This window comes from Moschus berezovskii, chromosome 6, assembly GCF_049115385.1.
Source record: "Moschus berezovskii isolate FMDL1 chromosome 6, NW_MosBer_1.0, whole genome shotgun sequence".
Lineage (NCBI taxonomy): Eukaryota > Metazoa > Chordata > Mammalia > Artiodactyla > Moschidae > Moschus > Moschus berezovskii.
This window is the reverse complement of record NC_142465.1, coordinates 42,846,644-42,965,939: the sequence shown is the minus strand read 5'-3', so window position 1 is coordinate 42,965,939 and position 119,296 is coordinate 42,846,644. Positions and strand designations below refer to the sequence as shown.

Below are 119,296 nucleotides of genomic sequence, written 5' to 3'. Positions count from 1 at the left end.
ACTGTGAGACACAAAAACCCCTAGTTGGGGTAGGGGGGTGGGACGGTGGATATTTGTAAGTGCAATACAACCATACAGACGTTAGGATAGAAGCCTGTAAAGGTGTGGGTTACACACACAGAAAGGAGAAACCTGTTCTACCTGCGGGCATGGTCAGGAGATACTTCATAATGTCAAAATGAAACAGAGACCAGACTTGAAAATTCCTTCACCAGACAAACCAGTCATACAAGCAAAGCTTAATTTAGCATATTTTGCAGGATAAGTGTTTAACTTGATCTGGGTCACTTCTTGCCTATACATCTGAAAATCATAAGAGGAACTTAAATATTTAAGTCCCCAAAACTGGTATGTGGTAACCACCAACCAGTTCCCTTTTCATTTAAGTAAATTCTGGCAGGGGGTAGGCAAATAGATGAAGGGGGTCAGTTGTATGGTGATGGTTGATATATGGTAGTGATGACTTTGCAGAATATGTGTACTAAATTGCTTCAGTCGTGAGGGACTCTGCGACCCCATGAACTATATAGCCCACCTGGCTTCTCTGTCCATGGGATTCTCCAGGCAATATTGGAGTGGATTGCCAAGTCCTCCTCCAGGGGATCTTCCCCACCCAGGGATTGAACCTAGGTCTCTTATGTCTCCAGCATTGGCAGGCAGGTTCTTTACTACAACGTAAAATGCTATAGACCTGAAACTTGTATAATAAAAAGAATTTAGAAATAAGAAAGAAAAGCAATTGAATATTCAATGTTTGAAGTTTAAACTGCAAAAAAGAAAAAATTGTAATGTTTTAACCAATCACTGAAAAGACAACACACTCACTGCCTTCACACTACATACACTGTTAACAATATACCCCTAAGTCCCTAATGAGGCTTAGGGGTTTGAGTGTTACCAATTTGCTTTTGGTTGTGTGCACGATACACTTCTACCGGTAACTACTTCAGTGATTCATAGGTTTTACTTCTGTTTTTTGTGAACCTTTGAGTATAGCAAAACTGGCCGTGAGTCTTGGATGGGGTAATGGAAGTGATTCCAGGCTGAGGAATCAGTGAAACAGGCTCTTGTGTTCAGGGAGCTGTGGTAAGTTTGATACCATCAGTTAAGCTAACGCAAGAGAGGATATGATGAGCGCTAAGACTGGAGGTTGAAGGGGCCAGATATCTGAATTCCTTGTTTAGCACACCAAGGAGTATGAAGGTAATTTGGCAGACAACGGTGAAGCACTGAAGAGGTTTTAAGTAGGAAGTAACATGATAACTGGCAACCCACTCCAGTGTTCTTGCCTGGAGAATCCCAGGGATGGGGGAGCCTGGTGGGCTTCCGTCTATGGGGTCACACAGAGTTGGACACGACTGAAGTGACTTAGCAGCAGCAGCAGCAACATGATAACATCTGCCTTTTGAAGGGCAGATTCTGGCTGCAGTGTGAAGGCTGGGACAGAGAGAGATTGGAGCCAGAAATCTGCTACAGTGCCAAAAAGTGAGGGAAAGGAAGGAGGTTTTACACACACACACACACACACACACACACACACACCCTCTCTCTGAAGCTTTGAAGTTTGGCCATGCCAAACAAGATGGGGAAATGCTGTGTATTTAGCAGTAGTTCTTCATTTGGAATCCCTACACCAAATAAGTGCTGGTTCTGTGACCATGGGAACTACTTACTAACACATTTAAGCCTCAGTTTCTCCCCCTGTAAGGATTAAATTTCTTGCCTTACTTGATAAAAAAGTAAAACTAGCATGCTGTTAAGATGTATGAATAGAATGAAAACATACACTTATTCATTCAATAAACATTTATTGAATATGTTCTACATGCCAGACAAGGGGCTATTCTGTACTGCCCCCAAAAGGGGAGACAGGCAAGTAAAAACAGCGACAATAATCCTTTCACTACACCTTACAATTCTTAGAGAAATAAATAGAAATTTAATGAGATACAAAGATGGATAATAAAAGCATCTGTAAGAACAGAAAATAGATTTTGAGAGAGAAAACTAAAGGATATTGTAACAAGAAACTAGAGTAAGAGCTAGTACTCAAAGTATGTTTAATTTAAAGAGATGCTAACTACGATTGTTTCTATTGCAACAAACTAAATGTAATAAAGAATAATTTAATGACCCAGAGAATGTTAAAATACTGGAATGGCAGTATTCATTTCTGCACAATATATGGGAAGAGCATATCGAGAACCACCACCATCCTTTTACTTGACATCAGGGTTCTGGACCTTTAGATCCCTTTTAATTCTGTAATTAAAAAGGAAATTGTTGAAAAAGTATATATGGCATTCCAAAACTAGATATCACTTTTGTATTACCCACCCACTGTCCTAACTGGCTATCCTGGAGTATAAGGAGCTGTGTGAATACTTCTGATCATTTCCAGGATTCACAGATACTGATATTTCTAAAATTAACTGTAAATTACTGAAAGTGATTTAAAATATTTTTATGTCATATGGTTAGGCATTTATTTCATTTACTTTCTGTATGTACATGTTCTTAAGTCTATTTTTGCATCTCTAGACTACCCTCTTGATTCTCTAATGACAGGCTGGCTATATGCACATTTTTAATCAATTTTTATTTTCCCTTCATTCTGTCAAAAAGGTTAAGTTTAGGTGGACGAAAAGAAATTTAAAAACAGCAACATTGGTTGTTGGTTAAATTATGGAGATAGAGACCTTCTCCAGACCTGGAAAACTCTCAGATACAGGATAATCCAAATCTCAACAATCTTATATTCAAAAGATTAATCTTGATTTTTTCATGCAGCTCCTGGTACATGTTGGCTATATAATAGACACTCAAGTTAATGACATTTAAAAAAATCTTTCCCAAGTCTTTCTAGAGCAAATTTAGGTTCTGCTCAACATTTCTTTTCCAATTCTACATTTTAGTACTTCTTAAAAAACAGATATCCTATGAGGGACAAGGTAAATTCTATACCTTTTCAGAGTAAAGTTCAAAGACTTTTTTAATATGCTGCTGCTGCTAAGTCACTTCAGTCGTGTCCGACTCTGTGTGACCCCATAGACAGAAGCCCACCAGGCTCCCCCGTCCCTGGGATTCTCCAGGCAAGAACACTGGAGTGGGTTGCCATTTCCTTCTCCAATGTGTGAAAGTGAAAAGTGAGAGTGAAGTCGCTCAGTCGTGTCCGACCCTTAGCGACCCCATGGACTGCAGCCTACCAGGCTCCTCCATCCATGGGATTTTCTAGGCAAGAGTACTGATATAACTTTCACTTTATAAAGGTCTGCATAATCTAACTTAATCCTGATAACAGCTATATGAAATAGATGTTATTCTTTAAAAAAAACAAGGAACCTGAAATTTAGAGTTCATTAACCACGTGACTAACAATGAAGATCCATAATTCAAATGGAAACCTTTGAGGATCCAAAGTGTGTATTTGGTTTTTTCCCTTATACCATGCTATCTCACTATGAACAAATGAATGCTAAACTAAGTGATGCAGATTAAAAGCAAAAAAAAAGATATTCCATGGAAATCTCTTAGGATTGGTCTTAAGGAATAAGACAAATTAAATTTACAATCAAAGAAATAGAAATCAGACTAGTTGCAGAGCACAAAGAATCAGAAATTTACACTGAAAGTGAAAATCATTCTGTCCTCTTGTTGGCCTCTAGTGAAATTTCTTCATTTTTCACAAGCCATTTCCTAGAAACCTTGTTGGACTGGAGGAAAAAGTTGGAAGACTATGTTGTCAGTTGGAGCAAAAAATTTCATTTTGTGTTCATTCAGACCAGCAAACATGGAAAGAGGGTAGGGTAAGAGGGAAGATGAAAGAGTAAAGTGATTCTTTTCATGCTCAAAAAACTCAGCTGTAGGCACAAAGGTTAGGAAAAAAGTGGCAGTGGAAAACTAATAAATGATGACACTTTAATGCAGGAGATCCCAGTTCGATTCCTGGGTTGGGAAGATCCCCTGGAGAAGGGAACGGGTACCCACTCCAGTATTGTAGCCTGGAGAATTCCATGTACTGTACAGTCCATGGGGTTGCAAAGTCGGACACAACTGAATGACTTTCACTTTCACTTTTCACTCCCAAATAATCCAAGAATTCAGCTAGCTTATTTCTGCCCACAAAGGAGGAAGAGTATGAAGAGGCAGAGTGGGGAGGGGAGAAAGGACTATCCTATGGGCCATCCTTAAAATTCTCCCTGGTTAAATCTACAGGAATTCTCCATTCCCATTAATAGATTACAATCTATTATTATTTCTTGAAAAAGTACTGTCAGTGAAATTAAAAGTCTAGATTTGCAGGGAAATTTAGTCACGGGGAAAATAAGAATTAAAACATTCATGCCATCTGGACCCAGATTCCTCAAAATTGAAAGACGAAAATAAAGAATTCTGATACCATTACGCTTCAGAAGTACAGTGCTTAGTTGAAAAATAAAGTCACAATTCTTATCTATATTCCTTTCTATATAGAAATGACATCCTAAACAGTCCTGTTTTTCAAGTATTAATAGGTTTCATATGCTGAAATGATTTTTTTCTCATTTCTGTATTTTAAATAAAGCTAAAAAATTTTTTGTTCTAATTAAGTGTCCATTATTTACCTTATTGTATATTGAAAACATTATAGTCCTTCATATATTTCTTATTAAAGACCAAAAGCTCTCTCTCAGACCTAAGGCCAGATCACTCAGTTCTTTAATTTTGAAACCAGCCAACTTGAATGCTCTCACTACATTTTTGTCCTTTAGAAGTCTTCTCCCCAACTGGTTTTATAACAGGATCCCAACTCTAAACACAGGCTAACCTCATTGTTGCTATTAGTCTGAATTAAAACAGTGAAAATAATACACGTGAAAAAGTTTAATAAATCTTGGTACCCAGTTTTGAATTCTCTTGGTAAGAGCTGATGAAAATATGAAGATGAAATAGTAACTTTCAGTCACATTCCCTACTTCTAGGTAAAGCAGCAGATCCAGGTTTCCCTGGATGTTAACCGAAGACCTAGCAAACTTGTGTATTATTTCCACTCCACAGGAATTTCAGCTGGATGCATTTTACTGGATACTTGCCCTGAAAATTTCACATTGGGGCTTATCCTCACAACTAAAATTAAGCAGCTTTTTTGAGATTTTTAAAAGTATTACTATTTAGCCTTATTTACAGAAGAGATTTGAGTAACTTTAGAACACAAGGAAAAAGGTTAAGTAGATAAAAATTGGAACCTAGAAAAATATAGTTGGATCAAAAATAACAAGTCAGATACAAATACACAGATGACTGAGTTCTACCTAATTATTAAAAGTAGGCCTGATTCTAATCTGAGATTTCTCACAACTAAAGCAAACACTGAAAACAGTCAATGATTTGCATTGTTCATAAGAAACATGCAAATTGACTTCTCAGGTTGAAGTAAAGCTCTTCCTAAAACAGGTCTGAATAAAATTTCTCATTTAGATTCTGAGAGATGTAATGTTTCCTCAATATCCTCAGAGAAAGGCAACAGGAGATCTCATTCAATGGTTTACTGACTTTTAAACATTAGAACAGAAAAATAATCATCTCACATTACATGGCTTAAGGTCTAACTTTTGAAAATTCAAGCTAGGGTGATGAAATGGTAGCTGGCTAAAGTTATTGGTTAACACCCAACATTATCAGCTGCAAGTATCAAGGTGAGATCCTAATATCTTCAATGTGGACTCAGAGTGGGCACTCAGGCCAAGCCTGAATTTTCTAGGAAGGAAAAGAAAGTGGCAAGCACTCCCTCTTCTCTGTTACTTCTGTATATGTATTTTTTTTGTACACGTATTTTTATTGTTGAAGTAATGGCATTATATTTACAGATCTCTCCTCTAGTATGAGAGTTCCACATCTTAGTCCTCTTTGAAACCAACCCCCAGACCAGTGCCAAGCACACAAACATACTCAATAAATGTTCACTGAATTGAATACCAACATAAAGAAACTTAAGATCAGGAAAACACTGAAAGTAGCAATAAAACAGCTACCATAGTCTACAACTTTCACTGAAGGAGGGGAGAGAAATCACCACCGAAAAGCAATTCAGAACATGAAACATGTCCCAGAGAACTGAAAGCTTTCAGAGCTCTACTTGATTTTTCTAGACGCATGGACCTGGTCTTATCATGACATTTCATATGCTCCAGAATTGGCCCATTCTGCAAAGGCAGGAATACCTGCACTGGCTAAATACAAGGCCATATTAAAAAGTGTAACATTTAGATTATCCAGGCTAGCAGGGCTGTGCATTCAAGACAGTAAGGTGTTCATATAATTCAAGGTAAATCTTCTCTATGATGCTTCTAAAAGTGAACTGGTTTTGAAGAAAATCATTTTGTAGTTGTTACACATATTGCTGCTCTAGTAAACACAATTGGAACGATGACTGCATCATTATGAAGATGATTTATCATGTTTTGAAATTTTTTCCAAGAGACTTCCCAAGACAAATTCTTCTATTTGTTCTCTTTCTCCCTTCCTAGTGATTCTTCTCTGCTGTCATCAACTGCATTCCAATATCCCATTTTCTAATTTCTCCTACTATTTTTGCTTTTTCTCTTTCTGCCTCCTTCATTTTTTCCCATTTCTACACTTTCTTGCCTTTGTTATTAGGGAACCTTCTTTTTCATCACCCTAAATAGCCAGGAAATGTTTTTTCCCTTCTGCTTTCACAAAATGATCAGTCACATCGTGTATTCTGTAACCTTCGCTGTCTCCTGATTCCACTCAGCTATTTTGTCACTGGTGACTTTTCCACACTTCAGTTTTTCTACATTTCAGCTGTTGTTCCAGACACCTGAAGGTGCTTGTGGTTGAAGAGGGAAGCCAGTGCTAAGTCAAAGTATTACTCTGTGATTATTCTTAACACATACGTTCACTGTTTTCACTTAATTTTCAAAGTACAGTACAGAAGTTTCTATTAATGGCCCAGTTCCTACTTCAAGTGTTTAAAAGATTTAAGGAAACAGGTAAGTGGCAGACCAAGAAAACAGGTAAAATAAGAGTGTCAGTGGAAACTAAAAATTCTGGACCACTCAACATAAATGCATATACTATGAATAAACTACAATATTGTCAGGCAATGAGGACTTTTGTCTTAAAAAAAAGGTAATAAATATGTCAACTTAGAAAAGCTGAGGTCTTTTCTTTTTTAATGTTTTCACTTTGTCTATAATCACTATAATTTTAGGAAAGCATTTAATAAAAATAAAACCTTTAAGTTATTAAGTCAACTATTTCTGTGTAATATAAAAGGTTTTAAGAATATGTATTCTTGTATGCCTCAAATTATATCTCCACTCTTACTTATATCAAAATAAGCTAATAAACTCTGAAAAACATCCAAATGCTCTTTTTGTGCAGAATTTGGCTAAAAGAATCCACTATTAAAACCACAAGTTAAGTTGATGAAACAGAGCTAAATATATACCTTAAGCCCAGGCTCTAAATCTTTTTGCATACTTGAACATTAGAGATAAGTATTTATAGAATTGGGGTCTGTCTCCTGGTTTGGAAGTGTATTTGAGGTAGGGTGAAATAAAGGCAGATAAAGGTAACTATAATTAACGAAAAGAAAACAAAATGTCAAAGTAGCCAACTCAACTCATTTCTCTTGTCTCATAATGCATATCATCAAGTTCTTTAATTATAGAAAGATAGCTCATCTGGGATCAGAGCAAACATCTGGTGTAAAAATTCAGTTTAACCTGTAGAACACAATTCCTTTCAGTCATCAAGAAGGCATGGAAATAATTTTTGTTACAAAAAAACACAAAAAGCATTATGTTTCTGTAAATGGGATTTTACCTATAAAGATAGTAAAGGCTCACCTTTACTGAGCATTTGGCATGTATCAGGTGATTATTAAGAACTATATAAGGATTGACATTTAATCCAACAACACTACGAGCTAGACATGATTATCATTATCCCTGTGTACCAGAGGGGAAATGACCTGGAGTGACTCACTTAAGCTAACTTAGGTTCTACAAGAGATTAAAATGCCAGACACCAGTTAGCACTCTTCATTTCCATGCTGCAGTGTCTCCTTACTATTTACAAAGATGACTATGCTCCGTTCAGGTAAAATCCCATCTTCTGTCCGATTATTCTCTCTTGCAGTCCATTTAAAATACATCCAGAAAGTATCTGATCATTATCAGAAGACCCAGTACCTCCAAAGAGTAGTTCTAACTTAAATATTATAATATTTTCCCTATTACAGTTAATACTTGCAATTTTTACTATGTCTAAAAAATGAATATATATGCATATATAGAAAACATTTGAAACATGTGAAAAAGAATAAAATTTTAAAATTTCATGTTTTAAAAGAACATACCAGTTATTTGGGGTTCCACTGGAAGTATCTTAAAAACAAAATTCTTTCAGTTAACAACACTAAAGAATGAGGTATATAAATGTTTTAATCACAGACTTCTACTGTATGCAATTAACTGTATTTCACAACTTGCATCTTACAAAAAGACACTACCATAGTGCCTGTAAAAAGTACTGCAATTAAACAAAAAATTACATTACCACATGAAACCACCAAATATCACAACTGTCAGAGTCTACAGTTTCCTTTCATCAAATGTTATCATGATGTTTTTACGTGATATCTTGTATCCAAATTATGATTTAAAGTTCATTTATAGTTCAAAAGTCTCCTACAGGTAAATATGTATTAAACAAATGGCTAAGAGAAAGCAGGAGACCCTAGAATTTAAGAAGTACTGTGTGGTTTCTAAGTTGGATTTTTAAAGACAACATAAAACACTTTTATTAGTTGTAAACAAAAATGCAAAATCTGTAGTCATAAAAATATTTTATTGGTAAATTTACATAAGAGTGGGGCTGTAAATATTTTTTAAATTTTAGAATATTGATAAATGCATAAACTGGCAAGTGTCTCTGAAAATAGGGTACTATAATTTTTATAAGAATTGTTATATTTAATAAAGAGGCCAATTAAGTGATTAAATATTAGTTATTTCCTAGTTCTGTGCAACAGTTCCCATTTGTGTATTAATTAGATTCATACTCCTATGACCCTGGATAAGTCTGGGGCAAGGAAACAGTGATGAAACTATTATTAAGTTAAAGCTTTTCCAAAATTGCAGCTCTTAAAATTACAGCTTTCTTTTCTCTTGTTTTTGTCAAATGCTTATAATTACTTGAATTTTAATGTTCTATACAATACAGAAAATACCAGTGTTCAATGACAACAGCACTAAACCTGAATTATAAAGCTACGTAATCAATGTTTTATTGTTTACTAGTCTGCTAGTAAACATTACAATAAATGAATGTTTTGAAAGATAAGCAAACCCCCCCAAAACAGATAAAACCTAAAACATAATTCAGAAACAATAATTTAGTAAAATGTGTCAAAAACATTGGCAATGGTTCATACAAATTCTTTATTTAATAACAATCTTCCTATTTAACCACACCAAGTACCAGCAGGTGTATTTAAGAGGATAACCATTAAGAAAATTCTGTTGCAGCAATAGTTGATTAAGTTGATCTTTGACTTGTATACATATAACTATTTGTTTCACAACTCTCAAATAATACATATTTAGGCAGCTTGCACTATGTTATAAAAATTTAAATTCGTTACATGCCAATAGTAGAGAATTCAAGAATTATGTGTTAGAATTCACTAAACTAAAAGTGAAAATAGACTTACCAATAACACTGCATAATGAATAACTCAACCACATTTTCATGGCAGCTTTAACTGTGGAGACCAAAACATTAAGTCTGGAAATGTTTGGTAGGCACAGATTGCAATTAAAATCTAACGAATTCTAACAAATTTCTATTTTAATTAAACGCAAATCATGGATTGTGCATGAATATGTTTGTCATGAAAATGTGGTACTTCTTGGCATAATCTGTGTATCTGCATGGTATGACAGAAGTGACGGAAACTGGAGAAAATAAACTTTAATGAGATTCTCCGTTCAGTGATGAGGCTTCTCCTCTGGGTGAAGACGACCTGGACATTCCCCTCTCTGTGTTATCAGAGCTGGAGCCACTCTGACTGTGTTGATCTGCAGAGGCAGCACTAGATGCAGGCGGTGACTTCGTTTTCTCCTTAAAGTCTGTAATAATGACTGTCAGATCTCCAACGGTAACTTCCAAATGTTGAGCACTACTCCGATCCACATTTTTCAATCTTGGCCTAAACACAAAAGATGATAAAATTTTTAACTAGCTTTTTTCTTTACCAAGTCTCTGAGCATGTAATGAATATTAAATTAAGTAAAAATGACAAAATAAGTACATCTATCTTTAAAGCTCTAAATTCATGTGTAACTAAACGCAAAAATATAATTAAATGCTTGAAATCATTAACGTTAATCAAGCCAATCATTCATGAGTCTTCCTCAACATGACAAAAAACACTGGGAGTAATGGTATCCTAATTGTGCTTTTGTAACTTTATCGTAATTTTGCAGACGGCTTATCAATCTTACTACAGTGAAGACTTTAGAACAGCAGTCACAGCAGCATCACAGAGGAAGCTGGCAGCAGCTAAGGCTGAGTCAGATGGAGGGCTGCCACTCCGCTGATGCGCACTTACCATAAGGGCATCATGACTGCGCTGCCAGGACCCATGACCATTCTGATTGGTTAAAATTCATGCAAACATCTGCTCAGTATTGTGAATATCACTCCTGGCTTTATGAGTGAAAAAGAAATAGTTCAAACACAAATGTCTTTTAATCCAGTAAAACAAAAACAAAAAGCAGAAAGTGTCCTCACACTTAAGCCTGTATTTGTGACCTCCGTATTTAATTTCTAATATTTCTTCAACTTGAAAAAATGCTTTCATGACATAGTAAAACAGATGAAATCTTTTATTTCTATATTATATATTTCATATTCTACTTTATATTGTTAAAAGACAATATTAAATGGTTAATTTTATTATTTCAAAAGTGCCATTAAAACACTCTTCAAATTTACCTGGTTTTCTTATGACTGTTCTTTTTGCTAGTTGTTTCCTTTTCACTTTTTTCTTTTTCTACTTTATCTTTTTTCTCTTTCTTTGACTGTGTAGGGGGTACAAACTGCTGAGTAACCTGCTGTGCAACCAACTGGGAGACAGGTCGAGGTTTCCTGTGTGCATGTTAAAAACAAAGGTTTTTTTATTACTATAATTTAAGAACATGATTTTTTATGAGAATACCTCAAATTATGAGAATAGATATATATTGTGATTTTCACATATAAAAATTTCTCATATGTAAGGTAATTCAGATGTGCAATTTAACAGATATATATATGTATATACACACACACATACATTATTGTCTTTCCTAGTCAACACATATAGAACTACAATAACAGTTCAAAGTTATTGCCCAGCATATATATAGTCAAACTGTTAAAATGTAACTGTCACATAAATCGACATGAAAATTATTAAAAATGTATATCAAACTGTGCTCATGGGGAAGCAAACATAAACAAACATGAAATTTTTAAATTAAACTTGAAAGTTTACACTGAAATAAAATCTAAACGTATCCCTCCTCTCTCAGAGAAGGAAATACCTCACCATCTGTGACAGTGGCTATTCTTTTCTTTAAAAATCGTTCGTTGATTCATTCAGTAAATTTTCTCCTTATTGTTAAAGTCTTTAAAGGTTCCTTACCTATCTAGCCACAATTTCACTGTGCTTTTTTGACCTTGGAGATCTTCCCAGTCTTTTGAGACTTGCCTAGCTTACTTATTTAAAAAATATATATATATATATTTCTAACCTACAGCAAAACTGTACCGAGAGAGGTGAAATGCTGCCTGACTACAGCCTCTGGTACCAGTTGTCACTCTATCAGCCCAGGGTCAAGGATCCCTCCAACTATATGGTACAGTGTGGGTGGCTGAGGTCAAGATTCAAAGCTGATAGTCTCTTAAAATGAGAAATACTACTAAAGAGGGGGAAAAAGATGGGAGGGCAAAAGAGCGAAAAATAAGATAAAAATAAATCATAACAGATGGTCTGCAAACAACAGTAATCTATTGCCTGGAAAATCCTGACCCTATTTTGGTCAGTAGAGCTATTAAAAAAATTTTTTTCCTCTGTTCTTCTAAAACAAGACAAAATAGAAACCAAAGAGAAAATACTGCACAATCTAGCTTTCAAAGCTGCAAGGAGGAATCCTTTGAAGGAGGAAACAGGAAATGCAGTCTATAAAACATCTTAACAGATGGATATTAAATTTTGTTTAGAACCTACAGAGTCTGAAGTACAGGTAGGATATCCAGGAAAGATGTCCAGAATACCATTTAAAAAGTAGGGCTGACCCAGATACCAGGGTTCAGTTCAGTTCAGTTCAGTTCAGTCGCTCAGTCGTGTCCGACTCTCCGCGACCCCATGAATCACAGCACGCCAGGCCTCCCTGTCCATTACCAACTCCCGGAGTACACTCAAACTCATGTCCACAGAGTCGGTGATGCCATCCAGCCATCTCATTCTCCATCGTCCCCTTCTCCTCCCGCCCCCAACCTTTCCCAGCATCAGAGTCTTTTCCAGTGAGTCAACTCGTCTCATGAGGTGGCCAAAGTATTGGAGTTTCAGCTTTAGCATCAGTCCCTCCAATGAACATCCAGGATTGATCTCCTTTAGAATGGACTGGTTGGATCTCCTTGCAGTATAAGGGACTCTCAAGAGTCTTCTCCAACACCACAGTTCAAAAGCATCGATTCTTCGGCGATCAGCTTTCTTCACAGTCCAACTCTCACATCCATACATGACCACAGGAAAAACCATTGCCTTGACTAGACGGACCTTGGTCGGCAAAGTAATGTCTCTGCTTTTTAATATACTATCAAGGTTGGTCATAACTTTCCTTCCAAGGAGTAAGCGTCTTTTAATTTCATGGCTGCAATCAGCATCTGCAGTGATTTTGGATGATGCATATTAAGAGCTACATAGATGAAAATATTATTGGCTGAGCTTGTTCAGGAAATAAACTTTAAAAGAAAAAGGACTAAAGCAGCGGTTCTCAAATTTAAGGTACATCAGGATTACCAGAAAGTCTTGTTGAGCTTGCTTAGCTCTGCTCCCAGGGTGCTGATTCAGTAGGTCTCAGATGGAGCCTAAAATCTGCACTTTTAATAGCTTCCCAGTTAAGCAGAAGCCTCTGGTCCAGCCACCACACTTTGCAAAGAAGCTTGAAGGAGTGTAATATATTAACATTACTGCAGCGAAGAGTTTAAGATGGAGAGCAGGGAGCAGCAGAAAAATGGGAAAAAAAGATATGAAGGAACCTGATAATGCAAAGCTAAGGAGTCTGATTTACTCTTTAAAGATGGGAGATCACTGAAGAAATTCAGACTTGAATTTTACGAAAATGACTGGCAGCAATGTGGAAGAGAAAGGTACTACAGAGGCAGGGAAAGCTACTTTAACAGATCAGGCAAAAATAAAAGGAGCTTGAACTAAAAGGAAGCAGCCATGGGGTCACTTAGAGACAGAATGGAGACGCAGAATCAAGGGCGCATGGTGACTAAGTAAACGTGCCTCTCCCACTTCTCAACCAGCACAGTCCCCTAGCAAAACGCACAGAAACGCTCGCTTGTCCTCATGTAACCAGCATTCTGTGGATGAAATTAAACAAAAGATAAAGTCTTAGATGTGGATAAATGCTATGGAAGAAAAAAAAGTAAGGAACACAGGGAGTTTTAAGGAAGGAGTTGCCATTTTAATTTTACTGTCTCTTTCCTCATCTAGAATATAAACTCCACAAAGAAAGAGATGGTATCAGCTTTATATACCACTGGATAATAAGTACCTTGCACAGTACTGGAAAATATTAGATACCTAATATTTGTTGAAAACTGAATGAATGATACAATCAGGTTTAACGAGGAAAGGTTTTTTTGCATTTATTAAAAAATTTTAATTGGAACACAACTGTTTTACAATGTTGTGCTGGTTTCTGTCATACGATGTGAATCAGCCCTAAGTATACATAGGGCTTGAACCTTCCTCCCACCTTTCACCCACAAAGATGATTTTAAAGGAAAGGAATACTGTCTCCATGCTTACTCACAGGATCAACCACTCAGTACACAGAAGCAAGCAAGTAGTAAGGCAAGAGAAGCAGGAATTAATTTCTCTTTAAATTTTTCTAGGGTATGTAAACAGAAAGAAAGTTCAAAGGTGTGGCAGGTTGTGAAAAGATTTGGTTAGACTAGTGCCTGGTGAACAGTGAGTCACCTAAAATTGAGAGTCACTCTAAGCTATATAATGCAACTGAGGTGTAGTCATCATTTGTCTCCCAAGGTATTATGGGTCTCTGAATCTCTTCCTGCCATAACAAATGGAAGTTTGACAACTTCCTTTATCACAGTTTGTACTGGTACTCCCTTAAACCTAAAACTGAATACAAAATAAATTTATAAAAATTTTAAACTGAATTAAAATAAATTGAAAAATTTTTTAAATTCACATTCTAGAGTACAAATCCTGATGTTTCCATCAATCAGCAAATTGACATTAGTTATTTAGAGGCCATTATCACTAACTTCAGATATATAATCATGAATATTCTCTTTATTTAGTGCTGTTTTTAAGCAAAACAATATTTTTCTATGTTTTTCTGGATTCATTATTAACCTCAATACAGTCTTTTCCTTAAGATGTAACTGTCTCAATCATGGATTCTCTGATCACGAAGTTTTTAGGAATGTAACCGCTGTGTTGTGGTTAGGTACTGAATATTTTTACAATGCTATCAATCACTCCCTTTCCCCCTCAGTATCTGTCTCCAAGTTGGTACATGTTGCTTATGAGACACAGTTCCTCAATCACTCCCACTTTTAGGTAAGAAAGAAAACTAATTCCCAACTTCATGAACCTTACAATAAAACTGCTGCCAAGTCTTTTTCACAGTTAACAAGTTCTCTCTCCAGAATCTTTGTAGAACCATTTCCCCTTTTTATATGGCCCATAAATCCGAAAGCATATCAGTCAGTAGAGCATGATTTTCTCCATAAAACCATGATGTTGAGTTAAATAAATCAATATTTTAAAACAAGTTATGACTCTAGATTTCTTCTAAGTGTCATATTCCCAGAGGTAAGAACAAAAATAATAAACATATATTCTCCTACAAGGTAAAAACAACACAGAAAGAAAGACTAGCTGGCCTGGTCAGGTGAAAGACTGGAATCGGGAGGCAAGCTAGAAGACCATCACCTCAAACGAGAATGATGGTGCTGGTCATGCTGGGTTTGTGGATTTTATAAAATTTAAGAAAAGGTGTCCCTGGGGCAAGTGAAAATGTGAGACTAGTGTTCGCATAGCAACCAGTAATTTGTGTACTTGGCACTGTCTGTCTGTTGTTACTTTTTTGTTAGTTTTTAAGCACCAACAAATTTTCTATAGTTGCTCTCTTCTGCCTCAAAAAATATTATTTTTGTTTTCCAGTAGTTACATCTCTTTCTCTTTTAAACCTAGATTTTCCTAAATGTTTATTAATTCATTCTTTTATTTTTATTTTAATTAGATGTTGACTTTCACTTAAAAATTACATCTTTGCTCCCCTTTTGTAGGATTATTTGATCTGGTACAACCATGGATGAAAAGAAGCACAAAGCATGTGTATACATGTAGCTTAACTATTGAACAAGCTTTCTGCTGCTCTCTAATGGCTGAATGAGTTTTAAAGATCCTTCAATGAAGGCAGGAGGAACACAGATTCTGACGATCTTTTCAGCCTATCATAAACTGACTCACCTTCACCATGCTCTATTCAAAAGAAATCTCTCCTATCTCTAGGGGTCTTAGGTTTAACTGTGATCCCTTTTCTACTTAGTGAGAAAAATCTAGAGGAGAGCAGGGGATTTTAGAGGTGGGAGATAGGATATAAGGGGAAGGGTATTTATAAGGTATGCCTTTTTTATGTTCAGCAATTTATCATTTATGATTTTTGACAATACACCTACAACCCTGAACGTTCTGTGATCAGGATGACAAAAAGGTCATCCGGTTAGAAAAATAAGTGCTATCCAGACATATCTCAACTGTACTCTCTTATTCACATATGTCATGATTTGATGTAACTTATAAAATATGGCATTTCAAAATTTTGGGATCTCCATGTGTCCCTATGTATCCATCATAAATAGGTCAAAGAGACTGTGTAAAGTTTGACAGGTCTCTTTTGCTTTCCAGTAACCTAAAAATTGATTTCCTGTAACATAAAAAAAGAGAAGGGAACATTTCAACAAACATTTATGGATATCTGCTATTCATCAGAACAAAGTACTTTCAGGAGCTGTTTGACTTTTCATGTGGGTAGGAGACTGGTTAATGGTGACTTGATATATACCTTTTCTAACTATGTGTCTGCCTTCCACCCTAACCACTCTGCAACAAAAATTCTATGTGCTGAATATTGTGAAATAAATATTTTAAGCTTGATTAACCTCATCAGAAATTAGCTTTGTCAAGCTGGATAGGCAATAAATAAGATATAAAGCAATTATTCATTCTTTTCTAAAGGAAGCAGCATTATTCATAGCTGAGAAAGACACAATCTGTTGCAAAACACTAAAATACATATATCGTAAATTGAAGCAATATAATAAATTTCAGTTCAGTTCAGTTCAGTTCAGTCGCTCAGTCGTGTCCGACTCTCCGCGATCCCATGAATTACAGCACGCCAGGCCTCCCTGTCCATCACCAACTCCCGGAGTACACTCAAACTCATGTCCACAGAGTCGGTGATGCCATCCAGTCATCTCATTCTCCGTCGTCCCCTTCTCCTCCCGCCCCCAACCTTTCCCAGCATCAGAGTCTTTTCCAGTGAGTCAACTCGTCGCATGAGGTGGCCAAAGTATTGCAGTTTCAGCTTCAGCATCAGTCCCTCCAATGAACATCCAGGATTGATCTCCTTTAGAATGGACTGGTTGGATCTCCTTGCAGTCCAAGGGACTCTCAAGAGTCTTCTCCAACACCACAGTTCAAAAGCATCGATTCTTCGGCGATTTAAGTGAGTTAAAAGACTAAACCAAAAATCTATACTTGTTGCAAGTCTGCTGATACACTGCTAACAAAAGTCCAAAAATATAACCACGGAAGATTTTATAAACAAGCCCCACTGTTTGACAAATATATGGCACATCCACATGTGTCAGACACTAGACACGGTGCTGGAGATTCACTGTGAACAAGACAGACACAGTTCTCACCCTCAAAGTGTTTGCTTAATGTATGGGAGAGAAGCCACACAAAGGATAACTAACTAACTAAATTTTGTCAAAAGCACCAAGAAGGAAAAAAGGATGTGCTGTGATTTCAAAAATCAGACAGAAGATTTACTACATGATGGAAGGAACTTGAGTTCATGTTTAAACTGTCAGTACACCAAGAAAAACAGCCATCACCATGGACTGCCACCCTCCTCTTTAAAATCATTTTATGAATAATTTACAGAAGCGAAAAACAAAGGAACAATTAATATTAAAAAATTTAATATTACTAAAAATTTTATAAGACTTTAAAATGTAGTAAACCCAAATTTTCATTCTATTTGAAGGTATACAGACCTGATATCGACTAAGGTAACTAATTCCTCATCAGCTTGTTAGGCCTAATCCTGGGAATATATCTACCTTGTAAATAGTGACTCCTGATCTCAAATACATCTCTAATAGACTCTGGCTTCTCTCTGCTTCCACTTCTTGCATTGCATCATCGAAACACTTTTAATCTGAAAGCCTGACAGCTCACAATTTTTTGAAGAGGAAAGCCGTTTTCTTTGCTCCCAAAACATCAAACATTGTCATTTCTAGACTAGGTATACATTTCGACCCTTCAGCTGCTGTCCACTTACCAATCATATCAAATAAGTTTCAGTGCCAAATATCAAAGATGAAGAAAGAATACTATCACACGTCCTACTGCAAAACAAGATGATTCAGGTTCACCATTGCAAAATACTTCATGACAGAGTCCTTTGGGTTGAATGACTACTTGTGTGAGAAACCATATCCCTTTCTGTTCTTAAAAGACTGTTCATGTAACAGTTCTTAAATCTGCAGAAAAACTCATCCAGTATTATTGTCATATGAAGACTTGGAGTCAGAGAGCTCAAGCACCGTGCAGCCTAACAAGCATGAAGGTAGGTAAGTTACTCTGTTGAAATTCCCTGGATTCCTCCTCCCAGGGCCCAGGGAAGTCCATTCTGTGGCTGGCCTGCTCAATGTATCTTCCTTTCCCAGGCTTTCTAGGGCAGATCTTATTTTAGAAAGATCAGTTTTTGAGGCTACAGAGGTTTTGATGAGTGTAGCTTGGGAGCAAAACTATTATGTGAGGGCAGAGGTAGAAGAGGGAAAATGTTGACTAAAAAATGCTGCTAGGGCCATGTGAATCTTTTCACTATGTTGGAGAGATACAAATGAAGGATTTGCTACTCTATTTTGAAATTGTAAAAAAAAAAGTGAACTAATAAGCAAAATAAATTAGTAAGCTTTATCATCTTCCTTCTGTGCACGTGAAAATTTGATGCACACTGATCCTGCTGCTTAGTCAATCAATCATGTCAGACTCTATGCAGCTCCATGGACTGTAGCCTGCCAGGCTCCTCTGTCCATGGAATTTCCCAGGCAAGAATACTGGAGGGGGTTGCCATTTCCTTCTCCAAGGGAATCTTCCTGACCCAGGGATTGAACCCATATCTCCTGTGTGTCTCCTGCACTGCAGGCGGATTTTGTACCACTAGCCACCTGGGAAGCCCTATTTAGTGCATAGAACACAATTGTTAAAAAGAAATGTACATCACACGCCTGTGGAGTCCCTGCAGCAGCTCTGTGGAGTGGTGGTCTTCTACACTCTTCTGCAATGCTGTTGATCCTTTTATGGCTGTGTTCTATCTCCTCACTAGTGGGACTCTAATTCCTACGTGGGAAAAGATCACATATTGCCTATTTTTCTACCCCCAATAAATACATATACAGTAGATCTTACAAGTATTAGATGTTCAATAAATATCTCTTAACAGTACCAATCATAAAAACTGGTTAAATATGATGCATAAATATAACTATAAATTAATTTTGTAAACCTGATTTAACTAGGTGCCAACTTCCAAGAATTCACTTTCTTGAAAAATTTGCTGATGCCATTTTGCTTCTGAGCCATTTACTTCCTTTTTCATGAAAACGGAATGAAAGGTTTAAAGTATGACTGCTAAGGATAGTGACTACTAAATCAAAAGAGTAAAGATTCCTTTCTATGTGGCTTTCCCCACCTCCAAACAATGAAATGGTGTTTCCCTGATAGCTCAGCTGGTGAGACCTGGGTTCGATCCCTGGGTTGGGAAGATCCCCTGGAGAAGGGAAAGGCTACCCACTCCAGTATTCTGGCCTGGAGAATTCCACGGACTGTATAGTCTACGGGGTTGCAAAGAGTCCAACACGACTGAGCGACTTTCACTCAAACAATGAAATAACCTACTCTGCTAATACCAGCACTATCTAACTTCTCAGCAAAACTCCATGCTACCTACCCTACAGATATACAAACATTTTCTGTTACTGTTTTTATAGTAGGTAATCATGCAAATAAAATCTTTACAAAGAATCACAATATATAAAACTGAAAGTAACTAACATCTTTTTATATATATTTTCTTTATTTTTAAATTATAAATACAGAACAAAGTTACATATATTCCCACTATATATTACAATTAATGTTAAGTAAATTAAGATTTTTAGTTGGAGTTTCAATATTAAACTCTCAAAAATTAATAGGATGAATAGACAGAAAAGTAGAAGGGTATAGTAGACCTGAAAAGCACCATGAATCAACTTAATTAAGATTTATACAATTTTCACACAACAGTAGAATACAAATTCTGTTTAAGTTCCCATAGACTATCAACTAGGAGACACTGGAACGCATCCAGGGACATAAAACAAAGTACAAAAATTTCACGGTACAGTAGTGGCCACAGGACTGGAAAAGGTCAATCCTCATCCCAATTCCCAAGAAGAGCAGTACTAAAGAATGTTCAAACCACCAGACAATTGCAATCATCTCCCATGCTAGTAAGGTTATGCTCAAACTCCTGCATGCTAGGCTTCAACATTATGTGAACAGAGAACTTCCAGATGTTCCAGTTAGGTTTAGAAAAGGCAGAGAAATCAGATATCAAATTGCCAATATTTGCTGGATCACAGAGAAAGCAAGGGAACTCCAGAAAAAAATCTACCCGTTTCATTGACAACACTAAAGCCTTTGACTGTGTGGATCATAACAAACTGTGGAAAACTAGAGATGAGAATACCAGACCCCCTTACCCATCTGCTGAGAAACCTGTATACTGGTCAAGAAACAACAGTAAGAATCCTGTAGAGAACTGACCGGTTCAGGACTGACAAACCAGTACGACAAGGCTGTTTATTGTCACCCTGTTTATTTAACTTATACGCTGAGTGCATCATCAGAAATGCCAGGCTGGATAAGTTATAAGCTGGAATCAAGAATGTCGGGAGAAATACCAACAACCTCAGATATGTGGATGGTATCACTCTAAAGGCAGAAAGCAGAGAGGAACTAAAGAGTCTCTTGATGTGAAGGAGAAGAGTGAAAAGGCCGGCTTAAAACTCAATATTAAAAAAACAAAGATCACGGCATCCAGCCCCATCACTTCAAAGAAAAACAGAAGGGGAAAAGGTAGAAGCAGTGACTGATTTCCTCTTCTTGGGCTCTATAATAACTGTGGATGGTGACTGCAGCCATGAAACTAGTAGATGGTTGCTTCTTGACAGGAAAGCTATTACAAACCTAGACACGCTGTTAAAAAAGCAAAGACATCACTCTGACAACAAAGGTCTGTAGAGTCAAGGCTATGGTCTTTCCAGTAATCACATACGGTTGTGAGACCTGGACTATAAAGAAGGTGGAGTGCCAAAGAATTGATGCTTTCAAACTGTGGTGCTCCTTGGACAGCAAGGAGATCAAACCAGTCAATGTTAAAGGAAATCAACCCAGAATAATCATTGAAAGGACTGATTTTGAAGCTTAAGCTCGAATATTTTGGCCACCTGATGAGAATAGCCAACTCACTGGAAAAGACCATGATGCTCGGAAAGATTGAAGGCAGAAGGAAAAGAGGGCAACAGAGGATGAGATGGCTGGATGGCATCACCGATGTAATGGAAATGAACTTGGGCAAATTCCAGGAGATGGTGAGGGACAGGTAAGCCTGGTACACTGCAAAGTCTGACACAACTAGGTGACTGACAACAACAAAGGAACTGAAATCATACAGACTCTGTTCTCTTATCACTACGGAACTTTGTTAAAAACCAGTATCAAAAGATACTTGAAAATAATCAACATATTTTCAAGTGCAATGTGACATTTACCAAGAGAGATCTTTGATTTAGCCACTGAAAGCCTCAATCAAGTTAGGAGACTGAAAAAACAGAGGGTGACTGCAGAGAAGAAAGCATTTAAATGAACAATCAATATCAAAATGAGAAATATAATGTCCAAGATAACTTAAAACCCCATATATTTGAAAACTAAATGTCCACTTTTAAATGATGGGTATATCTAAGAAGACACAAAGAAAATCAGAAAATATCTGAACCAGAATAAAAATAAAAAAAGAACTTACCACAATCTGTTATATGCACTGAGGTGCTCAGTGCAACTAAATACAATGTGGAATCTTGAATAAGGTGTGAAAATAAATAATGGGCACTAGCATAAGATTTTTTTGTAATTTGAACAAAATCTGTACTTTAACAATACTGTATCACATTTAATTTCCTGTTGTTTTATGATACAGTATTTCTTTATAGTCTCAGAACTGAATTAGAAATTTCAAGTCTCAAATTGTCTTTTTCAAAAATCACTAAGATAATAAACCTTCTAAACTTTCAGCAGTAATACTAGATGCCAAAATCCATGGAACTATATCAAAGTTCTGAGTAAATATAAATCAGAAATCTATCATTCTGTTCATATTAAGTCAAATAACTGGAATCAAAATGTCATGAATTATTTAGCTAGGCAAAAATTCCTAAATTTTCTAAAATATATATATTATACATACTGTTTATATTATACATACTATTATATTTACATATGTATACTAAAGTTTTTCTACTATGCTTGAAAAAGGATTGAAAAAGAACAAGAAAAAAGAGATGGAGAAACTGGAAAACAAATTAAATGAAAAGGGAACACTGAATATGAAATAGAAAAAGTGAAACATACTAGATAAAAGTAAAAGACCATCATGTATTCCAACTGTTTTTTAACATAGGTGCTCATTAGAAACACATCTGGAGCTTTGGAGGAAAAAAGCAATACTTGGGCATTTGTATTTCTCAAAAATTTTCAAGATAATTCTGATATGAACCTAAATTTTAAATAGGTTTTTCTATTAAATGATAGTTTTAGTAATATAGAATTCTAATTTTTGTTGACCAATCATGATACAATCAGTTCAGTTCAGATGCTCAGTCGTGTCTGACTCTTTGCGACCCCATGAATCACAGTACACCAGGCCTCCCTGTCCATCACCAACTCCCGGAGTTCACTCAAACTCATGTCCATCAAGTCGGTGATGCCATCCAGCCATCTCATTCTCTGTCGTCCCCGTCTCCTCCCACCCCCAAACCCTCCCAGCATCAGACTCTTTTCCAGTGAGTCAACTCGTCGCATGAGGTGGCCAAAGTATTGGAGTTTCAGCTTTAGCATCAGTCCTTCCAATGAACACCCAGGACTGATCTCCTCCATAATGGACTGGTTGGATCTCCATGCAATCCAAGGGACTCTCAAGAGTCTTCTCCAGCACCACAGTTCAAAAGCATCAATTCTTCAGTGATCAGCTTTCTTCACAGTCCAACTCTCACATCCACACATGACCAGGGGAAAAACCATAGCCTTGACAAGACGGACCTTTGTTGACAAAGTAATGTCTCTGCTTTTTAATATGCTATCTAGGTTGGTCATAACTTTCCTTCCAAGGAGTAAGCGTCTTTTAATTTCATGGCTGCAATCAGCATCTGCAGTGATTTTGGAGCCCCCAAAAATAAAGTCTGACACTGTTTCCCCATCTATTTCCCATGAAGTGACGGGACCAGATGCCATGATCTTCGTTTTCTGAATGTTGAGCTTCAAGTCAAACTTTTCACTCTCCTCTTTCACTTTCATCAAGAGGCTTTTGAGTTCCTCTTCACTTTCTGCAATAAGGGTGGTGCCATCTGCATATCTGAGGTTATTGATATTTCTCCCAGCAATCTTGATTCCAGCCTGTGCTTCTTCCAGCCCAGCGTTCCTCATGATGTACTCTGCATGTAAATTAAATAAGCAGGGTGACAATATACAACCTTGACGTACTCCTTTTCCTATTTGGAACCAGTCTGTTGTTCCATGTACAGTTCTAACTGTTGCTTCCTGACCTGCAGACAGGTTTCTCAAGAGGCAGGTCAGGTGGTCTGGTATTCCCATCTCTTTCAGAATGTTCCACAGTTTATTGTGATCCACACAGTCAAAGGCTTTGGCATAGTCAATGAAGCAGAAATACAATAGTATTAAGCAAATAATAGTTAGATAATCACAATAATAAAAGATGTTTATCAGTTTTCACACTCAATAGCCAGACAAAAAAGAAAAAGATAATTGTAACTTCAAACCATAATGGAAACATGATTAATCTAACAATATAAAGTAATTACATACAATTTGGGGGGTAAAGTAGAATGATTGTGCTAAGTGGAAGTGCATACATACACATGTTTTCATCCGCCCAGCCAGTCTATGTCTTTTGGTTGGTGTATTTAATCCACTTACACTTAAGGCAATTATCTTAATTGTTTTGGATTTATTTTGTGTAGGTCTTTTCCATCTCTTGTGCTTCCTGCCAGAGAAGTTCCCTTAGCATTTGTTGTAAAGCTGATTTGGTGCCGCTGAATTCTCTTAACTTTTGCTTGTCTGGAAAGCTTTTGACTTCTCCATCAAATCTCAATGAGAGCCCTGCTGAGTATTCTTGGTTGTAATTTCTTCCCTTTCATCACTTCAAATAATCTCGCTATTCCCTTCTGGCTTGTGCCCTTGTATGTTATTTGTCATTTTTCCCTTGTTGCTTTTCACATTTTATCTCTGTCTTTAGTTTTCATCAGTTTGATTATGATGTTTCTCAATATGTTCCTCCTTGGGTTTATCCTGCCTGGGACTCTCTTCCTGGACTTGATTATTTCCTTTCCCATGTTAGGGAACTTTTCAGCTATTATCTCTTCAAATATTTTCTTGGATCCTTTCTCTCTCTTCTCCTTCTGGGACCTAAAATGCAAATGTTGGTGCGGGTCTCTTAGGCTGTCTCCATTTTCTTTCTTTTTTCTATATTCTGTCCTCCAGGTCACTTATCCATTCTTCTGCCTCAGCTATTCTGTTATTGATTCCTTCTACTGTATTGTTCATCTGTTTGTTTGTTCTTTAGTTCTTCTAGGTCTTTGGTAAGCATTTCTTGCATCTTCTCCATTCTTTTTCCAAGATCCTGGATCATCTTCACTATCATTATTCTGAATTCTTTTTCTGGACAGTTGCCTATCTCCACTTCATTTAGTTGCTTTTCTGGGGTTTTATCTTGTCCCTTCATCTGAGACATAACCCGCTACTTTTTCATTCTGATTAACTTTCTGTGACGTGGTTTTTGTTCTAGCCACTGTGGGATTGTGGTTCTTCTTGCTTTTTCTGTCTGCCCTCTGGCGGATGAGGCTAAGAGGCTTGTGTAAGTTTCCTGATGGGAGGGACTCCATTCCGTTCCATCGCTCAGTTGTGTCCGACTCTTTGCGAACCCGTGGACCGTAGCCTACCAGGCTTCTCCGTCCATAGGCTTCTCCGTCCATGGGATTCTCCAGGCAAGAACACTGGAGTGGGTTACCATTTCCTTCTCCAGGGGATCTTGGAGGGACTAGTGGTGGAAAAAACTGGGTCTTGGTCTGGCAGGCAGTGCCACGCTCAGTAAAACTTTAACCCAATTATCTGCTAATAGGTGGGGTTGTGCTTCCTTCTTGTTAGTTGTTTGGCCTGAGGCGTCTCAGCCCTGGGGTCTATGCACTCTGTGGTAGGGTTAACTTCGGTCTCCAAGAGGGCTTATGCCAAGGAGCACCTTCCAGGATTGCTGCTGCCAGTGCCCCCATCCCAATGGTGAGCCACCAGTGACTCACGCCTCCACAGGAGACCCTCCAACACCAGCAGGTAGGTCTGGTTCAGTCTCCTGTACAGTCACTGCTCCTTTCCTCTGACATTTGATGCACACAGGATTTTGTTTGTGCCCTCTAAGAGTAGAATCTCTGTTCCCCCTAGTCTGGTGGAAGTCCTATAATAAAATCTCACTGGCCTTCAAAGTCAGGTTCCATGGGGATTCCCAGTCCCTTTGTCAGATCCCCAGGCTGGGAAGCATGTGTGGGGCTCAGAACCTTCCCAAACGCAAGAGAACTTCTTTGGTATTATTGTGCTCTACCTTGTGGGTCACCCACTTGGCGAGTATGTGATTTTATTTTATTGTGATTGTGCTCCTCCTACTGTCCCGTTGTGGCTTTTTCCTCGTCTTTGGACATGGGGTATCTCCTTTGGGGGGTTTCCAGCATCCTCCTGTCGATGGCTGTTTAACAGCCAGTTGCGATTTTGGTTCTCCCCCAGGAGGAGATAAACACATGTCCTTCTATGCCACCATCTTGAATCAATCTCAAAAGCAAACTTCTACTGAAGTTAAAGTGGAAACTCCACAGCCCCCACTTGTTCAGTGCTCATCCTTGCATCTCCCAGCTGACCCTGAGGTATGGCTGTGAGGAAAACAATTCTGTCTGCTGATCCAAGGTATTCACACCAAACCAATTAAATTGACACCTCAGGTCCAATGCACTTTGTCTTGTCACTTGCCTTAATTTGCTTATAGAATGCAATGTACAGTATCCTTCATCATTTTAAGAATTTATGCTGAGTATTTTGAAGAATTTTTATTCCAAGGTTTAAATACATTTAATTTTCAACATCAAACATTTCCTCAGAGGCCCAGGACACAATTTTCCCTAAATTCCTGAGAGGTGGTGGCAGGAGAGGCTTGATTCCTTGGGAGCTACTGAAACACTTTCTGGTAAGTACAGATAAGATAGATGACTACATCAACTTTATAAAAACTATGCTAGTGTTCAGCAATTAAGTCTTTGAAAAATCACTCAAATAATTAAAGAACATCACAGTCCACTTCATTTGAAAGACTTAAGCCATGCTCCAGAGCTATAGACAAGTCATTCTCAACTTTTCCATTCCCTTAGTCAAATTAAAATCAAGTCCTTTCACTTTTCCTTCAATATTATCAGAACAGTTCTCCTCATTTCCATAAGCACCACACTGGCCTAAGCCAACTGCCACTTTCTATACTACCTGACTTGACTCCTTATCTCCTCCCCTGCAATCCAAGGTCACTCTTCCTTACATTCATTCAGTTAACAAATATTAACTAAGCCCTCACATGTTCAAATCACTGTTCTAAGTACTGAGGATAGAGTGCTGAACAAAACTTATTGCGTTCTCTTTACTTATCATGGAGTGACCTTGATTCTCATTTCAGAAAGACAATAGAAGTTATTTGATAGTCTAATTTTCCCTCTCCATATTCCTATTTAAGGTCGTGCCTCTATCAGCCAACAAGATCCCTTCTCCCAGGACACATATTTCCTTCTCTACTCATTTATTCCTGTCAGCATACAAATACATTATGATAGATCTTACCTGAAAAAGAAAAAAGAAGAAAGCCCATCCGTACTTCCACATCCCCTTCGAGTCACTTGCCCCATTTCTTTGTTCTCTTCTCCACAGGAAGCATTAAATGATTTGTCTGTACTTACTTTCCTCCCTTCTCTCATGAGCTCACATCAATCGGGTTTTTGCCCCTACCACGCTACCAAAAGCATTTCTTTCAAGTAAAGTATTTCAACAAGCACTTTACCATGTCCATTAGTCAACTACAGCTCGAATTTCACTCCGTTTCTTCAAGCCATATTTTAGAGTTTATCATACTTTACCTCCTGAGAGAACTATAATTATCTTCAGAAACCTCTAGAATACCACACTCTTTTTTTTTGGCCTCGTTTTCTACTCCTCTTTCCAAACTTCAAACTTTGGAAGGGCCAGGAATCAGCCTTGATGTTATCTCTTCTATCTACATTAACCTTCAAGGATGGGCTACTCAAAGTATGATCCATCGGCTCAACTGAAGATATCAGCATCTGGGACCCTTGCAGAAATTCAAATTCTCAGAATTTCCCCAGGAATATGTGCATTTGCTTGCAAACAAAAGCTTGAAAAATGACTATCCTAGGTAAACTCATTCAATACTTGGCTTTAAATACTATCTGTACCATGGTTCTCGGCCCTGGCTCCACATCAGAATTAACCTGTGATGCTTCTTAAAAGTAACTGCATCTAGGAAAAAAGAAGTTAAATTTTGCTAAATTTTCTAAATTGAATAAGATCTGTCAAAATGAACATTTATGAAAAAAAAATATTTAAACTGAAATTAATACACTGAGTAGTAATTTTAATAATGAAAATAGTGTCTGAAAAACTTCTGTTTTCCTCAAGGACACACATACCTCCATGCACACACAAAATCCCTCATGCTGAAATATATGAAAAAATGTGATCCATACAAGCCAGCTATTCCATTCTAAGATATTTATCTAAAGAAGGAAATACATGTCTACACAAGAATCTTTATTTGCAGTGGCCCCAAACTGAAAACAACCCAAATGTTCATTAACAGCTGAATAAAAAAAGAAATTCATACCATGGAATACTACTCAGTAACAAAAAGGAATTATATTTAAAGGAGTTACACTCAAAACATTTATACTTAAAGAAGATACACTGAAGAGTATATACTATTAAGATTTCATTTATAGAATCCCAGAAAATGTAAGCTAATCTACAGAGAAAGCAGATCAGCAGTTGCCTAGTGGCTGAAGATGGGAGGGAGGCATAGTAGGGAAGAATTGAAATAGGATATAAAAAAACTTCTGCTGGTGATGGATATGTTTCACTATCATAATTGTGGTGATGGTTTCACAGGTGTATTCATCTGCCAAAACTTATCAAACTGCACACTGTGTATAGTATATTGGGCATCAAATATACCTCAATAAAAGCTGTTTAAAAAATGTTTAATCTAACCACTAGCCAAATTAAAACAGGAATACCTGAGCCCCACTCCCACATTAAATGAGAATATATAAGGGTGGGACCAAGTTTAGAAATGTTCTGAAAATTCCCAAGATGATTATAAAGGGCATCCAAAGTTGAAAACTACTGATCTATACAATAATACTCCAAAATTTCTATCACCAGCCCCAATGTCCCCTCTAAACTCCAGTCTTATAAACCAACTACCTACTTAAATCTTCATTTGGATGTTTGGCAGTAACTCAAAATAACTTATAATTTTGATTGCTCCCTCCTCCCATTCTTCCATTCTTTGACAGTCTTCCTATGTTAGTAAATAGCACCCCATTTTTCAGTTTCTCTGACCAGACACTTAGACACAGTATTCATGCCCCACTTTCTCTCACACCCACATCTAATTCACAAGCAATTTCTTTCCACTCTACCTTCAAACTATATCTAGAATTGGATGATTTCACACTGTTCCCACTGATACTACATGTGCAATAGTTATGAAGATAACTAATGTCCCTGGAAGGAAGACTATGCTCCCTCAAAGCAGCCAGCTGACCCTTCTAGGTGTAAATCAAAGTACACCACTCCTATGCCTGAAACAATTCAATGGATTCCTCCTCCCTACCCAAACTCCTTCCCCAGGCAAAAAGAATACATGGCAACTGACAAGAAAATCCAAAATTCTTGCTCTAGACCGCAGTCCTACATGATTTAGTTCCCCTTCCACTTCATCTCCTATACCCTCCCCTCTGAAACCCTCTGTTCCTGGAGTCTCAGCTGGTTCAGTTCAGTCACTTAGTTGTGTCCGACTCTTTGCGACCCCGCGGACTCCAGGCTTCCCTGTCCATCACTAATTCCCAGAGCTTGTTCAAACTCAAGTCCATCAAGTCGGTGATGTCATTCAACCATCCTGTCCTCTGTCATCCCCTTCTCCTCCTGCCTTCAATCTTTCCCAGATTCAGGGTCTTTTCTAATGAGTCAGTTCTTCACATCAGGTGGCCAAAGTATTGAAGGTTCAGCTTCAGCCATCAGTCCTTTCAATTAATATTCAGGACTGATTTCTTTTAAGATTGATTGGTTGGATCTCCTTGCAGTCCAAGGACTCTCAGAAGTCTTCTCCAACACCACAGTTCAAAAGCATCAATTATTCAGCACTCAGCTTTCTTTATGGTCCAATACTCATATCCATACATGACTACTCAAAAAACCATACTTTAACTATATGGATCTTTGTTGGCAAAGTAATATCTCTGCCTTTTAATATGCTGCCTTAGTTGGCTAGGGCTGCCATAACAAATACTGGAGACTGGGTGGCTGAAAGAACAGAAATTTATTTTCTCAAAGTTTTGGAGACAGAAAGTCCAACATCAAGTCTATCAGGATTCAGCTTCTGGTGAATGCTCCCTCTCCTGGCTTGCAGAGATCTCCTTGCTGTTCCTCACATGGCAAACAGGGAGAGATTTCTTTTTCCTCTTCTTAAAAGGTCACAAATCCCATCCCATTAAGAACTCATACTTATGATCTTGGGCTTCCCTGCTGGTTCAGCTGGTAAATAATCTGCCTGCAATGTGGGAGACCTGAGTTTGATCCCTGGATTGGGAAGATCCCCTGGAGATGGGAGCAGCTACCCATTCCAGTATTCTAGCCTGGATAATTCCATGGACTGTGTAGTCCATGGGATGGCAAAGAGTTGGACATGACTGAGCTACTTTCACTTCACTTACAACTTATTTAACTTGCATGACCTCCTAGAAGCCCTATCTCCAAACAGTCATGCTGGGGATTAAGGGTTCGATATATAAATGGGTATGTGTATGTTTTTTGCACAATGCAGTCCACAGCATCCAACCTCACTGGCCTATGCCTGCCTGGAGGTTTCCCTTAGGACTTCCTCTGTCTACTCACTCCCTCACTTCTTCCACATCCCTGCTCACATGCCAACCATCAGGGAAGTCTCTGCTAACTTGCCATAAAATAGCACTCTCTTCTCTGACCCTACTCCCCCTTCTGTGCCCATTCCTGTTTCCTTTATTATGCTTTATTTCCTCCAAAACATTTGTTTTTACTTACCACATCTTGTATTATTAGTTTATTGCCTGTCTTCCCCTACCAGAAAAGAATTTAAGCTGCCTTCCAACCCTGTAAGTGTAAACAAGGACTTTTCCCTGTTTTATTTTGTTCACTGCTGTTTGCCCTCTTCCTATGGCATAAAAAACAAAACAAAACAAAAAGCCACCCTAATGTGTTTTTAATAGATGGGTGAATTGAAACCCTCCTCCTCAAAAATTTTCAGGGACCTTAGGCGGTCCTATAGCAGTTTTTGAATGCTGGTTGCACAGTAGCCAACAGACGAAGTCTTTTACAAATTACAATACTTAGGCCCCACTCAGACCAACTGAATAAAATTCTCCAGGAGTGAAACTTGGTATTTTTCATAGCTCCTCCATTGCTCTTCTTATATAGCCACTACAGAGTAAGATCAAAGTGCTAGCTAAACTGTCAAATTTCTCCAAGTCAGATTCTAGGATCTGTCAAGTGAAGCAAATTACTGCCTTTCACCTTGTACTTCTCTAACGCACCCAGATCCCACCTCTTCCAAACAGCCTTCTTACTGTAGCCTGTATGTATCTCTCCCCTCTCAAAGACCCCACAGCACATGAGGACTATCAGGTAATCATAGTAAATACATATATATCATGAAGTAAAGCTTAGTCCCATTTTTAAACTACTTATATGTATTTTAATCCCCTGCATGTGCTATGCACATAGTAGACACAATAAACATGTTGAATAAAGAAAGCTTGTTAATAAAATTATTTCCTTTTTCAATTTGTACTGAACCTGAGAAAGGGTACATGCTCAAATCTTTCCTTTAAGAACCATTTAGGGATTCCCTGGTGGTTCAGTGGTAAAGAATCTGCCTGCCAATGCAGCAGACACAGGTTTGTTTGATCACCCATCCAGAAGATCCCATATGCCGCAGAGCAACGAAGCCTGTGCGTCACAACTACTGAGCCTGTGCTCTAGAGTCCGGGAGCCGAAACTACAGAAGCCTGCATGCCTTAGAGCCCAGGTTCCACAACAAGAGGAGCCACCGCAATGAGAAGCCCTCACACCACAACTGGAGAGTAGCCCCTGCTCACCACAACTAGAGAAAAGCCCGTGCAGCCGCGAAGACCAAGCACAGCCAAAAATAAGTGATTTTTAAAAAATATCAATCCCTCCCATCTGATCTATCAATGCAACACAATCCCTCTCCCCCCGCAAAATAGAACCACTTCAGTCAGTGGTCCCAAACCTTGATGACAAATTGCAAACACCTGAGGAACTTTTAAGACACTATTTCCTTGTCTGGGCCCCACCTTTAGGAGTTGTGATTTATTTAGCCTGGGATAAGGCAACCCACTCCAGTGTTCTTGCCTGGAGAATCCCAGGGACGGGGGAGCCTGGTGGGCTTCTGTCTATGGGGTCACACAGAGTCGGACACGACTGAAGTGACTTAGCAGCAGCAGCAGCAGAGCCTGGTATTCTTTTTTAGTTTGGTTTTCTAGTTCCTAAAGTGATTCCAATGTGCAGGAGAGCTGGGAACCAATGACTCAAACACATCAAAAGTCATTACCTTTTGTAAACATAGAAACTGATAACATTTAAAAGATGGTGAGAAAAACTAAGCCTATGAGCCACAACTACTTGGTCCACAGGCAAGTCGAAAGTACTGCGCCCACACACAGCTACTACTGAAGCCCGCACACCTACAGCCTATGTTCAGCAACAAGAAAAGCCACCAAAATGAGAAGAACATGCACCATAATGAAAAGACAACCTGACTTACTGCAACTACAGAAAGCCCGAGTATAGCGATGAAGACCCACCACAGTCAAAAAATTAAATAAATAAGTAAATCTTAAAAAAATAAAAAAAGATGTTGAGTTACAGGCTGCAGAAAATTGCATTTATATTGTCAAAAGTCTTTCTTTTATGATATTGATGAACTCCTAGTGTATTTATTGATCAAGATGTCTATTTTAAGCTAAAACAAGTCTTACCCAGAGATTAATTTTCTGTTTCATGGCTCAACTTCTCTTCCAGTAATCCATATTTGTAGAAAACTTACTAGTACAAGCTATTTTTCTTAAGTTTTTCTTCTTTCCGTCATTCATCTGTTTATTCATGAACATGTTTATTGTGGCAGCCTTCTTCTAAGATGTCTCCAATAATCCCACTCACTGGTATTCATGCCCTATCTCATGTCCCTGGGAGTGACTGGATCTTGTAAAGCGCTTCTAACAAACAGACTACAGCAAAATTGATTGATGCCACTTCCAAAATTAGGATACCAAAGGACTCTACCTTCCATCTTGTTCACATCTTCCTGCCTTCTTGTGAGTGCCTCTATATAAAGTGGTCCACATGACAAAGAAACCTGTTCAGCACCCAGTGAGGAAAGGAGGGCTGCCAACAGCCACCTAAGTAAGCCTGGAAGCAATTCCTCCCCCACCGGTGCCTTGAGATGATTGCAGCCCATGAAAAACCCTAAGTCAGAAGCCCCAGCTAAGCTGTCCCCAGATTCCTGACCCATAGAAACAGCGAGGCAATTAATGTTTGTGTTTTTAAAGCAGCTAAATGTTGAGATAATTTATTTTGCAGCAATAGATAATATACTTATTGAAACCAATTATATTCCAGGTATTATGACGTCATCCTTCATTACAGAAAATCTGATACTCATATTGGCTGATAACGGACTCTTTGATACACCTAGCTCTGATCCACTGAATCTTTACATATTACACAGAGGTTATGGTATGGACTTAGGTCACCACTGGACTATAACAAATCATCTATCAGATACAGCACCATCAGCATGGGACAAGCTGTCCTGTGCTTGAAGTTACTCAGGTAAATACTTGATCTGTTCTTCACTTAATGCTCTCACAAGTTCCAGTCGGTACTTCTTTCGCTCCTTTGCAGTGTCCACCTTTCTTCTGCGCTATCAGTTCTTCTTGTTATGAAGTTTACTTTGTGTTGTCTATCCTACTCCTTGCTCTACTGCTTCTCCTCTGCTTTCTGGCCTGGTGTGGGTTAAGACAATGGTTTTCAGAGTCATCACAAGGCAGTAATAATTTCTACTTTCATTTTTATCTCTCCTTTATTTTTTACCTGCCAGACCTGTTACTTATGTAATAATCATATCTATGGCTATTTTAACAACTGCTCCTGAAACAACTCAGTGCAATACTTTCAAAGTTTGGCTTGTGTACCACCAGTGTCCCTGTCATCTACTAAGTACCCATAGGCAGCCTGGTATAATTATAAATTTAAAAGGTAATATCAATTACAAATTTCTACAAAAACCTTATTATTTTGTAATGTGTAATTCAAACTCATAAAAGTAGAGGTGAAAGTAATTCCAGAAATACCAGAATTCACTGAATAGGGCTTCAAGAGAATACAGAACATCAATAATTATGACAGGTAAATGAATTTACAAGTATTCATGTGTATGCACAGTACCTGGAAAAGAAAAGTGTGAATGGAAAAATATCTGATAAATATCTGAAAACTGTTTTTTAATAAACTAGCATCCTGTCATCTCACATGATCACGGTATAATCTTTTTTCAAATAGTGGCATGAGCATTAAAGCTTCTGAATTATTTTTAAAAATGTAGTACTTTTCTGGCAAACCAAGTAAGCTTTTACAAAATGAAGGCAAAATACACTTTTTGGTGTGAAATCAATGAACTCTGTCATCAAAAACAGCTAAGTCTAAAACTATAAAGGTAGCATTCATAGTCATACTCAATATCAAAAATATCATAAACTAGAAGCTTTTTTAAAAAATTCACAAAGTCGATGATATGTTTAAAGGGAAAGTAGAAGGCATAAAATTCTTGTAATATGATATAGTTGGCTGTCATATAATGTTAATAGCATATAATACTATGTATTGTACATGTGCACGCTAGCAGATATTTTTGTTTTACAGTTGGAAAAAAATAAATGTGAAAAAAAACAAGCTTATGTCATTATAAGCAATCTATTTGAAAGAGAAATGATCAGTGACTTTGTTTATCACTGACATCCCAAGCTACAGAAAAGTTATTTCCAGAAGAGTGACACTATACTGAAAACTGTGAACTACAGTATCAGTTGCAAAAGGTGGGTCAGGGTCAGTATTGATAGAACACCAGACATTTGTATAGATGCATGTGTGTATGCTAAGTTGCTTCAGTCGTGTCCAACTCTTTGCGACCCTTTGGACTATAGCCCACCAGGCTCCTCTGTCCATGGAATTCTCCAAACAAAGATACTGGAGAGGGTTACCATGCTTCCTGACCCAGGGATCGAACACACGTCTCTTATGTCTCCTGCACTGGCAGGCAGGTTCTTTACCGCTAACACCAACTGGGAAGCACATTTGTATAGATACCAAAGAGGTAAAGATACGAAAGAGGTTGCAGTTGATTGCCTAACCTTCACATTGCTTTACTGTTCTGTATATAGCTGACAATCAAAAATACACCTCCCAGTTTTGATTCAATGTGATCAGAACAATCATAATGTTTTTTTTATACAAAGAAAACATTGAATATATTGAATTTTGCATGTCAATATAAACTGTTCCAGTAAAAAATGTTTACATTTCTTTAAAACACTGATAACATGTGAAATGATCATTTCTATGACTTCTAGAGACTTGTTCAAGTAATATAAATATCTGACCAATATGTTTAAAATCTTGAGTAGCATGAAATATGGTGATTTAGGGTATAATAAATTTAATTTTTAGTTTAAGAAAAAGTCAGATATGGTAGGGTTGATCACCTAGAGATTGATTTTCCCATTAAAAAATAACCAGGAAGCTAATTAATATTACATTCACCACTGAAACAATTTTAAAAAAATGCAAACTTTTAGCATTTTAGTGGGAGAAGGCAATGGCAACCCACTCCAGTACTCTTGCCTGGAAAATCCCATGGACAGAGGAGCCTGGTGGGCTACAGTCCATGGGGTCACTACTAGTCAGACACGACTGAGCGACTTCACTTTCACACATTGGAGAAGGAAATGGTAACCCACTCCAGTGTTCTTGCCTGGAGAATCCCAGGGATGGCGGAGCCTGGTGGGCTGCCGTCTATGGGGTCGCACAGAGTCGGACACGACTGAAGCGACTTAGCAGCAGCAGCAGCATTTTAGTGAGACAAAGTTGATCAAGAGTTTGAGAGTGCAAGAAACAGTTAAAGAAACTATCTGTAATTTTGGAGATATGTTCAGTTTGAACATTCAGAATTATCTGAGCAAGCCATTGCTTGCTATCATTTCAGCAACCTATAATTGAGTACATAAGAAATCTGAAAGCTGATATGTGAAGGTAGAACTAAAATATGATTTAGGAACAGAAACTTTTATAAGACTTTAAGTTTTTCACACTTTGTCATCTTTAAAAAAAAAATCACTTCTACACTACAAAATCCCAATTTGGAAAAAACTGAAAGCTATTTGACTTATTCATTCCCCCTCTGTTTCACAGTTCTGGAGCTAGATTAGACAACTGTTGCTGGCCTCCAAGACAGTTTTACATCTCTTGGCATCCACACCCTTACACAGGCTCCTCCTAAGATGAATAGTGCTGATTTCTACCAACAGAAGGATACTGCAGAAATGGATATAAGTGGGACTTTCGAGGCTATGTCATAAACAACACTTGCCTTCTATCATGCTCACCCTTGATCGCTCACACTGGGGAAGCCAGCTGCTCTGTCATCAGAACATTCACGCAGGGCCTATAGGGAAGTACACATGGCAAGACACTGTGAGCTGCTGCCAACGAGAGCCAGTGTGAGCGCAGCATCTTGGAAGCAGGTGCTGCAGCTAGGTCCAGCCTTCAAACAACTGCAGCCTCAGTAAACATCTTAACTGCAACCTCGTGATAAACCCAAGGCCAAACTATCCAGCCAAGCTGTTCCCAAACTACTGACTCACAAAAGCTGTAAGAAAACCAATGTTTTGGAATACCCTGTTACACAGAAATATATAAATCTGTTTTCCAAAAATCCAGGTGAAAAGACAGTGGTTTCTGGTGTGGGAAAGAGGAACACAGAAGAGCGTGGGGGAGGAGAAGAGACTGAATCAAGTGAACAGAAGAAATCAATGCAAAGAGTTAAAAATGTTTTAGGTTGTTATCTCTAGGTTTCAAAAATCATTTTAATCTTCTTTTTTGCCCTTATCTATATTTTCCACACTTTTAGCAACCTATTTTACTTTAAAAATAAAAACAGAAAAAAATAAAAAAATTAACAGTAATTTGCAATCCTAAAAACCTTTTAATTTTTAATTCTAAAGACTTTCTAAATTTCATGTGTATAATTTTATTAGGTAATGATCTATTTGAAAATAACTGAAGGTCAACTGTTGAGATCACTACTGACTTCAAAGCTTCATCTACATGCAAGACACTGTGCTAAATGGAAGAGACCACACGATGAAGATGACGTGGTTCCTAATATCATGGAGGCTCAATTTAATAGAAGAAACTGTCAAGATGAATTCAATAATGGCCTAGAACTTGGTATAGTCTTAATAAATATTTGTTGAAAAAATTATGAGGAGTAGGATACACTAAAAAAGCATACCTGCAGCTAGGAGAGTCAGAGTTGAAAAGTAACATGTCAGAGAAGCCCTGCTAAGATGGTACTTAAACTCAGCCTCATGTGTAGAGATAAAGGTGGAAAAGCAAGTTGAAGCCAGGCTATGGACAGTTCTGACTGATATATATTCAGTGGTCTGGAGTCTGGATTTCATTCTGAAAGAATAAGGAGCTATCAAGTTCAATCCATATAATATTCTTTCTATCAAATGTTTGAAACTTCATATAATGTTATATAAATAAAGTGACCATAGCCAGCCATGAAATAAGAAGACAATTGCTTCTTGGAAGGAGCTATGACCAACCTAGACAGCATATTAAAAAGCAAAGAAATCACTTTGCTGACAAAGGTCCACATAGTCAAAGGCATGGTTTTTCCAGTAGTCATGGACAGATGTGAGAGTAGGACCATAAAGAAGGCTTTCAAAACAAAGAAAAGATGCTTTCAAATTGAGGTGTTGAAGAAGACTCTTGAGAATCCTTTGAATAGCAAGGAGATCAAACCAGTCAATGCTAAAGGAAATCAACCCTGAATATTCAATGGAAGGACTGATGCTGAAGCTGAATCTCCAATTCTTTGGCCACCCAATGGGAAGAGCTGACTCACTGGAAATGACAGTGATGCTGAAAAAGACTGAAGGCAAAAGAAGAGGGCAGCAGATGATGAAAAGGTTAGATAGCACCACTGACTCAATGGACATGAACTTGAGCAAATCCCAGGACTCAGTGGAGGAAAGCTTGGCATGCTGCAGTCCATGGGTCACAAAGAGTGGGAAACAACTTGGCTACTAAATAACAACAACAATATATAAATAAAAGTTTAAACTGTTTTTGAATCCTCATTGCTGACCATGCAAGAGGCTCAGGGTTAAGACTGAAAGCAAAGAAAATCATTAAGAAATCATTACTATAGAAGGGTTTAAAATAGAGCTTCAGGGATTAGATGGGCTACATGTGATGGCATACATAGGGAAAATAATCAGAAATCTGTTTTTATTTGGAGGTGCTGAGACAGAGGGGAGGAATGAACAATGTCACAATTTACAACTGAAGCATAAGAGCATGATGACACCACAAAGCAGAGACGTGCTTCAGCTTTATTATTAGCCTTGTATATGTATACACGTGCTTCCCCTGTGGATCAGATGGTAAAGAGTCCACCAGCAAGACAGGAGACCAGAGTCCAACCCCTGGGCTGGGAAGATCCCCTGAAGGAGGGCATGGCAGTCCACTCCAATATTCTTGCCTGGAGAATCCCATGTACCCAGGAGCCTGGCAGGCTATAATCCATGGGGTCACAAAGAGTCGGACACAATTGAAACGACTAACACACACACACGTATATATGTAATAGACATGTGTATACACTTAATTTTTAAAACAACAATCACAAATTTGATCAAAATTGTCTTTTTTTAATATAAATGCCATAAAATCAATTGTTGTATTCTTCAGATTGTTCTATTTAACTCAAGATCTCTACAATCACAGAGATTTCTAATTTAAAGAGTACTCTTTCAAAAGATAGTGTCCTGTAATCAGAAAGATTTTTAAAACACTGAGCCTCGTAATATTAATCACTGTTAAGTCTGTTTCCCTTTGATTGTATTATATATCAATTCTTCACAGAGACATAAGATATCAACAAATGATTATTATTTTCTGTCTGCTAACAAGATTTAACTCAGCCTTCATAAAGTTTTCCAAAAATTTGGATTAATGGCTATATATCTTATTTATCTCTTTTCTTTTGGTGGGATCCAGCATTCTCCTGTTAATGGTTGTTCAGCAGGAAGCTGCAATTCTGGAGTTCTCACAGCAGAAGATAAGTGCACATCCTTTCACTCCACCATTCAATATCACAGTAGTCCAAGTCTATGCCCTGACCACCATGCCAAAGAAGCTGAAGCTGAATGGTTCTATGATGACCTACAAGACATTCTGGAACTAACACCCAAAAAAGATGTCCTTTTCACATAGGAGACTGGAATGCAAAAGTAGGAAGTCAAGAGATACCTGGAGTAACAGACAAGTTTGGCCTTGGAGTACAAAATGAAGTAGGGCAAAGGCTAACAGAGTTTTACCAAGAGAACGCATTGGTCATAGCAAACACCCTCTTCCAACAACACAAGAGACCACTCTACACATGGACATCACCAGATTGTCAACACCGAAATCAGACTGACTACATTCTTTGCAGCCAGAGACGAAGAAACTCTACACAGCCAGCAAAAACAAGACCGGGAGCTGACTGTGGCTCAAATCATGAACTCCTTATTGCCAAATTCAGACTTAAATTGACAAAAGTAGGGAAAACCATTAGACCAATAAGGCATGACTTAAATCCCTTAATTTGTCAGTGGAAGTGACAAAAAGATTCAAGGGATTAGAGCTGATAGAGTGCCTGAAGAACTATGGTCAGAGGTGTACATTGTATGGTCCTAACATACAGGAGGACCATACAATATAAAGGAGGTGGTGATCAAAACCATTCCCAAGAAAAAGAAATGCAAAAATGCTAACTGGTTGTCTGAGGAGGGCTTAAAATAGGTGAGAAAAGAAGAGAAGCAAAACACAAAGGAGAAAAGGAAAGATATATCCATCTGAATGCAGAGTTCCAAAGAATAGCAAGGAGAGATAAGAAAGTCTTCCTCAGTGATCAATGCAAAGAAATAGAGGAAAACAACAGAATGGGAAAGACTATAGAGATCGATTCAAGAAAATTAAGAGATACCAAGGGAACATTTCATGCAAAGATGGGCACAATTAAGGAAAGAAATGGCATGGACCTAACAGAAACTGAAGATATTAAGAAGATGTAGCAAAATACACAGAAGAACTATACAAGAAACATGCTAATGACACAGATAATCATGATGGTGTGATCACTCACCTAGAGCCGGACATCCCAGAGTCCGAAGTCAAGTCGGTCTTAGGAAGCATCACCACGGACAAAGCTAGTGGAGGTGATGGAATTTCAGTTGAGCTATTTCAAATCCAGTTATGAAGGTACTGCACTTGATATACCAGCAAATTTGGAAAACTCAGCAGTGGCCACAGGACTGGAAAAGATTAGTTTTCATTCCAATCCCAAAGAAAGGCACTGCCAAAGAATGTTCAAACACATTTTGAGCATGACTGCACTCATCTCCCACGCTAGCAAAGTAATGCTTAAAATTCTCCTAGCCATGCTTCAACAGTACGTGAACTATAAACTTCCAGATGTTCAAGCTGGATTTAGAAAAGCCAGAAGAACCAAAGATCAAATTGCCAACATCCGTTGGATCACTGAAAAAGCAAGAGTTCCAGAAAAACATCTACTTCTGATTTACTGACTATGCCAAAGCCTTTGACTGTGTGGATAACCACAAACTGTGGAAAATTATTCAAGAGATGGGAATACCAGAGCACCTGACCCACCTCCTGACCTGTATCCAGGTCAAGAAGCAACAGTTAGAACCGGACATGGAACAAGAGACTGGTTCCAAACCGGGAAGGGAGTACATCAAGGCTGTATATTGTCACAATGCTTATGGAACTTATATGCAGAGTACATCATGCAAAATGCCAGGTTGGATAAAGCACAAGCTGGAATCAAGACTGCTGGGAGAAGGATCAATAACCTCAGATATGCAGATGACACCACCCTTATGGTAGAAAGCGAAGAACTAAAGAGCCTCTTGATGAAAGTGAAAGAGGAGAGTAAAAAAGTTGACTTAAAACTCAACATTCAGAAAACTAAGATCATGGCATCTGGTCCCATGACTTCATGTCAAAGAGATGGGGAAACAATGGAAATAGGGAGAGACTTTATTTTCAGGGGCTCCAAAATCACTACAGTTGGTGACTGCAGCCATGAAATTAAAAGATGCTTGCTCCTTGGAAGAAAAGCTATGACCAACCTAAATGTCTTATTAAAAAGCAGAGACATTACTAACAAAGCTCTGTCTAGTCAAAGCTATGGTTTTTCCAGTAGTCACGTATGGAAGTGAGAGTTGGATTATAAAGAAAGCTGAGTGCCAAAGAACTGATGCTTTTGAACTGTGGTGTTGGAGAAAACTCTTGAAAGTCCCTTGGACTGCAAGGAGATCCAACCAGTTCATCCTAAAGTAAGTCCTGAATATTCATTGGAAGGACTGATGCTGAAGCTGAAATTCTAATACTTTGGCCACCTGATGTGAAGAACTGACTCATCTGAAAAGACCATGATGCTGGGAAAGACTGAAGGTGGCAGAAGGGGGTGACAGAGGATGAGATGGTTAGATGGCATCACCAACTTGATGGACATGAGTTTGAGCAAGCTCTGGGAGTTGATGATGGACAGGGAAGCCTGACGTGCTGCAGTCCTTAAGGTCGCAGAGTCAGACACAACTGAGCAACTGAACTGAACTGATTTTATATTGTTAAGTTAATCATGTTCCATTATGGCTTACAAACCGTAATTATCTTTTATTTTTGTCTGGCTATTGATTGTCAAAACTGAAAAAGATCTTTCATTATTGTGATTAAGTAAATATTACTCACTTAATACCACTGTATCATGTTGGTCAACATAAAAATAATGGAAATTTATATCACCAAAATGAGGATCTGATAGAAGAATCTGTAATCACGCCTTAAAATCCAGATGCATATCAGAATTATCTTGAAATATATAAATGCTCAGGTATTGCTTTTTTCTCCAGAGCTCCATATATGTTTCTAATGAGTAGTCATGTTTAAAAACAACTGGACTGTATGATAATCTTTTACTTATGTCTAGTTTGTTTCACTTTTTCTATTTCATATTCAGTGCTCCCCTTTCATTTAGTTTATCTTCTCCAATTTCTCCATCTCTATTTTTTTTTTGATGTTCTTACTCAAGCCTTTATTAAGTGTGGTAGAAAAGCTTTTTTATACATATATATAAACATGCATAATGTATATATTTTAGAAAACTTACATGAGTTTTTGCCTAACTAAAAAAATCATGACATTTTGATTCCACTTGTTTGACTTAGTATGAATAGAAGCTAGATTTCTAATTTAAAAATAGATATGCAACAAGCAACAAAGGCTTACTGTATAGCATAGGGAACCATAGTCAAAATCCTCCAATAACCTATGACGGAAAATAATTTCAAAAATAATTTATGTGTATTTGCATAACTGATTCACCTTGTTGTGCACCTGAAACATTGTAAGTCAACTATATTTCAAAAAAATAGATATATTTTAAATATATATATATATACACACATAAAAAAACTAATCTTTTAATTTTGTTCCCCAAATGCAGTACAGGCTTCCTGCCTTAGTACACAGTACATATAAAAGCTATTAATCTTTCAAGACGTCTTAAAAGTGCCAAAGGTCATACTAAGCTTTATACATTCACTAACTTATTTAATTTCAAATTCCTTTTTATACGACAGGTAAACCAAGGCTCAGTATGTTTAAGACATCTGTAATGATCATATTCTAAGTTATACTTAACCTCAGGTTTGCCTGATTCTAAAGTCTGTACTTTTATTTTTTTGCCTGCTTTATTAAGGTGCAATTGACAAAGACAAGGGAGCACATTCTGGCCACTATTAGTCAACATAGTTTTGGAAGTCCTAGCCACCGCAAACAAAGAAGAAAAATAAATAAAAGGAATCTGGACTGGAAAGGAAGAACTAAAACTCTCACTGTTTGCAGATTACATTAATACTATCCACAGAAAACCCTAAAGATGCCACCAGAAAATTACTAGAGCTAATCAGTAAATATAGTAAAGTTGTAGGATATAAAATTAATAGAGAGAAATCCCTTTCATTCTTACAAACAATGAAAAATCAGAAAGAGAAGTTAAGGAAACAATCCAATTCACCCCATGCAACGAAAAGAATAAAATACCTAGGAATAAGCCTACCTAAAGAGACAAAAAACTTGTATACAGAAAACTATAAGACACTGATGAAAGAAATCAAAGACGACACAACAGATGGAGAGATAGACCATGTTCTTGGAAGAATCAATATTATAAAAATGACTATATGACCCATGGCAATATATAGATTCAATACAATCTTTATCAAACTACCAAAGGTATTTTTCACAGAGCTAGAACAAAAAATTTTCCAATTTGTATGGAAACACAAAAGACTGAAGAGTCAAAGCAATCTTGAGAAAGCAGAATGGAGATGGAGAAATCAATCTTCCTGACTTCAGGTTATACTACAAAGCTACAGTCATAAAGACAGTATGGTACTGGCACAGAAAACAGAAATATAAACCACTGAAGCAAGGTAAAAGCCCAGAGATAAACCCACACATCTATGGGCACCTTTGGAGAAAAGACAGCCTCTTCAATAGGGGTGCTGGGAAAACTGGACAGGTACATATAAAAGAATGAAATTAGAACACTTCCTAAAACCATAGGAAAAGATAAACTCAAAATGGATTAAAGACCAGATGTAAGACCAGAAACTATAAAACATAGGCAGAACACTCTGACATAAATCACAGCAAAATTCTTTATGACCCTCCTTCTAAAGTAATGGAAATGAAAACAAAAACAAACAAACGGGACCTAATTAAACTTAAAGGCTTTTGTACAGTGAAGGAAACTATAAACAAGGCAAAGAGACAAAACTCAAAAATGGGAGAAAACAATAGCAAATGAAACAACTGACAAAGGATTAATCTCCAAAATATATAAGCAGCTTATGCAGTTCAAAACCAGAAATACAAACAATCCAATCTAACAGTAGGCAGAAGACCTAAACAGATGTTTCTCCAAAAAAGATACACAGATGGCTAATGAACACATGAAAAGATGCTCAACCTCATTCATTATTATAGAAATGCAAATCAAAACTACAATGCGGTGTCACCTCACACCAGTCAGAATGGCCATCATCAAAAGATCTATAAATAATAAATGCTGGAAAGGATGTAGATAAAAAAGAACCCTCTTGCACTGTTGGTGGGAATGTAAACTGAGATAGCTTCTATGGAGAACAGTATGGGGATTCCTTAAAAAATTAGGAATAAAACTACCATATGACCTAACAATCCCATTACTGGTCATGCACCCTGAGGAAACCATAACTGAAAAACATGCCATGTACCCCAATGTTCATCGCAGCAACATTTACAATAGGTAGGATATGGAAGCAACCTAGATGTCCACTGACAGATGAATGAAGTTGTGGTACATATACACAATGCAATATCACTCAGCCATAAAAAGGAACACATTTGAGTCAGTTCTAATGAAGTATATGAACCTAGAGCCTATTATACACAGTGAAGTCAGTTAGAAAAAGAACAACAAATATCATATATCAACGCATATATATGGAACCTAGAAAGACGGTACTGATGAACCTATTTGCAGGGCAGCAGTGGAGACAGAAGAGACTTGTGGACACAGTGGGGCATGGAGAGGGTGGGACAAACTAAGAGAGTAGCACTGAAACATATATATTACCATATATGAAACAGATAGCCAGTGGGAATTTGCTGTATGAAGCAGGGAGCTCAAATCCAGTGCTCTGTGACAACCTAGAGGGGTGGGATAGGGTGGGAGGTAGGAGGGAGGTTCCAAAGGGAGGGGACATATGTATACCTGTGGCTGATTCAAGCTGATGTATGGCAGCAACCAACACAATATTGTAAAGCAATTATCCTCCAACTAAAAATAAACCAAAAAAAGCACAACTGACAAAACTATATACAATTTAAGCTGCACAATGTAATGTTTTGATATACATATATACTATGAAATGGTTACACAGACTAATTAACATATCTATCACATAATATCACCTTTTTGCAGTAGTGAAAACATTAAAGATGTAGAGAACATTAAAGATGTAATCTCTTAATAATTTTCCAGTATAGAATATTACTAACTACAGCAACCATGCTGTACATGGTTACTATAGTTAACCATGTATTAACTTGGATTAATCCAAAATCACTGCAGATTGTGACTGCAGCCCATCTAGTCAAGGCTATGGTTTATCCAGTAGTCATGTATGGATGTGAGAGTTGGACTACAAAGAAAGCTGAGCGCCGAAGAATTGATGCTTTTGAACTGTGGTGTTGGAGAAGACTCTTGAGAGTCCCTTGGACTGTAAGGAGATCCAACCAGTCCATTCTAAAGATCAGTCCTGGGTGTTCATTGGAAGGACTGAACCTGAAGCTGAAACTCCAATACTTTGGCCACCTAATGCAAAGAACCGACTCATCTGAAAAGACTTTGATGCTGGGAAAAGACTGAAGGCGGGAGGAGAAGGGGACGACAGAGGATGAGATGGTTGGATGGCATCACCGACTCAATGGACATGAGTTTCAGTAGGCTCTTGGAGCTGGCGATGGACAGGGAGGCCTGGAATGCTGCAGTCCACAGGGTTGCAAAGAGTCGGACACAACTGAGCGACTAAACTGAATACGTGGATTAGTGCATTAGATTCCCCAGAATTTACCCATTCTGCATAACTGATACTTTCTACCATTTTACCAACATTTCCCCATTTCTTTCATCCCCAGCCCCTGGAAGCAACCATTCACCCTGCTTTTATGAGTTCAACTTTTTTAGATTCCACATATATTCGACATCATGTAGTATCTGTCTTTCCACAGCCAATACTTCCCATATGTAACAAGGCTGTGCTATCTTTTCTACTCAGAACCATCTTTTAGAACTTCATGCAGCATGGTATTCTGGAGCCATTAAGACGTTTTGGAACATCTGCCTTTATCTGAAATGGCAGTTCCAGAATGCTGCCTCATTCTAGTTGATGTTTTTATTGTGTCCCATCTTGGCATCAGTTACCACTTCTCTGTGTAACTGCTCTGGGCAACCTTAGTCATCTCAATCACAACTCCAAGCCCCAAGCTGCTTCTAATTAATACCTACCATAACAAAAGAAGGACTGAAAATTGCCAAGAATAATAAGATCTTGTCAAATCAGTGGTCACATTATATACAAAAATTGTTTTATATCACTATTAACAACCGTGACACAGAAAAAATTCCATGAAGCAGAATAGGGCTGTAATTCTTAAAGCTGCACACAGCATTCCCTGAAGTTAATGGAGGAGTCATGGATGATGAAGAGCTGACTACAATGCTCCCTAATCCCTCTGCAACAAAAGTAGTTATGCTTTCACTTTATTCATTAGAGCTCCAAACAAAACTTTTTGAGATTTTTTAATGGGAAAACCACTAAAACAAGCTGATCAAAAACACTGTGAGACTGCATTTGTGGAAATAACTGAAATGTGGCTGAAAATTAAACGAGGTGGATAGCTCTTCAACATGGTAACTAAATGCCCAGAACAAAGCACTTGAATGTTATCCAAAGTGTTTGGGGATGACTTTGATATCATGCTTCTCTAACGTAACTGTTAGCACATCTAGAACAAAGTTAAATAATAGTGATGATTTGTTTCTAATATCACTTAATTTCTAATATATCTCCCTGAAGCACTTTTCTGAGTATGATTTTGAGGTACATATTTTAATTATGTTATTACTAAAGACTGCTTCCAGGCATAAATGTCTGACTTTATCAACTATATTTCAAGATCTATTGAGATAATCACATAGCTTTTCTTCTTTTATCTACTAATACACTGAATTATCTGGAAGTTCTCAGTTCACATACTACTGAATGCTAGATTGAAGGATTTTGAGCATAACCTTGAAAACATATGAAATGAGTGTAACTGTATGGCACTGTTATGAATACTGACCTTTTCCAGTCCTGTGGCAACTGCTGAGTTTTGCAAATTTGCTGGCATATTGAATGAAGCACTTTAACAGCATTATGTTTCAGGACTTTAAATAGCTCAGCTGGAATTCCATAACCTCCCCAGTTTTGTTCACAATAATGCTTCCTAAGTCCCACTTAACTTTACACTCCAGGATGTACAAGTTATAGGTAAGTGACCACACCATCGTGGTTATCCGGGTCATTAAAACCTTTCTTGTATAGTTCTTCTGTGTATTCTTACCACCTCTTCTGTCTGTCAGTGCCTTGTCATTCCTGGCTTTTATCATGCCCATTCGTGCATGAAATGTTCCCTTGCTATCTCCAATTTTCTTGAAGGGATCTCTAGTTTTTCCTATTCTATTGTTTTCCTCTATTTCTTTGCATTGTTCATTGAAGAAGGCTTTCTTATCACTCTTTCTGTTCTCTGGAAATCTCCACTCAGTTGGGTATAACGTTCCCTTTCTCCTTTGCCTTTTGCTTCAACAATTAGAATTGGACATGGAACAACTGACTGGTTCAAAACTGAGAAAGGAGTACAAGGCTATATATTTTCACCCTGTTTATTTAACTTCTATGCAGAGTAACATCATGTGAAATGCCAGACTGGATGAAAGGTAATCTGGAATCAAGATAGCCAAGACAAATATGAACAACCTCAGATATGCAAATGACATCACCCTTATGGCAGAAAGTGAAGAGAAACTAAAGACCTTACTGACAAAGGTGAACAAGTTGGCTTGAAACTCAACACTAAAAAAATGAAGATCATGGTATCTGGTCCCATCACTTTATTGACAAATAGAAGGGAGAAAAGTGGAAGCAGTGATAGATTTTATTTTCTTGGGCTCTCACTGTGGACGGTGACTGGGGCCACAAAATTAAAAGGCGTTTGCTCCTTGGAAGGAAAGCAATGGAAAAATCTAAACAGTGTATTAAAAGGCAGAGACATCACTTTGCTGACAAAGATCCCACACAGTCAAAGTTATGGTGTTTCCAGTAGTCATGTACAGATGTGAGAGCTGGACCATAAAGCAGGCTGAGCACCAAAGAAGTGATGCTTTCAAACTGTGGTGCTGGAGAAGATTCTTGAGAGCCCCTTGGACTACAAGATCACACAAGTCAATCCTAAAGAAAATCAGTCCTGAATATTTATTAGAAGGACTTATACTGAAGTTTTTTTAAAAATAGTAAGAAAGCCTTGATTTTTCCTTATTTTCTCTAGGTCAATTTAAATATATGTGAAATTATCTGTTCCATGAAGGCTTGAAAGAAACCACTTGTAAAACCATTTGGGCTTAGTAGGTTTAGATTTTCAGTCTCTTCTTGGATCGGTTTAAGTATAGAATAATGTATATTTTCCTAGAAAATGATATGTTTTCCCAATGTTTTCTAATTTATTTATTGTGCCAACCATTCTCTTATATTTGCATTATTTACATCTATGGTGTTTTCTTCTTCATAATCTAAATTTTAATTTTCGTACCTTATCCTATTGTTTACCAAAAAAAAGTTAGCTAGTCTTATTTTTGTTTTAATCAAAGAAATCAGTTCTTGGTTGTATTTAACAACCTGTTCTGTTTTCTAATTTATTACTTGCTATTTTGTGCTTTATTATTTTTTTCCGTCTTTCCTTAGGTTTATGTTACTGCTCTTTTAATAAATTCTTTGAATGTTAACTTGGTTATTTTCATTTAGTAATGAAACTTTTAGAAATTACCTGTGTCTTATATTTATATATTTAATTTTTAAAAATAAATTTATGTACTTAGTTTTTAAGCCATATCATGTGGTATGTGGGATCTTTATTCCTTAACTAGGGATTAAACCTGCACCCCCTGCATTGGGAGTAGAGTCTTAACTGCTGAACTGCCAGGGAAGTCCTTGTATTTAATTTTTATTGTAATTATTTTCTAGAGAGACCACAATTGCTGGTTTGCGGAATCTTTAGACCTTTGATCTAAAGTTTTTTAGGAGAATGTTTTTACATTTTTAAAGTCAATTACCTAAAGTTTTTGTTTTGAGGTTGGGAAGATTTTGCGGTTGGTTTCCGGTTCTAACTTTTCTATTAACTTAAAATTTCATTGTAGAGCATGTAGTTAATACCTTTTTTCCCCCAACTTTCTTTCTAGTATTTATTTTTGACAATGTCCCATGGGGAATTAAAAATATGCTATTCTTTTTATAATAACAAAGTATATTATATGAGATTTATTAATTACATAATTCAGATCTCCATATTCTATTTTTAATTTCTCTGACGTGGCTAGAACTGAAAGATGTTTTAAAGTCTCCTGTTACTGTTAGACTTCTTTCTCTTCCTTCTTGAATTTATAATTTTTACTTTAAACATTTCAATGCTTCACCTTCAAAAAATAAAGATTTGTGGTTCTCTTCATATTAGTAACCATATGCTTGATTTTATACATAAATGTGTATGTGTATATATAGAGATAGATAAGATAGGTATGTATGTACATACATACTACAACATGCATCTTTTTTCACCTAATGTTCATTCACTTTTAATTCACCTTTGTCTAGCAATACCATTCAACAATTAATTTTTTGTTTTTATTTTTCTAGTATCTTGTTTTGATTATACATTTACCTACAATTCCCTTAGAAATTTTGTTCTAAGTGTTTCTAACATCAAGCATGTAGTTGGGTTTTGTGATTTATCAGAATCATGCTTAACAGCTGAGCTTATGTCATGGATTTCTGCTGTTTTAATAAGCACATATGATCTTTTTGCTAGTTTTGGGGGTCTTTTTTCCTTTCATGCTCATTTTTATATTCCATCTTTTGCTATACAGTTAGTCACATATTAGATATTTACTGAGCACCTATTATGTGCCAAGTACCATATTTGGCATTAAGAACACAATGGTAAACGGAAAAAAAAGTCAGCACATATACATAATAATGGAGAAGGGAATGGCAATCCACTCCAGTATTCTTGCCTGGAGGATCCCATGGACAGCGGAGACTGGTGGGCTACAGTTCCTGGGGTCACAAAGAGTTGGAGGCAACTGAGCGACTAACACTATACATAATCACAAACTGTGGTTTTGTTCTTCCCCACCCCTGCAAGTATCAGAAGCAATTCTAACATGAGCAGGGGTAGATAAGGTTTTCAAGGAAGACTGCTCACAAGATCCAACACACTCAGACTTAAATAACACAAGGAAGGTGCTTAATGACACAGTGAAAGAAAGGTTATAATGGGCAGAAAGACAGCACTAAGTGTACAAGTGCAGCAGAGAACTTTGTGGCCTATAGAAACAGAAGGAAAAGCTGAAGGATACTGAGCAAGAGGGAAGAACTAAACGAGATTAAGAGGTAAAAAGGCCACATCAGGTCTCCAAGTTAAAGAAAGAATCTCAGTTTTATTTTAGGTACAGTAAGTATCCTGAAATACTTTTCAATTTTAAACATAGAGAATGAAACATGACACATTCGGAACTGAAGAACAAATGGTACAGTATTAGAGTAGGCCTGACAGCAACGGTGCTGGCTTGGAGTAGCTGGCAAATGGTGAAGCCGGGTCCAAAAATTTAAATCAAGATAGTACTATGGCTCATCCCCATCCTCTTCTCCCAATTCTGGAGTTCTGTGGTCTACTTTTAGTTCTAGTTAACATTACTTTTATATATAGCATAATTTGGTTGTTTATTTAAAAGATATGCTACATAAACTCATTCATTCAGCAAATACTTAATCAAATGTGTATTACTGCCAGGAAACATTCTAGGCATATAGCAAGGAAGAAAAAATCCCTAGCCTTGCATAGATTACATGTTGTGAAATTAAACAGTTTTAATTAAGTTTTAAGCTTTCCTTATGTATATGATTACGCCCTACCATAATATTCTAAATTACTATCATTAAAGCATTTTTTGATATAATACAATCATTCATTCAATCAACAGATATTTATTAAACACCATCTGTGTACCAGGTTCTACTCTAGAGGTATACAGAAATATCTCTTCATGGAGCACACATACATTCTCATATAGATAGGTGACATATATATATATATATATGTATATATAATTGATATATATTATTATGAACAAGTATACACATATATATTATGAGGTAGCAGTAGAAGAAAAATAAAGCAGGGTATAGGGAGAAGCACAGAAGTGCTATTTTTTGGCAGGAAAATCAGAGAAGCATCTCTGACAAGGTTACACTTAAGCAGAGTCCTCAGTGAAATACAGGAGTAAGCCTTGCAGGTATCTAGATGTGAAACATTCCAGGAAAGGGAAGAAGAAGGCTGGCATGTTCAAAGAACACGAGGGTGACCAACATGTCTGAATTGCGATGAAAAAGAGAGAAAATGGTAAAACTAGTTTACAGAGGTGGCCATGGACCAGATCATACAAAGCCTTCCTCTCATACAGTTGGAAATAACTTGGGATTTTATTCTAAGTAGGATGGGAAATGAAGTAGGATGTGAAGGTTCTAAACATGGAAATAACATGATCTTACTAAAGTTAAAACAAAAATTACTTGGTTGCCCTACTTGGAATGGTCAAAACCCAGAACACTGATAACACCAAATGCTGGAGAGGTGTGAAGCAACAGGAATTCTCATTCATCGCTGGTGGGACTGAAAAATGGTAGTCACTTTAAAAGACAAATTTTAAAAGATACTAGAATTCTCAGATTATAAATACTAATACCATCTGGAAATAGTCCATGGACTCAGCACAAAGAAAATTATATTAGATTTTAGAGATTCAAAATTTCCTACAGATGAAAATATTTTTCAAGTCAGAATTCTTTGGCACAAAACAACTTGACACAAGACTTCATATAAAGTTCTCAGGTAAATTGCTTTAAACTTTATTAGTCAATGGAAGATGCCCTAGATGGCTTAAGAACTTTGGGTTGAGGTGCTAGGTCATTTGAGAGTGAAATGTCAAAGTGCATCAGTTATTCATTCCAACATTCAGGGGTCTGTTAAGCATAGAGCATTATACCAAGTTTTGGAGATGGTGAACAAGCCACAATCACTGACCATTATAGAATTTACTCCCTGGTAGTTTTTAAAAGAATAGGAAGTAGGATCACAATATTTCCCTGCCTGTTTCTCTTGCCCCAACTCAAGACATTTCCCCCTTCTCCTATTTGCATATGGAGAGGAAAGGATGGGGACAGAGAAATAGGGAAGAAGAAGAGATCTGGATATAACAGACTGAATTAAAATTATTTTTCTTATCTCTTTCCTTGTACAACTCTGAACTCCTTAAAGAGAGAGGATGAAAGTGCTGGTCCCTCAGTCGTGTCCAACTCTTGTTCACTCCAGGGACCGTAGTGTTCCAAGCTCCTCTGTCCATGGGATTTTCCAGATAAGAATACTGGAGTCGGTTGCCATTTCCACCTCCAGGGGATCTTCCCAACCCAGGGATTGAACCTGCATCACCTGCACTGAGGGCAGATTCTTTACTCGCTGAGCCATCGGAGATGAAACCACCCTATCTCCAGCACCCTACTCCAGGATCTGGCACTTATATGTTCACTATCTGCTCACTAACTCAGAACTAGACTAAATTATAGCCATTGTGCTAGGGCCACTTTTTTCTTTTTCTATATAACCAATATCAAGAAAAATAAAGATTAAAATAAAGGCCAATCTTTTCAGTGTTTCCTTTTACAGAATAAGCATTTATTTACAGTAAGTGCAAGTATTTAAAAACTATATAGTAATGTATATAATTCTGAAGGAAAAGTTCGCTATGCTAGTTTCATTCTACCACCATCACTGGATCTCCCTCACCTCCCAATCCCATTCAGTGGTAACAACTACCATGAATTTGGTGTAAATGAGACTTTTCCTTACATTTATGTAAGGAATTAACTTTTCCTTACATTTAGGAGACCTCTCCATATTTTTAAACATCAAAAGGCAGCATGCCATAGTGGACTCTGGAGCCAGGCAACTTTGAATCCTAGCTCTGCTATTTACCACCCATGTGAGTAGGCAGGGGTATTTACTCCTCTGTGCTTTAGTATTCCATCTAAAAAGTGGAGACAATGACACTACCTACTTCTAAGTTCTCATGAGGACTAAAATATTTAATGTTTATAAAATGCTTAAAACAATCATGGTTGTAGACAGTACCACTTATTTATTATATTAAAATAAAAATCACCGGACTTCTCCAGTGGCTCAGAAGTAAAGCAGCAGACTACCAATGCAACATGGATTTGATCCCCAGTTTGGGAAGATTCCACATACCATGGGGCAACTAAGCCCACGAGCCACACACAACTACTGAGCCCCGCTCTAGAGCCTGTGCTCTGCAACAAGAGAAGCCACAAAACGAAAAGCCCAAACACCACAACAAAGAAGAGCCCCAACTCTCAATAACTAGAGACAGCCTGTGTACAGCAATGAAGACCCAGTGGAGCCATAAAGGAGAAAATTAATTAAACCACTGATAATAACCTAATCATGAAAAGTGAAAGTGGCTCAGTCATGCCCAACTCTTTGCGACCCCATGGACTATAGCCCACTAGGCTTCTCTGTCCAGATTTTCCATGCAAGAATACTATAGTTGGTCGCCATTTCATTCTCCAAGGGATCTTCCAAACCCAAGGATCGAACTGCAGGCAGACTCTGCAGGCAGCCTCTTTACCATCTGAGCCACCAGGGAAGCCTGTAACCTAATCACAGATTCAGGGAATTCTTAAATAACTATTTTATATCCTATATATCCATGACTCTTACTGCAGCCATTTAGACTGTTTTCCAAATGAACATCCCTGCACAAATCACCCTGGGCAAATGTGCAAGCTTCTCTAGACAATATCTTAAATAGAAATTGCTGGATAACTGTGTATGCACATTTCTAATTGTGTAACACCTATCTTAGGTGTGTAACACTTACCTGATCCTGAGCCGTGCAACTTAATGAGTAAACACTGATGACTCGGAAGTTTTTAACTGCATCTACCCTTAAAAATGGGACGTCCCTGGTGGCTCAGACAATAAAGAATTCACCTGTAATGTAGGAGACCCAGGTTCAGTCCCTGGGTTGAAAAGATCCCCTGGAGAAGGGAATGGCTACCCACTCTGCTATTCTTGCCTGGAGAATTCCATAGACAGAGGACCCTGGCGGGCTACAATCTATGGGGTCAAAAAGAGTCAGACATGACAGAGCAACTAATACTTTCAAATAAAATCCCTACGAACAGACTAACCATCTTCTCAGTACAATTTCCAGTCTTCGCCGTGAATTGCCTTGCTATCCATCGTTCGTTTTATTTGTATTACCTATCTTACCTCTTTTGATCTTTGCATATTCTGGACACAAAACCACTGGATAGTACAGACATTATATATATCTCCCAGCTGTGTCATTATGTTTTATTTGGGTTTATGGGGCCTTATATTAAACCTAAGGTTGTTTTTTCTTTTTTTTTTTTTGAGATAGTCAAATCCTTGATGGTTTTTCATCCCTGATGGTTTCTTCTTTTTTTCTTGACTTGTTAAAAAAGGCCTTACATATTCTGAAGATGTGTATTCGTCTATACTTTCCTTTTTTTAAAGAACGGGTTTCATGTTTAGTATTTAATTCAACTGGAATTTATTTCTGCATATGGCCTGAAGTAGAAATCTAGTTTTCCCCCATACAGAAAAACCAATTCAACAGTTCACACTTCCTTTCCCTGATGACAGAAAAATGCCATCTCGAGCACCAACTAACTTTTCAAATATATATGGATCCATTTCTTAACTCTATTCTAGGAATCTGTTTTTTCATATATTAAGACTATACTACTTTAAATACAAGTACTGTATACAACCTGATTTTTAAGTATGTATACACCTGTGCGATCCAACTCAGACTAAGATATTAACTTTTTTCAATGCTTCAGAATCTCCCTCATACAGATTCTCAGTTAGTACCATGCTTCCAAGAGAACTGCTATTCTGATCTCAATCATCACATATTAGCTCTGTTTTTGAGCTTCCTAAAAATGAACTCATACTATATGAACTCTTTTGTGTCCCACTTCTTTTGCTCAACACTAAGTCTGGAAGATTCATTTCACGTTTTGTGTGCTGAAGTTTCCTGACCCCACGGACTGTAGCCCACCAGGCTCCTCTGTCCGTGGGATTTCCCAGGCAACAATACTGGAGTGGGTTGCCATGTCCTCCTCCAGGGGATCTTCCCAACCCAGAGATCAAACCCAGGTCTCCCACACTGCAGGTGAATTCTTTACTGTCTGAGTCACCAGGAAAGCTACACACATGTTGTGTGTAGCAGTTTACTGTTTTTCATTACTGTGTAGAATTCTATTCTAAATACCAAATTTTAAGATTAATCTAGATATCCAACAGTCAACTCCCTTCTCCTCATTCTTTTTCTTTCACAACTGTCTTGGTTCTTTACTTTTGTATATGAAGATCATTTTCCTCCAAAAAAGAAAACAAATTCTATCAGGTTTTTGTCTGAAACAACATGTAAGTCATAGAGAAGTTAATTTTTTAGCAATATCTATACTTCCCACTAATAACTATATCTTGTCTTTCATTCATGTCTAATTTTATGTCCTTCAATAAAACTTTGGATACTTCATAGAATTTGCTGTAAAAGAGGTATTTTTATTTCCTAATTGACTACTGCCAATTTAAATGTAGATCTTGTATCCAGCAACACTGAATTCTCTTATGAATATAGTTAGTCTGTTGATGGTTTTTTGAGGGTTTTTTTGACCAAGCCACATGACTTGAGGGATCTTAGTTCCCTGATCAGGGGTGTAACTCAGTGCTGAATGAAAGTGCTGAATCTTAACCACTGCACTGCCAGTGAATTCCCTATTTTGTTGATTTTAATTTTTTTTTTTTTTTTGGCCACATCACATGGCATGTGGGATCTTAGTTTACCAAGCAGGGAGTGAACCTGTGCCCCCTGCATTGGGAATGTCGAGTCTTAACCCCTGAACCACAAGGAAGTCCCACAGTCTGTTGACTTTTTGTTTTTAATTTCCTATGGATACATTCACCTCATGTTTCTTCCTTTCCAATCCTTTTGTACTTTATTTCCTTATTTTTAAATCTTACTAGTAGAGATATTATTTTTCCTGTTCTTGATATTAATGAGAATGTTTCTAAGAACCAGACAGTTAAGAGAGTCTTTATTGGAAGAAACATGTTTATTTCTCATCATGGTTTCTCGTCTTTAAAAAAAAAAAACAACTAATGAGTACTGAGTTCTATCATAATTTTACCAAACCTTTTAAGATCTTTTCCACTAAATCTTACCTTAATAATTTTCAAATACTGAGCTATGCTTACATTCTTACCCTAATTAAAAATTTTGTCTCTGTTCGTAAATGAAATTGAATGAACCATTATTTTCCCGTGCACATTCTTTTCAGTTTAGGTCTCCAGGGCAAGTTTCTCTGATAAACAACAGAACAGCTCTCGCTCTTTTTCTATTATCTAAGTCAGTGTGTATAAAACGGGATTACCTGTTCCCCAAAAGTATGTCTGAAATTATGACAACAAAATCACAATTAAAACTATTCTTTCTGATACTGCTTCACACCCATTCAGTTCAGTTCAGTCGCTCAGTCGTGTCCGACTCTTTGCGACCCCGTGAATCACAGCACGTCAGGGCTCCCTGTCCATCACCAATTCCCGGAGTTCACTCAAACTCATGTCCATCGACTCGGTGAGGCCATCCAGCCATCTCATTCTCTGTCGTCCCCGTCTCCTCCCGCCCCCAATCCCTCCCAGCATCAGAGTCTTTTCCAGTGAGTCAACTCTTCGCATGAGGTGTCCAAAGTATTGGAGTTTCAGCTTTAGCATTAATAAAAAAAAAAACATATAATGAAAATGCTGATGAGGGTGCAGAAAACCTAGAACCTTCATACACTGTTGGTTGGAAAGTAAAATGGTACAGCTACTCTGGAAAATAGCCTGATAGTTCCTTAAAAGCTTCAATGGTTACCACAGTTCAGTTCAGGTCAGTTCAGTCATTCAGTCGTGTCTGACTCTTTGAGACCCCAGGGACTGCAGCACGCTGGGCCTCCCTGTCCATCATCAACTCCCAGAGTTTACGCAAACTCATGTCCATTGAGTCGGTGAGGCCACCCAACCATCTCATCCTCTGTCACCCCTTCTCCTCCCGCCTTCAGTCTTTCCCAGCATCACAGTCTTTTCAAATGAGTCAGTTCTTTCCATCAAGTGGCCCAAGTATTGGAGTGTCAGCTTCAGCATCAGTCCTTCCAGTGAATATTCAAGACTGATTTCCTTCAGGATGGACTTGCTGGATCTCCTTGCAGTCCAAGGGACTCTCAAGAGTCTTCTCTAACACCACAGTTCAAAAGCCATCAATTCTTCAGCACTCAGCTTTCTTTATAGTCCAACTCTCACATCCACACATGACTACTGGGAAGACCATAGCTTTGACTAGACAGACCTATGTTGGCAAAGTAACATCTCTGCTTTTTAATATGCTGTCTAGGTTGGTCATAACTTTTCTTCCAAGGAGCAAGCGTCTTTTAATTTGATGGCCGCGGTCACCATCTGCAGGGATTTTGGAGCCCCCAAAAATAAATTCTGTCACTGTTTCCACTGTTTCCCCATCTATTTGCCAAGAAGTGATGGGACCAGATGCCATGATCTTCGTTTTCTGAATGTTGAGCTTCAAGCCAACTTTTTCAAGCTCCTCTTTCACTTTCATCAAGAGGCTCTTTAGTTCTTCGCTTTCTGCCATAAGGGTGGTGTCATCTGCATATCTGAGGTTATTGATATTTCTCCCAGCAATCCTGATTCCAGCTTGTGCTTCCTCCAGCCCCGCGTTCCTCATGATGCACTCTGCATAGAAGTTCACTAAGCAGGGAGACAATATACAACCTTGATGGACTCCTTTCCCCATTTGCTGTTGTTCCATGGTTACCAAAGGACCCAACAATTCCGCTCCTAGGTATACATCCAAGAGAAATGAAAACATAACTATGCTTACACAAAATCTTATACACAAATGCCAGTCTAAGGACTATGCATAATGGGAAAAAAATCCAAATATCCATCAACTGATGTGGTATATCCACACAATGAAATATTATATGGCCATAAAAAGGAATGAGGTATATGATACTTGTTTCAACATGGCTGGACCTTAAAAAAATATGCTAAATGAAAGAAGCAAACCACAAAGGCCATTTACTGAATGATTCTATTTATGTGAAAGATCTAGAACAGGCAAACCTGTATAAACAGAGAGTAGATTAGTGATTGTCTAAGGCTGGAGGGTTTCAGAGAGTTGAAATGGACTGCTAATAGGTACACAGTTTCTTTCTGAGGTGATGAAAATATTCTAAAAATTAACTGTGGTAATGATTCAACAATTATGTAAAAATATTAAAAACCATTAAATTGTACATTTTAAGTGGGTAGGTGGTAAGGTTTATGAACTATACCGCAATTAAGCTGATATTTTTAAAAACTTCTTGGGGAAATTCACTACAGCTTCAATTTTTTAATGGTTTTTAGTTTCTATGACTATCTTTTTCTTCTACAGTCAATTTCTAAATGATATATTGCCTAGAAAACAGACAATTTCATCAGGTTTTTAAAATTTATACACATATAAATTAACAGTGATTTTTTTTTTATTTTACAATATTATATTGTTTGGTTTTGCCATACAATGACATGAATCCGCCCCGGGTGTACATGAGTTCCCCTTCCTGAACCCCTCTCCCACCTCCCTCCTCCCCTTATCCTCCCTCTGGGTCATCCCCGCACACCAGCCCCAAGCATCCTGTAACATGCATCGACCCTGAACTGGCGATTCGTTACACATATGATAATGTACATGTTTCAATGCCATTCTCCCAAACCATCCCACCCTCACCCTCTCCCACAGAGTCCCAAAGACTGTTCTATACATCTGTGTCTCTTTTGCTGTCTCATATATAGTGATTTCTTGTGATTTTTAAAATTATAATTATTATTTGTAATTACATCCCATTTTATAATTTTATTGTGTCATGTGCTTCTTGGTATTTCCAGTACTTATTAGCTGAAGAGAAACAGCTTTGATTTGAAAGATGATTGCTCTCATTTCTATTGTTGATTATTTCTATTTCATCTAATCCCATTTTTATTTTCTCTTTTCTCCTGTCTTTGGTTTTACTTTTTCTATTTTTTGTTTCTTGAGTTGTATATATGGTTCACTTACTTTTTTTCAATCTAACACAGCCATTTAAGGTTATAAATTTACCCCTAAGTATCACTTTTCTTACATCCTTCAAGTTTTGATACAATGTTTTTGTGATTACACTCTAGCTACTTCTTAATTTCCACTATTTACTTTTAATACTTGAAAAATCCTTAGTCATTTTTCTTCAATATTGCTTCTCTACCATTCTCTATATTCTCTCTTCTGGACATTACATTGGAGCTTTTCAATCTAGCCCTAAAGTGTCTTAGTTTTTCTTTTCTATTTTTCATTCTTTATCTCCCTGGGCTCTGGTTCTGGACGAGTTATTGGTTTTATCTTGGAATTAACAACGTTTCTCTTTATCTATGTCTAATCTTCTGTTTTGCCCATGATTATTTTATAACTAGATATTTTCATTTTTAAGATTTCAATTGGTTAATTTATATATCTACATGTATTTATTGTTTCTTGATTTCTTTTATTCAATTATAATGGAATGTGCTCTGAATAATAAAAAAGGGAACAGATATATTTTAATCTAATATACTTTTAGGTGAAATGTTCTTTGAAAAGTTCTCCACTAAAAAAAATTAATTCTTAAAAGCTCTCCTAACTGCTATTCTACCAAATGTTATCCCACTGTGCCTACCTGCATCAAGGCATGGAAAGAATAAGTTCTATTATTGTCATTTTAGAATTAGAGAAACTGAAGCACAATAAAGTTCTTTTTAAAATACTCTCCCCCACACACAACTTTTCCTTGAAAAATATCAGAGCCACAGGAAAGCTTAAAGTACAATGTATACCACTATACCCTTCACCTAGACCCAAAACTGCTAAAACTTGCCAGATTTGCTTTATCTCTCTTTACATACAAGTAACATATACCACATTCAGATACCCACACATGATTTTTCTGAACTCATCATGACATTTCACTTCTAAGTATTTCAGCATGCACCTCTAAAGAATAAGGTCATTCTCAATATAACCACCAGACCAAAATCACACTAAAAAACCAGGAGATTGAACAATTCGCAGATTCAAATCAAACACTGATGTCATCTGACTAAACATTCTTCAGTTTGGCTCATCTAACTGGACCCGAAATGGTTCTCTGGTGATTATTTAGAAGTGACACTTGGGACTTCACTGGAGACCCAGTGAAGACTCCACACTTTCAATGCAGGGGGCACAGGTTTGATCCCTTGTCAGGGAACTAAGATCCCACACGGTGCATGGGACGGCCACGAAAAAAAATAAAATAAAGTGACACCCAATCTGTCAAAGAGTATCTCCTTCCTTCAATGGCCTTGAGATCAGATTTTATATACTGTTACATCAGACAGGTATCTGAAATCCAAGCATTTCTGAAAACAAAATCAACCAATTATTTCCTAAGATATTCAGGCCTCAAAAATCAAGTACACTAAGTTTTCAGATTGTTTTTCAATAATACACAGTCTTAAAGTGAATATAATCTAATTAACACTCTCAAAACTATACAGTCTTTTCTCAAGTGCAGTGGAAGTTTACAATGTATATCAGCTTTGAAGAAAAGTTAAGAAAAACATACAGTATAAACAGGATTGATTAGCCAAATGAACCTATTTTACAAATGAAAAAACTGGTAAGTATATATATCATTCTACATGAAAACTAACTTTTCAATGGGCATGATTTAATCTCAGTCACTAACCTTAAGAAGTAAGGTTACAGACAAAAAAAGTCTATTAAAAAAAAAAGGTCTCTCAGTTGTGTCCAACTCTTTGCGACTCAATGGACTTTACAGTCCATGGAATTTTCTAGGCCAAAATACTGGAGTGGGTAGACTTTACCTTCTCCAGGTGATCTTCCCAACCCAGGCATATTCTTCATCAGCTGAGCCACAGGGAAGCCCAATAAAAGCCTATACTTGCTGTCAAAGACCATGTAAGTCAGAGTAAGAGTTTTATATCAGAAGAAATATCTATTGGTACAACCTGATACTAAAGTTAAAGCTAAATTGTGTCATACAGATAAGAATTATACATACAATCACAAAAATACTTAAGATAAATCTATGGTCAAATAATAGTTAATAAGAGAAGTTAGTACGTGCCGCTAGTCATTATTGTAAGTACATTTAATGAATTAATTAATTCAAGCCTCATAGCAATCTCATTTTTTCACTGAAGAAACAGACGAACAGAGAAGTCAGCATAAAAGGATATACATAAGGGGCAGGACTTCAACTTTAAAATATAGAGAAGCAGAATGGATCTTTCCAAGGTCATTTCAAGAAAAGAGAAAAGCACAAGCTAAAGCATAAATACTGAGGTAACACCAAAACAAAAGTTTCAAATTGAAGAAATTAAGGCTGGATAAACAGGATAGGACTGGATTATGAGAGGCCTGAAGTACTGAGCTATGGATGAAATTTTATAAAACAGCAAGAGCATGGCATCACTACGGCTCTTTATGTGATGTAAGTGGCCTTTTAGAAATGGTAACTGGTAACAATACAGAATGAGTGAGAGAGATGGGAAGCAAGGAACTCTATACAATTCTAACATTTATACAAATAAACAGGGTTAGTAACTGAGGCAGAGCTCACACTGAACCACCTGTGTTACCCTTCACACTAATAAGGCTATCCATTATAAACAACGAAGTGGTAAATATAACTGCAACATACCTTAAATTATTTCCAAACATACATTCAATGAAATTTAAGGTACACCGAAAATTATATCAGTAAGAAGTGTTGGTCAATTAACGTAAAACTACTCTTGCTGTTTAGTACAATGCCAAAAGAATTTGGCTAAATTAGACACAAGCAGAAATTTTACAGTATGAGTATCTACTTCAATAAAAGCAATACCACAAATAAAAGAACTAAAGTAATTCAACACAAAGCTCCTCATATTGCTTTAAACCCATTACACTATTTACCAAAAGGTAGTAAATACATAATTTTTATAAACAACTATTATGTAAATGATGTACTTTAATGTCACAATTATTCATGTGTCCATTAAGAATTAGGTATTTATCATCTATACAATAAATACTATAATCCACATCAAACTTACAAAAAGAAACTATCCCAAACCATTTCCTCTCTTTGCAATTAAATGAACTCCTAAAGAGAAAGGAGCAAAAAAAAATCTCAAGTCTGTGAAAACTAGATTACTTACTTACCAGTAACTTGAGTTATCCTATTGGGTCTTTTCCCTCACAGATCCACCTCTCTTGCCCTTCTGTCCAGCATGAGAATCTTCCTGACGGGCATCCACTGGAACTGAGGGGGCATGCAGTACAGACGCATATGTAAGAAAGTTGAGGGAAGGGGATTTGGGAGATGCTAGAGACATGCTTCAGTGTGCTTGCTTACCTTCCTGAAATTGGAAATTTCAACAGTCCCATGGTCCACGAGGCATTCACAATAACTTCAAAGAATGTGGATCTGTGGAGATTACCCAATAGGAGAACTCCAGTTACTGGTAAGTGATCCAGCTTTTTCTTCTCTATCAGAATAAGAAAATTATTTAAATTTATTTGAGATTAATACATAAAGAACTACAGGGGAAAAGGCTGAAAATTAGATAATTATACATGAATGCACTAAAGTAAATACAGAAACAATGTGCGAACTATAAAGTCAACAGAAACTTCTGGCACGATTAGAAATACAGGAAAAAGAAAATGATTTGAATAGTTTCATTTAAAAATCTCTACTGTAACAACAGCAACATTTTAATTTATAAAAATATCAGCTATCAGACTGTTTTGTCTCACTAAAGTACTACCATCATTTTTTAATATCCGTAAAGGGTAATCAATTGATCAAAATCTGCTGTTTCTTAACTAGCCACTGTTATTAACATAGACTGAATTTGGGTGTAGAGGCCACTACAGTAGATTAACAATCTATAAAACTTCAGATAAACAGCATCAATGAAATTCCCATTCATCACTCAGTAAGTCTTTAAAATAACCATTTGTCACCTATAACAAACCAACCACATACATATATGTAAGTATGCCACTGTGCTATGCTCAGTCGTGTCCGACTCTTTGTGACCCCATGGACTATAGCCCACCAGGCTCCTCTGTCCATGGGGATTCTCCAGGCAAGAATACTGGAGTGGGTTGCCATTTCTTTCTCCAGGGGATCTTCCTGACCCAGGGATCAAACCTGCATCTCCTGCACTGGCAGGCCAATTCTTTACCACTTCACCACCTGTGAAGCCCTTACAAATGCCGGGCCACTGATAAATAATAATGCTGATTTTAATGTAAACACTTGTACAAAGCAGTACAGTAATATTTTCGATTAACTGTTATACTTTTTAAATTGGACCTGTCATTAAAAAACAAAAAAAAAACTATTTCTTCTTCCCTGGTGGTTCAGAGGTTAAAACCTCTGCCTCCAATGCGGGAGACCCGGGTTCAATCCCTGGGTCGGGAAGATCCCCTGGAGAAGGAAATGGTAACCCACTCCAGTATTCTTGCCTGGAGAATCCCATGGACGGAGAAGCCTGGTAGGCTACAGTCCACGGGGTCGCAAAGAGTCGGACACGACTGAACGACTGAACGGAACGGAACGGAACAAAAGAAAGGTATCCTCAATATAACTTTATCTTCAGGGACACATGAAGATTGCTTTTACCTTTAACACAATACATATTCGGAGAAGGCAATGGCACCCCACTCCAATACTCTTGCCTGGAAAGTCCCATGGCTGGAGGAGCCTGGTGGGCTGCAGTCCATGGGGTCGCTAAGAGTCGGACACTACTGAGCGACTCACTTTCACTTTTCACTTTCATGCATTAGAGAAGGAAATGGCAACGCACTCCAGTATTCTTGCCTGGAGAATCCCAGGGACAGCAGAGCCTGGTGAGCTGCCGTCTATGGGGTCGCACAAGTCAGACATGACTGAAGTGATTTAGCAGCAGCAGCAGCAATACATAGTCATCAGGTACATGTTCATTTTGATGTGCTATAGTAGTGATGACTTCAAACACTAGTTCCTATTGAAGATACAGACATATTTCAGTAACAGTCTTCCTTTTCTCATTATGCTGCTATTTAATAAATATTTCCTACCTTCAAAAAACATATGGTTTCATGGTTCTTCTTTCTATGGAAAAAATTAAATACATAGCTTCTACTTTAAGAGTAAACAGGGAAAGATGGTACATAAAATCATTAATTCATCAAAAGCAAAATGTAATTCTAAAAAAATTATTTAAAATGTAATTCTAATGAAAATCTAGCATTTCAATCTTGTTATGAGGTAATATTTATATTTAGTAAAGGTGGACGGCACCATGTCAAGATTTTTCCTAGATTCCCACTTAAAGATACAAAATGTTTTGGATAAACTATATCCATTTTATATAAATCTGAGTTTTAAAAAATAATAGCCATTAGTGCATTCATTTTTAAATGACTCATTCAGGCAAATGGGGCACTACACAGACCTCAATTTGTAACTGCAATATAGAGATAAATTCCAAAAGGATCATCAAGTTTAAATTAGATTCCTAGTTAACTCATATTTCCTGAAGTGTGAAGCAGTACATGGCATGAAGGTCCTATGTGTTTGGATCGACACAACTGATACAGGAGAAATAATCCAAATATTTTATCCTTACAGTAAAAGCTAGTATAAAACATTTCATTAAGAACTAAATAATAATTTCTAATTTTAATTTACAGCAACACATACAGTCTTCATTTAGACGAAGAGCTTGTGAATTTAAAATAAAATCAGATGCACTTTTAAAAATAATTTGAGAATTAAAATATATTGAAAATATTTTAAGGTAACCTAAAAGGTCACTTAAGAGACTAGCATTCAAAGCTATTCATTGCTGTTATTATGCCATAAGCTTAATTAAAATGGATTTTATTAGAATAGCTTAGACAAGAAATTCCAGAAATTAGAATACTCAAAAATATCCTCTGTAAATTCTAATAATTATAATGCCGGTCCACAAAAAGGTTAACAAGTAATTAAGAACCTAATAAAGCATTTCACCAATGAGAATCTACTCTAAAAATCAATCTGAACTTTTGAAAAAATTGCTCAGAAAAAAAAATAAGTTAGCTAACTTTCATTTCACTACTGCTAGATAATATGCTTTGGCTGGAAGTAACTTAAATTACAACTGGTTTTGTGATTCCAAGTACACATTTGAATTTTCAAATAAGGTTTGCAAGTCTAATGTAAGCTATTACAGTTGTGGAAAGTTGTTCATGGTAAACCAGGTGAAATCCTTTAGCAGTGTAATAAAATGTAACATTATACATATATTCACATATACTTAAGTAACATCATAATGGTTCATAAATATGGGGGAAGGTGTGTAGCTCAATTAAGTAAAATAAGGTCAAAAGTGAACTGTAAACCTACTTATTAAATAATGTTATTTACGGAAACTGTCATCTATCTGTCTTTGTTCCTTAATGAGCTCATCAGATAATCTGTTAATTAAATTTTCCTTTCCTTCAGCTTTATCCTTTAGCTCTACATGAACTCACAAAGAATCAAACAAAAACAGCATTATTTTCTTGTTAACATAAATAGCCTAAAATCAAGACGAAAAAACTATATTTATCTGTAAAATAGGGGTACAAACAGAACCTACTTCACAGAACAGTTATGAAGATTAAGTCAATAAAAATATAAGTAATGCATTTAAAAACCATGCCTGGAATCTAACAATGTTATCAAACTGTAACATATCCTCCCAGAAATGGAATTATTTTCAAATGATTTTATATATCTGCAAAGAACTACTAAAAAAAATCTAAGTTTAGAAATATATTGTTTGTATTAACTGTTGGCTCTCTGTATCACGGGTTCAGGATCCAGATTCTACCAACCACACATCAAAAATATTCAGAAAAAATTTCCACTAAGTTCCAAAAAGCAGAACATGAATTTCTCATGCTAACAACTATTTACAGAGTGTTTATATTGTATTAGGAATTGTAAGTAACCCAGGGATTATTTAAAACATACAAGAAGATACGTAGTTTTGTGGAATATGCCGTTTATAATCCTAAACCTACATATAAGGCACTGCGGCATATTTAGATTTTGGTTAACCGAGAAGGTCCCAGAATCAATCCCCCATGGGTACACAGGAATGACTGTACTATTATTTTGAGACTATATTCTTTATATTGCAAGAGAAAGAAAATAAGTAACTTATGGTATTCACTAGTAATCATGAATCGGTCTTCCCTGATACCACAGTTGGTAAAGAATCTGCCTGCAATGCAGGAGACCCCAGTTTGATTCCTGGGTGAGGAAGATCTGTTGGAGAAGGAATAGACTACCCACCCCAGTATTCTTGGGCTTCCCTTGTGGCTCAGCTGGTAAAGAATCTGCCCACAATGCGGAAGACCTGGGTTCAATCCCTGGGTTGGGACGATCCCCTGGAGAAGGGAGATTGCCCACTCCAGTATTCTGGCCTGGAGAATTCCATGGACTGTATGGCCTATGGGTTCCCAAAGAGTCAGACATGACTGAACGGCTTTCACCTCACTTAGGAATCATGATTTGCAGCATGAAAGAGCTATGAAGCACATTAATACTGAAATTGAAGTGCAAATATCATCGATATACCTGTGATTTTTTAAAAAATACAATTAGGAAATAGTTAAGAAAACATTCTAGGCAGTAGTTACTAAGTAAATCACTATCATTATCCTATCAATATAAAATTATATCTGCTAATATTACAAAATCAGGTATTCCATTAGATTTACTAGTAAAGAAAGCTCCCCAGGCTATTAAAATTGCCAGAAACATTTACACAAATCATTTTTCATGTTCTAAAACCTGATTGTTATAAGCTAGAATCTTAGAACTGCAACTGCTAACAAATTACAAAAGGAAAGGTTGAGGAAAATAGTATATATTCATATTCCTGATGGACATAAGATGGTAAACATACTAATATTCAAACTGTTCAGAAAAGCTGAAGGGAAGGGATGCTTGTAGGTTAGCTCTAGCTTCCTAAAACCCCTGCTCTGGACAGAACAGCTCTCTATCCATTTTATATTCTGGGTTTCCTCTATAAACTTTCCTTTCAATAATGAATTCCTTAACAACAAAAAAAGGTTTTCAACCTTAAAGGACATTGTGGTGGGCAGCCTTTAAGATGGTCCACAATGATCCCACCTCCCGGTATGCATGCCCTTCTGTAATCTCCTCCCCTGAGTATGGGCTGAATTTAATGACCCACTTCTAAGGAACAGAATTTAGCAGAAGTAATGGAAAGTGTTAGTCGCTCAGTCATGTCCGACTCTTTGCGACCCCATGGATGGTAGCCCACCAGGTTCCTCTGTCCATGGAATTCTCCAGGCAAGAATACTGGAGTGTGTAGCCATTTCTCCAGGGGATCTTCTCAACCCAGGGCTTGAACCCAGGTCTCCTGAATTGCAGCAGATTCTTTACCATCTGAGAGCCACCAGGGAAGCTGCCAAAATAATGGATGTCATTCCCAAAATTAGATTATAAAAGGACAGTGGCTCTTGGTTTCATGACTCTCACCAGATATGTTGCTTTGGGGTAAGTAAGCTGTCATGCTGTGACAGCCAGAGTTCCGACAGAGGCCTGCTAACAGCTGTGTGAGTAACCTGGGAGCAGATGTTCTAAGGCCACTGAAAACCATGAGAGCTTGGACATGGATCCCTCCTTAGTTGGGCCTGAGAGATCCTAAGCCAGAACTAAAAGGATGGGATGGGGGAGAGGAAGGGAGTATAATAAATGCTGATTGTTTTCTACCAATAAATTTTGGGATAGTTTGTTATACAGCAATATGCAAAGCGTTACAAAGTAATCAGTATTAAGCTAAAAGTTGCAAAGTGAGTATCAATTCAGTGCCTAAAAAGGAACTCACAAGAAAATATGAGTCAATGGGTAGAGGCCCAATTCTGAATTTGGTTCTTGGGTTTTAGGTTCAAAAATTCAACCTAAGGCTAAAGCAGATAAGACCCAACGGAATTATACCTATGAACCTCCTCAAACTGCTAACAAATCAGACATCATCTTCCAGGTCTGTTTCCTTCCCCGCATCAACAAATCCGGACAGACTCCAAGCACTACAAAGAACTGCAAAGGGCACACAGTCTAAGTGTGCAGCAGCCCTGAAAACGGGTTGCTGTTATCTACAAGCTACGTTTTTTAATTAAGTTTAAGATGTAGTTCAGTTCAGTTCAGCCGCTCAGTCATGTCCGACTCTTTGCAAACCCATGAATCGCAGCAGGCCAGGCCTCCCTGTCCATCACCAACTCCCGGAGTTCACTCAAACTCATGTCCATCGAGTCGGTGATGCCACCCAGCCATCTCATCCTCTGTCGTCCCCTTCTCCTGCCCCCAATCCCTCCCAGCATCAGAGTCTTTTCCAATGAGTCAACTCTTTGCATGAGGTGGCCAAAGTTTCAGCTTTAGCATCAGCCCTTCCAATGAACACCCACGACTGTTTCCCCATCTATTTCCCATGAAGTGATGCAACCAGATGCCATGATCTTAGTTTTCTGAATGTTGAGCTTCAAGCCAACTTTTTCACTCTCCTCTTTCACTTTCATCAAGAGGCTTTTTAGTTCCTCTTCACTTTCTGCCATAAGGGTGGTGTCATCTGCATATCGGAGGTTATTGGTATTTCTCCCAGCAATCTTGATTCCAGCTTGTGCTTCTTCCAACCCAGCATTCCTCATGATGTGCTCTGCATATAAGTTAAATAAGCAGGCTGACAATATACAGCCTTGACGTACTCCTTTTCCTATTTGGGCCTGCATATAGGTTTCGCAAGAGGCAGGTCAGGTGGTCTGGTATTCCCATCTCTTTCAGAATTTTACACAGTTTATTGTGATTCACACAGTCAAAGGCTTTGGCATAGTCAATAAAGCAGAAGCAGATGTTTTTCTAGAATTCTCTTGCTTTTTCAATGATCCAGCGGATGTTGGCAATTTGATCTCTGGTTCCTCTGCCTTTTCTAAAACCAGCTTGAACATCTGGAAGTTCACGGTTTCTTAGTTAACTTAATATAAAGAAGCCTACATTACTACAATTCCAGAATAAAGCACCATTCTGCTGCTGCTGCTAAGCCGCTTCAGTCGTGTACGACTCTGTGCGACACCATAGATGGCAGCCCACCAGGCTCCGCCATCCCTGGGATTCACCAGGCAAGAACACTGGAGTGGGTTGCCATTTCCTTCTCCAATGTGTGAAAGTGAAAAGTAAAAGTGAAAGTGAAGTCACTCAGTCTTGTCCGACTAGTAGCGACCCCATGGACTGTAGCCCATCAGGCTCCTCTGTCCATGGGATTTTCTAGGCAAGAGTACTGGAGGGGCTTGCCATTGCCTTCTCCAAAGCACCATTCTAACAAGTGCCAAATAACATCTCTTACTTCCTACCACCTCCTGTACTATGCTGCTACTGCTGCTAAGTCGCTTCAGTCGTGTCCAATTCCTAGCGACCCCATGGACTGCAGCCTACCAGGCTCCTCCGTCCATGGGATTTTCCAGGCAAGAGTACTATGCTAAACATGACCAATTATCCAGTGTCATAAAGCCATGTGGTTTTGCTATTTATATCATTTTATGTTCTAGTCATTCTTCCTAAGGATACCTTAATCACCTTAATTGATCTTCAACAATATTTTTATCTTCCTAATTTGACAAACACCCTAGTCCTTTAACTAAGCACCACATTTTATAAACAGTATCTTAAAATGAGGTACTTCTGTAGAAAGTTAACATGTTGTTGTTCAGTCACTAAGTCACGTCTGATCCTTTGCAACCCCATGAACTGCAGCATGCCAGGCCCTTCTGTCCTCCACTATCTCCCGGAATTTGCTCAAATTCCTGTCCACTGAGTCAGTGATGCTATCTAACCATTTCATCCTCTGCTGTCCCTTTCTCCTTTTGCCTTCAATCTTTCCCAGCATCAGGGTCTTTTAAGTTAATATCCTCTATTCTTGGGACTTCCCTGGTAGCTCAGTTGGTAAAAAATCTGCCTCCAATGCAGGAGACCCCAATTCGATTCCGGTCAGGAAAATCCGCTGGAGAAGGGATAGACTACCCACTCCAGTATTCTTGGGCTTCCCTTGTGGCTCAGCTGGTAAAGAATCTGCCTGCAACGCAGGAGACCCCTGTTCAATCCCTGGGTTGGGAAGATCCCCTGGAAAAGGGAAGGTCTGCCCACTCCAGTAGTCTGGCCTGGAGAATTCCATGGACTGTATAGTCTATGGGGTCCCAAAGAATCGGACTGAGCAACTTTCACCCACTCACTCACTCCTCTATCCTTAATGTTTCTAGTTCAAGGAAATATTTTCCTGATCCTAGTTCAAAATATCAGGAGCATTAGTCCTTCATATGCTAATTATAGTCAGTATCCAAGTTAAATACACAAAAATAACAAACAGCTAACTATTTTGAATGTGAACAATTATGTCAACGTGATAAAGAAGTCTAACCTTTACTCTGCAACTTCATGCTTTTTTCTCACCTTTTCTGACTATAATATTAAAATTAATCTGAGGAGATTCTAAGCCCCGTATTTGTTTTCAATTCAATTTTCAATAACCATCTCTAAAACATAAGTGTATATTTTCAGTGTAAAATTGATTTTATAAAACAATGGCAAACTTTTCTAACAATAAATCTCAAATAGTCTGAGGTCAACAGTAAGAGTGTGCAACCTACTGACTATATTCTAAATATTGTTAATTCAGCACTTATAAAATCTGAATCATAGTGAAATGAATGTACATTCTCAAAAGAGATACCCCACAAATGGGCTTATTAGAGCTTGTCTATATCGAGCTACATATCTGTTTGTCTCTAGCTAGCTAGCATATATCTGCTTGTTGTTGTTTAGTCCCTAAGTCATGTCTGACTCTTTTTCAACCCCATAGCCCTCCAGGCTCCTCTGTCCATGGCATTTCCCATGCAAGAATACTGGAGTGGGTTGCTGTTTCCTTCTCTAGGGCATCTATTAAAAGGTCACACAATTATTTTGCCTTTAAAAAAAAAAAAAAAAAACCCTGAATCATGGATCACATCAAATTCAACATACCCCACAATGGCTATCACTTTAGAGACCAAACAAACTGTAGAACTGTATGAAAAGTATTCTGATTTGTTTACTAAGCTAATCTAAAACTATTATTCATTCCTTCTAAAAACAGAAGATAAGGACTTCTTCAAACTACACAAGCTCCCCCACAATTAACAATGCAATTTTCAAAAAAAGTGTTCCAAGTTAATATACTTACCACTTAAAATATTTTTTATACCAACATGGACCCAATTTTTAAATTAATTCTATTCATTTCTATAGCTACAATCAGGAGTTACCTGTAAATGCAGAGGCTTAGTTACAGATTTAACTAAATAATTAGAGCATTATTCCTTGAAAGAGTAACATAATTTTACTTGTCTCCTGATCTACCACCATTCAGTTAAGTTCAGTCGCTCAGTTGTGTCTGACTCTTTGCGACCCCATGAACCGCAGCACGCCAGGCCTCCCCGTCCATCACCAACTCCCGGAGTCCACCCAAACCCATGTCCATCGAGTCAATGATGCCATCCAGCTATCTCATCCTCTGTCGTCCACTTCTCCTCCTGCCCTCAATCTTTCCCAGCATCAGGGTCTTTTCCAATGAGTCAGCTCTTCACATCAGGTGGCCAAAGTATTGGAGTTTCAGCCTCAACATCAGTCCTTCCAATGAACACCCAGGACTGATCTCCTTTAGGATGGACTGGTTGGATCTCCGTGCAGTCCAAGGGACTCTCAAGAGTCTCCTCCAACACCACAGTTCAAAAGCATCAATTCTTCGGTGCTCAGCTTTCTTTATAGTCCAACTCTCACGTCCATAACCTCCTTTATGTAATCTATAGATACAATGCAGAACTGTTCAAACTATCATGGAAAGCTTAGCCCAAGCACTATGCAGGATTATATTATTATAAATTGAAATATAAATATTAATGCAACACTTGTTAAAAATAAACATTAGACAGAATGCAAAGGAAAAATTAAGACTCTGACAAAAGTAAAAGCCCTTTGCCATGGCCAATCACATCCTCTCCTTTTAAAAACATTCCTTTCCTTCTATTCCAATAACATTACTCTCTCCTGGGCTTTTTATTCCCTATTTAATTTTTCTTTCTCTTCCATTTCTTTCCTCTTTATATGATGCTTTTCTTCTGCCTTAAGGAAGTGATGATGTTTCTCAGTTTCTGTCCTAGGTTCTCTTTGCTCATGCTAGTCAATCTATTCTCTCCTTGATCTGTCTCACTCTCATGGCTTCAATTGGTCATATATGCTGATGACTACTGAACACATATTTATAGCTATGATTTCCTTGATAAGCTTAAGCACCACATATCCAACTGCCTCATATATCTACCCTCTCATATTTCTCTCAGATGCTTGAAATTCAACAAATCTAAAAGTGGCCCATTTGTTGCTGCTCAGTCGCCAAGTCACGTCTGACTCCTCACCCTATAAATTGCAGCATGCCAGGATTCCTTGTCCTTCACTATCTCCCGAAATTTGCTCAAATGCATGTTCACTAAGTCAGTGATGCTATTTCTGTCTCAATATCTGCTGCCCTCTTCTCCTTTTGCCTTCAATCTTTCCAAGCATCAGGGTTTTCCAATGAGTCGGCTCTTCACCTCAGGTGGCCAAAGTACTGGAGTTCAGCATCAGCATCAGTCCTTCCAATGAATATCACCTTCCCCAAAATCTGTCCTTCCTTCTGTCTCCTTTCAGTGAAAAGTACCTCCATTTACCTAGCTGTATAACTAAGCCAGAATCCTGGGGTTTATCCTCTATTTCTCTCTAAATTTCCTCTCTAAAACCCAACTTCTTTTCTTCCACAACCATATTCAACCATCCATCAAGGCCTATACATTTTCTCCTAAACATATCTAGAATCCATTCACTTCTCTCTCCTATTGGCATTAACTTTGTTTGGGCCACTACTGTCTCTTGCCTAGCATACTGCAATGAATTCCACCAAACGGTTTCTCTACCTCTAGTTAAGATTCAACAAACAGTAAGCATGACTTAAACAGAATAAAATGCTGCCTGCTCTGGCTTCTACTATGCATTATTTTGATGGCAAAAGAAAACATTTTTAAACTGCTGAAAAGTTGAGTATGAAGGTAATTTAGTTTAACACAAGTTCTTTTATGAAGTAAATACTCTGCTACTGCTGCTAAATCACTCCAGTCGTGTCCGACTCTGTGTGACCCCATAGACGGAAGCCCACCAGGCTCCCCCGTCCCTGGGATTCTCCAGGCAAGAACACTGGAGTGGGTTGCCATTTCCTTCTCCAATGTGTGAAAGTGGAAAGTGAAAAGTGAAAGTGAAGTCGCTCAGTCGTGTCCGACCCTTAGCGACCCCACGGACTGCAGCCTACCAGGCTCCTCCATCCATGGGATTTTCTAGGCAATAGTACTGGAGTGGCTTGCCATTGCCTTCTCCAAGTAAACACTCTACCTAACTCAAAAGTTCAAAAAATGAAATGAAATGATGTAAATGGTCCTTAAAAACAAGTGGCAAACAGTTTAAAGGAACAATAGAACCAGACAAATGATAAGGAGCCTTTGCAATTCAGTTAAGCATTGTCAGTACCTATGGGCTTCCCTGGTGGCTCAGCTGGTAAAGAATCTGCCTGCAATGCAGGAGACCTGGGTTCGATACCTGGGTTGGGAAGATCCCCTGGAGAAGGGTATGGCTGGCCACCCACTCCAGTATTCTGGCCTGGAGAATTCCATGGACTGTGTAGTCCATGGGGTCGCAAAGAGTCAGACATGGCTAAGCGACTTTCACTTTCACACAAGACACAATGACAGACATTGGTATCTTTTATTAATGTCATTTACAATTATTATCATTGTTATTGACTAAAAATTATGTTAAGTTTCTTATATCAATTATCATATTTAATCATCAACACAGAGTCCTATGGTTTTATGACCATAAATGGCATATTAGGGATTTAAACTAAAATGTGATTCCAGTATCAGTGGCACTATTCTCAAGGAAATACAGTTCAGGGAAGCAAAATGAAATATTTTCAGTACACTGTGTAAATACAATCATCACATTTTGCACAGCACACTTTAAGACTAATTGAAAGGGCATTCATTCTAGCCTAATAAAGAAATGCTTTTTTAGAGGTGATGCTATAAGAAAGAAACTGTCGTGAATAGGAGAGCATGAAGCAGAGGAAATAATATAATAACAAGAAGACACAATGGCCTAAAAAAGACCATGACCAAGCTGTCTGACAATCCAACCTTTAAAATAGACTTGTTGCTGTTGTTGCAGTCACTAAGTCATGTCGGACTCCTTGCAACTCCGTGGACTGCAGCACATCAGGCTCCTCTGTCCTCCACTATCTCCTGGAGTTTGCTCAAATACATAAAACAGACTTACTCTTAGTTTAAAAAAAAAAAAAGACTGTTTTTAACTATTCAACTCTTAAGTCTATATAAACTGCTTACCACTATTATACTATCAAAGTACTTCCTAGAGGTTAAAACTTTTACTGGTGAGGTCCAAATGTTTATATGACAGTCCACATCAGCTTCACACACACACACACACACACGGAAGAGAAGAAAGAGGGAGAGATGGAAGGAGGTAAGAGGAAAAAACATCCCTGAGGAAATCTGATGAAATATTATTTTTCAGTAGAAGACACTTACCCTTATGTTCTGGTTTTGTCAGTCACCCCACTGGAACCCACACATTTGACAATAGGGATTGTTATACCTCTATATACAAGTCTACTATGATATCACCACTCATGTATCTGACTGTTTCAACTAATATTTTCTGAGGACTTATTTTATGCCAGGCACTGTGCCAAGTACTTTACAAAAATTACCTCATTTAATCCTGGCAACCACTCTTGGCTGTTATTATCATCTCCATTTTACAAATGAAAAAACAGGCTCATAGTAACTTTCATAAGTTCACATAAGTCAGTAAGTGGAGACTAATATGTAAGTCCAAGAAGGTGAGTTACAGAATCAAAACTCTTCACCACTATACTACATAATTGCAAGGAACTCACAAATATCAACATTCTTTTCTTTGTTTTGTTTTTCATTATCATAATGAGTACACATAAAAATTAAAAACAAATACACAGTTGAAAAAATAAAACTAAATGTATTTTCCTGCACTAAAAAGAAGTATAATGAAACTCTACACAAGTGGAAGATGGCAAGATTACAATTAAAATGTACACTACCAAGGAACCAAAAAGTTCTGTGTGAACCAGAGACATGAAGTTTACAAAAAACTAGCATAATGAGCAAATCTGATAACCACGTTCATACAGATGATGGAATAGTCTTACTAAGTTTTATCATAAAGTATAACTTGACGACATTATGAACTTAACATATTTGTCACCTGTAAGTTGTACTGCTCATTAGGCATCCAATCATTGATTACAGAGCTCTGGGCCTTACAAGCCTTGGTCTTTAAAAAAAAAAAAAAGAAAAAAAGAGCAAAAATGTTTTAAAAAAAAAAGATAAAAAATGTCTAAGATGGGTGAACAAAAAGGAAGGAACAGGGAAGGAGGGAGAAAGAAAAAGGCTTTTCAAATTCACTATACAAAAGTCAGTATTAGCGCTTCCCTTTGAAATGTGAGGCTAAGAAGTCTAGTCACAATTAATCCAGCCTGTGCCAAACAGAATTTGAGTGGTAGAATGGATGGAACAGGGCAATGATTTTCAAAAAGTTTTGATAGCAGAAAACGTTTAGGAAATAAAAATTAAGAGAAATCCTAATAAGTAAAATGTCTAAGTCAAGGCTATGGTCTTCCCAGTGGTCATGTATGGTTGTGAGAGCTGAAATGTAAAGGCAGAACACCAAAGAATTGATGCCTTCAAATTGTGGTACTGGAGAATACTCCTGAAAGTCCCTTGGACAGCAAGGAGATCAAGTCAGTCAATCTTAAGGGAAATGAACCCTGAATATCCACTGGAAGGACTGATGCTGAAGTTGAAGCTTCAGTATTTTGGTCATCTGATGTGAACAGCTGACTCGTTGGACAAGTCCCTGATGCTGGGAAAGACTGAGGAAAGGAGAAGGGGATGACAGAGGATGAGATGGCTGGATGGCATCACTGATGCAATGGACATGAACTTGGGTAAACTTCGGGAATGGTGAGGATCAGAGAGGCCTAGCATGCTGCAATGCATGGGGTCACAAAGAGTCACACACGAATGGGCAACTGAACAACCAAATGTGTAAGAGCACAGATGATCTGGCTGAAGCAGAGTTCAGTTCAGTTCAGTTGCTCAGTCTGTCTGGGGAACCCAAAGCCCCACGTGTTTGCTCTATTGGCAGCCACTGAGACAGAGATCTCAGGGCTCCAAAGAGCACAATTCAAAACCTCTGCACCCTTCTAAAGGAAAAAACAGCTCTCTCTATGCCAAGAAACATGTTACTTGATTTTAAGCGGTAAACCCATCTTCTCCTTACTCCTTATTTCCTGCAACTTGAAGGAAGGAGGCTTCCCAGAGCTGGCCCTGAACAAGCAGTACAGTTGAAAGAATAGATGGCTGCGCATTCAATGATGTACTAATGTCTCTCTGGCTGGAGAGATGTCATAATGGGTGGGCATTCCTATTTTCCTCCTTATACTTTAGTATCTTCAATGAATATGTAATACTTTTATCATCAAAAAGAGTTATTGTCTTAAAGAAAAAAAATAATTCTATCCCCCATGCTCAGGTTATTTACATTCATACTTAAAAGTATTATTTTATTTAGATTTACCTAAAACAGGAAAGTTCTAATAAAGGAATAACTGCTGGTAGAATAAGAACATAGAGGAATCAGAACATTTCAGAAAGTAGGCTATAAATTATTATCAAGCAGATGCTGGGCCTTGGGGAGGCAAAAAGTAAATAAAGAAAAAGGATGGAAAAAGATGAAAAATGACTAAAACAACTCGGCCTACTCTGAAAATACACATAGAGCTCTACTTCCTGAGCAACTATTTCTCTGGCATAGAATATTCTCTACTTGCTGCTGTTGTAGGTTTATCATCATTCGTATAAGAGCCGTGATCAGACTACAAAATATGTAAAGATGAAGTGACTCTCAACTCATGCCTAAAAATTATCAGAGAACTGTACAAATTTTTTTATCATACACACACAGACAAGCAGTCAAATTTGTTATTAGTTATACTATTAGAGATTCTTAGTGTTTGTATCACAAATAAAAGAGGGAAATAATATTTACTGGGATTTTTCTCCTAAGAAACACTATGGTATCAAAGAAGTCAGAATACATACCACAATAACCATTATTATAAAAGACATCAAAATGAAGTTTAACATTTTAACTTCAAAAATATTACCTAAAATAGGGAAAACAATTAACAGTCATTTTGTTCTTCATTCAGTACAATGCTAGCCCAAATTTTAACATAAGTTCTTGTACTAGTTATAAGTAGTAGGTTTAAAGTTAGAAGTTTTCAAGGTGTACAACACTAGCTACAGGCATAGGAAATTTACCAGAAGAAATCCTTAAGAAATTATTTGCTAGCAAATTTAAAGCTACCAAAGCAAGGTAATAAAAAAAGACTTAAAGAAATCCAAACATTTGAACCTGGCACTAACCAGCTACTGACCTTGAACAGGTCACAATCTTTCCAGGCCTGTTTTCTTACTTGTCAAGAAGCTAAGCTAGAGCCATCAGTTCCAACACATAGAAAAGACCTCACCCAGCATATTGCTATGTGTTACCTTGCAGTTCTCTAAGACTTCAGCAGTTCTCTAAGACTTAGTTCTCTAAGACTCAGCTCTCTAAACTGAGCTGAAAATGTCAAACAAAAGGATCTGGAAATAATGGCCTCGACAATTTCAAAAGTTTTAATACCAACATCTCTGCCCCATACCCCTCAAGAACTTCCCTCTGAAGACTACCTCATCTCTCTATCATTAGGTGCATATGTGCCCAACTCTTTGTGACCTCGCGGACTGTAGCCCACCAGGCTCCTCTGTCCATGAGATCTTCCAGGCAAGAATACTGAAGTGGGTTGCCATTTCCTCCTCCAAGGGACAGTTCCGACCCAGGGATCAAACAGTCTCCTGCGTCTCCTGGATTACACATAGACTCTTTACTGCTGAGCCATCTGGGAAGCCCTCTACCATTAAGGTTTCAAGAAATAAAAAAACAGCCTCTCTCAGGAAATGACTAAACACTATGGAAGCTCTTAAAATTCTCAGTAATTCTGCAAATTTCCATAATAAACAATATTACAGAATGAAATCTCTACTGAATCTTTTAAAACTGATCAATAATATATCATATATCATGTAACAAAAGGTAGAGATTTTAGCAGGAATAAAAGCCAATAAACAAAACACAGCTAAGTGTTCAGTAAATATTTGTTAAATAAATAATTTATTTTCAAAGTCACAATTACATAATATTTTACAACTTATTAAAATCACTATTTAAGGAAAATGTGTCTTTTAAAAAAAAGAAACACCTCAGGTTTCATTGAATGAAAACTTGATACCCCAAAGAATGCTAATCTTTGTACCAAAGTATGTTGGCCAGATCTCTAACCTCGAAGGAAAGAGGAATAGCAAAGAAACCTTTCACCCAAATAAAATAGTTTCATAAACCTCTTTATCAGAGACAGAAGGGTAAGTCAAACAAACCTGTGTTTCTTTGATTTAGAAGAAAAAAAAAAAACCTATGCTTCTAGCAATAAAATTATGATTAGATGACCATCTCCCTCTCCTGAACGCAGAGTGGCTTGATGAGCAAACGGAAGAATAAACAAAAGCATTCTGAACACAGTAAAGCACTACATGAATTATAAATAATTTAATGATATTGCTTTTATTGAATTCCTACCCACAGAAACAATCTATAATAACTAAGAATTAATTTGGTAGCAATAAGTTATAAACATTTTTAAAAAATATTTAGTGAGTACTTACGTGTACCGGCCATAATGATAAAGGCTATACAGAAATTAACTCATTTAATTTTCTCAACAACACTTTTAAAGGAAAAACAAACTAGAAAAAAAAAAAACTGAGTGGCATAATGAAGATCCCTGCCAATATAACCAGCAAGACAGCCGAGAAGAGAGACATTAAGTTTAATAATGCAGTCCTATTATAATTATTTTACTCTCAAAAAAAGATGCTTCCCGGGATAAGTACAAAATGTATAAACCTCATCCAATCCATCCTATGCAAATTTGTCACAGTCTTCATAGTAATCACCTTAGTCTTCTGAAATCTTCAATTATATAGGAAACATCCTCCTGTTGTTCATTGTTCAGTCACTAACTCATGTCTGACTCTTTGTGACCCCATGGACTGCAGCACACCAGGTTTCCTTGTCCTTCACCATCTCCTGGAGTTTACTCAAATTCATGTCCATTGAGTCAGTGATGCCATCCAACCATCTCATCCTCTGTCAAACCCTTCTCCTCCTTAAACATCTTGTTAAAAACAGCAACCCCTTTTAAAAACATACATATTTATACATATATGCATATATATATTACCACACACATATATACACACATATAAAGAGAAAGAGGGTTTTACCCAACAATGAAGTGGCAGCTTCATTTGGCTGAAATTTCTTAGGAGAAAAGTAATCAATCAAACTGGAAATTGGCCACAATGTTAAAGCAAACTTTGTACCAAAAGCACTTTACTACTGGCTACTACAGTAACTGGTTTTATACTCAACTTGAATATAAAAACTATAATGTCCAAAAACTAAGACAATATTGTAAAATTTTAAATTCCTTCATTAGCAAATACTATCGATCTTCTTTGCTAGATTTCAAACTCCTAGAAGCTGGAACTGGTGTCTCATCCACAATTCTATATGCCTAACATAATTTCTGGCATATGGTACATGTCCAATGACAACATGTTGTCCAACGAACAACAGGAGAATGTTTGCTATGCAATTGAAGATTTCAGAATCTAGATTCTGTTCACTTCTGATCATTTATTTCCAATAATTCATACATATATACAGAAGGTTTCTTTTCCAAGTATTGACTTAACCTGTATCAGAATTCCAACTTTTTCAAATACTCAGCTTCATGAGAAAGACAAAACCAATTCTGGGTTTATGAGGAAATGCTCAAGTTAGAAATCACAATGAGAGGTATGAACAAAGACACAAAGGAAGGCAAGCTTTGGATGGGCTTAGAAGAATGGCACAGAGACTATGTATGTGAGCCAGGTCTTGAGGAAGCAGTTAACAAGGTGGGCAAAATAACAAATTCTAGAAAGTTATCAACGACAAGTTCTTTTAGCTTGACTCACAAAAATTAGAAATAGTAAAGAAACACAAGATGAGGGAAATTTCTTTTTTTTTTTTTAATGTCGCCTAATTTCTATCAGGAAAGGAGAAGAGGGAGAGGATGAGATGGTTCTATAGCATCACCAACTCAATGGACGTGAATTTGAGCAAACTCCGGGAGACAGAGGAGGACAGAGGAACCTGATGTGCTACAGTCCATGGGATCACAAGAGTTGGAAATGACTTAGTGGCTGAAAAACAACTAATTTCTATATTTATACAGGTGTCTGCTAATTTGTACAACTGATTTATCTTTAAAAGTAACGTGTTGATAGAATAAAACAATGCTACTTCAATCATAAGGTGAAAATTAGTGCCATTTTAATTATAATTAAATTTAATTCATTCTATTGGTTAATTTTAAATTCAGTACAGTTCAAACAAATGCAAAAATCTGAATTCTAAATTATTTTTCAATTAAACAATTTCAAATATTACAAATTTATGTTCAGTATATTTTAGTTTCTGATAGGCTCTTGACATCAACTATTTTAATTTTGAATATTCAACTGAGAACTTATAATTTAATCGAGTAATAAAAAATATTTTATAACATGTTGTACTCTTTTATGACTTCAGTATAGTCAAGAAGTACTTCCATACTATGCAAATTTGAGTAATGTGAATTACTAACAAGATCTAAATAAAAGGTTGTAAGTGAGATAATAAACACAGAATTTTCCAAAGTTAAACCTTAAAAATGTTAAGGTATTCATGTACAATATCATCCTTGAAATAATGTTAAAACGTATGTTATATGTCAAAACAAAAAATGATAAAGCTTAAAATGTACTAAAACTGAGATAAAAGTTGTATTTTTACATATACATGCTTTTAAGAATGTGTATAAGAACAAATAAAATATGGTAATAGAAATAAGACATGTGCTAAGCTCTTTGTTTTTATCTGATCTTCAAAATAAACAAATATTGTATTATAAAAATACTATTTCTATGTTTAAACAAATACTCAGAATTACTCATCTCAGTTACTAATCCAACTGTAAAAATAGTGCTTTTACTATATGGCAAAATTGCAAAAAATTTTTTAAATGTACAAAGAATTTATATACACTTAACAAAATACGACAAAATAATCCGACCATATTTTTACAAAGATAACCTCTAAAGATATTGGAAAAGCAATGCCAGGTGGCAAATAGTAACAAATTTAAAAGAACATTAACTGACAAGGTTTAAATACCTAAAACATTCCAAGTACTTTACTAGCTTCTGAGACAGCAAAGTAAGATAGTCCTTGCTGGGGAGAGCAAACATCTACACAGTACTGTGTTCTGCTGAAGTAATTATACACACATACACATAAAAAGATACACTGAATTAATATGATAGTGGGAGTGGGTGCAGGGATGGTTGCAATCCCACAGGACTTCTTTTTAGAAGCACCATCTGATAGGAATACTTGAGTGCTGATGCAGCACAGGCCTGGCTGGGATACACAGCAAGAACTGAAGCTAGCAAGGCAATCTAGACATAGGTTGTCATGGCCTTGAATACCATGCTCAAGAGCTCAACCTTTATTCAGCAGTCACTAGAAAGATCTCAATTTATTTTTAATACAGAGCAATCAAAATAATCCCATAGGTTTCAAAAAAGTGCTGAAGATAACATTAGCAGTGTTCTGGAGAAGAGACCCATTTGTCCAATAACTCATGAGAGAAATGATACTGGCTTCTTAACTATAACAACAAAAACTGTAAAAAGGACAGATTTAAGAAAGAGCCAAAAGAAGACTGGACATGAGGGAGGATGATGAATTGAAATCAAAGTTGAGACAATGAAAGTTTCTAGTTTAGGTTCCATAAAGCTTATGCCCCATACAAAATAAGGAATAGAGAGAAGTCAATTTTGGGTAAGCAGAAGTTAATTTCAAAATGTATAAGGAAAACTAAGAAAAAGGAGTGTTAGAGATGTCAAGGAAGGGGAACTTACATGTTTAGGAAAGGCTGCCAACATCAAATACTCCTGAGGTGTCATGAAAAAGACTGAAATTAGGCTTCTGAGTTTAACAACTAGGTCACTAGGGGTCACTAGGTTATATCTGAGAGCTGTCACTTAACTAAGAATAAAAGAGAAAGAATGCTTGATGAAGGACATCTACTGCATACAGAAACCCAAGGTAGTAAAACTCTACACCAGCAGTGCATAAATATTTGGTCCCAGGATCTCATTATACTCTCAAAAGTTAAAAGAGCTTTTGTTTATCTAGCTCTTATCTAAACCAAGAAATAAATTACTACACTGAAAATAAAAACAGAAAAATTTATATATTACTTCATTTTACAATATTTTAATGTATTTTTATGAAAAAAAACTATATTTTCCAAAACAAATATAACTTTGTGTACTTGTGCATTTTTAGTGGTACTCAACTATTCAGCTTAACATAAGACATCTGGATTGTCGTATTTCCTCTTGCATTCAATTTGGTGCAATGTGTTTTTTTAAGAATATGAAGAAAATCTTGACTCCCACAAACTTGTAGTTGAGAAAGGGAGACATATTTTAATAGCCTTTTCAGATAATTGTGTATATTCTTCAATATGTACATAAAAACACAACAAGGAGTTGTTTCTCAAAGGTTAGTTGCATATGAAATCTGGAACATCAACGAAGTTTTCAAAGGGTTCCCTTAAAATCCACTGATTCTTTTATACTTTGAGTGGATTATCTGTGTATGGTTTTATAACACAATACACTGGTAACTGGGAAATACTGGTTTACTGAGTTATGCAAATCTTCCAAATGATAACAAACTTTATGATAAAGTATCAGAAATTATATTTGTTGATATAACCATCCAATCTCATCTTTAAAGTACTAGGAAGCTCTTAAACTCACTATAGAGATTACAAATTGTCAAATATTTTCACTTGAAAGCGTAGTTTTCTTCACTGGCAACAAATACCATCAATTGTTAACCTTGAAGTAATAGACTATGTTCATATTTGAGAAAATATCTAATGAGTATCCAAGTCTGAATAACCACAGTCTGCCAGGTGTTCTCTCAAATAAAAATAATGTTCTATCAAAAAAGCTAGTTCTGCTCAAAACTCAACTACAAAATGCTTCCCCGTGAATCAACCACATGATTTTGGTATGCAGCAGGAATGCTTTACTTGTACTTCCCAGTTCATCAGACAGAATATTTTAAAAGACACAAGACTTTCTAAAATTAATCATTTTTATTGCTTCATGAAGGACATTCTAAAGCGAAACTAGCATTATTTTTACGACGTGCATGGTGGTGAAGATTACGATGAATACAGCTATGTGGTGCCACTCAAGAGCTAACAGGTTTGGGTTTTTTTATAACTTTATTCATTTATTTTATTTTTGGCTGTGCTGGGTCTTCACTGCTGTGCAGGCTTTTCTCTAGTTGTGGTGAGCAGGGGCTTCTCATTGTGGTGGTGTCTCTTGTTGCGGCGCCTGGGCTCGAGAGTGTTCTAGTACTGAGTAGTTATGGCATATGGGCTTAGTTGTTCCTAGACATGCAGAATCTTCCCAGATCAGTGATTGAACCCATGTCTCCTGCACTGGCAGGAGGACTCTTATCCACTGAGCCACCAGCAAAGCCCCAAGCCACCAATGTTACCCAGCATTAACCCTGCACTACCACCTCCAGTGTCAACATGGTGAAAAAGGCAAGTAACATCTTAAAATGATTATGAAAATTGCTTGGCCCTTACAGACTCCCTAAGAAGTCTTTAGGGACTCTCAGGGTTCACACTTTGAAAACCACTACTATCCAAAAACTAATCACTTTTAAAATTCCTCTGTAAACAACGAACCCATGTGACTACTCTAACCCAAGATGTAGAGAAAAAAACAAACAAGCCAACCTCTTAGAATAAGAAGTCTATGAACAATAACTGTGTGGTAGTGGGAAAGGTTCCCAGGTAAGGGAGGCTCAGAACTCTGCATTTCTGAAAAACAGACTGCCTGAGATGGTCCTCAATTTTTTTCTCCACATTCTCACACAAGAGTCTAGATGAACTCTGTGCCAAGCCTCAAATTAGAAGACAGAAAGCAAGCATGACACCAACGACACTGAAAAGATTTTTATCTGATAACTGCTTTAAGGTTTCTTCAAAAAAAGTGAATTTTATCATTTACTTCCATTTTATAGAAACTAAAATAAATCTCTCTTTTTACCAACAGTCAAATCCTAACCATAATGCTGTATTTAATTATAAACACTATTTTTTTAAATAAGAAAATTTCACCTCTTCTGCTCACACAGAAAGAATTACTAATACGATCTCATGTACAGAATTGGGTACAATTCAAAGTGTTTCTGAACTGACAACAAATCATAAAATTTTATAGAGGAAACAAGTATCTATTTTGTTCACCACTGTAAGTCAGGTACCTAGCCCAACCCCAGTACAAAATAAGATGTTCAGTAAACACTGCTGAATGTTAAAGTGGTTAAAAATAAGAATTCATGGTCAAACTCCTAGTATAACACCTAGTGCTCTTGCTAATATACGAAATCTTTCTCATCATTCTTATAAAATCTCTGAGAAACCCAAAGGAACTCATACAATTTACCCTGAGATAATATAACACTACCTATTATACTCGAAATTACATTTGAAAGCCTGCTCTGGGCTAGGTGTTTTATAAGTATTCATTTAAATCACAGTTCAAAACCAAACAGCTCTATCACTTTCACTTTCAAATATCTGCAATCTGAATTAAGAATTAATTTTCATTCCTATATGAAGCGGCAATAAGATATCACTCTAACTCAACACATTGATTGTACTAACTCATACACACTATACTACTTCTTTTCCTCTGATAATTCAGAATTGTTCTTGATTTTTTGAAGTTTCTTAGACTTATATCTGAGACACTATTGCCCTAAAAGAATATGAAATATAAAGATGAAGGAAAATGTGCAGTACTTTTATTTTTATTTTTAAATTTTATTTAATAAATGGTACAAAGCACAATGCCAAAAACATTAACAGTTAAAATTTCACCAAAAGAAAAAATACTATAGAATACACAGTTGTAAAAAGCTACATTAAGTTATTTTACAACTGCCTCAGGCTGCAAAAAGAAAAAAAAACCCAATGCCATACCTAAGTTATCCCTCTCTAAAATAATGCCATTTATGTTATATTATTTATGTTATAATGGAAAATGTGCATTATAATAATAATTGTCACCATAACTTTTTCAATATTTCCTGTCAGACTGACATTTGTCATTGATTCTCTTACAAAAGCACAATGTATAAAACTCTCAGTACTGGAACTCTAGCTATTTAGACTTTAGATTTTTAATTAATCAAATTTAAACTAATTAAGGCCAGCAAGTACAAAATTGCAATTCAACTGGGGAAATGGCATACATTTAAAGAAGCCAACAATTTAGGAATTGAAGTTACTTCAAATCACATTTCATCTTGAAACTCTGCTATGAACATAACCCCGTTTTATTTCATACAGTTTCTCTGTAGAAAAACATGACTTACCAGGGATATTGTCAAAGGAAAAGATCTTCTGTTGCAATATAAAAGGATTTGAACTAGATATCCTTTAAACAAAAGACTGTCGGAAAGACTTTAAAGGGAGACCACAGACTCCATCTTCTCTGGAGGTTTAAAAAGAAAAGTTTTTCAAATGTCTGGGATTGGCTTAGACATGGCCTCACATTTGGCAACTAAGACAGAATCAGTTCAAAGATCAGTCTGACCCAAGGGACTGAAGTCCTGTCTGTCAGTCTCACAAACAAGTCGTTAGCAAACTGCTTCCTTCTGCTCTGCAGCTATCCAGTCCCTGCCTTCCTAAATCTCCAACCTTATTCTTGAAATTACCCTAACTGCTAATTAACATGTCAGTCGTAGAGAATTATTTCTTCCAACTACTGAAACTTCTGCTCCTCCGAGTATTATGCAGTCCTTTATTTCTGTATTTCTAACATTACCAGAGAGGCAAATATTTTGCGGTGCAATCAATATCTGCCCTATTAACAATGCCCTGTTCCATTGTTCTCTCCAAACATGGATTCCACTCTGCATTTCAGAAACAGTGGGAGAAAAGTAACAAATAACAGAGAAATTAGAGCTCTTAGGTTTAACTTAGGGCCAAAATCAAAAAAGAGACAAATTCAGAGAGAGGAAGGAAGAAGCTGAGAGGGTCGTAGTGTAGAACACTTACTTTTAGGAACAGAGTGTCCCTTAGACTTCTGGTGAGTTGCCCAGAGCCTCTTCAGTTTCAATCCAAATGACAATGCTTCTCTGAGTCCTTCTCAAGAAATGTTTCCACCACTAAAAATTGGATCTATAAGAGCTCAGGTGTACTGGTAAAAAATGTCAGGGGCCCCCAGCGTGGGCCTCAAACCTCTGTTAAACTAGGCCCACTTCTCTGTCCTGGGCCAACTCCCCTGTGCACTATATTCCTTCTTCTTCCAGGTGCCAGGTATTCAGCCTGTTTCTTCTCTTCTGAGCTGCCACCACCTACTCTATTTCTCAGGGTTCCTCTAACCCCAAGACTGGCTGTGGAGTAGGACCAGCTTCCCCCCTTCCTTGCTGTCCTGCAAATAAACATATAGGCTCTTCTAGTTTCAGTATTTTTCTAATGGCTACAAGAATACAGAGAGGGAACAACAAAAAGCAACAATACGGTACCAGAGGTTAAGATTATAACTGTCTCCACATTAAAGTTCCTGCCTTTTCTTAACATTGCTTAATGAGCATTTTAAAAAGTACAAAGTACTACATTGATAAACAAATACAATCTAAACCAAATCAAACCTTATATAAACTAAAAGGTATAAAGATACTTTGCTTTTCAAAATACTTAAATCACGGGTCCAAAAACAGCTACCACATTCATTTCAGCAAATGGTGCTTTTTCCTTTTTCCCATGTTCTGTTACATTCCCTTGAATTTAGTAGTTGTTTGAGAGTTTGCTTTTTAAAAGATATCAGGAACTATTTAACAATTTATTGAATTTAATGAGACTATACAAAAAAGCATATTATGGTTTACAAAAAGACAGGTATGTCAAAAGCAGCTAGTGTCAAGCAAATCTTAAAATTTCAAGTTTTTTATAACCATTTATGTTTCTACATTTAAAATTTAATTAGAATCAAGATATCTCGCTTTTAGAATCATAACTTCTACTGAATATATTCCCCTAAGGTTAATATCATATAGCCCTTTCCAAAAGCAACAGTATATGGCATTAGTATACTCGTGATAATTCACTTTCCAAGAAACTTTAATCAAAAATATATGCCCTCTAAACATCAGGCCACAAATCACAGCACCTAAGTGCTGGCAGTTCAAGAATATCAGTGACTGAATCTCCTGAATGATCTTCTTTATCCACTTAATACACTTGAGTGGTTTTTTTAAAGACTTATCATACTGTAAGCTGACAATGAAATAAAGACTGAAAATAGGCAGAGATCACTTTATCTCATTTGTATAGTATAATAGATTGTCATTTAATCAAACTAAAGATATTCAGACACTTTCAGGAAAAATGTGTGCCTGTGACTGGGCTCACCTCCAACTATTTATTTATAAAACATTAAAGAACTGAGATTTAAAACACTATACAAACCCCTGATTTGACCTTTCCAGAGTCTATATTAAAAAAGGAAGCTTAATCTATTGTGTATTCTCTAATCAGATACTTTTTTTGAGGAACGAAATTAAATTACATCGTTTGCTCCTAAAAAGGTTTTCATGATTTTCCTCTGATTCCTACACACTAACACAACAATGCAGCCAACATTATTTCATCCAGAAAATGTGGTGCGGCTGGCGGGGGCGGGGGGGTGGCATTACACCCAGCGACACGAATTAAATCGCGGTAAAGCTAATGCCTCCCTTAAATAATTTATTCTCTCTTGGCAGCAAAAAACATTACAGCCTCTTCAATTACCCTCACCGCAAAGCATCGCTCGGGTCGTGATCAATGTGACCCAGTTCCTATCGCGGCCACCACCTCAGTCTCGCCTCGGCCCGCCGGGTCTGCCAGCATCCGGGGAGGGGGGCGGCGGCCGCAGGGGCGTCCTCGGCGCCGGGACCCGGGGGCTGGCGGCGCGCGGGGCAGGCCCGGGACTCACCGGGTGGAGGTGCCCTTCCGCACATCGCACATCATGCACTTGAAGGCCTCGGCGCTGTTCCGGAAGGTGCAGACGCTACAGTCCCAGTAACCCTCATCCGAGGACGGCTTCGGCTGCCGCTTCGGCCTGCAGGACATAACCCGGACACGGCGCGGCGCGGGGTCACCAGCGGGCCGTGCCCGGGCCCCGCGGCCGCCCCCGCCCCGCCCCCGGCCCAAGCGCCGCGACCCCCGCCCCGCCGGTCCCCGGCGGCCAGGCTCCCGCGCGGAGGGGGAGGGGAGGCGGGGGCGCGAGCACGGCCGCCGCCGGACACCCGGGGCCGCCGCCGAACACCCGCGGCTGCCGCCATCGCGGCTCCATTGTGGGGCGGCCGGCGCCGGCCCTTCACGCGGCAGCGCTCGCACAGCGGCGGCGCCGCCCCCGTTCTCGCCCCGCGGCCCCGGTGGCGAGAGCGGCGGCCGCCCGAAGCCCGGCGCAAGGGCCCCGCCGCCTGCACAGTCCGGGCCCGGGGGCCCGGGCGCTGTTACCTGGTGGGGCTCTTCTTGTCTCCCATGACTTGGCTACAAACGCACGCCGAGAGTGGCCGCCGCAGCCGCTCTGTTTGTCAATACGGAGGATAATAAGCCGGGCGGAAGCGGGTGGGGGAGGAGGGAGGGAGGGGTGGGGAAGGCCGCACCGCCGAGCTCCGGAGCCGCCGCCGCCGCCAGATCCCACGCAGCCTCCAGCTGTCGGGGAAACTCCTGCCTGGGCCACGTGACCCGCGCCAGCCAACCAGCGGCCGCGCCGGAGACTTCAAACGCGGCCAGCGCGGCCCAGCACTCGCGGGGAGTTCGCTGGCGGCGGCGTGGGGGTGGCCGCCGCAGCCGCCGACGCCGTCGCCGCCTCTTTGCCCCGAGCCGCCCGCTTCCCTGGGGCGTCCCCCGAGCCCCTCTGTCGGGGTTATCTTCTGCCATCCCGCCCGAAGCCTGGTCCGAGGTGGGCCGGCGTTCGGAGGTCAGCTCGGCCCCGGACCAGAGTGCGCGGCCGCGGTCTCCAGGTAGAACCGCTTTCCGGGCCTGGCGCGTCTCGGCGCGTCTGCCCCAGCCCGAAGGATCCCCGGGGGCAGGCGGGAGCCACCAGTAAGCGCCATTGCGAGGTGCTTTAAGCCACTTGGTTTTGTGCACACGAATGCTCTATCAAGTGAGGATTGTTGCCCTTACTCCGGAGGAAAAGAAACTGAGGCTCAAGAGAGCTTAGGTGATTTCCTCTATATTACATAATTAGAAAAGGATAAAGCTAGGTCTCTAACCCTGGTTTAATTGCAGATGCGCTCTTCTCGACTCCCAGGCCTCTATAGTAACTGCTTCAAAAAAAACCATCAAGAAAACACTCATAAGACCTTTCTTCTTCTTTTTAAATAACGAGCTTGCATATTCCCTGAACGTTGTTAAGAAAAGAACACTTTCAGAGGGTGGGATGAATGGAGAGAGTAGCATGGAAACATACGCACTAACATCTGTAAAATAGAGAGCCAGTGTGACTTTGCTGTATGACTCAGGGAACTCAAACCCGGGGTCTGTGACCCAGAAGGGTGGGGTGGGTGGAGTGGGAGGAGAGAGGAAGGCTCAAGGAGGGGACATACGTATGTATACCTGTGGCTGATCCATGTTGTTGTATGGCAGAAACCAACACAATATTGTAATTAAAAATAAAGTTAAAAAAAAAAAACACTGTCCTCCCAGGTCTGATTACCTCAGCGTACTGGATGCCTTCCTGGACTCTGGCAGTTGCCATCCAACTAGTCTCTGAGATCCAGCCCCACCTCCTCAATCTATTCAGTAATTCACAACCAGATTAATAATAAAATTCTGGTAACATTTTGTCACCGTGCTGATCAAGAAATTTGCTTAGGCTCTCAGACTTGGCCTAATTAAAAAAAAAAAAAACACTCTTTAGCACTATGTGCTGGCACTTGGTAAATCTCTTTACACAAATTTGTGTTTTAAAGGGCTGGAAATTTGCACATTTGTACTATGCAAATGTTCTCATCAACTAGCCTAACTACATTTGAAAGACAACGAATTTAGGGACTAGGTTAAATGTTTTCTTTAATGAACAGGTTGCTGCTGCTGCTGCTGCTAAGTCACTTCAGTCGTGTCCGACTCTGTGTGACCCCATAGACGGAAGCCCACCAGGCTCCCCCGTCCCTGGGATTCTCCAGGCAAGAACACTGGAGTGGGTTGCCATTTCCTTCTCCAATGTGTGAAAGTGGAAAGTGAAAAGTGAAAGTGAAGTCGCTCAGTCGTGTCCGACCCTTAGCGACCCACGGACTGCAGCCTACCAGGCTCCTCCATCCATGGGATTTTCCAGGCAAGAGTACTGGAGTGGCTTGCCATTGCCTTCTCCGATTAGAGCTCAAATATCCTGTCAGTCTTTCACCAAGTCATGTTTTCTTTCTTTTTCAATTGAAGTATAGTTGACGAACTATCAATTTCAGGCTGCAGCACAGTGATTCAGTATTGTTACAGATTATACTCCATTACAAATTATTACAAGATAATGGTTATAATTCTTGGTACTATACACTATATCTTTGTTGCTTATCTATTTTATACGTATTAGTTTGTGTCTATTAATCCCTAATTTGCCTCTCCCTGCTTCCCTCCCCTCTTTGGTAACCACAAGTTTGCTTTGTGTCTGTTTTCAAGCCTTACTTTTTGGTTAACCAAATGTTTGCTGTTTACAGCCATTTCTGAACTTATTGCACCACCTGTATTTTTGGCAAGCTTCACTTATGATTCACACCTCGATGCAGAAACCCAGGAACTATGAGGAAGGCACACAAGAGATCTAAGGCCTAGTCTTCAATCTCTTGGTAATGCAATGGGTAGGTTTAGGTAAGTCATTTCCTTTTTTCCATCTGTGAAATAGGCTAACATTATTTTAATTCAGGTCCCTTCAGCTCTAAGGTATTGTGATGTTTTTAAATTCCTCAACTGGATGGATTATCAGTGAGATTAACAAAAACTGGCCTACTTGCAAAAGCGATGGCAAGATGTCAACAAAGTATTTTTAAATCAAAAGAAAAGCATATGGAGCACTCTAAAAATCCCCAGTGCTGCAAATCACCATTTTGCTAGAATATAGAATCCACCACTATGAAACAGTACTTCCCCGGGTGGCTAAAACGGTAAAGAATCTTCCTGCAATGCAAGAGACCTGGATTCAATCCCTGGATTGGGAAGATCCCCTGAGAAGGGCATGGCATCTCACTCCATGCATGGAGAATCCCATGGACAGAGAAACCTGGCAGGCTACAATCCATGGGATCGCAAAGAGCCAGATACGACTGAATGACTCACACACACACTATGAAATAAACTTCATCTCTGATTCATAAACTCAAGAAGGGTAGGAACATTTCTTTATTGTCTTCATCATCGCGTCTAGGATAGTCTAACACATAGTAGACAGTCAATATATATTCTCAGAACAAATACATTCACCTGTGTCACAATTCTACAATGAGGTATTTTTTCATACCAAGACTTATAACCTGTTATGCTGAAATTTACAATAGCCCTTCAAACTGTACTTTACAACTTTGCAAAGTAGTCCTTGTAAAAGAACCAGAAATTCATTTTCTGGGGAGGACCAAAGCACATGCCCTTGCACTTTAACAGGTACCTGCCATTGACTGCTGCTTCTCTTAGAAAATCCCCCTTCTGTACTAGCCTTCCATGGTGACAGTGATACAGGAGCTACTTCTCCTACTTCACCACAAAAATCACACTTTTTTTCCTAAACTGTCTCTTAACCTATCTGGAAGCGTGGCTGGTGGAGAAGAGAAAGATCCTTATCGCTAGAGTGGTACAGGTTCTTGCCCACTTACGTGTCCTTTTAGTACATCAACAGTGTTCAGTACTTTAGACACTCAATTCACTAGGATCATTGGTAAAATGATAGAAGCCATGTAGCAATAGTTTTTAAAAATTTAACAATAAATTGTTGAAGTTACTAGAGATGGCTGGATGGCATCACCGACTCGATGGACATGAGTTTGAGTGAACCCTGGGAGTTGTTGATGGACAGGGAGGCCTGGCGTGCTGTGATTCATGGGGTTGCAAAGAGTCGGACACGACTGAGCGACTGAACTGAACTGAACTAGTGATATACCTTTTAAAAATTAAAGTAATCTGTGGATTCCCTGGCGATCCAGCAATTAGGACTCCGTGCTTCCACTGCAGGTGGCCCAGGTTCAATCCCTGCTCAAAGAACTAAGATTCCAAAAGCCACATGGCATAGCCAAAAAATAAAAATAAAATATCCCTGGGTCATTGATATAATAATATTAATTTCCATTCTGTTAAGCTTCCGAGAATGGTGAAGACTGGAGAAGTTACTGAAACTGTGTGTGGGATCCTGCACACAGGATTCTGTTCTCTGTGGAGATGGATAAAAAAGATTGAGTGCACTGGCTTTAGATCAGAAACTTGAGGATCCCAGAGCCCCGAGGATGTTCTGATGAATTCTGAGCTTATATCATAAGACAAGCATAACAACAACAATAAAAAGTATGTATTAAGGTTTTGTATATAGTTATTAGGCAACTGAAATGAGGAGTGCCATCTTGCTTATCAACTGGAATTTGAGGGGGAAAATGGTATAAATTAGGCAGAAATAAGCTATAAACCCTCCCTGAAAGAACTCAAAGTGTAACACTAATAAGCTACAACTGCTAGGTTTTTGTTTAGTTGTTGGTGTTTTTTGGTATTTTTGTTGGTTAAAAAAATTATATGTTACCAGTTGTATTAGCTTCTAGGGTGCCAAGACAAAATACCACAGACTAGGTGGCTTCAGCAGCAGAAATGTATCTTTGCACAATTCTGGAGGCTGGAAGTCCAAGATCAAGGTGTCGGCGAGGTTGCTTCTGAGGTCTCTCTCCTTGGTCTCAGATGGCTGCCTTCTCCCCGTTTCTGCATGTGGTCTTCCCTCTGTGCTTGGGTCCTCACCTCATCTACTCATGAGGACACCAGTTATACTGGAATAGGACCTCATTTTATCTTAATTACCTCTTTGAAGACCCTGTCTTCAAAAACAGTCACATTCTGAGGTACTAGGAGTACTTCAATGTGAATGCCAGGGGGCAGAATTCACCTCGTAACACCAGTGAAAAAATTCAGCAAAGATTTTTTTAATTAACATGTCCAGCACATTCTTGTAACACTGCTGGTACAGCCTCACAATCCTCATCTGAAAACTTTAAAGGCTGGATATGTTTCATAAATAATATATTTGGGATTTTCAAAAGTATGTTCCAAATACTGCATAATTACATAATACTCCACATGAGTTCTGAAGCAGTAACCTATAATCAGATGCATTAATGTTTCTGCAAAACATAAATATTCACACTAAGTGGGAAAATACAGTCTAAAAGTTACCTCATATCAGTTCTACTCAAGTTTTACTGCTGAATGATTACAGATCAGGCAAAATGTGAAAATGCTCTCAATTTTCAATGCTTTTTGATTACAGAATTGTGGACAAAGGAGTGTGGATCTGTAAGAATTTGCAGATGAATTCAGATTGAAAAGGTGACCCAGTCTTTCATCCCTAAATGCTCAGTGGTCCTGCCTTGATTTGGTTGCTGAAATTTGCATTAAATTTTACTTTTGGACATTGAAGTACTAAGAGGTGCACTCAATAGCATTCTGGGTTGAAGACACAGTCCTTCCTCCCCTCACAGTGTTCCAGCAACTCAACTTTCCCTTCATAATTAGGATCAATCTCTCCATCCAAAAAAAAAAAGCTAATCTGCTGGTTCAGTAGTGTGAGGAGCACTGAACGTCCATTCTGGCAGTTTCATCTTCCAGTCCAGTAAAAGAACCATTGCTGTGGTCCCTGATAGAGGCATTCCTACCCCCAGGAATCAAGATCTCCAGATCTTTAGAGTTTGGTGTTAGGGGGATGGAAAGCAAAAACTCTGCCATCAGGTTTTTAGGTATAATAGTGAGAAGAGCCACTCCCACTTCCATACTTTTTATTCCACTCTTTAGTCTGGCTATGGGAAGGACTGTACCACATCCTGGGCTCTGATTCAAAGCATGTGCTGCATTTTAAGATGTAAGATGTGAATGATGAAAGAAGGGAGACAAACCACATTTTGGATGTTGTCTTCAAACTGACTGAATCTTGAGTAAGCCACTCCACTGTTCTGTCAGGCCAGGTACCTTATCAGAACCAGTGTTGTACAGAATAGAATGAAAATGAGTAAAACATTTTATGAGTCCATGGATGGTGATGCCGGCAGAGGCATTATAGGCAGGGAGGGCAAATCTATAATATGTGTATGTGTGTCTACATGTATAACCCAGTGCAAAGATTGCTGTCCTCTTCTGTGAGGGAAGTAGTCCAATGTACTCAACAGATAGCTGGCTTGTCCCTCCAAGAAGGATATCAAATAGAAGACCGAGTGTTGGTTTATGCTGTTAACTAGTTAAGCACTCAGTGGTAATTTGGTAATTCGGCTAATTTGTAGTAAGACTACAAGGTCTGCCTTCCTGAGCAGATAACATTGCTGAGCCCGTGCAGAGCCTCAATTTCAAGACATATGACCACTTTACACATGGGTCCATTAAGAAAGCATTGCGGTGGCTGTGGACAGTGGCTTATAGACATCAAGAGAGCATCACTTTGTCCACCTGATTATTGAAAGCCTCCTCTTCAAGTGATACCCTTTGATAAATACTTGCATGGAACAAATATCTTTACACCCTGTCTGTGTTCTGTGAGGGCCATTCATATACCTCTTCCCCAGACCTTCTTGTATCAATATTCCAATCTTGTCTTCTCCAAGTCCCTGACAATCCAATCCAAATGTTAGCAAGTCCTGGTGAATCACTGAAGATGCGTATTTCTGATCGTGTTTCAGTCCAGATAACGTGGACATTCAAATGTGTTGCTCTCAATTATTCTCATTAGAAGAATTTCCCCTCTGTGACTGCTCTCCAGAACTCTCTCTCCACTGGAACTATAAGGATACAACCATGTGCCTGGATGCCAGCAAATCATGAAGAACCATTTGGAAACCAGTCCTGGATTTGTTATCTTCCTCCTGGATAAATCAGTGATAAGAAACTCCCACAAGGCCATAAGTATAGGTTGAAGGAGAGGAAGAATCACTGTTGAAGAACTCCTCATGCAATTACTTGTGTCTTTCATCTTTGCTCAAATCCAGTATCTTATTTGATAATAGATTTCTGCCAAGCACACTCAACCTTATCATTTGGTGGTCCAAATAACACTCATTTCATAAAAGGAAGCTCAGTTTTTATGGTCACTTGATGTTCCATGGTTAGGCATTCAGTCTCTACCCATGACTAAATGGCAAGATAGGAGGAGCTCTTCCTAAAAAGAAGAATTATCTGAAATAGAGAACATGGATTTTTTTCCAAAGCCCAAGCGATCTGCACTGTGACTTCCCTTTGGTGCAAAGGATATCTGCTTACCTCATAATACGGTCAATTTTAATATGTACAGCTATTTGAGTATTAAATATTAATATTATCATTCTTACAGATTTTTTGTTAAAAATCTTTTTGTTGGGGACTTCCCTGGCAGTCCAGTGGTTAGGATTCAATGCTTCCATTGCAGAAGGGATATGTGCAAATCCTCACCAGGGAACTAAGATCCCACAAGCTGTGTGGTGTGGCAAAAAAAATTTTTTTTTGTTAAAAATGTGTGCTTTGGTCTTCTGGTCTTCTTCGGTTTTCTGTTTGGGTTTCTATTATTCTCATTAATTTATGTTCATTTTTCCTTCACTTTCCCATTGTGTTTTTTTCTTTTTGTTTTCCTTCTTTTGTTTTCTGCAGATATTGCCTTTTCAATTGATCTTTTTCAAGTTTTCCTTTTATTTCAGTTTTCTATTGACATACTTTCTTCTCCTAAGGTTTCCTATTATTCTTTCCCAACTCCACTTTTATCTCTGTATTTTCTTATCAATTCTGTTTTACTAGTGCCATTTAAGTTTTTAACACAAGACTCTGGGATAGATTTTTTGTATTTATCCTTATTGATCTTACTGAAATTTTTTGGAAAAATTTGCAGCCTATGAAAAATTTCCCTCATAAAATTGGTAAAGAATCCACCTGCAATGCAGGTGACCCCAGTCCAATTACTGGGTCGGGAAGATCCATTGGGGAAGGAATAGGCTAACCACTCCAATGTTCTTGGGCTTTGCTTGTGGCTCAGCTGGTAAAGAATCTGTCTGCAATGCAGCAGATCTGGGTTCAATCCCTGGGTTGGGAAGATCCCCTAGAAAAGGGAAAAGCTACCCACTCCAGTATTCTGGCCTGGAGAAGTCCCTGGACTATACAGTCCATGGGGTCACACAGAGTCAGACACTACTGAGCGACTTTTACTTTTCACTCTCACAGTCTATGAGAATATTTAATATGGTATGGTTGGATTAGCTGTTGAGAAAACTATAAATTTGGTATTCCTAGAAATCAGAGGGTTCAAAACTGACATAATCTGTTAGCTGCAGTCATATGTGCATGCGTGCTTAGTTGCTCAGTTGTGTCCAACTCTTTGCAACCCCATGGACTGTAGCCCACCAGGCTCCCCTGTCCATGGGATTCTCCAGACAAGAGTACTGGAGTGGGTAGCCATTCACTTCTCCGGGGGATCAAACCTGGGTCTCCTGCATTTGCAGGCAGATTCTTTACCGTCTAAGCCATCAGGGAAGCCCAAGTGTAGTCATACTACATCACTAACTCTGTTAGGTGCCCTCGCACATCTTCACCTTCAGTATGAGAGGAGTGCAAGGAAAGCAACTCCATGTGCATGTCCAATAGCCAAGCAAATTAATGGCATTGTATTTATTATAAAAAGGATCATGGTAATAAACTCCACAGATGTACAGGTTTCATCCTCAATTATATATTACATAATTTTATAGAATTTCCATATAAAATACAGTAATTATAGAGCTACACTTAGAAACTCTAGTAAAGTCAAATATATTTTAAACATTTTTTATTAACATGTTTGACCCAGAGAAGTCTACTGTAACGTATCTGAAAATTTTATTAAGAACCCCAAATCTTTCTGCCAATAACATAAACATAACTGAAACATTACTAGTCAAAGTAATATTTCCCCGAGATATAATCTTAGACAGATGTTTAAGGAGAATTTTCAATCTGTTGTCACATATATCTTCATAAGAAAATGAATTAGCATTTGTTTTTGCAATAATATGAATAAAATTCCAGCCATTCTTGCAAGGATTTCTTGCAGCAAACACATTGCCACTTAAATAGTACATTTCATTAGCACATTATAGTCTTGAAAAAAAGTATGTCGGTAATATATTTAAGTAACATATTTTGGAAGTTATCTATTGCTTGACATTTCTCAGATTAAATGTATGTTTTTTAAATACGTTTTTGGTTACACTGAGTCTTCATTGCTGTAGGCTTTCTCTAGTTGCAGCGAGCAGGGGCTACTCTTCTTCGTGGTGTGCGTGCTTCTCGTTGTGGTGACTTCTCTTGTTTCAGAGCACAGGCTTTAGGCGCGTGAGCTTTGGTAGTTGCGGCACACCACCTCACTAGTTGTGATATGTGTGCTTAGTTGCTCCGTGGCATGTGGAATCTTCCCAGACCACCGATCAAACCCATGTCCCCTGCATTGGCAGGTGGATTCTTAACCACTGTACCACCAGGGAAGTAAAGATTAAATATATTTTCAAATTTTAATGTGAATAAATGTTGGTAATAAGCAAAGCAAAGCCATTTGCTTAACCAACGGTTAATGACATTATCTATACAGCCAGTTCGCTTGGATTCAAATTCTGGTTCTGAAACTCAGTAGCTGTGTTACCTTAAATGTACCTAACCTGCCCCCCAGTTTTTACATTTATGAAGTGGAGTTAATAATATCAGATATTTATAGGATTATAATGCAGATTAAACAAGTTGATTGTAGACAGTCCCTTAGAAAGGATGTGTGTATGTATGTTAGTCACTCAGTTGTGTCCAGATCTTTGCAACCTCGTGGACTGTAGCCCACCAGGCTCCTCTGTCCATGAATTCTGCAGGCAAGAATACTGGAGTGAGTAGCCATTCCTTTCTCCAGGGGATCTTCCTAACTCAAGGATTAACCCCAGGTCTCCTCATTGCAGGCAGATTCTTCACTGTCTGAGCCATCAGGGAAACCCTCTTAGAAAGAATGCTATTAATATTTTTTTAATGTAGCTTAGCAGAATGGCTAGAGCCAGACTAACAGTTGCTAATCCCAGCTCTACAATTTACTGCTGCCTGCATAACACTGGACAAGTTATTTAACCTTTTTGTACCTGAGTTTCCTCATTTATAAAATGGGAATTATGCTAATACTTGTCTCATAGAATTACTGTGCGTTGATATATGTAAAGTTCTGTGGTGAGTACACAGTAGACTCAATATGAACATTTCCTTTTACCATCAGCCCTTGCCCTGAAAGCCAGTGAGGCTTGAAAGCCCTAACAACTTGGTGAATTTTTAGGCAGTCCATCCTCCCTGGACTCACTGGAGACCCCTGTGCGGTATCCAGGTCAAACACCAGGATTTCTTCTGTTCAGGCTTCCCTGTGCCCTTCCAGGCAATCAGAAGTTGATAGATAATAAAAATTATCCATCTTTTGGATTAAAACAAGGAGAGAAGTATACAATCAGTTGAAGGTTGTAAGATATTTGACTTGGCTCTGGTTTTCCTACTCTGGAATTGCTTTTTATCTAGTGGTTTTTGGTATCTAGATATAAGTCAAATTATTTATCATTAGGCTTCTCTGGTCCTCAGTTTTCTTACTTTTAAAATGAGAGGATTGTACTCAAAAATCTCTCGTGTCCCTTCCAGATATAAAATTCTAAAATTCTAGCATTCCATCCACACATGGAGTCTTCGTTGCTATTTGAATCAAGTTCATAGCTCAAATACCTCTCACTGTTGGTAGCAGCTGCCTAAACACTTGGTTTCTACAAATCCTATAATTTCTTATTATTATGGAGAAAAATTACCAAAGTTAATTGGAATGTTTATCATGATATGTATTTCCATGACTAAATTGCTATAAAACTCATGAACTACTTTGAAATAACAGAATTTTATAGGTTTGAAAGTTTCTAAAGTCCTTCTAAGCATAAATTTTAACTGAGGATATGTATATATATATAGATATCCTCAGTTATATCCTCATTTCAAACACACATATATGTTCTTCACACAGTTAATACATGTACAAATGCTAGATGTCATCATTTTAAAAAAGCAATCTTGTCTTAACTTATTTTAACAAAAGAACTTTGTAACAGTTTATGAAGATAGAAACCTCTGATTATTTAAGAAGCATATAGAAGTCCTTGATTCTAAACTGACATCAAAGCATTTCTGTGTGATAAGATGTCCAAGTAAGATTTCATGTGTATGATGTCATGCCAGTTGCTAGGAGGATAAACAGCTTTACTTTGATGGTTTTGAGTTTCCACATTTGCTTTTAGCTCCCCTGGTAGAGGTACCCCTCACCCCCAGATAAATGTCTCTGATGTTTTTAGATAGCAAGGCTTTTTTTTCCCACTGCCTTTTCAGTTTTATCAGATAACAGATAACAGAATGACTCATCTGTTGGCAAAATTTGTTAATCTGTTATTGTCTATAGCATGTAATATGGGAGTTAATTCTATAGTATTCTTTAAAATATGGCTTGGGTTTATCATCACAGTAAAATATAGTGATCCATTTACCAACATATGTTTGAAAGACAACTTTTGGTGCAAAATACTGCAAAATCACTTTGTCATTATCATACCTGATAAAAGGTTTACATTAATTAGCACATCTCACAAATGGTGCAGTATTTGTGTTGATATTTTTATGTTTCTTGGTCATATATTCAGTGTTTCACTAATCATCTCAACTGATCTGCAGGATTACTTTTTCCTCAAGTTTTATTGAAACATAATTGACATACAGCACTATAAGTTTAAGGTGTATAGCCAAATGATTTGACTGAAATGATTATCTCAATAAATTAAGTGAACATTCATCATGTTATACAGATGTAAAATTAAACAAATAGAAAACTTTATTCATTGTAATAAGAACTCAGGATTTACGCTCTTAACAACTTCCATGTAAATATACAACAGGGTTAATTATGTTGTACATTACATTCCTAATATTAATTATCTTGTAACTGAATGTTTGTACCTTTTGACAGCCTTCCAATTCTTCCGCCCCCTACCCCTCCAACCTCTGATAAACACAAATATGATCTTTTTTCCTATGAGTTTGTTTGCTTGTTTATTTTAGAAGTATAACTGACCTACAACACTATGTTAGATGCTGGTATACAACTTAGTGATTTGATATTTTTATACATTTCAAAATTAACAACATGATAAGTCTAGTTACCATCTATTGCCAATCAAAAATGTTATTTAATTATTTACTATATTCCCTACACTGTACATTGCATACCTGTGTGTGTTTAGTCACTCAGTCGTGTCCAACTCTTTGTGACCTGGTGGAATATAGCCCACCAGGCTCCTCTCTCCCTGGGATTTTCCAGGCAAGAATACTGGAATGGGTTGCCATTTCCTTCTCCAGGGGATATTCCTGACCCAGGGATTGAACCCGAATCTCCTGCGTTGCATGCAGACTCTTTACCGAGTCACCAGGGAAGCCTGTACATTTTATTTATTTTATATATGAACGTTTGTACCTCTCAATCTCTCTCACCTATTTTTCTTCTCCCTCCACTGCCCTCTTCTCTGGCAACTACCTGTTTGTTCTCTGTATCAATGAGTCTTTTGCTATTTGGTTATGTTTGTTCATCCATTTTTTTTTTAGATTCCACATATAAGTGAAATCATATAGTATTTTTCTATCTGACTTATTTAATTGGCAAAATACCCACCCTACAGGTCCATCCATGTTGTTATAAATGGCTAGACTTCTTTCTATGGTGGATTATGGTCAAAACTAATGGTTTTCCCAGTTCAGTTCAGTTCAGTCGCTCAGTCCTGTCCGACTCTTTGCGACCCCATGAATCACAGCACCCCAGGCCTCCCTGTCTATCACCAACTCCCGGAGTTCACTCAAACTCATGTCCATCGAGTCGGTGATGCCATCCAGCCATCTCATCCTCTGTTGTCCCCTTCTCCTCCTGCCCCCAATCCCTCCCAGCATCAGAGTCTTTTCCAATGAGTCAACTCTTCGCATGAGGTGGCCAAAGTATTGGAGTTTCAGCTTCAGCATCAGTCCTGCCAATGAACACCCAAGACTGACCTCCTTTAGAATGGACTGGTTGGATTTCCTTACAGTCCAATGGGCTGTCAAGAGTCTTCTCCAGCACCACAGTTCAGAAGCATCAATTCCTTGGCGATCAACTTTCTTCACAGTCCAACTCTCACATCCATACATGACCACTGGAAAAACCATAGCCTTGACTAGACAGTTCCGTTCCGTTCCGTCGCTCAGTCGTGTCCGACTCTATGCAACCCCATGGACCGTAGCCTACCAGGCTTCTCCATCCACGGGATTCTCCAGGCAAGAATACTGGAGTGGGTTATGTGACTAGACAGTAGTCACATACAAATGTGAGAGTTGGACCATACAGAAGACTGAGTGCTGAAGAACTGATGCTTGTGAACTGTAGAGCTGGAGAAGACTCTTGAGAGTCCCTGGGACAGGAAGGAGATCAAACCAGTTAATCCTAAAGGAAATCAACCCTGACTATTCATTGGAGGGACTGATGCTGAAGCTGAAGCTCCAATACTTTGGCCCCCTGATGCGAAAAGCTAACTCTTTGGAAAAGACCCTGATGCTGGGAAAGATTGAGGGCAGAAGGAGAAGGGGGTGACAGAGGATGAGATGGTTGGATGGCATCACCGACTCAATGGACATAAGTCTGAGCAAACTCCAGGACATAGTGAAGGACAGGGAAGCCTGGCATGCTGCAGTCCATGAGGTCACAAAGAGTTTGAAATGACCAAGCAACTGACCAACAACAGTCCATTGTGTGTGTGTGTGTATATATATGTGTATTTGTGTGTGTGTAGATAGATAGATATCTTACATATTATTTGTCCATTCATTTGTTGTGGACACTTAGTTTTTTTCCACATCTTGACTAATGTAAATAATGCTGCTATGAATATTGGGGTGATGTATCTTTTTGAATTAGTTTGTTGTTGTTTTTTCTGGGTAAATAGCCAGACATGGAATTGCTGGATCATATAGTAATTCTATCTTTAATCTTCTGAGGAATATCTTTACTACTTTTCATAATGGCTACACTAATTTACATTTCCACCTACTGTGCACAAGGATGTCCTTTTTTCTACATCCTTGGTAACGCTTATTTGTTGTCTTTTTTATAACAGTCATTCTGATAAGTGTGCGGTGATATTTGTGGTTTTGATTTGCATTTCCCTGATGAATGATATTGAGTATCTTTTCATGTGTTTGTTGACCATTTATATATCTTCTTTGGAAAAAAGTTTATTCATGTCCTCTGACTTTTTTAGTTGGGTTGGCTTTTTGATGTTGAGTTGTATGATTTCCATCGCAAGTTAAATAAGAAAACTGCCTGAGTTCATGGGCAGCTCTGAGCAGGCGCTCACTTTTAGGCCCCTTGTACACTAGAAAAGACTCTGATGCTGGGAAAGGTTGGGAGCGGGAGGAGAAGGAGACGACAGAGAATGAGATGGCTGGATGGCATCACCGACTCTGTGGACATGAGTTTGAGTGAACTCCGGGAGTTGGTGATGGACAGGGAGGCCTGGCGTGATGTGATTCATGGGGTCGTGGAGAGTTGGATACAACTGAGCGACTGAACTGAACTGAACTGAACTGAACTGAACTGTATGAGTTCTTTGGATATTAACCCTTTATCAAATGTATTATTTGCAAATACCTTCTTCCATGCAGTAGGTGGCCTTTCTGTTTTGTTAATAGTTTCCTTTGCTGTGCAACAGGCTTTTTAGTTTGATGCAGTCCCATTTGTTTATTTTTGCTTTTGTTCCCTTGTCTGAGAAGGTATATACAAAAAATATTTTTGCTAAGACCAATATCAAAGATTTCACTCTCTATATTTCCCTCTAGAAATCTAAAGGCTTCAGGTCTTACCTTTAAGTCTCTAATTCATTTAGAGTGAACTCTTGTGTGTGGTGTGAAAAAGCAATCCAGATTGATTCTTTTGCATGTAGCTGTGCAGTTTTCCCAGCACTATTTACTAAAGAGGGTGTCTTTTCTCCATTGTACATACTTGCTCCTTTGTTGTAGATTAATTGTCCATATAAATGTGGATTAATTTCTGAACTCTAATGAGCTTGGTTTTTTTTAGTGCCAGTGTTTATTTTGTGCTAATACCATACTGTTTTGATTACTTTGGCTTTGTAGTATATTTTGAAATCAAGGAGCATACTATCTCCAGCTTTTTCTTTCTCAAGATTGCTTTGCCTATTCAGGGTCTTTTGTGTTTCTGAACAAACTTTAGAATTATTTGTTCTAGTTCTACAAAATATGCCAAAAATATTTTGATAGAGATTGCACTGAATCTGTAGATTGCTCTGAGTAGTATAGTAAATATTTTAACAGTATTAATTCTTCCAGTCCATGAACAGAGTATATCTTCCTATCTATTTGTGTCATCTTCAGTTTGACACAGTTGATGTGTCAATCTTCATCAGCTTCTTATAGTTTTCTGAGTGCAGGTCTTTTACCTCTTTAGATAGATTTAATCCTAAGTATTTTATTCTTTTCTGTGTAGTTGTAAATTAAATGATTTTCTTAATTTCTCTTTCTGATAGTTCATTGTTAGTGCATAGAAACACAACACATTTCTATATATTGACTTTGTACCCTGAAATTTTACCAGATTCCTTGAGGAGTTCCAGCAGTTTTTGATGGCATCATTAGAATCTTCCATGTATAGTATCATTTCAAACAGTGACAGTTTTACTTCTTCCTTTCCAATTTAGATTCCTTTTCTTTTTCTTGTCTGATTGTCATGGCTAGGACTTCCAAAACTATGTTGAATAAAAGTAGTGAGAGTAGGCATCCTTGTCTTACTCTTGGTCTTAGAAGAAATGTTTTCAGCTTTCACCATTAAGTATGTCAGCTGGGGTTTTGTCTTAAATGATCTTTATTATGTTGAAGGATGTTCCCACTTTGTTGAGAGTTTTTATCATAAATGGATGTTGAATTTTGTCAAATGTTTCCTCCACATGTATTGAGATGACCATATAATTTTTGTTCCTTAATTTGTTAATATGCTATATCACATGATTGATTGGCAGATATTGATCCATCCTTGCAACCCTTGGATAAATCCCACTTGATTTTAGTATATGATTCTTTTGCTGTATATTGAAAACAGTTTGTTAAGACTTTGCTGAGAAATTTTGCATCTATGCTCATCAGTCTCATTGGCCTGTATTCTCTTTTTTGTGTGTTATCTGTGTCTGTTTTGGTATCAGGGTGATGCTGTCCACATAGAATGAGTTTGGAAGCATTTATTCCTCTGAAAATTTTGAAATACTTTGAGAAAGATAGGTGTTAACTGTTTTCAACTGCTTTTAACATATTTTACATCTTTTGGGTTTGTGTATTTCTTGGCCACCTCATGCGACGAGTTGACTCACTGGAAAAGACTCTGATGCTGGGAGGGATTGAGGGCGGGAGGAGAAGGGGACGACAGAGAATGAGATGGCTGGATGGCATCACTGACTCAATGGACATGAGTTTGTGTGAGCTCCGGGAATTGGTGATGGACAGGGAGGCCTGGCGTGCTGTGATCTGTGGGGTCGCAAAGAGTCAGACACAACTGAGTGACTGAACTGAACTGAACTACATATAGTAGATATAGATGATTTTTGCTAGTTTTGTCTTTTTACCTTCCTTCTAGTTTTATGCATGATTGATCTACTACCTTTACTGTGTATTTGCCTTTACCAGTGAGGTTTTTTCCTTTCCTAATTTTCATATTTCTAGTGTGGCCTTTTATTTTCCACTTAGAGAAGTTCCTTTAACATTTCTCATAAAACCAGATTTGTGGTGCCAAACTCTTTTAGCTTTTGCTTGTTTGTAAAACTTTTCATCTCTCCTTCAAATCTGAATAATAACCTTGCTGGGTAGAGTATTATTGGTTGTAGATTTTTACCTTTCATCACTTTAAATATATTATGCCACTCCCTTCTGGCCTGCAGATTTTTTGCTGGAAAAAATCCCATAGCTTTATGGGGATTTCCTTGTACATAACTTGTTGCTTTTCCCTTGTTTGCATCCATGCGCGATCATGTCTGACACTTTGTGACCACATGAACTGTAGCCCTCCAGGCTCCTCTCTCCGTGGAGTTTTCCAGGCAAAAATACTGGAATAAGCAGACTTTTCCTACTTCAGGAGATCTTCTTGACCTAAGGATGGAACCTGAGTCTCTTTCATTTCTTGCATTGACAGGCAGATTCTTTACCGCTGCACCACCTGGGAAGTACTTGCTTTTCCCTTGAAAATTTTAATTCTCTCTTTATTTTTCATTTTTGCCATTTTAATTGCAGCATGTCTTGGTGTGGTCCTCTTTAGCTGTATCCTCTCTGGGACTCTCTGTGTTTCCTGGACCTGGATGTCTAATACCTTTCCTAGGTTAGAGACATTTTCAGCTGTTATGTCCTCAAATATGATCTCTGTTGCTTTCTCCCTCTCTTCTCTTTCTGGGACCCCTATAATATGAGTGTTACGCTTGATGTTGTCTGAAAGGGTTCTTAAACTGTCCTCATTTTTAAATTCTTTTTCCTGTTCATCTTGAGTGCCTTCCACTGTTCTATCTTCCAGGTCACTGATCCATTCCTCCGTTTCATTTTAACCTACTGCTGACTCCTCTTAGTGTATCTTTTAGTTCAGTTACTATATTATTCAGCTCTGTTTGGTTCTTTTTTGTATTATCTATTTGTTAGAAACTTTTAATTTCTCAGTGTCTTTATCCATTCTTCTCCTGAGTTCTTTGAGCATCTTTATGATCATTACCTTGAACTCTTTTGTGGGTAGACAGCTTACTTCCACTTTCCTTAGTTCTTCTGGAGTTTTATCTTGCTCCTTCATTTGAACATCTTCCTTTGTCACCTCATTTTGCCTAATTTTATTTTTATATTTTTGGCAGGTTGGTTATATTTCCCAGTCTTGGAGAAGTGGCCATATGTAGGAGATGTCCTATGGTGCCCAGAAGTGTACTCCCCATTGGTAACCAGATCTGATGGCTGCCCTCTATGTGGACTGCATGCACCTTCTGTTGTGAGCTGACTACTGTGGGCATGCTGGTAGGCATAGCCAGTCCCCCACCTCTTTGGTTACCAGGGTCTAACTTGTGCAGATGCTACAGGCCACTCATGGGCAAGACCATGTCCTATCATGGCTGTCTGCATGACCAGGAGAATACTGGTTCTGGTGCCAGCCCACTGGTGGGCAAGGCCAGGTCACAAGGTAACTGGTTTTAGGGCCAGAGATTGTAGAGCTAAAGTTGGCCTCTGGTAGATGGAACCACATACTGGAGCAGCTATCTCAGGATCCCAAGGTGTCTTAGAACTGATGTCAGCCTACTTGCAGGGGAAGTGGGGTCCATGCAATCCCAGAGTTGTGCCAGACTCCTGGTAGGGTGCTGGGTCTTGATGTTTCTGGCTCTAGGACTGCAGTTATCCCAGGACTGGCGTTGGTTCCCCTGTGGGTGGGGTTGGGGCTTAGAAGATCCTGGGGCTGGCTGTGGCCTGCTGGTGGGTGAGCTGAGTCCTGACATGGCTGACTGTGAGGCCACATTTGTCCTGAAACTAGTGCCCACTCCTTGGCTGGGGTGGTAAGATCCCAGGACTAGTGTTGGCCCACTTCTGGGTGGAGCTGTGTCCCAGGGTCTCTGGTTGTGGGGTCTGGGGCTCCTAGACCTGGTGTTATCCCTCTGTCAGATGGCTGGTTATGATGTTGGGGTCCAAGGGCTAGTGCTAGCCCACTGGTGGGTGGCACCAGATCCTGGGCCCTCTGGGAGATAAGATCGGGTCCCCAGGGCAACTGGGGACTCAGGCGGTCCTAAGACAGCTGGCCTGTTGGTGAGTATGCCTGTGTTCCTCCTTCACTAGCTGCTTGGCTTGTGGGTGTTCCAAGACTAGTGCTGACTAGCTGGGCCAGGTCCCAGCGCTAATAAGCTAGAGAGTAAATTCCAAAATGGCTCTTCCCACCACCAGTGTCCTGATGGTAGGATGTGCGTGTGTGGTCAGTCGTGTCTGGCTCTTTGCAGTCCGCTGGACTGTAACCTGCCAGAGTCCTCTGTCCATGGAATTTTCCAGGCAAGAATACTGGAGCGGGTAACTATTTCTTCTCTAGGGCATCTTCCTGACGTAGGGATCGAACCCACATCTCCTGAGTGTCCTGCTTTGGCAGATGGCTTCTTTACCACTGAATCACCTGGGAAGCCCAATGGTAGGATGAGTTTCTCACAATGGCTGCTGCCAGCATCTGTGTCCCCAGGGTGAGTCCCAGTTATCACCTTACTCTGTGATACTCTCTGATATCAATATCTCCAATATCAACAAGTTTATCTGACCAAGGTTCCTTTCAAATTACTGCCTCTGCTCTACATCTCAGATCATGTGAATCTGTGCATAGCCTTTAAGAGTGGAGTCTTTATTTCCCACAACCCTCTATCTCTCTTGAATGTAAGTCCTGCTGACCTTCAAAGTTCTGGGGGCTTGTCTTCATGGTGCAGAATCCCAGGCTAAGGAGATTGATGTGGGGCTCTGACCTCTTTCTCCTTGGGGAGAACCCCTGAAGTTGTAATTATTCTCCAATTTGTGGATTGTATACCTGGGAGTATGAATTTGATGGTACTGTATCTCCGTTCCTCCCATTCATCTTGCTTTTGTTCCTTCTTTATATGTTTAGTTGTGGAAGACTTTTTCTGATAGTCTTCCAATTTTTATGAGCCATAGTTACTCTGGAAATAGATGTAATTTTGGTGTGCTGTGGGAGGACCTGAGATTGGGGTCTTCCTGATTAGAGATCAGGACTCTGCCATCTTGGCTACTCTCTCCCCTCCAGGATTATTATTAACTACCCTTTTCATTATTAAATATGTGTTTTTTTTCCTAAAAAAATGCATTTCAGTTTTATATAATAAAATTCACTCTATTTTGAGTTTTGACTAATACATAGAGTCACATAACTCCCCTAGTAGGCAAGATGTAGAACAGTTTCATGGCCAAAAACTTTCCTTCATTCAGTCCCTATGTAATCAAACTTATCCTCTAACTCCTGGCAATTACTGATTTGTTATCCACCTTTTCTAGCCTTTTCTAGCATGTTGTAGAGATGGAATCATACGGACAGATGTATATAGCTTTTTCATTCAATCCAGCTTCTTTCACTTAGAATAATGAGTTTGAGATTCATCAGTGCTGTTCTTTGTGTCAATAGTTTATTTTCCTTGTTTTGCTGAGTAGAATTCATGGGTTGTTTATCCATTCTTCAGTATAAGGACACTGAGTTATTTCCAAGTCTGGTGATTATGAATAATGCTGCTATAAACATTTGCATACAAGGTTTTATGTGAGTATAAATTTTTATTTCTCTTGGGTAAGTACTTAAGACTGGGATTGCTGGGTCACATGGCATTTTATGTTCAAATTTATAAGAAACTACCAAACATCTTCTCAAAGTTCTATACCATTTTACATTCTCACCAGCTATGTATGAGAGTTCTAGGTGCTCCAAATATACATCAGCACTTGGAATTATCAGTCTTTTTTTTTTTTTAACTACAGCCATTCTTTTGATTATACAACAGCATCTCATTGTTTTCAATTTGTATTTCCTTTATGATAAACAATGTTGAGCACTTTTTTCATGGGCTTATTAGGTGTTTACACTTCTTTGGTGAAGTGTCTGTTCAAAATTTTGCTCATTTTTTAAATGCAGTTGTTTCTTATTATTAAGCTTTTCAAATTTTTTGTTAAATATATATAATATTTAACTTTTTAAGCCATTCATAATTATATAATTTACTGGTATTATATACAATCACAATGTTATATAACCATCACCATTAGCTATATCCAGAAGTTTTTCATTATCCCTGTTAAGTAGGAAGTTAGGCATGAGCAAGGAATTGTGGTCTAGCTCAAAGGGATGCAAGCTAATCTCTAAACCCCAAGACATACCCAGGAGAGCTCACAGATATGCTACGAACTAACCACAGGGTCTTCTCTAACTCTAGCCCATACATTCTAAGCGCACAGTGGATACAAACAAACCAGAGGGGTTTCATCAAGTGTCTTAGGCAGCTAGGAGCCAGTTCAGTTCAGTTCAGTCCCTCAGTCATGTCGTGACTCTTTGTGACCCCATGGACTGCAGCTCGCCAGGCCTCCCTGTCCATCACCAACTCCCGGAGTTTACCCAAACTCATGTCCATTGAGTCGGTGATGCCATCCAACCACCTCATCCTCTGTCGTCCCCTTCTCCTCCTGCCCTCAACCTTTCCCAGCATCGGGGTCTTTTCAAATGAGTCAGCTCTTCGCATCAGGTGGCCAAAGTATTGGAGTTTCAGCTTCATCGTCAGTCCTTCCAATGAACACCCAGGACTGATCTCCTTAAGGATGGACTGGTTGGATCTCCTTGCAGTCCAAGGGGCTCTCAAGAGTCTTCTCCAACACCATAGTTCAAAAGCATCAATTCTTTGGCGCTCAGCTTTCTTTACAGTCCAACTCTCACATCCATACATGACTACTGGGAAAACCATAGCCTTGATTAGAAGGACCTTTGTTGGCAAAGTAATGTCTCTGCTTTTTAATGTGCTGTCTAGATTGGTCATAACTTTTCTTCCAGGGAGCATGCATCTTTCAATTTCATGGCTATGGTCACCATCTGCAGTGATTTTGGAGCCCCCAGAAATACAGTCTGCCACTGTTCCCAGTGTTTACCCATCTATTTGCCTTGAAGTGATGGGACCAGATTCCATGATCTTTGTTTTCTGAATGTTGAGTTTTAAGTCAACTTTTTCAAGCTCCTCTTTCACTTTCATCAAGAGGCTCTTTAGTTCTTCTTCACTTTCTGCCATAAGGGTGGTGTCATCTGCAATCTGAGGTTTTTGATATTTCTCCTAGCAATCTTGATTCTAGCTTGTGCTTCATCCAGCCCAGCGTTCCTCATGATGTACTCTGCAAATAAGTTAAATAAGCATGGTGACAATATACAGCATTGACGTACTCCTTTTCCTATTTGGAACCAGTCTGTTGTTGCACGTCCAGTTCTAACTGTTGCTTCCTGACCTGCATACGTTAAATGTTCATAAATATTCTACACATATGTAGATCTGATTTTAACAGACTGACTCATGGAAAGACATACACGCAGAGCCTGTTATATAGCTTCCAATTTTCGATTGGCCTTGAGCATATGCCCATTTGCATCCCCTTTCTTGACTGGTAGTGGGTACAAGCCCTATTGCGCACAGGGCACAACCAGAAAAAGGAGATGGAAAGTATAAAAGGGTGAAAGCCAAGACGGATTGGGAGGAAGACAACTTCTTTGGGGTCAGCCTGCTCCCATGTCTTGGGAATGTCTAAGAAAAGATCTGCCTGCTTGAACTGAACTGAACTGAGCTGTAACTTGTGTGTTGTTTTAAACCTTGTAGTCTGTCATTCCAAATTTTTGTAGTGTTGAGACAAGAACCAAGGAAGAGAAACAAACCAACCTGACTTCCCCAACAAAAGCTGTGTATCCATGAAACACTAACACCCCTGTTCTCCTTCCTCCCCCTAGTCTCTAGTAACCTTTATTCTTCTTTTTGTCTCTGTTAATTTTCTTATTCTAAGGGCTTCATATAAATGAATGTTTGTCCTTCTGTGTCTGTTATTTCTCTAAGCATAGTGTTTTAATGTCCATCCATGTTGTACCATATATCAAATTTTCATTCCTTTTTATGACTGAATAATATTCTGTTGTATCTAATTATTGTCTTTAAGTGGAAGCTAATCTAAATTTTATGTATGACACTTTGCAGGGGGATATAAAAAGTGCCTTACCCAATGTTGTAAGTTACTTGACAAAAAGGCAAATACTATTACTTTTGATTAATTTTTTACAATGAAATAGCACTTTAACTTTCAGTGTTTGTAATGTTTTAAACTACAGTGTGCTAAGGAGTATCTGCCAGAAGGAGACTTTTCAGTAATGACAGAGATGCTCAAAAAATTCCTGAGCTTCATGAATCTTACATGTGCTGTTGGAACCACGGGCCAGAAGTCTATCTCTGGAGTGACTGAATACTTGGAACATTGCTAGCTGCTTTACCTTTGCTTCAGGTGCTCGGTAATGATGGAGCTATACTTAGACAAAGAAAAGTCACGAACGAAGTCCTTGAAGATATACCAAGAACACTCATCAGTATCATTCATATTCGGATTTTTAAGGCCACCTGATTTCTTCTTCGTCATGCATTCTGCATTTGCTAAATGACAGTTACTACCTCAATCTGCAACTATCAAAAGTGAGGGAAAAGGTTCAGGCTGTTAACAGTTCCACGCAGTATTTAAGCACACTTTGGCAGCATTTATACTCTCCCCTTGTTCTCTTGCTTTATTCTGGGCAAGTTGCTGCTGTTAGTGCAACTGCTGTGTATCTTGAGCCACTGTTGTCATGCCAGCCAGGTGCAAAGGCAGCTTAGCTACTGTATTGAATGTTCTGAGGACATTCTAGACAACAGCTTAGTTCCTTTTTCAGGCTCATTTGCTTTTGCTTTTTTGTTGAATGATCCCAGTCATAAATAAAGCTTTTAATAATTTTGTGAAAAAAAATTTTTTTTTTAATTTTACAATTTTTTTCATTTCCTTTAACATTTATAACTGACACTTTTTAATATTTTGACAATTTTTTTCCAGGGTCACAGAACAATAATAATTTTCTCCATTAATTATTAAGGTTATTTAATTAACACTACCACCCATATAAGGACTCCCTATAAGAGAGAATAGTACCTACTTAAGGAAAAATTAATTCTGATATAACTGAGTAGTTGAGCTATTTTGGAAATAATCTCCATCAAGAAGTGCTGCTGCTGCTAAGTCACTTCAGTCATGTCCGACTCTGTGTGACCCCATAGACGGAAGCCCACCAGGCTCCCCCGTCCCTGGGATTCTCCAGGCAAGAACACTGGAGTGGGTTGCCATTTCCTTCTCCAATGTGTGAAAGTGAAAAGTGAAAGTGAGGTTGCTCAGTTGTGTCCGACTGAGTGACCCCATGGACTGCAGCCTACCAGGCTCCTCCATCCATGGGATTTTCTAGGCAAGAGTACTGGAGTGGCTTGCCATTGCCTTCTCCGTCAAGAAATGCTAAGTATATTATTTCTTCTCCCCACTTATTCTTTTTTTTTTTTTTAGTTTTAATACTATAAACCTTTCATTGTGTAGACTGTTTTTTTTTGTGTGTGTGTGTGAAAATTTGTTCTTGTTGGCAAAAATCTTATTCTATGTGTAAAGCCTAGGTATACATACAATATATAAACAGATATGTATTTTTTAGATTTCCCAGGTGGCACAGTGGTAAAGAATCCACCTGACAATACTGGAGACACAAAAGTGCAGATTCAATCCCTGGGTCGGGAAGATCCCCTGGAAGAGGACATGGCAACCCACTCCAGTACTCTTGCCTGAAAAATTCTATGGACAGAGAAGCCTGACAGACTACAATTCATGAGGTCACAGAGTCAGACACAACTGAGCACGCATGTACATTGCGTTTAAAGAGCTCTTTTTATGTCTGTTTAGAAGTTCTTTGTCAGATATGTAAATTGCAAATATTTTCTTCTAGTCTGTTGCTTATCTTTCATTTTCTTTGAGGTTTTTTCAGAGGAATGAATTTTTAATTTTGTTGAAATCCAATATATAAAATTTTTAAGGACTGTGATTTGAGTGTTATACCTAAGAACTGTTTGTCTAACCCAGTGTCACGAAGATTTCCTCCTATGCATTCCTCTAATGGTTTAAATTTTTACTTTTGGACTATGATCCATTTTAAGCAAAATTTTAAATAAAGTGTGAGGTATGAATCAAATTTATATTTTACATGTGGATTCAACTTTTCTAGCACAATTTGTTGAAAAAACTAACCTTTCTCCATTGAACTGCCTTTGTACCACTTTCAAAGATTAATTGACTATATTTTTGAGGATTTAATTCTGTACTCTTTATATTCCATTGATCTATATGTCTATCCTTTGGCCAAAACCATGCTATCTTGATTGCTATAGATTTATAGCAAATCTTGAAATCGGGTAGTGTGAGTCCTCCAACTTCTTTTTAAAAATTGTTTTGGCTATCATAACTCCTTTGCCTTTACATAAAAATTCTGGAATCATCTTGCTCATATCTACAAGAAATCCTGATGAGATTTTTATTGGGATGAGGGTGAATCTACAGATTAATTGGCAAGCCCTGACATCTTAACATGTGTGGTTACTTTGGGATGCAACTATCTGATTCTAAATCTGCAACAAATCTTTCATGTCTTTTAAATAAAATCTGACTTTGTCTTATCTTAGCTAACCTAATACAGATATTTTAAATGAAGCTTTTTCTGTAGCAATTGTTTCCAGGTGATTTTATGTTGTAATAGATTACTCTCAGCTATTAAGCTTTAGTGACACAAAGCTATGGTCACTTTTTATTTGTTCTTTTAGTTATCCTATTATTATTCAAATGGTGATTTTTTTTTCTTTGATTTTTGTAACCACTTAAATTTTTACATTAGGTAAAGTCTTATTGATTTATTGTGGTAAAATATATATAACATAAAATTTACCATTTTAATCATTTTTAAGTTCAGTAACATTAGGTACATTCACAATCTTGTGCAACCATCACCATAGACTGAAACTCTGTACCATTAAATAATAACTCCCCCTTCCTCCCTGCTTCCCACCCATTCTCTGGCAACCACCGTTCCACTTTTTGTCTCTGCATTTGACTACTCTAGGTATCTCATACAAGTGGGATCACACTCTCTAACTGCCCTTTTGTGAGGGCAGTGTGCCCTTTTGTGGTTTATTTTACTTAGCATAACGTTTTCAAGGCTCATCCATGTTGTAGCATATGTCAGAATTTCCTTTTTTCCCCCTTTAAAGTAATCAATTTGTTTATTTTTGGCTGTGCTGGGGCTTTGCTCCTTCTCACCGGCTTTTCTCTACTTGGGACTAGCAGAAGCTGCTCTTTGTTGTGGGGCACAGGCTTCTCATTGTGCTGGCTTCTCTTGTTGCAGAGCTTGGGCTCTAGAGCTGGGCTTCAGTAGTTGTGGCCCATGGGCTTCGTGGCCCCATGGAATCTTCCTGGACCAGGGATTGAATCCATGACCCCTTCATTGGCAGGCTGATTCTTAATCATTGGACCAACAGGGAGGTCCTTTTTAAGACTAAAATATATATATTACTGGCTTCCCAGGTGGTTCAGTGGTAAAGAACCTGCTTGCCAATGCAGGAGACATGGGTTTGATCCCTGAGTTGAGAAGAGCCCCTGGAGGAGAGAATGGCAACCCACTCCAGCATTCTTGCCTGGAAAATCCCAATGATAGAGGAACAGGTGTACTACAGTCCATGGGTTTGCAGAGTCAGAAAACTGAGCACACACGCATGCACACATATATATTACATTTTTAAATTCCATTTGTCTATTGACAGACACTCAGATTACTTCCTCCTTTTGGCCATTGTGGATAATGCTGCTGTGAACCTGAATGTACAAATATCTGTTCAAATCGCTACTTTCAGTTATTTGGGACTATCCCCAAAAGTGAAATTGTTGAATCATGGTAATTCCATATTTAATTTTTTGAGGAACCCCCACACCACTGAGCTAAAGTCTTAAAAGAATGATATACTTAATTAGAGGAGGGCATGGCAACCCATTCCAGGCAAGTATTCTTGCCTGGAGAATCCCCATGATCAGCAGTATGTTCACAGAATTATTTGTTTTCTAAAATTCTAATATCAGAAGTATATACAAAATACAGATTTTTAAATTTTATTTGTTTGCAAAAAGAAAATCTGACATTCCAAATTACTTAGCTGTGGAAACAGCCTTTGCACCAGGTGTTTTGAAAATTAATTTCTATAATAAGCTATTTTACGGCTTCATCCAGGATTTCCCATAATGATGCTTTAAAAATACTGCTGCTACTGCTAAGTCACTTCAGTCGTGTCCGACTCTGTGTGACCCCATAGATGGAAGCCCACCAGGCTCCCTCGTCCCTGGGATTCTCCAAGCAAGAACACTAGAGTGGGTTGCCATTTCCTTCTCCATTTAAAATACTACGAGAAGCAAATAAAAGATACAAAAGTTACAAAGAACTAAATGTTTTATTTGTTGTGTTTATCCCTGGTAGTTCAGATGGTAAAGCGTCTGCCTACAATGCAGGAGACCCGGGTTCAATCCCTGGGTCAGGAAGATCCTGGAGAAGGAAATGGCAACCCACTTCAGTATTCTTGCCTGGAGAATTCCATGGACCAAGGGGCCTGGTAGGCTACAGTCCATGGGGTCGCAAAGAGTCGGACACGACTGAGCAACTTCACTCACTCACAGTATTTTTTTAACTAGGTATTGTCCTAGATGCTAGGAATTTAAGAAACAAGATCCTTATTCATTTAGAATATACTGCAGATGTTGAAAAAATACACACACATAAATGTACTAACCATAATCACGTCTTAGCATCAATCATTCCTCTGTTATTACCACATATAGAAGTGATGCTGAGGACCCACTTTGTGGAGAAGCAACTTCAGGGATGTGAGTACTACTTGCACATTGAAGAGAGTTTCTCATTTCCTTAAATGTAAACAATAGCTTTCAAGTCACACTGGGCCCAAACTATATGGTGAGATCCTTGGAAGGCACACAGCTTTCCACCTCCATCTCACTTACCAAGAGAACACTTTAGGAACCCTGTCACTCTCGTCCAGCCGAATCTTCCCTGAGGAGCTCACAAGACAGACCATGCACTGTTCTAATGAGAACATGAGCAAAGACCGCCAACTTGAAAGAGTACAGCCTCATCAAGTCTGACACCATTAGAGGACTTAGCCTGGGGCAGTTCTGAACCTGAAAAGCTGATTAATTCTAGAATGTTTCTCATCTTGTCATTTTCAATCTGTCTCACAATTGCAAACCAGTCTCCCTCCTCCACCAATATTTACACTCTGTCTTTTAAAGTATTGCTGTCCTGCTACTGCTTATTACTTTCTTTGCAAATAAATTGCTCTCCCTCTGGAGGTTGCCCACTCATCCAAGCCCTTTTACCATGCCTTTTGAAGTGCTCCCCCCACCAAAAAACCAACCAAACAAATCCTTTTCTAAAGATTTTTCTTTTTAAAGTGCTTTCCTTTTTGAATTGGCTGCTAGAACGCTTGAAGTAAACTTTTTGAATGGACCCCACTTACATCTCCATCATATGATCTTTTTATTTCTCCTTTGCTTTACCTCTAAGATGTTTTAAAAATTTTGCTAAGGTTTTAACATCTTTGTAAAACCTCCTTTAGTACCTTTTAGAACGTGAGACTGTAATACATTACTACTCTGGCATTCACTTATTACATATTCAAAATACTGTTACCTCTCCTTCCTTATTAACAGAATACCAATTTTACTTGGAATATCAATGCCCCACCAGATCAAACAATTTTGATTTTTTCAGTCTTCTTTTAAAGCTCGGAGTGACGTGCAGAATCGTGGCTGAGAGGAGCTGCCCCGCGCCCAGGGTTAGGGCGGTGGCCGAGAGGAGCTGTACCACGTCCAGGAGGCGGTGGCTGCTTGGGCACCGGAGGGCCGAGAGGAGCTGATCTACATTAAAAGCAGGAGGCGCAGCCTTGAGGAGATACCCCTCGTCCAAGCTAAGGTACAGCCGCTGCACCTTGCTGGAGCAGCTGGGAAGAGATACTCCACGACCAAGTGGAATATAAGAATCCAGTGTTCTGGGGAGGAAGAAACAAGATGGCGGAGGGATAAGACGGCGAGACCACTTTCTTCCCCACAAATTCATCAAAAGAACATTTGAATGCGGAGTAAAGTCCACAAAACAACTTCTGAATACTGGCAGAGGACATCAGGCTCCCAGAAAAGCAGCCATTGTCTTCTAAAGGAAAGAGAAGAAATCAAGCTCCACCCACCAGAACACTGACACATGCCTCCCTAACCAGGGAACCCGGACAAGTCACCCGTCCAACCCCACACACAGCGAAGAAACTACATAATAAAGAGAACTCCACAAACTGCAAGAAGAGGGAAAGGCCACCCCAAGCAAAGCAATATAAGCAAGATGAAGAGGCAGAGAAATACCCAGCAAGTAAAGGAACAAGATAATTGCCCACCAACACAAACAAAAGAAGAAGATATAGGGAATCTACCTGATAAAGAATTTCAAATTTTGATGGTGAAAATGATTCAAAATCTTGAAAGCAAAATGGAGTTACAGATAAATAACCTGGAGAAAAGGATTGAGAAGATGGAAGAAAGATTTAATAAGGACTTAGAAGAAATAAAAAAGAGTCAATATACAATGAATAATGCAATAGATGAGATCAGAAACACTCTGGAGGGAACAAACAATAGAATAACAGAGGCAGAAGACAGGATTAGCGAACTAGAAGATAAAATTGTAGAAATAAATGAAACAGAGAGGAAAAAAGAAAAACGAATTAAAAGAAATGAGGACAATATTAGAGACCTCTGGGACAATGTTAAACGCTCCAACATTCGAATCATAGGAGTCCCAGAAGAAGAAGACAAAAAGAAAGACCATGAGAGAATACTTGAGGAGATAATAGTTGAAAACTTCCCTAAAATAGGGAAAGAAATAATCACCCAAGTCCAAGAAACCCAGAGAGTCCCCAACAGGATAAACCCAAGGCGAAATACTCCAAGACACATATTAATCAAATTAACAAAGATCAAACACAAAGAACAAATATTAAAAGCAGCAAGGGAAAAGCAGCAAATAACACATAAGGGGATTCCCATAAGGATAACAGCTGATCTTTCAACAGAAACTCTTCAGGCCAGAAGGGAGTGGCAAGACATACTTAAAGTGATGAAAGAAAATACCCTACAGCCCAGATTACTATACCCAGCAAGGATCTCATTCAAATATGAAGGAGAAATCAAAAGCTTTACAGACAAGCAAAAGCTGAGGGAATTCAGCATCACCAAACCAGCTCTCCAACAAATGCTAAAGGATCTTCTCTAGACAGGATACACAGAAAGAGTGTATAAACTTGAACCCAAAGTAATAAAGACAATGGCTACAGGATCGTACTTATCAATAATTACCTTAAACGTAAATGGGTTGAAATTTTCAAAAAGGCTAGGAAACAATTCTCATAGCCATCAATAGTTCAGTGTTGAGTTCATGAATAGTTTTTAAAGTTTGGGACAAACTGTAGTATTTGCTATTTGAAGTACTATTTGTAATTGGCATATTACGATGTAACATTGGTCTTCATTTCCAACTTAAAACGCCTAAAAATGCCTAACAGATTTTTAGATTTGTGAATTTTAGTTGAAATGTATTTTACGATTTACTAAACCTGCAGAAATATTGAAATATTTCAGAGAACTTATTCACTGTACATTTAATTTATTTTATTTATAAAAGTTATGAACTGTAGAAAGTTTTACTTGTTGGGTCAAATGCTTGTTGCTTCAAATGCTTGTTGCATTTGAAGTGCTAGTTACAAGAAAATCAAATACCTTCAATGTATAAATGCTATTAAGTTTTTAAAGGACTCTGGAGTATAAGTAAGTTTGTTTAAAGAAATTTAGTCTATTCAACCTGAATCAGCTCTGTCAAACATTAATTAAAAGCCTCATTTTAAAAAAATAAATAAATAAATA

General features: G+C 38.2%; 1 protein-coding gene across 4 annotated transcripts; it reads right to left on the bottom strand.

The window, feature by feature from the left end:
• Window positions 1-9,430: 9,430 nt before the first annotated feature.
• YAF2 (YY1 associated factor 2) lies at window positions 9,431-89,076 on the bottom strand. Of its 4 annotated transcripts, none has more exons than XM_088836969.1 (5): window positions 88,892-89,076; window positions 88,366-88,490; window positions 14,915-15,008; window positions 11,008-11,160; window positions 9,431-10,219 (listed from the first exon to the last, which is right to left on the bottom strand). In XM_088836969.1, exons 1-5 carry the CDS (start codon window positions 88,915-88,917, stop codon window positions 9,982-9,984), a joined length of 636 nt encoding a protein of 211 aa, XP_088693095.1. In that variant the 5' UTR covers window positions 88,918-89,076; the 3' UTR covers window positions 9,431-9,981. The 4 variants fall into 4 exon arrangements, with proteins under 4 accessions (XP_088693095.1, XP_055250109.1, XP_055250110.1 ...); XM_055394134.2 differs by lacking the exon at window positions 14,915-15,008 and adding an exon at window positions 62,227-62,298 and having other exon boundaries at window positions 88,365-88,490; window positions 88,892-89,075; XM_055394135.2 differs by lacking the exon at window positions 14,915-15,008 and adding an exon at window positions 62,227-62,359 and having other exon boundaries at window positions 88,365-88,490; window positions 88,892-89,071.
• Window positions 89,077-119,296: the final 30,220 nt, after the last annotated feature.

Coding starts and splice junctions, on each gene's coding strand:
- YAF2 (XM_088836969.1), bottom strand. CDS start 88,917: ATGGGAGACAAGAAGAGCCCCACCAG. Junction 88,491..88,891: donor GACAAGAAGAGCCCCACCAG/GTAACAGCGCCC, acceptor TATGTCCTGCAG/GCCGAAGCGGCAGCCGAAGC. Junction 10,220..11,007: donor AACAGTCATAAGAAAACCAG/GTAAATTTGAAG, acceptor TTTTGTGTTTAG/GCCAAGATTGAAAAATGTGG.